Source organism: Echeneis naucrates, chromosome 13 (assembly GCF_900963305.1).
Source record: "Echeneis naucrates chromosome 13, fEcheNa1.1, whole genome shotgun sequence".
Classification (NCBI taxonomy): domain Eukaryota; kingdom Metazoa; phylum Chordata; class Actinopteri; order Carangiformes; family Echeneidae; genus Echeneis; species Echeneis naucrates.
Window position 1 is genome coordinate 22,189,682 of NC_042523.1, and position 144,179 is coordinate 22,333,860.

At 43.0% G+C, this 144,179-nt stretch overlaps 3 protein-coding genes across 5 annotated transcripts in view; 1 reads left to right on the forward strand and 2 right to left on the reverse strand.

The window, feature by feature from the left end:
- The first annotated feature begins 11,803 nt into the window (after positions 1–11,803).
- On the forward strand, positions 11,804–87,020 carry LOC115052528 (calsyntenin-2-like). The gene is made up of 16 exons (XM_029516681.1): positions 11,804–11,819; positions 12,279–12,474; positions 22,210–22,418; positions 28,381–28,530; positions 41,720–41,905; positions 43,671–43,928; positions 44,879–45,000; positions 63,741–63,903; positions 70,366–70,532; positions 73,487–73,635; positions 78,026–78,228; positions 82,054–82,230; positions 82,520–82,665; positions 84,016–84,139; positions 86,449–86,633; positions 86,814–87,020. The coding sequence occupies exons 1-16, from the start codon at positions 11,804–11,806 to the stop codon at positions 87,018–87,020; spliced, it is 2,658 nt and encodes an 885-aa protein (XP_029372541.1).
- A 16,317-nt stretch (positions 87,021–103,337) lies between these two features.
- Positions 103,338–136,115, reverse strand: LOC115053053 (SPRY domain-containing SOCS box protein 4). 2 transcript variants are annotated; one of them, XM_029517615.1, is made up of 4 exons: positions 135,818–136,115; positions 125,663–125,757; positions 113,446–114,321; positions 103,338–104,727 (listed from the first exon to the last, which is right to left on the reverse strand). In XM_029517615.1, exons 3-4 carry the CDS (start codon positions 114,152–114,154, stop codon positions 104,600–104,602), a joined length of 837 nt encoding a protein of 278 aa, XP_029373475.1. In that variant the 5' UTR covers positions 114,155–114,321; positions 125,663–125,757; positions 135,818–136,115; the 3' UTR covers positions 103,338–104,599. The 2 variants fall into 2 exon arrangements, with proteins under 2 accessions (XP_029373475.1, XP_029373476.1); XM_029517616.1 differs by lacking the exons at positions 125,663–125,757; positions 135,818–136,115 and adding an exon at positions 120,280–120,443.
- Positions 136,116–140,733: 4,618 nt separating this feature from the next.
- The window catches only part of LOC115053609 (solute carrier family 25 member 36-A-like), an 11,189-nt gene continuing 7,743 nt past the window's right edge, over positions 140,734–144,179 (reverse strand). Inside the window, exons 6-7 of one of the 2 annotated variants that reach the window (XM_029518449.1) lie at positions 143,732–144,021; positions 140,734–143,635 (exon numbers count right to left, since the gene is read on the reverse strand). In XM_029518449.1, coding sequence (XP_029374309.1) covers positions 143,445–143,635; positions 143,732–144,021 — 481 coding nt within the window. In that variant the 3' untranslated portion in view covers positions 140,734–143,444. Of the gene's footprint in view, positions 143,639–143,731; positions 144,022–144,179 lie in introns of both variants that reach the window. The other variant, XM_029518448.1, reaches the window with a different exon arrangement.

Below are 144,179 nucleotides of genomic sequence, written 5' to 3' on the forward strand. Positions count from 1 at the left end.
GAAAGGCGTCCTTTGTGTTGCCAGGTTTAATCACTCCGTGCTCCCGGCGACTGCGCTTTGAATATCAGGAAAGTACAGTTGCACTTTCCACACCCCCGTGGGCTTCTGCTGAATTATCCAGCCAGGCTCGACCGGCAAGCATCGGGAGAGAGCAGATGCAGAGAAAAGGAGTGATAGAAGGCCAATTTGGGAACAAAATGGAGGCAACAAAGAGAAGACAACAAGCATTGCTGTGCTCGCTACTCAATGGATGCTCGAAGCATTTAAACGCCGGTAATTGCTGCGTTTGAGCTGCAGAACGAACATCTCGTTAACGTGCCCGGTTAAATGCACGTCGAAAGCTGAGAACAGCAGGATTTCTCCATCAAGGTGAAGCTGAAGGAGGAGGAAAGAATGGTGCGAAGGGCAAATGAAGGAGTGGAGAAACGCAGAGACGCCGACAAATGGCGGGGTTGACAGACACTTAATAAGACGGTGATTTTGAGAAACGACGCCAGCGAACGACAGGAATAAATGATAGAGTGAATGAGAGGAATAAACGATGGGGAGGGATAGAGCTGTGCCCTCCTCCTCCCTGCTCATGTTTGGGCCAGCCGCTGAGGCGACGACGTCAAGATAGCAGAGACAGAGACGCCTTTACAGTTTTACAAAAAGAAGCGAGCAGGTGCAGGAACAACAAGAGGCCAAATCAGAAGGAGCTCTTGTCAGTGTTTCCTTCCTGCTCACTCCTTCACTCCGCTACACTCACTGCCGTCGGTGATTAAAAAAAAAAGAAATCACGTCTGCAGGGTGTTTTTGTGACGTACCTTGTTTCTCTCGCTTTCATTCACACTGTTTCTTGCACACACACACACTTTTGGCAGAGGCTGCCCTACCTTCACACTCCCAGGTCCCTGGCCCAATTTGAACAGTATCAGTGAGCGATGGTGGCCCACTGGTGCCAAGAGACCTGGGTGGGGGCGAAAAAAAGTCAAGTCATTTTTCACGACACTGCCCCAACACAAACTTCTGTCCAATGAAAGCTTTGGAAAAACATTTTTGCCTCTAAGCACTTTTGGTTCTTGTGTTTGTGGGGAAAGAAACGTGCTTCTCACTGTTCAGACGATGTGTCAAAAACACAGCCTCACAAAATGACACGTTTAACCCGAGGCCTCTACACAAGGTTGGATATTGACGGTGGCATCGGTGTCTTAGGCCTCCCTCAGTTCTGTCTGAGGGTATCAGCCTTTCCGGTTTCTCTTTCTAAGGTTCGATGAATTGTGTTACTCCTCCACAAGTCAGGTCAGTAACCAAAGAGCAGTAGCCAGCAGGCGTGGACTGTCATCTGGAAAACAAACTGCTTTCCCTGTTTCATTGTCAAGAGTGCTTCTTGTTTGGCTTGAGACGTGTACAATCTTAAATGGCCTGCCTGAGTAGCTATTAACAGTTACACCCTTGTCCCTAATTGGCATTTATGAGCACCATCTAAACATTTCTTGTGTGTTTAATAAGACACCAGTGCAGCTTTGTAGTAAGCAGATGTGTGCAGTTATTAATGTTATAACAGCTATAATGTCTCCCATGGGCACCCGTAAGTGGAGGCTGGTGTATGAACAGATACTGAGTGATGCTATAGCACATTACAAACCTTTTTGTTTTTTTCCTGTTTAAATGTTTTGACTTGTTAAATTGTGGAAACTCAAGATTTATAATGCCAGATGCCGAGATTCTTAAAGTGAAATATCTTTTTATTTTGTCTCAGGGACTGAAACTCAGTTCTTGACTGATTATTTGGTGATTTTAACAGCATAGGCTTTGAAGATAAACCCTTCAGACCTGTTTAAGATTTATTTATATCTTGCTCTCAGATTTCAGTGATAGTGTTTCTGCATTTCTGTGCGGCTCTGCTCCTTTAATTAGCCTCTTCATATACATATAGTGTTTTTTTTTTCTTTATGCAATGACCCTTTTTTTTATGTAGCCGTTCCTTTTTAAGAAGCTCTTCATAATCCTCACTATAGTTTGTCATAGAATACTGATAAATTTTGAGGTTAGCTAATCCCGTTGTTGTTGCCACACTCACAGATTGGAATAAGACTATTTACTGACACACACACACACACACACACACAAGACTCCTCTGTATTTAATGAAGCCAATTTTGGGCTTGAAAATATCTTCTTCTTTTTTTTAAGATGGAAGAGAGAGAAATAATAAAAAGGAAATATGAAAGCGCGTTGAACAGTTTTGAGTCCTCGTCAGGCAGAAAGCGTCGTAGCTGTCTCATCTGCCTGGTTGTTTCATCTGTGTCTTTGTCAGTTCTCTGAGGAATAAGCACGACTTGTCTCCGGGGGACGTCCCAGAAGACACAGCAGCTAAAGTCTATTCCCCTGCGGCTGTTCTGGCACACTGTACACACTTGCCGTTGCTGTATTCACTCTTTCCTCTACTTCCCTGTTTCCTGTTTTCTCCCCACACCCTGAAGGTAAACACTGCCAGCGGCGGCGGCAGAAATGTCACCCGAGGCTGTCGCCTTTCACGGGCAGCGGCAGCCGCTCCACGGCGATCCCATCCATCCTGCAGTCTGGCTGCGCCATCAGCCTAATGCACTCATTACCGCAGACTCCACGAGAAAGGACAGCTTCCTGCCTCGTAGTGGCTGCGGCTGCTTGAGCAGGGTGATGTAACTGATGGCAATTTACATATAAAATACAGCAAACATATGGCGGCTACGCTGAAGCAGCATCAACCTTTTGATCTCATAAAAACTGCATAAATATGATTAACACACATCTTCTCTTGTGGTCAGTGGGAACATGATGTGTCTGGGTTTTATAAAGACGCTATGTAGGTCTGGTAACTGCTAAGCCCTTTTTCTGTGGCATTGAGTAGACTCAAAGCGTAACTCAGCATCCATCTGTGCCTCAGCCTTTTCAGTTGTTGTTTGACTTCAGCCCTGATTGCGCCGGACAAAGCAGTATTTCTTAATGCTGGCCTTGGACCAGGTTTTGTCGAGTGGTGTGCGGATTACGGCAGGCCGAGTGGAGCCGTGGCCATTGTGCGGTTGGAGCCGAGCCTGTAACACTCAGTGGTGATGATGGTGAACAGCTGGGTCCGGCTTGCTGGAGCCGCTGGCATCATCTGCGATGAGACGATCGATAGCTCAATGGCAGCTTTTCAGACCAAATTTTGGCCGGCGTGGCTCTACGGAGTTGGGAGTGAGGATAATTATTTAATCACAAAGATCTAGACCTTCGAGATTTCCTTTGGAACTTTTTAGGACACCCTGTGTAGCATATTATGTCCTGCTCTTGGGTTTAGGGTCATTTTGTGAATGGTGTGCTGGTCTTTCTACTCATCTTAAAGGGATAGTTGACGTTATTTGAGGGGCTGAGTGAGGTAGTCCGGGACGGGGTGAGCAAAACAAAAGAAAGAAAAAAGAGGACTTTATCAGACTTTTAGAAAGATGCCCACTGAAAAAAAGTACAAATCAGAGAGTTCTGTTTCTAATACCACTATGCTTCCAGCTAATACATTACTAAGATGTGACCTCACCTAAAAATGATTTGAAATTTCCCTTTAAGAGAAGATTCATCCGTGCTCACTGTTTTTTCAGTCGAAGAATCATAGTACATAAAAAAAATGCTGGATGAGTAGCTGATTGTTTGAGTGGTAACCTTTTTCTACGAGCTAAATATATTAAAAATATATTAATTCAGTGTAATTGAATCAACCATTTGTGTTCTCCATCCTCTCTCATCACCACTTCACCTGAACCGTCGTGTTTCTCAAAACGGATAAAACAGATTTAGTCGCTTCTCTTTACAGTTTTGTATCTTCTGACAGCAAAGTGACTCTGAAATGGTGATTTATTTATAGTTCATAAATACTAAATGTGTCACTCCGTCATGAATAACGAGGCCTGCGTTTGTCTCATTGAGAATATTATAATTATTATTAATGCATTGAAAAATGAGCTCTCGCACAGAGAAGGCTGGAGATGTTTTGTTGAGGATGATTTTGTCACTGCAGGCTGCCTCACACCATCCTTGAGCAAAAGCTCTCTTTTTCCTCCATATTCTGAAACACCAAGCTGGCGTTTTAATTTGCATCATCTCTGGAGACCATTCTGAGAAATCTATCTTTTAGGCAAGGAAATAAAGTTTCACTCCTGATAGAGGCCGGCAATGGAGAGGAAAATGTGTGTTTTTAAATATGTGTAGACATAGCACTCACCAGTTTGTGTGTTTGGTTTTTTTTTTGTTTGTTTGTTTTGTTTTGTTTTCTTGGCATTGCCAAGTCTTTGCTGATGGAGAAGTGAAGAATGAGTTTAGTTTGAAAGGAGTTCATTTATATGTCATTCATACAGCACGAACACAGTTTTTGGGGGAAAAAAACCCAAACAAAACAAAGCTAACAATTAAATGAACTTGACTTAGTTTAATTGATGAAGCAGAACCAGGGTACATACGTTTGTTGTGTTTTCTCTGCTAGCTCTCGGGTAAATTTGCTTGCTCTGTATATTCTGTATATTCCGTTTTGTAGTTGGCGTTAGAATTGCTCTGCTTCCTTGACCTGAGATCTAATAAACCTTATCCATGGTGAAAACGGGTGTCAGGGAGGCGATGGTCTTTGTTTCATCATGTTGCTCAGTTGAGCCGAGAACGTCCTCAGGGCATTAACGGGGGTCAAACTGTGATACGGATATTCGAGCACATTGAACTCTAACTGGCCTTGCTCAGACAAGGACACATGCTCTCCCCTGAGGCGATTTCCATGAACGAATTAGAAAATACTAACTATTGATTCCTGCCTGTGTTTAATGTGATTGACCCAGCTGTTTCGCTAATGTTTAGCTGTGTTTATCTCCCACTAGGTTTCTCCTGCTTTCTTTGCGTATCCCCGTGTTAAAGTCAACAAACATTACCGTTTCCTGTTTACTTTTGTATGTGTCGCAGAAGATCCGTGTTGGCCTTCTTTTATTTTGGCGGGGGCTCAGCCCAGAATTATCAGTATTAGACTGGAATTACATCTAAATGTAATCCAACATCAAGATGAAAAAAAATAAAAAATAATAATAATCCAGTCTTAGATTTAAAAGTTCTTACTGTAAACGGCCTGAATCCAGTCTGAACTTTTCACTGGTGACGACAATAACAATGTGGCCTCACAGTATTAGGAATTACACAGAGCTATCTTACAGAGCGTTGTAAAGACGCCTTAGAGAGGGCTTCGAGGAAAACACAGTAAAGCCGAAGCCCTGACACAAAAGATTAACATAATTCATAATTAAATCCTAACATTTTATACCACATTCTGTAATTTCCTTACAATGAGTGCTGTACGGATGCAATTTTCAACTTATGACGGAAATCGGTAAAGTTAATCATGTTGGGAGACGTAAAAATTGTCAGTTTTATGCCCCCGTGTGAAATTTCACATTCTTGGCTGCCGTGTAGGTTTAGAGGCATTGAGTGAATTGTCTTTAAGTAGATGGAAGCAGTAGCCAGCTGATTGAATTGAGGTGTTTGTGTTTACTGTGATGTTTTAAACTTGTGCTGAATTTAATGCCAGGCTGTTATTGATAGTTTGACACTTGCACAGCAGAAGTTGGGCACCAGTCCAGTCCTGGACTGAAGTAATTCACACCGCGCCTCTGGGGTTTGTGATTAACTTTATTGACATATGGGGGGGGGGGTATGGTATTTCCACTCTTGGCAGCACTAACAGGCCTTTCAAGCTTCTAAGACAAAATGGTATTGATGCTCTCAGGACCCCGAACGATGCTGTCCATTGAAATGCCTGCGGAGTCGAGATTAAGAAGCGTGTTGATTTGCCCTAAAAGCTGCTGCCTCTGGTGCTACACTTCATTAGACTTGTTCTAATTCAACCCACTTTACGATGCTGCTCATAGATACTCACATATTGCTCACATCTAAAAGAATCTGAAAATCGTTGACTATGGTCTCTTGCTTTAAAGGGACACTCCGCCTAATCTCCACATCGGGGGAGTGGAGGTCACCGGGGTTATCTCAGCTTGACTTTAAACACCAGAAATGAATGAAACCTGCTCTGCACACTCCACATTATGTTTGTAGATACTAGACAGGGAAGTTCAGACAAAGAAAACACTCACGGCTTGTTAACAAATTTGAAGTTGTTTATCCATTTTTCTTTCTTCCTTTTTGTTCCACTGTGAGGATATGACTGTTTAAGATGTGCAATGTAACATCCCCAGAGAGCGCTGGAAACACGGGCAGCATGCATGCATAATTAGGAGAGATATTCAAATGAAATTCTTTGGACTGGCTCTCTCTAAAGTACACAGAACAGCAAAGTGTACACAGAGACTATAAATTGGACTTTAGAGTAACGATATATACGTCAGCTTCTAGTGCACCAACTATGACCGTGTTTTATTTCTTTTTACACCGACTTTGTGGAAGTGCAATACTAAAACAGTGCAGCACTCCGATAAACAACATCAATTTTAATGCAACATGAAAAACAACATTAATTCTCTACTCTAGCTTTTTGCGTCACTGCTTTTTTTTTTTTTTTTGTTACATTTGTCAGATTTGATTACACTCCAATGCGTCCTACTGTATAAACACTTTTTTCTTTTCTTTTTTCCCACCTACTTCCTGCAAGAAATGAAAAGTTTGGGAGCTTGTTGTGCAACTGTCAAGTCATTTATTGTGAGAGAGCAGACAAAAGAAGATTTGTCCAATTAAAATAGAAGATATTTCTTTGGTAAATGCAGGAAAATACGTATATGTGAATGAAAATAGTCCAATCAAGGACGGCGTCATTTCAATTTAAAAATTCTTAACGTATAACAACTTACCACAACAAGTTAATGTGATTGTTGTTTTTGTAGGTGTGGACTTAGGTACCAGGTTGAGGATGGAAACCTGCATTCCATCTAACAGCCGTGGTTGCAACAATAAGTCTGATTGTATTGTAGTCTATGGGAAAATGGCCCTTCTTGCTTGGTTTACTACCTCAGTAAGTGTTTTTCTAACAAGTTTTTAATGTCAGTCGCTATTATCAAGTCTTCTTTAATACAATATCTTACAAATTCTTTAAATAATGGTGGAGTTTGAAGTAAAACAGATGATAAATCAGGGTATGTATGAGTAACCCCACATGGCTACCTGCCTGAGAAAGCACAAAGCAGGTTCGATCCACCTGTCACTCTCCTCAGCTCCACCTTTTTCTCTAAATGTGGTTTTGTCAGCTTTTGAAAAGCTCAAGATGGCGTCGTTCAAATTCCCAACTGGCATTACAACAATAGCTCTCTCACCAACGGGTGATGTCTCGTGGCGTGACCGCATCCTGTTGTCAAGCAGAGTGAGCGGCATTTTCACTGTTGGTGTCATGTGGGTTAATCCCAGGGTCTTTGACGGATGACCAGCTCGAGCCAGAACGAGCTTATCGAGCTGCCCTTGACTCAGCTTCCACCATTCTGAGCTCAGCTGTCGTTAATTAGTATAATGTACATGTCACTGCCGTCAGTCAGAAACATAGCAGGAGCACGGCGGACCAAGAACACTGGAAATGAACATTTTATCCCCTTTCACTGCCTCGTGTTTCAGTTTTACGGCCGTGAATATATTTCTTTAATGTGTATCTTATTTTCTTTTGTGTTTCTGTGTAATCATGTGTTCGGTTTGTTTCATCGGTGAATAAGCGGGAGAATTGGTTTATGTGTAGGATGATTTATGATAAAATCAAATCAAACTACAACATAAATTATTCAGGGAAGGACAAAGCCCAGAGACGGATTATAGACTTTACTTTTCCTTCATGCGCTGTTTCAAGGGGCCACAACTTGAGACCTCTAATGAAGAGTTCAGTACTCCGGCCTACACTTTGACACCACTCTGTCTCTCTCACACAGACACACACACACACACACACACACAGAGGGTGGGGTTCACTTTGTTACAAGGCAGTGGGATGTCATTAACTCTGTGAGAGGAGCCTTTAATGTAATTAACGGAGAGGAGACGATGGATGGGAGGTGGCGGGGAGGCGGCTACCGCGAGGTCGAGTAAATCATCTCCGAAGTCACACACACAAACGCACTTCCACCCCCGTCTCTAAACCCCTGTTGAGAAAGTGTGTCTTTAATTAAAAATCCCCCATCCAACACACACACACATGCACACAGACACTCTTAAGTTTCTTGGGCTCCAGTCAGAACATGCAAGCTTGATTAGTATTAATCCTTATCTCCAAAATGGACAGCTTCTCAACTGTGTTTTTTCTTCGGCTGGCTAATTTCATGAAGAGCATAATTACAGCATTTTCAATTTCAGCCCTCTGCAGAGTTATGAGGCTGACAGTCTATCTCTACACTGCAGCTGAGAGGGCTGGAGTGTGTGTAAGTGTGTATTCACGTATCCCAGAGTGCCTGTGGGTGTGCGATGGTGTGTTGTTGGGGGTTATTTTGTGACTAAAATAAGAAGGAGAATTAGCAGGTTATGTGGGTGACTAATACAAGAGATAATCTGATGCCAAATCCAAATTGGAAAGGCAGCTAAAATCATGACAACTGTGTAAACTGTACACTAGACAGGAACTCAAATAGAGTTGATTTATTAATAATGGCAAGTGAAAATATTAAGTAAATGTGAGTGCAAACATTATGGTGCCAGCGAGCTTGCAGCATGGTCCAGAATGTGTTCAGTAACAGTGTGATATCCAGTAATCTGATTTACTTGCTGTCTATCCGGTGTGTGTTCCAACAGTAGGAGGATTAAAGGCATGTCAGCTCTGATTAGAGCTGCCGAACTGGCACAGTTTGAGTAAATGTGTACATGTGTGCGTACTGATGCCGGTGCTTTGGTCACTCTCCAGCAGGGGAGATCTGAGCTGCCCTGAGGCAGTGGCCATGTTCCCATCCTGCTCAGCTCCTCCTTTCATCTCTCTCCTATCTTTTCTCCTCCTCTCAGTGGTGTGACTGTTTCCCGCCTGATATCGGCGCTTCCCTTCTCACTCAAATGCCCGAGAAAAAGCGGCTGTGCATGTCCACGCACCTGTGTGCCTTAGCACCTCTTCAGCAGGAGTGGCCCGTGTGTGTGTGTTTGCATCTAGGCGGCTCATCAGCGATGCTCTGTCAGCTTCGATAATAATTTAGGGCCCCGAGGCACCGTGGCCCCCAATACTTTGTCACACTCCTCCAGCTCTGCAAACATGGCCGACTGTTGCCAGTAAAGCAGCTCTGCATTCCCTGATAATGAGCTCTGTGTCCTCAAAGATAGCCTGGTGTGGACAGGTGCCAGAGTCCCTTGAGAGGTTTAAGGGCTGCAGGACTTGTGACCCCAGCAGGACGGCAGCCTGGATCCCGAGCACGCCTTCCCGCTGACTAATAGACGGTCGTTAATGTAGTTCCTGTAATGGCGCCTGAAGAGAAAGTTAGCAGGCACAGCGGTGGAGAATCAGGTGAGAGTGAGACAAATAGTGGCAGTCTTAAAAAGTCACAGAAGTTAGAGTGAAAGTTTTAACAATGCATGCGGGTGATTGAGGGCAATTACAATAAAAATATCGTTTAGCCCTGAAGATCATAAAGGTGATGAATTAAAATAGTGATGATAAAGCAGGTGACCACAGCCATTCATTTGCGTCCATTAGTTTTAAATGGCCCCCCATTCAACAAGACAGAGTTCCTTCTGACTATAAATCTACCTCTTAAATTCCTAATGTGACATGGAGACACATATTTAGCTAACAGTTTAGCACAGTAATTAGCGTTGGTGAGCTCTGCCTGTGCCAAGTGCCAGCCGCCCAACATCTGTTCCCCTGCTGCCTCCGGGACCGGTTCTCCCACCCCTGTCCCTCCCTCCCTCCCTCCCCCTCTCCACCAGCCACATCATTGCCCTCCGCAGGTGGCAGATCACTCATCAGGTCTGGGGCGAAACAGCGTAGGCGGACGATGAGGAGGGAGCAGGAAGGGGACGACAGGTCTGAAGCTTCCTTCCACCACCGGCCCTCCTGGGGGGTTATTTAAGTCCAGAAAAAGGGGTGAGGCCCAACTGCTGCTGCTGTCACTTTGACCCCCTCACCATCGACCTCCGCCATTGGCTGCAATTAAGCCAACACCAAGAGCATGCTGCGCCGCCCGGGCTCGGACGTGGGCGTTCGCCATCAGCGTACTCATCCTGATGGGAAGCTTCTGCACTTGCCTGTGTATATTGGATTTATTTCCCGCTCCAGTGGTGATGGATTTTCCATTTGCTTGTTTTGTACGCTGGTGCACTATTGAGAGAAGCCACACATCGAGACTGTTGCATCTTCCGTCACTCGTTGTCGCACACCGTTTGCTCGGTGCCATTTTATGATTTTGCTCTCCCCAGCGACCCGTGCTTCATATTGTGGGGGCCCATTTAACTCTGATAAGTCATTGTTCAGGCAATACAGAGTGGGAACTCTGCACGGCATGGAGACAAGGCTGGCAGCCCCCCCCCCCTCGCTCTTCCACACACTCCCTGTTCTCCTATTTCCTGCCCTTCCTTTTCCCTTTTACTTTTCCTTCATTGCCAACAGCTCGTCTGTGGGGGAAAATGTCATTTCAGATCCTCTTGCCCCCCTCCAGGAAGGGAGGCCAGGGGAGGGCGGGAGCGGGGGGTAAGGCGAGGTGAGGTAGGGGGGGGATTATGACAGAAATAGGATGAAAAGGGGAAAGCAGTGGAAAATAAAGTTGCTTTTATCACAACTTGCCAGGAGCAACGCACGCACAAAGCTGCTTGGGAATCCAATTTAGTCTTTGCTGTTAGTTTAAGTGGTATCAGAGCAATTAGCCGTCACAGGTCAGCATGTGAGCCTGAACGTGGTAAGTGATTTCCTCAAATCCCACAAGTGGAAACACGAGGGCAGGACAGCTCTCCAAGAAAAGAACGAAAAAAAAAACAAAAAAAAAAAACAACTTCACTTCACTTCACACCAGTTCCACAAACAGACCACTTCTTTATTCAGCCTGCTCATAAATGTCAGCCGCCTCCGAGCTCTTTTGTTTCTTGCTCTTGTCGGCTGCTCGCTCTGGATTTAAATGGATTTTCCGTCCTCTCTATCTCTGGCCAAGAGGTGACTTTGAGTTACTGTGTTTGGGCCTTGTGTAACTCAGTGGTGTTTCAGGGTTGAGCAACAGAGAATGCAGACACATTGCATGAAAGTTGCGGCAGCGATGAAGAGCAGAAAGGTCTTTGGTGTTTTTGCATAAGAGTCGTATCGCAGTAAGAACAGGGACGTCCTGGTCATGATCAGATCGGGATCCGTATCTGTTTATTTTTTCACATAGTCTGGTTTTTGCCATAGCTGAGATCTTTTAGTTGCATTAAGTTAAGCATTGATTGAATTGTTGGCCCACCTGTAAGGTTTTAGCCCACAGTTTGGGAATAACTGCTCTAAAATCATAATTAGTTTGATTGACAGCTGTTTATAGCCCTCCAGCTATTTTTCTTGGATACGTCAACAACTTCTGAATGTTTCACTGTGAAGAGAAAGGCGTTGGTCCTGAAAAGACATTACAACACTTAGAACCGTGTGTGATCATCTGGAGGTAGAGGTCTTGGTCATGACATCATCATGACATCATGACATGATCACTGTGACTGCGTAACACCGTTATTATCCCGAATCTTACACATTTCAGTTGTAAAGTTGGAAGTGAGGAAACGGGTCCAAAACACTCACACGACATCCCTCGCTCCGCACAGGCGTCTCCGTGTGCCGCCTTCTGTTAGAGAATGGCAGGTTCACATAACTTTCAAAGAAAGAGAGCACACAGAGGAGATTACAAAGAAGTGGGGAGGGGGAGGCGATGTATGGCATTACGAGTTAGAGAAAATCCAAGAAAATAAGAAAGATTTTGACAAATGGTTTCCTCGAAGCCTGCTCAGCGTGCGCCTTTCCTGTGACAGCTGATTTGTTCTAATAGAGATATAAGGTGGAAGCTGCTGCTCTTCATTCTCTATTTCCTAATTATATCCTCATTATTACTTAACTCAAAGACATCTATGACCACCGATGTAAATTACTTCAACGAGGTTGAGCTGTGTCAGTCACTTTTGGTTAACTTTTTTTTTTTTATGAACTGTACCGACTGTGGTTCTTCTGCACTTCTCTTGAAACTCAAATGTAGCATACATTTAATTTATACACCTAATTTACACACACACACACACACACATTCCCTACCTGGATTACATCAAAGTGATTGTGATTAACAGTGACTTCCTCTTCCTCTTCTCTCTTCCCTCCCCGCCCTCCCTTCCCTTTCTCTTCCTGCTCTCCAGGGGAAATCTGTGCGTTCAACATCCACGGACTGGAGGCCCCGTTCAAAGCAGTGGTGCTGAACGGTACATCTGGCGAAGGCCAGCTGAGGGCCCGCGGCCTGGTGGACTGCGAGTTGCAGAAGGAATACACCTTCATCATCCAGGCTCACGACTGCGGTTCTGGCCCCGGGGGTACGGAGGGCAAGAAGTCTCACAAGTGAGTAAAAATGAAGAGCAGGGTTCAGACAAAGGGAGTGTTAGAAGTCTAACTTAAAAGACAAACTCATGGCCATTATGTATGTATGCATAGTTCACACAATAAAGGCATATACAGCTTCAAGTACAATTGTAGCGTAGACCTTTTATAAAGTCAATACAAAGGGGAGACGAACTAAGAACTAAGATGTGCTCATTGTATAATTCATCATTTATTCAAAACATGGCCGAAGTCCAATCAAACCATCAGCAGTGGTGTTTTAGTAAGTATTCAGCCTGAGAAGAAAAACTGCTTAGCTCAAGAAAATGCTGACCGTTTCATTTGAATCTGAGACGGAAAGGAAAAGTTGAAAGAGGTTTGATCCACCTGTGGGGCAACATTCGGGCCCGACTCACCCGCCACCACAGCCTCCAGGAACCCTGAAAAAGGGCTACCAGATTCTCTGGATGTTTACCAAAGACAAGAAAAGTAAAAGCTGCCATCACTTTGTCTGATATTCCATTTAAAAAATGTAGCGAACCTTGTAATAACGTCTTTAGCCCCTTTGCCGTCATGGGTCCCTCCGAGTCGTTGAAGTGCCTCTGTCCACGACACCGAATCCCACCGAGGACCGTCCAAGTCCGATCCGGCACAAATGCAGCACATCACCCACGTTCACCTCCACTCACGGTACTAGACTACTTTAAGGAGGTCAACTGATAAAAACAATTTGTCACACTTGTTGGCTCTCCTGAAAGCAGCTTCTGTCTGAAATTGCTCTCCATGCAGCCTCTCAGACAATCACCTTTGTCCGCTCTACACCGAGCATCTCCCCTCGCTGTGTTACCTCTCAACCCCCTCACCTCAGCCAACAATGAAGCCAAACACAGAAATCCATCATCTTGTCTAGCTTATAGATGCTCCCTCTTTCTCTCTCTCACACACACACACACTACTAAGACAGCAACAGTAAATACAAGTTACGCGCTACTGATTTTAAATTTTCACCAACGCTTGAAGACCCCTGCTGCTATAATTCCAGGTTTGTGTGTGTTTGTTCCAGGCGTGTGTGTGTGTGTGTGTGTGTGAGTCTTGGCATGTACAAGCCCAAGAGGGTGATGGATTTCAGCGACTATTTCCCTGCTTTTGGATCTGGAGTTGATCTAGAAACTATGAACGGGGTATCAGACCGGGCCGCACTGATCCAAAGAAGAAGAGGAGCCTGTTTGGGGGGTGGGGGGGGGCTTAAATAGAAAATAGTACAAACATAAACTATAAATTATTCGCCAGGCATTGAATTACCTGATTAGGACTTAGACCCCCCCAAACTGACACATGTTTTATAAACCCCTCTTACCTGTAACTGTAAATGTTACAGTATGTTTCCCATCGATTGTCTCAAATGTTGTTGATGAAAGTGGACGTTTGTTCCGGAGCTGTCAGTGAAGCTGATGCATTAGTGCCATGACTCTGTAATTCATCCAATGAAAATCAGGGGTTGACTAAGCTGGTTTTAATAATAATAATATTAATAAAGTTTGATTCCATTGAAGTGTATGTGAAAATGCCCCTACCTGTCACCAGCTGATTAACTCAGGAAATGGTTTGTGTATCTAGCTTCTTCAAAGAGCTGCCTAACAATCAGGAGAGATCATATCCAGACATGATTTCCTGATGACAGCGTACTTCAGTAGTTCTGAGGGGCTTATACTTCACGTGTACGTTTATTTGGCAGCTTTAGTTGAACAACAAATATTCAGGACTGCAACACTTCAGATTAATGACTCCCGGCCTCAGGTCCCTTTCACCCCCCTCAGAACTTGCCGACCCCTGCGACTTGTATCGTATCATGACAGTGTTATTAATAGCTTCAATTATTGTTCCATATAATTAATAATGTAAATAACGCAAGCCATAAGACACAGACTTGTAAAAGGTGACTTTGGGTCGCCACACTGTTGCTCATGCTTTATGTCCCTTTTAACTCCCAAGGTTTTCCTCCATGTCACCGTCATTACTTTCTATCAAAATAACTCACCGTGTCGCAGACCCCGTTTGGCTTCTGCAGACAGGCCCGGCGCTGGAGGACAAGTGAAATTGGCGACACTTTAAATGGCCCGTCCTTTCCCTTTGCAACTCTCAAAGGACGAGGCTGGCCTTTCGCCGCACTTCCCCCGCTCGCTTGCTCCAGTCAAAAAAAAAAGAGCTAACAAGGAAGAGAAAGAACCTTTGCCTGGGGCTGTGCTCAAATTACACATGACATATCAACAGCGAAGAAGGAAAGCAGTCAAGAAAATTAGCTGCTAAAGAGGACAGGGGAGAGGATCAGGAGTGACACCGTCAGAGTTCAAACCTATTCTTCGCTGCTCTGCTCACCACTGGCTGCTGGCCTACTTTTTCCTCCGGTAGATTTTTTTTTTTTTCCTGGCTGGCTGCAGCTCAGCTCAAATCCTGCTGCAGCACTTCCTGTGTCCTCCTCTCCGTCAGTGCTTCTGTCTCTCCCGCCCCGGCTCAACAAATCCGTCTGTCAGCGCAAATGAAATGTTATCATTTTTTACTGCGGTGCAGAGTGAGATATTGTTTTCCCATCAAAATGCCACGCCAGAACTTTGAATATACGAATATACGCATCATCCCACAGAGAAAAAATTTTACACTGCTCTGCTCTCGTTGACTGTCAGGCATCACAGAAACATTAAGGCTGGTAAATCAGAGCACCGCTGTAACGGCACAGAACAGCAGTCCGACGGTCCTGAATCCGTTCGCTTCACTCTGCCCTCCTGAGATAATCAACGTGGCTGCCTGTGGAAGCTTTAGTCGCTCCAAAGACAAAACTGCAAAGCTGGATGAACTCACCTTAAACTGGACAAGGCTGTTTCTGCTCGGGTCAGCTTTAATTGAAACACAAATTAATCTGCAATACTGCGGGGCTTGACATCTGCCAATTGAGCAGTTTGCACCGAGCTGTGAAGTGTTCGGCCTTTGTTGTGAAGAGCCGTGAATATTCATTTAGCTTCTATTGATGTAACATCAACACAAGCTTTTCTGTTCTACAAATCTCATTCTTACTCAACATAAGTGCTTTTTAATATGATTTTATATAAATGTTCCATATCAATTGAAATCATGAAATCCTAATTATCAAACTGTTATTTGAGATCAGGGTTTTCTAAGCTGGATCACTTCCATCAGCTTCAACAGTGAAATGAAATGCAGTGTTGCACCTTGAAATGCTGCTCGGATGAAAACAGCCCGTGTGGAGTCGAATGTCTCACAGAGGCCACATCGACGCAAGACAAAGCAGATTAGAAATCATCGTTTCCGATGGACCTCAGCCTTTGTCTTTGCTCCGCTCTCTGAACATTCGAGTAGAAGTCTGAAGGATTCAAGACTGAGAATTTTGGACGGATGAGGTGTACAAAAAAAAAAAACAAAAACCAAACACCTCACTAATTAGCATCAGAAGATTAGAGGTTTCTCTGCGCTGTTTGTGATTCCCCGTTCCCCACACACCTTTATCTGCGCAGGATTCTCTCAGTTGCTGTGTAGTAATTAGCCATAAGGGACATCTCACTTTTTTACAAAGCATGTCACATACCTAGTCACTACTCAACTTGAACACAGCGGCCCTGGATTGTGTGCGGGGGGGGTTGTAAAATCCAGTATTTGCTGCACATAGTTTTCTTGTGTCGGTACAGCCACACATTCACCCACAAAACTCAGTGCTTGGCAGCGTGGCAGTTATTAAAGTCATCATTAGTGAGTCTTAGAGGCCTGCTGTCCTAACTTGCTGCAGTTTGGAGAGGCTAATTATTCAGCAAACAGCAAGCTGAAGGACACGCTGAAGGCACGCAGACACACACACACACACACCACACGCACAAACACGCTCGCAAGTCCCAAATGCTGAGTCAATCCACACTGTTATACCAAAAATTTACATATACACAAGTACAGAAGCTGGGGAGGGGTGGGTGTATTTGCATCTCGTAGCGGCGTGCACACACACACGATCACCAAAAGAACACACTCAGTATTGACAAAGAAAAAGTGACTTTTTTATGAGTTAAGAAGTGGGCCAGAATCTGTTTCCTTGTTAGCATAAGCTGACATGATAAGTTTGTGCAGACCAGGGGACTCCAGGCAGACAGCGCGGCTCTGTCAACGCATCGCTGCTTTATTCTACCAAGAATCTTAACTTCTGGCATGTCACACTTGATGCTAATATGAGTGAAACCTCATTCTGTCAAAACGTGTTAGTTGATGTGGATTATTATTGGCGAGAGAGAGAGTTTAAAAAAAAAAAAAAAGGAAAGAAATGCATCTAGTGTAGGAAAATGTTGTTTATCTTCAGCGAACATAATGTAATGGGAGATATAGTCTCTGTGTTTCAATTATGATATGCACCAGCAGGAAGTGCACCATCTGTGCTTGTCTGCTTCGGTTACCGGACGAAAGAAAGTGACGTCTGCTCCACATCCCAGATTCAACTCACGACAGTTGGACATTTGTTAGCAAGGTCAAATATTCGGACATTCATCTCTTAATCACGAAGAAATGCTCTCGCGATCTCTTCGATGAAAAATTCCACGAGTTGGTGAAGTGGGGTCAGAAATTGCAGCTTTAAGTCTAACTTTGGGTTGCTCTGTGGTTTTCTCTGCTCCACTGCCATCCATCACCGATTTCATCCATACTGCCTGCCGTTAAATAAACAGGTCGTGGCGTGAAGCCAACACTGAACTGGATTACCATGCATTATAATCACCTTGTATTGAGATTACATTGGCTCCTGTGAGTTCTGTGCGGCGCTCCTCGGGCTGCAGGCCGATATGGAGGTGGGATTTCCTTGCATACTGATGAGGTTACCATCCGTTTTGTGTTGTGCGTTTGATCCTATTGGTATATTTAGGGTTGTTTATTTTCCATTCTGGTGTTAAACAAGGAAATTGATGATTCAACCTCTCAGCTAATTCTTGACAAAGATTAATTGAGTGCTCTGCCTTTGTGCTCCACGTGTTGTGTGGTTGTGTATGTATGCGTGTGTGTTTGCATGAGAGACAGTCAATAACGACGCTGTTTGAGTGTGTAGCTGAGTGTTGATAAGTAATGACGGCAGATGAATATGTAATAAGCTGGGAACAACACAAACCGACATTAACATGCATTGACTGGCCTTAACGTGCAGCTGGTATCTGATTGTGTCTGCATATAATTCAGATGGACTCAAATCACACCTGGTACTTAAATGCGCCTCCGCTGGACTCCGCTGATTGCAAAAATCTTGCCTTTTTTATTAGATAAATGGCATTTTATTCTATTTGTAAACATTGCCGAGGGGAGGAGGGGGCTCGTAAATGGAGCTCATTCTAAAAAGACTCAAGCAGTGAAAATTCTGCTTGCAATTACTGAATATGTTTTAGTGAATATAAAGTTGTTTTCTTCTGAGCGGCTCGTCCCTCCAGTCTTATTTGACACTAAATTGCGGTGGGAGGGTCAAAAGTGAATATCACAGGAATGGTATTTCATTTTTCCTGTCAACATTTTCAAGGAGATTTAAGTTGTTGTTGTTTTTCTACATTAAAATAAACATGCTGCCAAAGTGATGGGCAGACAAAAATGATATATTATTACCCAAAATATCCAAAAAAACCCACTTTGTTTACAAATATTTTGTCAAGTTCAGCAGACAATGCAAATGAAACAACAACAACAAAAATTACATCATCTGGAATAATATAATTATGTGTATGCGGTTTATTTATGAGGTGTATGGCTCTTTCGCTGCAGACAGCGACAGCTCAAGTGTCACCACTTTCATATGAAAGTGAGAAGAAAACAGCATCAGATATTATATTTGAAAAAAAAAAAAAACTGTACATATTTTTGAGGAATGTGTTTTATATATTACTGTTAAAGCAGCTTGATGCTGGTCTGACTGTTTCATGTTTCAGCACTCAGTAATGTCACATTCACCACACTCCGCCATTAAAGAGTGTTAATGTCCCGCCGTTTGCAGAAAACACCCGCGGAGCCTTCAGAAAATGCTGCTTGACATTAAGTGTGCTTCTTAAGAAGTACAATTTAACTGTCTGAGTACGTGATAGAAACTGAATTCCTCCAACCTTTAGCTACATGAGAAGTGAAATGTCATGCTTTGGCGTCGGATACATCCTCCCGTGGCGTGAGTCCATCTTAGTTACATTTAAAGATGGAGCTGAGATGTAAAATTGCGCTCACATAGCAGTCGTGGACTTGGCTTCCATACTCTTTCAGGTCATGTAGCTTTGTTTAACTTTGACGTTTTCGCCCCTTTGGCTCCAATGTTGCGGTCGCTTAACCCCCTGCTGTCTCTCCATGTCACCCCGACTCGTTGCCGACCTTCTGCTTTGGAGCTACGGCCTGTCACATGGAGAGATGGCGGACATGGACTCTGGGTGGCAATGTTCCAGCAACAGGAAACAACACACACACAAACACACACACACACACACACAACGCTTGCCCAGAGAGTCGGGGCATCTGTTCCAACCAGATGTGTGCCTTTGGCGCAGAAACACACACTTGCATTGCACTCGCAATGATCATATTCACAGTTATTGCATTTAGTCATATATCATGCATTGGTGTGAATATAACCGCACACTCACACACAAACAGAAACACAGCAGTCCCCCAATACAAGCCCCAGAGGCACAGAACATGTGTTTGCTCCATCACCGCTGGGGAGTTAGGCAAAAGTGGGGGGGTGGTAATGTTGATGAGCGAGCGTCATTAATATGACAAAACAAGGCTGGCTGAGGGATTTACTGCACACTCTGGTGCTGCCATAATCTGTCAGCGCTTCCTATCGCCATCCTCTGCCGCAGTTAGCATCACCATTAACGTCCCACCAAAGCCGATCCTGCATGATCAATCACCGTCGAGCACTCGTTCATGTGTGTGCGTTCGGTACCTGTGTCTGCAGGTGGCAGAAACTATTCGGATCTCTTTAAAGACCCTGAAAAAATGCTTTATCAAGCAGCTTCTTATTATGAATAATGACGTGACAAAGTTGGTTCTTTCCCATGAGAAATTTCTGTCTTTGTACGGGGGGGTGGAAACAGACAGTGTTGGATCTCACATACGTCTGTGAACCACCTAAAAACATTTCAATCAACTGTAATTCATAAATGCATCATAATGTTAATGTAAACCTGTTAAAGCAGATTAGCTGAGCGTCATAGCCTGTTTTTCTGAGCCTTTAGCTCAGTTGTTGCATATGTAGGGAGGACTAATAGTACAAAAGCTTCTGTGTTAATAACAGATTAATTGACCTTGAAGACAGTTGCTTCCCAGAGAAAATGGGAAATGTATAAATGATTAATGTATGCTAAGAAAAGGAAAATAATAGAGTTCAGAAGATTTAAATTAATTTTATCTGTTTTGGAGGTTCAAGGAGGTGTGTAAAGCTGTAATTAACAGTCTGCACCTCAGTAGCACTTTTTTATGTTTTAGCTTTTTGCTCCATTTTGTCAAGTTTGGGATGTCATACATCGGCTTCATAAATAATTGCTTGCTTAGTAAACGCACTACAAGAATAGCTCCATAGTTACATTTAATGAAGCAGATAATAAATAAAGAATGAGAAGATGATAACATATGTGCTTGTATTGATGAGATTTCCTGCCTGAAGAAAAGAAAACGTAAGCTTAAAGACGGACACCACAGGACTCTATCTTTTCTAAACGCTCAGCTGAATTGCACTTGCTGTAAAGGAGACCAATTACAAGTGTTTTTGGTTCCATCTCAGAAAGTTCCAATAGTTTTGCTCTAGTTTAATCTATACACCGAATGAAGGCGAACCAGGAGCTCTTTATAAAGTATTTCACATACTTTGGGTTGACTCATCTCCTCTGAAATATCATACATTACAAACTGTTCATATGTTTTATCGGAACTACAGCAGCCCAAAAATGATCTAAAATATACAGGAGCTGAAGTAGAAAATCCTAAAATGAACGAAAAGTAGATGCACCTACTGCAGACAGAGACGTTCATTTTTCACCGCTCGTTTACGCATTTCTGGTTCTATTAAACAATTTAACTGTGCATGTGCTTGTGTACAGAGGCTCGAAACAAACGGTCTCCACTGTTTGTGTACTTGTGACAGGGACAGATAAGGCACTGTGGAAATCCATTCTGCCCGAGCTCAGCATCCCCACTGTCTCCCCTTTTATTGTCCAGCCTCCATCTCTGGCCGACCGCACGCTGGAGCGATACGCACAGCTTCTCGTAATGGCATAATTTCACCGTTATTACCAAAACCCACCAGCTAATCCCACAAACCACATACTCATTTCTTCCCGTTTTGTCTCTTGAAGCCAGGAATTACTTTGGCTTTGCAATGCTAAAGCTTAAAAATGATTTACTCTGGCCCGCTGTCATCCCTCACCAGCTGTCAGTCAATGAATCGACGGATTGATTATTCCCACTCCTGTTGCCTTCAGGCTGTTGTAGAGCGTTTTTTGAAGGGATGAAATGTTGTTTTTGTTTTTTTGTTTTTTCTTAATGTGCAGATGAACATGAGTTGCAGCTGTTAGATCAACTATGGAAAGATTGTGCACCAAGCGTGTAAGTTGGTAGTAGAGAACATCCACCCGATGTCGTATGGAGGTAGTGTACAACATGAGGCACAATGTGACTATTGGTTACCAAACTAATTAATCACCGGCGTGAACTCTGCCCCTCGCTGATCCGAACAATCATCGGAGAGGTTGGAGTTATTAAACATCGTAATCCCTCTTGCCGTTGCAAAGCACCCAATCACATTTTTGAACCAAGACACCATTAATGCTCGTTCTCTTCAGTGTGTCGACATCAAACACTTTATAGGGATGTAAAGCCAATTGCAGAAGGGCTTTGTGATGTCCAGGCACACAACAACACAGCGTCATGAATACACATTACCTCTCGCTGTTTCCAAATCCCTTTGTTCTTCTTTCATCCGTCTTCTGCTTTTGTTTTATTGTTTCAGCAAACCAGAATGTTGAAAGGGGAAAAAGGCAAACCTTAATTATATCTTGGGTTAATGCCTTCGTAATTTAATTCATGCGCAGGCAATGGTGAATACATATTGGCTGGTCAGTTCAACATTAAAGTTCCCTAAAATTTGGATTGTTGTTTTTCCAAAACTGAAGATGATTGTTTGGAACTTAAACATTAGAGGGAAAGATGCCTTCCAGTTTTAAGTTGAACATTTTATCGCACACCTTTAACTGAAGTCTTGAACTCACACAGATAATGTCGCCAGGGTTGGTTAACTGACTTTGGAGAGCTCTGCCCAGATCTGCAGGGTGTGTTATACAACTGTTTTTACAGGCTAAGTAGTCAAATAACACTCCTGGCAAGTACGCTTGGTGATGAATGAGTCCCTGCCAAGAAGAATTAAACTGTTGTATCGATTATCCAAGTCTGGTGTAGGCTTGTAAATAAAGCGCTAACCAGCCAAGCTAGCTGCTTCGCGAAGCTGCATTTAATTAACATGCCTGTTAGCCTGTTAGCATTTGCATTTCACGCAAGACTAATAATATCTAGCTCACATGAATGCCAGAGACATAAAAGACGGCCAAATTTTTTCTATAACACTGAAAACTGATCGAACTGATGGATGAATGTAAACGTCCCTTTTTTCTTTTTGGGGGTTTTATAAAGAACTTTGCTCTCACAGATGATGTATTATCCTGCACTAACTATCCTGCTGCCTCCTCTTGTCTGCAGGGCGGTGGTTCACATCCAGGTCAACGATGTGAACGAGTTTGCTCCGGTGTTTCGGGAACCACGCTATCACGCCGCTGTGACGGAGGGCAAGATTTACGACAGCATCCTGCAGGTGGAGGCCACCGACCAGGACTGCTCCCCTCAGTACAGCCAGATCTGTAACTACCAGATCACCACAACCACCACACCCTTCGCTATAGATCGCAATGGTAAGTAGGAAAGCAGCTACGGATGTGTTAATGCGAAAACAAAATGGCGTCATGTTGTTGGCCACATCATGGAGCTATTCTTCTTCTACTACTACTACTACAGCAACTTCTTCTTCATCTGGTCTGCACTGGAGTACCACAAGGCACAGCTCCGGACCTGCGCACTTCAAAAACTCTGCTTGTGTTCCAATTATTTTGCAATCCCACAATGAATGGGTTATTTTTTTTATTATTATTGTTTTTATGAAATTGTTTTTCATTATTTAAATTTCACAAGAAGAGCTTAGTTTAATTATTGCGGGGGTAAAAATAAACTTCCAAAACAACCTCAAGGGCCAATTTACATCATAATGTGACATCAAGTCAGCGGGAGGTGACCGCGGGCTGCGAGTTGAGCCCCCTGGCTGAGATGTTAACAGTCTGTGGTGACGAAGTGCATTACAAGGTCACTATTTGGAGTGTTTTTGGTGCGTCCTCTTTCTCCATCCTTTAGCTGTTCTGCATCACTGATTGAAATAATTTCCCACCTGACCAAAAATTTTTTTTTCTCTCTCTGCTCTCTGTATTTTATAGAGAAGCTTCAAAAACACATTTCTGTCACAACACAGTGTCGCTTATGATCTAGAGATGCCATCCATCTGCATCGAGGTGCTCTTTGCAGCCAGAGAAGAAACACTCACACAGACACACACAGACACACACACATTCATACACATACCTGCATACACTCTGGCAGTGAAACTTAATACTCTGTCAGATGTCTTTCCCCGGGGTAAAATGTGTTTCTTTGCTCTTTCCAAGGACAAAGTCTAGCTTTGCCAGGAGAAGCATCAGTCTCCACAAATCAGATCACACAAGTCTTTGCACACGTAAACATAAAACACACAAACACATACACACACAGGCATAGAAAAAGGGAAGCAAATTCTTTGTACACTGTCAAATACCCTCTCAAATATACTTAGCTTTACTGTGTTGCCACTTGCACTTTATAACTTTGGTCTTGAACATTAGTCTACAAACATAGTGTCACAGCTAACATGTACAAACATCCACTTGTCTTAGATATCCACAAAATCTGCTCAGGGATCAGGTATTTACTGAAATTTCCTTTCTGCTGCTGCCTTTTGTAAGTCAGGTGGGTGCACCAGGACACTGCCGCTTCTGAGACGCTTGCAGATGATGCAGAGGACATTGACTGTATACGCTGAGCACAAAACATTGGCAGGTGTTGCAATGAAAAAGCTGACTGGATGAATTCAGGGCAGAAGTGCCCTGTGAATGATAGATAGGGGCAGACTGCAGCCGGAGTGCTCTCTCTACTCTCTCCATTTGAAGGGGCCTCGCTCGGCTATTGACCGCTGAGGAAAAGGCCTCAAGAGCTCTTGAACTCAAGAACACCTGAGGGGTGGAAGAAGTGGATGGAACGAAGAAAGGAGAGGGGGGGGTGTTGGTAGTGAGACTGAGAATAAACAGTCAGAGAGGATCATGGAAAGAAATTGTAAACTATAGCAGGATATAAACTTAGCTGAAGCCTAAAAAAGCGATGAGGTTATATTCTGTGTTTTTCTCAGCATCGGTGAAGTCAATGTCAAAGCTCGTGCTGATGTTAGAGGAAACGTATGACCCGACCGATCCGGCCAGTGACCCATCATCATTGCCATCTCTGAGGTCAGGCAGCAAACATGATTTATCAGTCTATTAACATGCTCACCTTTGCACTGGGTGACATATTCCTGCACTGTCGTCGCCGTGGGCAACAACATTTATTTAGATTTAATTCTCGCTGAATCATCTTGGCACAGTAATACAAGGCACAGCACAAATGATCACGTATTCAACCGCAGTTTAAAATAGTTTTAAAAAACAACCCACTTTAATGAATCCAGTTTGGGTGATATTCTGAAATCAAACTATGGATTTGTGGCCTGCGATGAGTTTCTCACCTGAGCAGGAACAGCGAGGGGCGGAGCCGCCGCTCAGTGTCGTCCTTTAAACATAGATCGGCAGACTGAGCAGCCATAGGTTAAAAATGCTATGTGGAAAGAGTAATTATAAAGTGTTGATGGAAGGAATCCACAATGGCACACAGAGAGTTGCTTTTCTTGTGTGTTTATTTTCCTCTTCCTCTGATAGGAGGGCAAATAGAAAGAGCAAGCTGGAGGGCAAAGTAGTCATTTACTAGCCGGCCAGCCTCGCCAGCAGTCACAGCACGCACAGCCTGCTGACACCGATAAGTTGATGTAGTAATTGAAGGAGCAGGAATAGGAACCTCTGTCATGCAGAAAGGTGTGAGTGTTTAAACGCTTGTGCATGCTTTTGTGTGTGTGTGTGTGTGTGCGTGTGTGTGTGCTGGGAAAAAATAGAGTTAAGTACAAACGATGAGGCAGCAAATAGTGAAACAGGATGAGATTGCAAAACGGTGAGACAATGATGTGCATTGAGAGGGAATGGGAAGGACGGAAAGGAGAGAAGAAGGAGGGAAGGAATCCTAAACAAGCTGAGACAGAAAATGGACAACGGCGAGGATGAGTGCGAACAATGCCGCCTTCGTGCGAGTCGTACATAATCCACCCGCTCACACACTCATATTCAAATATACCACATTATCAACATTCAGCTCTTTTCCCTCAATGCACGCAACCTCAAGAAGCATCCGGCTTGTTATACAAGTCTGATAACTAATTCCCGCTTCGTCTCAACCTGTAGCTGGATAGTGTCTCTTTTCAAAGCTCTTTACACTCCGCAAGGGGTTCTTTGTCAGGGCCCCTCCCTGCTGCGTGTACAGCATTGTCGTTTGTCTGTGGAGGAAGACTCATCAAATATTACCCAACACATTGGGACTACAAGCAATCCCTTCATGCGCTCCGAAGACGCAGGAGACCCTCGAAGCACTAGATGTAGTCTGGAAGTTGATTGCACTGTGGAGTAAAGTTGGGCTATTTATTTCTTTTATTGCACGGTGCGCCATTTCAGAACGAGGAAATCACAGCCATGTTGATTTTAATGCATTAGATGCAAAAGCGCTAATATGATTAGCATATATAAAGCCCTCTCCGAGGAAGTTGGGCGGTCACGCCAGATGGATTTTGTGGGCTTGATTGGTTTAATAGCACAAATGGCACAGGTGTGAATTCCACCTACATGGCTGATTATTTCATATTAAATGGGGGGAAAAAAAATATAATGACATCAACAGCACGTAGTTAATTTGGGAGAAAGGAGACACTCACTTTTAATACCTTCAGAAAAGCTCTTCTAAGGAGGTGAGATGAGGACAAGTACATGCGTTAGGAAGCAAAAGGGATTAATGGAAACGTGATGTTAATTTTCAGAAATATTAGCACTCATCAAATCACTTCTGAGAAAAAGAGGCCACCTGTCATCCCGACCACGATGCCATTTATTACACTGATTATATTAAGGCATCACAGTTAATTTGACAATGATATATAATGATGCTCTGAAATTAAAATTAAATACCCATTACTCATGGAAGCAAACACACTCAAGCAACAGACAGTAGTACAGGCGGACAAATGGCGACGCACAATCGTCGTTGTCGTCGTTTTCGAATGAATCAAAAATGGCACAATGCTGCACAGTAAACAAACACCAGAGGAGAAATATTACAATTACCAACCCGTGCTCCCAGATGCACTTAAAAAGTATGTAGCTATCCTTAGTTTTCACGAAACTTCAAAGTCACGTAAGTCAGTAAACAGAAGACAAGCACTTTTTCCAGTCATCAGACTGAAGTACAGCCCCATTAAGGATAATGTGAAAGTAGAGAGTCGTGGTGAATATGGCAACGTGTCTGTTGCACATCGCTTACAACTACAATAAAAACAAACTCATTTAGCCATAAAAGCTCACAGAGCCATTTTATGACTCCATAAAGTCAGTCTCCAAATCACTGATGACTGAGTAACTCGGGTCTGTCTCTCACTTACAGATTTGAATTTGCAGTATTTATTACAGAGTAAAAGATTTAATGAGAACATTTTATACGTACATTTTTTTCCACAAGTTTCTCAAGCGCCTCCCTTACTCAACTGTACATCAGCTTATGTGAAGAAAGTTCTGAATTAATGGTCTTATTCCAACCTTAAAGGAGAGACAGATTAAAGTCAACGGTACATCAACTCAGACATTAGAGCTTCAGGTAGAGAATCACCCAAAGAAGCTTTTTTTACCAGCAGACACTTTTACTTTGCAAAGTAAGAGAATTATAAGTTTTGCTAATAAAATAACGGAAATGTCAGCTGTGTTTCATTCACAGAGCCTAAACGGCCTGACAATGAGCCAGAGTCCTCTTAAGTGGTGCTAAAAGTTTGGGAGTAGAGAAGAGGAACTTAAAAAAATAAAATAAAATCTGGGGACGCAGATAGGCTGGTTTCACCATCACAAAATTAGATATTGACTTGGCAAGTAAATTGCATGTTGTTTTAAAGACAATCTGTTTCTTGATATTTGATTGATATGTTTTTTAACTCCACTTGAAAATGTTCACTCCAAACTTGAACTTGTTATTCATTTTTCGGTGATAATGGAATGTAACCGACACTTAATGATTTATCAGACTGACTGAAGAGGGTTTTTTTTGTTTTGTTTGTTTCAAAAATAAGTCTGATAAAGTTTATCAGCGCTGCAAACTTTCAGAGGATGAGTGGCAAAATGAGAAGTGCACAAACCTTCATGATATAATCAATTTCCACTGTTTCCATTTCTTGGCTGATTGCATCCTTATTAACTCACTTGTTTTAAAATGTGCCTTTAAAAAGTAATTAGTAATCAGTGCGTTTTTCCAAAACGCTGAGAAAATAAAGTGCATTACTTTTGACAGCCAGCCAATTGTGACGCGGTTTTAGCTCCACTTATACGCTAATCAGATACAATCCGCATGAGATATATATATTTCATTTGCGCTTTGACACATATAAAAATATAAAACTGAACATATCAAGCACTGCAAACTTAAACTGTTTAATTGCAGCAATCCCCGGATATCTTGGATTCGCTGTGCCATCCATGAAGTAACAATATCATGTTAACGGACTTGGATACACAAGCAGCTGCTATTATCGCACGTTACATCCGTCTGGAATGCATCATTTGTTTGTAATCCGCATGGTAACGCTCTTTAAAGTCGCTATTTGGTTTTGACAGCGCTGCATAGCCAGCAGTAGCACTACCGGTCTACGTTAACGTTATGAGTTCACTAGCAAACGTCCATTTTCTCACCAAGAGGAGAAAAGCAATTACTCAACTCTTCCTCCTGTCAAGTCTTTTCTTTGAGCGAGAGCTGGCATGGTAACTGATTAAATCTCATGTCTTGTGAACACAAAAACGGCTAAAGCTCATGTGCTCTGATCCTGAAAAGAAACCACTTTCAGATATGAGGTATCGCCCTCCATGTTGTCCCTTCACAAAGTCTTTGAGCGAGGACTAACATTTCCTTACATTTAAGACTATCTCCAATATCAGCCAGTCAGAAGTTACTTTTAGTGTTAAGATGTTTTGTGAACACCGTCCAAAAAGAAAAGCAGCTCAGTGGAATTGCCTGCCATCAATTTTACTATTTGCTGTGAGGGAAGGCTATTGCAGCAGACAGAAACATCCCATCTGCCTTACTTAGACCCCGTAGTCACCTAAACTTACTAAATTAATTTTAAATGTCACTTCAGTTGCCTGCACCGGCGACAATTAAACTACTCTGTCCTCCTCCGCCTGTGCCAGACAACAAGATGACATTTTGTTCAGTGACATTGAATTTTTAACTTCCAGAGCGTTAAACCATCAAACAAACTGCTCTGTGCAACACCTTTTATTATGAGACACAACGGCGGTACAAGATTTACTTTACTGTACATGATAATGAGTTTGCTTTTAAAGAAAAAAAAAAAAAGCCATTTGGGTTGAAATAAATTGACCTTGAAGGGCTTTTTTTCATCTTCCTCAGGTAACATCCGGAACACTGAGAAACTGATCTACGACCGCCAGCAGCAGTACGAGATCCAGGTCACGGCGTGGGACTGTGGCCAGAAGAGGGCGCTGCACAGCGTCCCGGTTCGCATCGACGTCAAGCCCGTCTGCAAGCCCGGCTGGCAAGGTGGGCGTTCATCATATCTATGTGTTTTTATGCCACTGTGTACTATGTAAATATCCACAAACAGAAAGGCAATTATTTGATTGCGATTACTTGTATTTGTACAATATGTGTGTGCGTCAATGCGCAAACCTTGGCTTTATTGTGTGCACAGTGATGGCACATAGAGTGAGAGCGGTGTGGACACAGATGTATTTGTTTACATGTCATTACTTCTTTGTGTGCCGTCTCTCTTATGTCTGAATGCACCGTAATTTTCTATAGTCCAAATGCTGCTTTCCTCTCCATTTTTGTGTTGATCACACTGTCTGGGTCTCTCCCCTCCTCCTACCTTACCTTTTCTTATAGTCCCTCACTTACTTTCCTTCTCCTTTCTTTGCCTGACACCCCCCGAGGAATCGGCCTTCAAGTGTAGCTGGTGCGATCAGCAGCACTTTACTTAGAGCAATGTGACACAGCCAACACGGCTTTTAGCACATCAGAAAGCAATCATGGCAACCTTAACAAGGCCCAGAGTAATGCAAAGACAAGCGTGTTCACAACGTTATAACACAAACAGCTCTCAATGTAACTGCGGGTGCCATAACGTCCATTTGTCAGAGCCGGCAGCGGCACATGTGATGGAAGTCTATAACCATGTCAGCCTCTGTCGTGCTCTTATTAGGTCACGAGGTGGTTCGTGCGCTGTATTTCTTTGGCTTGCAGCCATTTCTCGTCCCCGAGGACATGATGTTAGCGAGCTGGTGATAAACACCAATAAATGAGGACCGTGGCAGCAGCTCAGCAGCAGCCAGTAAACCTCGTAAAACTGTGAAGTTGGCTCGTGTTCAATCTTCCAATCTGTGTTTTCTTAAAACAAGTGACAACACAGGCCTGCACCTATACAGAGCATTTTAAACATATTCAGACAACTTTCACATGTTGAAGTTTGACTTCAAGACACTTTTCTCTATCAGTCTGCAGTCCATCATATTCCATTACGACTAAAATGTAAATATTGTATTGAGATGTTTCTGTGCCTTGATTGGAGTCCACCCAGCCGCTGCCAAGGTGGGGCAAGATGGCAGCAGTGACATGCTAACATGAGACTAAGTTTCCAGCCAAGGCTGAGAAAATGACAAAAAACGCTGGTGCAGAGCTCACAGGATGTCACAAGACTGATGGCTCACCTTCCAACTGGGAAATTGCCCCTAAGTGTGATGTCCTTGATTGGCCGAGCCAGAGCCGTGACCAGAGTCCAGTCTGAAAATCACCTGATGCTCCAATCCGACAGAGCTTCAGTCGATCTGGAGCGAAGAGTGTCAAAAGAATCCTCATCACTACAACATTTTGGGGCTGTAATCACTCTCAAAAGATCTTTCACTGAATACTGAGTGAAAAATTATTTACATGATTTGAGCATAAAACCAAACATTTTTGGAATCTACTCTACAAAAATATATCTCTCCAATTTTAGTGGAAAAACCTTCAGCGACAATGTTAGAACCTGAAGACTAGACAGAAAAAGCTTAACAGTATGAATCATTTACTGAAGTCTTGAAACTCTCACATTAGTCCTATCTTGTCTGAATAATTTCTTAAGACGAGTTCTTTTTGCAGAAAAGTAATAGCTCAACCAGACCAGTAACAGTTTTTCAGATCCAGTGAAATTCAGGTCACCAACTCAAACAGTCAAAAATAAAGTAAAACAGTCATTTTTCAAAAATGAAAACATGTTAGAAGTGCAAATCAATCAGCCTTTTCAAACGCACACCATCCAAACTCCTTCCCTCTTTATTCTGTTGTAGTTTTAAATTCCAACTTAAGTGTAGATTTTGATCAATCTGTAGTCAGCCACCAGAACGTACAGCCTGAAAACACAACACAGAAAATCCAAAACTGAAATTTCTTGTTTACAAAAGAATTCAGACCTTTAATTCGATACTTTATAAAAGCCCTGCTGGCAGCAGTTAGTGGGATAAGTCCCCACAAGCTTTGCACCTGGATTTGCACCATTGCACTCATTCCTTTCAGCAAATCCTCTCAAACTCGGTGAGATTGCACGGGAAGCATCTGTGAACTGCCGACTTGCTGCAGATGTTCGATGGGGCCGCTCCAGCCTTGTCCTAGCTGTTTGCCTCGGGTCGTTGTCGTACAAAAAGTCACTGTAATTTCATGTTGCATGCACTCAAGAGCAGGTTTTATCGAGGACTTTTATCCATTTGGCTCCATTAATCCTTCATCCCTTATATACACCGGTGTGTGACTTTTATTATTATTGGCTTATCGGTTATAGCTTGAGTGTAAACTGCTGTTGCTATGGTTGTATGTACAGCACTAACACACACACACACACACACACACACAGGAGCCAGGGCTGTGATTGGTGCTCCTGCACGAGTGACGATTATTGCAGAGAAAGAGAGAAATCTGCATATTCATATCCGTCCTTTTGTGTTTTGAGAGGAGCTGTGAGCTGCGAGTGTGTACGTGTGTCCATGTGCTTGAGTGTGTGTGTGTGTGTGTGTGTGTGTGTGTGAGGGGGTGTGTGCGTACATACCTTAGCATGCTGTTTACTGCAGTTCAGGTTTCCATACTATGAGGGAATAATTAGAGCAACACAACTGAGCTGTCAGTGGATATTTTTTACTCTGTTCGTTCTCTTGTGAGAGAGGTGGGAGGCGCCGCTTTTCCACAATCACCTTTTTACTTATTCGTTTTTAAGAGACACTTAACACTAACAGAGGTGACAACAACAGCAGCGCTCCTTTTCATGCCATAATGTCAGCGTGACAAAATTATACCTGTAAAAACGTTTCACACAGTACCTTTGCCAGATAAATAAAAATACACTTAAAAAAAAAAATCATTAATAGATCACATCGATGATTCTGAGAGTGGGAGAGCTGAATAAAAATTCACATCTTACATCGGACTGGTTATTAAAGATGGACTAGTGTAGGTAATATGGTTGGAGAAATGTTTGTGTAAGTCAGTGTCAGAAAGCATTTCTGTCCTCTTCAAAATGATTGATAGATTTAATTGGTCTCCCAAAATGTAGGGGGAGAAAAAGATCTAAAGTGAAGACTGAATAGAAAAGAACCAGTTCGTCTTTCCGTGACAGAATAATAATGACATCATAATACATTTTTTATTAGAACACTATATCTCTGACCGGGTCAGGAAGATTTGGTTGTGAGCTCAGCAGTTACAAAGAGGACCTCGGTATAAATTTCCAAAGACCGTCAGTTTTAGTAAAAGAACAGCGGGTGACTACTTCAAGCTGAAGATTAAAATACAGAAACAAACATGGAGGGAGATGGACGACAATTAAACTGAACTGACGTTAGTGAAGCTAAAGGCCCCCTGAAAGTGTTGACAGTCTAACAAAATATTCTACTTTTGGTTTTGAAGATAGCTAGTTTTTTTTTTTGTATGTTTGTTTTGTTTGCCGTGCTAATGCCACCAGCTGCCAATCAATCTAACAGCATGAAGCCATCGCAGGACTGTGTATCACACATGGAGTTATTCAGTAGCTGGATCCGAGACTCAAAGATGATCCGTTCATTTGAATGGAAATTGTTGACAGAGACAGATGAATCTCAGAAATCCCTTTTGTAGACTCTGGGAAAGCAAACGTTGCATCAGGTCTTCTCTACAGATATTTTCTCTTCGATTAGATTACATGCCGAGGGCAGCCAGGTGAAATGGCCAACTGCTGACCGACAATTAATTTGCACACAAACTACAAAGAAAATAACTGTTAGCTCCCAACACGAACATCTCTGTATGTTTGTGTGACGGCCTGGTTCGTTGTTTCTCTACTTACGGTTTTCTAACATGAACCAACATCAGCTCCCCGTCGTATCAGATTAAATAAAGCTGCGGCAGCAAAACTTGTTTTGCTTGTAAAAAATTTGATTTATTGTTCTATCATTTCAACTCTTCTCTCGTTGGAGGAAGATTTTGTTATTTCTTCCCCCGAAAGCCGAATCGTCTCACTGTGTTTAAAAGAAAAATCACAGCAGAGAAAGAACTCAACTACGCTGGAAAATCGTTGAGGCATTTTTACGTGATTTGAGTAGTTTTGGCAAAAACGAGACTCAGCATGTCAGATTACAGATTAGCAACAAAGTCAAACTTCAGGAGAGACGCTTCGTATCTCTTTTAGGAAGGAGATGCATTTTCTGTTTAACTTGCCAGTATGGCATTGAAATGTTTGTGTGTGTGCGTGCGTGTGTGTCTGTGGCAGCCAATCGTTGTGATCTCAGATAAGAGCAGGAAGAGGATGAATTGAAGGGGCGGGGGAAGATAAATAAATGGCTCGACACTTCCTTTTCCCATTTCCTCTTAACTCCGAGTCCTCTCTTGCTTCCTCTCTAATCTCAGGCTGTGGCTGTCTGGCTGCTGGTCGACTTCTTTTCATCCCCTCCGATTACTTTCATTGTTTCGTTTTCGCCGCCTCTGCTGACGCCCTGCATTTTTCTTTCCCCCTTTGTTCTCTTTCTTTATTTCCTCGCCCGTCTTTCCTCTCATCTTGCCATCTTGCTTATCATTCAGCGCTGGTGCTCCCTTGGTTCTCTCCATCCGTCTGTCCTCTCTGATATGGTGCTAGTTGGACGTAGGATTCCAGCAGTCAAGTAAATCACCGTCACGTCTTACTTCACTTTTCACGTTTATTGCATTACACCATAACACACACACACTCACACTGTAACAGGGATCAGCCCACATGAACTCCTCCGACCTCCATCACCGGGCTTAAGCAGGAGGGATGGATGAAGAGTGGCAGGGGCAGAAATATGGGGGGACTTGACATCCAGTGTTCACCTTATCGTGTCAGAGGAGGGCAGTGGCTGGATAAAGAGGAAATGTAAGTGTGTGTTTGTGTGTTTGCGTGTGAGTGAGGTTGTGACTTGTGTCGTGTGGACTTGTCTGCCTTATAGGCACAAAGAGCAAATCCCAAATTCCGACAAACTGCTGAAAACACAAACATACAGAAGCACAAAGGCCGAAATAACCGAGACACAAATCCACACCAGCAAAGCCGCATATACGCGCCGACATCTATATACAAGTGATTACTGCTCTTCGGCTGTCTGCTGAGATTGGAGTTTCCTTTACTGTGACACTTCAGTGTCAAGGCGACTTTGAGCACTCGTGGATTCAAAAGAGGACATAGAGGGAGAGAAAAACAGACAATGGTAAGAAGACAGAAAATATGTTGTGACACCTGGCCGAAAAAGTTTTTCAAGTGAGCGACTGGCGCTTCGATCATAGAGCGGAAGTTGTGTTTTGGTTTTAGCAGGTGAGTTTAAGTCACGCTGCTGTTTGACCTTCACCCACGGCTGCAAACTTCTGTCGTGACTACAGAACATCGTGCTGGAAGCCCTCCCTGTGGGGACATGCTTCGAGGACTTAACAATGTGTCCAGAACAGCCCTGGACTCCCTCTGGGGGGGGGGGGCTCCGGGCCGTTCGCTCACTCTGCTGCCACCGTGAGCACAATTAAAATACGGAAGAGAGGGAACGGTGAGAGAGCCGCTATGGCTCCTTTTTACAACAACTTTAAACATCCAGGATTAAACTGTCATTTTCGTTCAATCCTCAAAAGGAGCAAAAGCATTAGACTTAGTCTGGACATGAAATTGGGGACTTTTAGGGGACTTCACACAAAATCCAGCAGGAGAGATAATGTAATTTCATTAGAAATGATCCCATTATACTATTTGTAAGACTTTTGGAAAAAATATGCGTCAGTCACCTCAGGTGTTCACACGACAGACCGCTTCGTTCTCACACACTTCAAACTTGCACTGTGACTTCTGAAATATGGTGATGAGAAATGACATTTCATATATTTACTAAGTTACTAAGTTTTTAAACTTGTGGCAACTTGTTATTCAGCAGTACTCTAATGAATATTTTCACATTTACGATTCATTAAATGACTAAATATAAAAAGTGAACAGGTTACTTAAAGTGATTAATATGTAGAAAATTATCATCCAGTTTCATTTTCCCTTAGCTCAACAGAACAGGTTAACAAAGAGCTGGTGACCGTAATGAAGCCTCCAGCAAGCTTCACAGACCAAATGATGTTTGACCGGCGCTAAAAGAAAAGCTAAAACGTGATACGTTTGCCAGGTGGTGACAAACATGGCTGCAAAAGAAAGTGAGATCATCGCAGCTCCATCTTTGTTTTGTAATCGTGTTTGCTGTATCAGCTGATGCCAGAAGTGTTTATGCAGCTTATATGTGCTGCCCCTAGATGGAAAAAAGAACAAATAAATAGTTGGTTACTGACATGTTTTACTTCCACTTCCAACATTTTCTCTGGCAGCTTCTCACAGATCCCACTTCCCGACTACGTCACAGACGATTTCATCTCCGCCATGCCCATAACAATGTCATCAAGGGAAATATTTAAGCTAATGGGGTGATATAACTCTCCACATATGGGAGTCCGTAGACGACAAAAGTCATATGAAATGGCGTTGATATGAAGACTTCTGCCTGAAAACATTTGAGAAATGCTCCTTTGTGGAGTCGCTGCCGTCGCGGAAGACTCGGGAAGGATGAAACAATCGATTTCCGTTCCTTTTGTCAGTCAACTTTTCGGAGGAAGAAAAGAGCAAAGACAGTATCACACAGAGAGCAAGCTTGAAAGCATTAAAGCAAATGCTTTTGGGGCATTGTTGGGAGGGGCGGAGAGATGGCACTCTGAAGATAGATGAAGACATAGGTAGAGAGGGAAAAGAGACAAAAAGGAGAGGAAAGAGGAGCTGAGTGCTCTTTTAAATGGAAATTGGCTCTTCCACTGATGGCTGGGACGAATAATGACGACGGCCCCCTCCCATCACCACCACCCCCGACTGCTTGAACGTGGTCTCAGCATTTTTACACACACACACAGCTATCACTCGTCGACGTCCACACGGCTACATGCACATTTAAAAACATGCAAGAGCTTACTGATCACACACACACACACACACTCAGCCCCCAGTGATGGTGAGCAGCATGAAAGTGTGATGATGCATCATTTTCTTAAGCACCTCTATCCATCTTCCTTCACTCTCACACTGCTTTTCTCAGCCTTCAGTGGAAGGAAGATGCTGGAAACCTGCCTCCTATTGCCAGTACACATACACATGGATATTCACTGTGATTACAGCAGCTGAGACATCATCTGTGTGTCAATTTTCAATTCACGTGCTCAGTGATTTCATCACTGTCCTGTAGAAAGATTTAAAAAAAAAAAAAAAAAACTACCCTAATAATCCGTCTCAGTGCAGAAATCTGTGAAAGAAGAAACAACTTCCCAGCTCCAGCAGTTGGACCCGAGTCATAAACACCACGTCCTCAGTCCGGTTCATCCAAAGAGAATGAAAACCTTTAAGGCTTTAGTATCCTTCAGATAAAGATGTTTGAAGTGTCATCTGAAGGTTTCAAAGCAAAAGTTGTTGTTTTGTTTTTTGTTTTTTTTTTGCAGTCAATGGAACAGTTTGTCTTCATGGAGTCGCCCTCTCTCCTAAAAATGAGGTTTGCATTCAATTAATGGTGCGACAGAAAAAAGATTTTGTGAAGCATCTGCCCTGATTTTAAGCCGTGATAGCACATTTGTGTTTGTTCTCAAACATACCAAGTCGGTATTTGCGTTCTTCACCTCTCTAATTCTGTCAGTACAATTGACGGCTCCTACCAGTAACACTGGGGTTAAAAAGCCCTTTTTTTTTTAGTTCAGAAACAGTCAAGGTTTTAATACGGCATCTTATAGCTCATGATTATAACCTGCTTATCAGTGCAGTGAAATTACCCTGACAAGGCGAGAACAAACGGAGCACCATTGTCGTAATACTGAGGAGAAAAATGAAGATAATTTAATCAAAAGCAAGATTCAGACGATAAACTCAGTTTTCATCTCTGTGCATAGCAGGCTCATCAAACGTATACAGTCAACGTCATGTAATCTTTTTTTTACTCTCTTGTTGGTGTTTTTGTATGATCACAGTGACAGTGAGCTGTTTGTACTCAGCTCCACACGGTTGTTTCATGTCAGCCTCACTTCCCTCTGCCTCTCATATTCACAAAGAAAGGAACTTTTGGGCTCAACCGTGTGAGTTTTGTTCAGTGTAACTGCAGGCAAGTGCACAACTCGAGGGAGACCATATAGCTGCCTGTTAAATCCACACTTGTAAGACAGTTGGGCTTCAGTGCAGCTGCGTGTAAGTGATGTGTGGAGTGAATGGATTTTGTACGTCTGTCCTGTCTGTATGTCGGTATCTGAATTACAGAGCGGAAGTGCTCTTGTTTGTGCGTTTTCATGTGGTTTTTTTTTTTGGTGGGGAGGGGGAGTGAGTCTCTGTGTGTGAATGTGTTTACCCTGCTCACACTGTCAGGGAGCTCGTGCTGCACCTGTGAGTGACGGCGACACCAGTTGGCAAAGTCCTACAGAGCTCATAAATGGGGGAATAAATTATTTATAGCAGGGACACAAACGCAGCTCAGCAAGTATTACAGGAGCCGCTGCTTCAGACGTGAAAGCAGGCCGAGATAAACCCTGTAATGATAGCTGTGTGGGTGTGCACAGACACCACAGAGTCCCTCTGTGCACGTCCCTACTCTGTCATTAGCCCTTCATCACAACAGACAACAAAAAATTACTTAGGTCATGAGTCCGTGTGGAGGCTGAAGGAAGATACCGAGGCTATCTTTGCCAACAGACCACCGTTGGTGTGCGGCTGTACATCCTACTTTGGTTGACAAGGACGCCCTTTTCCTTGCAAAGTGCCACGGCTTCTTCTTACGTGCACACGGCGAGCTGGCTCCAGTGCCCGATCCGAACAGTGATATGTTTGCTTCTGCGATAGACCTGGCCACCGTCCAGGGTGCCCAATGCCTCGCGCCAACGTAAACTGGGATTAGCTCCAGCAGCCCCCGACTCTGGAGCAAATGTGCATGTTACATTCCTGCCCTGGCAACAGTCACCCCAGCACTGTATTCATTCCCTGCGTATTGAACACCTTTGACTTTTTACTTTTTACTAAAATATGCGACAGATTAAATATAACAGCCCATAAAAAAATGTGTAAAAGTCGAGCCTGTTCAAAACACAAAATGTGAATATGATGCCGTTATGTCAAACAGGCATAAACCACGAGCAGCAAGAAATACCTCTGCCTGCCGACCAGAACACAAAGTTAAACAGGTGTCAGAGTTCCACTGCTGTGTAGATTGTGTTAAAGAAGCCACCTGAAAGATGTGGCGCGGTTTCAGGTCTTTAGAGCAGAGACCGTGGGGGCACAGCTTCGTTTTGTCCGTCTGAACACACTTCAGCACAGAGCACCAGGCTTTTTGGCCGTGAACCTTTTCCATTACGTTGCTGCAGCGTTCTCCATTATGAAGATAAATGCCGCCACTTAATATTTATCAATGAAATGAGGCCATTTGTTTGAAGCCTTATCTAAACTGAAGAGTAAACTGCTGTTGCTTGGTGGTTCGTGTTCCTCTTTTTTCCTCTTTCATATCCGTTCTTCAGTTCAGTCCTCCACAGTTTTAACACGTATGACTTTCGTGTCTAAACACGGAGGAAAGGTCGTGTCTCAGAAGGGAACGCGTCTCGTGGCGTGACAGAACACGTGTTGCCGTGCTCGGTCTTATTTCCTTGACATGCTGCTGCTACGACACTTTTAGTGATTCATTTACCTTCCTGCCGGTGACCCCATTCTTCATTATATATGAGGCAGTGCACTTCGCACCCTCTGTTTACATTCATCATGGCATCTGTCTCAGTGGGGTCGCTCCGGTGTTGAACTGGGCCCATTAATTCAGTGTTTCATAGTAAAACCTCAATGGCGTGAAAAGGTGTCGCACTCGCTGCACTGATCTTTTGCATTTAATGACACATGAGCACCATTCGAGGGAAGGTGTGTTTTATCGAATATCGATATTTTCTGGACGTGGTGAATCAATGAATTTAAGTCTCTCTTCTAACTCTGTTTTTGGTCTCCACAAGCTCCGAAGAGAAACATCTAGCTCTTACTGTGTTCCTCAGTCAGTCCTGACTGTCTGGCTGTTGCTTGGTGCAGATCAGGAAGTATTTTTATGACTGGGGTCTTTTTTTTCTTTTTTTTCTGTCCGTCACCTTCTTGTAAACACGACGTCTGAGTAATGCTTTGAAGGATTTCCTGCAAATTTTGCCAAAAATATTCTCAGAGATGAGAGATTCACATGACACGGGGAAGAACTAACGAGATTCTTTTGGTCAAAAGTAAAAAAAAAATCACTCTGAACTCAGCACAAACGTTTTTTGGCCATTACTTAATCTCATAAGGTAATCAAAGCATAATTTAACACAAATTTCTAATATGGGACAGAATTAATGAGTTTCACATTTTTACCCATATTTCTCAATGTCAGGAACAGAATAAAATAAATAAACAGGAGAAGTGATGACATGTTAAAACAAAATGGCCAACTTCACCGTGACAGCATATTGTGGAAGGGAGCTCCAGCTTCAGGTGATGGTTCCTGATTAAATAGTGAGTGGGTTCAAACTGGCTCTGCTTTAGAGTCTCACTGTTAATCAATTGTGCATGCTGCAGCTCTTTATTGGTCTAAGCTCTTTACCCCTCCAGTAATGTTAGATATTCAGAGGTAATGACACAAAAACGCGGGTATGCCCCACAACTTTTAAAAAGCCACCTGGAAATAAACAGAGTCAAGCTTCAGTGAACGATTTGATAGGCTGACTGGTATCATGGGGAGGAAAAAAAAACGCTGTCGTACTGGGCTATGAATATGTAAATCACGTGGCCTATCATTGTGGCAGGATGCAGCCATATGTCTGACATTACTGGGATTAGTTAATGGATGCTGGTCACTGGCCCCCTCCAGGCAAATAAACTCCACTCCACTCCATGAGATTAAAAACTATTAGAAGGTGATGAGAGTACAACCTCTTTAATCTCTTCTCAGAGTCACCACCGTTTACTACCCCTCATGTTTGTCCAATGCTTTTACCCATAAACCTTAATTATCCACTTCCACACTCAACTCTTCCGCCCATATTTATATGCACACGATGTTCTCAACCCATTACCTCGCATTTATCTCCCCACTTTCCCACCAGTCCTTCCCATGCATCCTTAACCAGCAATTGCCCCATCCTACACCTCCCTCGCCGGATATGGAGCCAGCTCGGCGCTGTTAAAGCCAAGTCCTCAGGTCATTTGACTCCCTGTTGTCCGTGCAGGATGTTATCGCCGGGCCTCTTTGCCTCACCTTCGTCTCTGTCCTGAATCTCTTACTCAGCACAGTTTAGCAAAGCAAATGCCAGTGAAACGGATTCAGCTAACTTCCAGTGGATGAAACGGTGAGCTCATCATTCCAGCATTCATTTTGAGCCGTTAGATAAATTACCACTGAATTTTGGATGAGGATTTTTCTCGCCTAAATTGAATTGTGCGGTATCCAGCAACGCTTTTGCGTTAACTCTCTGGAAGAAAAGCCAAACAGCTCTCCTGGGTCAACCCAGAGGTAACAAAACCTGCCTGCCAGCAGAATCACTAATATACTGTGTCTGTTTTCTTTAATCCAACCAAAATAAGACAATTTGCAGGGTGTTGTGTGCTGGAGACGATGGCTGCCTGCTGTCTGCACTTCTATGTAAAATTGCAGCGTCTTGGCTCCACCTTCACATTCAACTGACAGATATGATGGTGTCAATCTTGTCATCCGACGCTAAGCAACAGAGCAAATAGAAGTATTGCTCAGTATGTCAAATTCTTCCTTCAGTGGTGTGAAATGGGTGGAAATACATCAAGGTCTCTAGTGAGTCTGGAGCAACGGTGGACAGAGAAAAGTTCAATTGAAGAATAATCAGTGAAGCATTGCCATGAACGTAACCAGGAATCTTTAAAAAAAAAAAAAAAAAGAAAACTCCCCACAGCACCAAGGTTAGCTTCCCTGCTTTGTCATCAAACAAAGCTAAATTCTTCCTGTCTGCTATTGTTGCTTTGAGCTTTCAGTGTTTATCGGTCGCTGATGAGCAAACCCACAAAGGGAAACACAAGATGATGGGATTCATATAAAGGAGCAGTCCCCAGATGGGCGCACAAAGCTGCAGGTACAGTGCATACAGTAACTGCACGCAAAAAAATGTGTGCAAGAGAAACACAATACATGCTCTTTTTTTTTTTTTTTTTTTTGAGAGGGGGGTGGAAAATCAAGAATGATCTTTTGTTCTCATTAAGCGCACACCATTGTTCGTGCCTATTCTCATGACGGCGGCTGACAATCCCACAGTAGCGGTGCCTCAGCGGCCCACAGTAACCACAATCTGGCGGAGGTAAATCAACTGGAAAACAGATAAAGTGTGTGTGAGGAAGTGCACACGGTGGATTTAATAAGTCAGCAACAAAGAGCCAGTCCTGCTCTTCTTCTTCTGCAGGCAGCTTCATGCTCTTGTAGCTCCGTAGCCAGACAGACGGGAGGACGGGGAGAAGTTTGATGGCATTGCGGGGCCTCGGTTAGATTTGGATGTGGTTATAGTTGACGATGATACGACTTTGTGTGACAAAGGAAGGTAAATGGACTGAAAGAGACATGCCAGGTGCTCTCTTTGTTTTGTTTTTTGAAACCGAGATAATGAGCGAAATCAGCTCACTGTAAAGCAAAATCATGAAAAAAGAGCCCAGTTCATTCTCATGTTATCTTTGGTGTGGCTGTGCAGATAAACACAAACTCGCATCACAAAGGCTGGAAAAAGCAAAAAAATCACCACCTCGCAAAATAATAGCCTGCCCAGAAAGAAAACACAATTCACAGCCGACAGGGCAGACAGTGACAACATAATGACTACTGCCGCTAATGCAGGTACTGCACTGCACTCCAACAACATTGCAGCAATTTTATTAGCCTGGAACATTCTGCCAGAAGGATATTGAGCTGCGATGGCAGAAATATTAGGGAGAGTGAAAAATCTGAAATGAGTCCATCTCTTTTCCTTTTTCTTTTTTTTTTTTTGATGGTCACGTAAATGGACAAAATGAGGCGAGACATGAGCCGTGACGAAACCATGCAAGTGGGCTTGTGACAGGCAGATATGATTTCAGATAATAATCTGCAGCTGGTTGGTTTTTCCACTCAGGAGAACAGGCTAACTAACAGTATCAATCCATCTCCTCTTTTTTCTTTTTTTTTTTACCCAGGTTGGAATAAACGAGTGGACTATGAGCCCGGGACAGGCAGTAAGCAACTGTTTCCAAAGATGCACCTGGAGACCTGTGGCGGGCCGCTGTCGTCGGTGAGGACCACGGTGGAGCTGCAGACCAGCCACATTGGAAAAGGCTGCGACCGGGAGACTTACTCAGAGAAATCTCTGCAGAAACTCTGCGGTGGGTTTTGCAAAAAGAAAGGAAAAAAAAAAAAACAACAACTGTATTTGTGTTTAATACTTTCACACATTCTTGTGTGGCCAGACTGACAAATGGCTGAAACCAGAGAAGCATTTCTGGGATGTAGCAGTAAATCACACGGGAGCTGGACCGCTGACTATTTGCATGGTGGAGGATATACCGAATATACAGCGGAAGGCTGTTCAGAGGTGACTTCTGAACGAGGCGGCAAACTGAAAGTTAATGTTGTAAATTAGAAGCAAGCTGCAGCTAAAAGCATCACTCGAGTCCGCAGCCCAAGTACTCAGGGTCAGACGGAGCCTGGGGTGACTTTCACTGACATTTTTTAAACCAACATCAGAGGGCTCTCGTTCTGTGTCGCCTTCTCATCTGAGCTGGTGTCCCTGGTAAACCCCTTTGCTAAATGAAAACCCCAGAATTGTAACTTTAAGCTGTGTCACTAATGATGTGACAGAGCGAGGGCATTAGCCGCCCCAGATGCTACCACGCTTTCTCCCTTCAGTGACTGATGAGCAGCCAAGCTGCCATGTCGGTGCCCAGAGCCTCAACAAAGCAGTCGCGTCTACCCACTTCGCACTCTTTGCCCACATTGCCTTCGCCAGCAGGGGGGCTGGAGTCATCATCTTTGACTAACGGCCTTCACAATCCCCATTCCAGCTCATCTGAATGCATAACGTCCCCTCTGCCTCCCGAGGCTCCCAGTCCATGCATGGTTTACCACTAAAGAGCCTTTTTCAGGTACCTCATAATCATTATCTGATAGAGAATAGAATAAATTGTAATTGCTTTTTTAAAGCACAATCAATTTGAGATAATGTACAAAGACATTGGGCAAAAAAAGAGGAAAAAATTAAAGGCTGCAACCGTGTCCTGGAGAAGTCGATGCGTATTTATTTACTGAGGGAATCTAATTACTGGAGTCGCATTGGCGTGAGGAATAGGTCGAGAAAAACAGAACTTAAAGATGGAGCAAAAACATCAGCTAACGGGCTAATGTTGCGATGTTAGCGGAAACAGTGAATTCTCATGTTGGCCATTTCTATCTGAGAACAACGTGTTTTCCACACCGCCTTGATTTATCACCATCCGTAAGCTGTTATGAATGATTTATAAATCTGGTTTAAACACATGAAAAACATTTGTCACCGTCACAGGGTGGCACGGATCGATCGGCAAGGGCGCGTCAGATATATCGAGGAGCAAGGTGAGCGATGTGGTCAAAATGACATTTGTCAAGGTGACAGCTTGAACACACAGACTGTTCAGGACGCAGCAGATTGAGGTTACTGTGTCAGAAGAATAATGGAAGAAGAGAAAAGGGGCAAACAGATGAGTCAGTGCAAACGGTCATGATGAGTGTGTTTTCTCGGGACTTATATGGATCACACATCCAAAGTGTCAGCAGCCTGAAACAGGGCACATGATTGGCTGATTCATCCGTCCTCTTCCTGCAGCACCGGGTCAATACTTCCCCTGTTTCCTTTGAGGCCCATTTTAGGGGTGAGATATGTTATAAATTTGTGAACAATGACTCGCATCGCCTTCTTTTTGAAAGTCAGTTTCATTTGCTATGAATTAATAGCCACATCCTCTCGCCAATCTCGGCCCATTGATTACATATTAAGTCCCGCCATCTGCCTTACTCATAAGTAATCATATCCAAGGTTAGGCCAATATACATCGCATATCTGCGCTGATTGCTATTGACACATCTTCTGTCGCACCTCTTAATTGTCACCCCCAGGGGCCTCCTCAGGCAGCACTGACCTTCTCCCCGCCCCCAGCGCCGCCACCAACTGGACGGCTTCCCTGGTGACCGACAGCGGGCGAGACAGTGACTTGATCTTCAGGTTTGACGGCCGTCAGGCGGCGAAGATCCCAGATTGGGTGGTACCCCAGAATCTGACTGACCAGTTCACCATAGCCACGTGGATGAAGCACGGGCCCAGTCCCGGACTCAGAGCCGAGAAGGAGACACTACTCTGTAACTCGGACAAGACTGGTGGGTAGGAGGCTCGACGGGGATCGATCCCGCCTCTCTGTGAAGCCACAGTTTGAAAATAAACTATCTATATAACTGACAATGAGTGAGACACATGCTAGTCTGGATAAAGTCGTCCTTCATTATGATGAAAGTGGCCATCGACCATTTTTTATCCGCCACAAATCACACAACTCTGTACTCTGAAAGCTGCCCTTAGCCCTGAAACCTGAACGGTGAGGTGATGAGGATGTTTTCAGAAATGTACTCAGAATCTTTACTTTGGTCTTTCCAATATGTTAACACCAGAAATCAGGGAGCAACAGGAAGTCAGGTCATTTCAAAGATATTAACCAGACTGCCATGCGATGACGAGACGAGTGGGGAAGAAAACTCCACTGAACTCTGTTCCTATTGACGACAAATAATCTGTGAAATCCTCTTACAGTTTGCTCTATGCCATCGGGCCCTCTCAGAATTAGGTAATGTCTCCATGCTGTATTGAGATAGATACTTCATTCATCCCCTCAGGGAAATTCTATGTATCCCATGGCTCACAGTACACACCAGGCAGTGCAAACAATAAAAACAACACAACAGAAGATAGCCAGCGGCGTTTTCAATCGATCAGGAAAATGTGAGCCTGATTTGATAAAACTGTAGTCTAGTAAACATAAGAGAAGAGTCAGCGGTGAATTCTAAATTCTGTAATCATAAAAGCAGTCAGTAGTGGATTGCACACAAAGGAGGGCGGGTCAGACGATGTCTCATCATCTTACCGTACGTGATGCATGCATGTATGTAAACAAAGAGCTCTGTGACGTTCCAGCATTAAGCCGGTAACTTCACTGTGAGCTGATGTCACAGCGGCTTTACCTGATGGTGAGAAAGTGGAGTGATTTTCTCCTCCGGTGCCAACACCCCTCCCCTCTGTCTCTGTCTCTATCTGTCGTCTGAACTCCCTCCCGCAGAGATGAACCGTCACCACTACTCGCTGTATGTCCATAATTGCCGCTTGGTTTTCCTCCTGAGGAGGGACTTCACACAGGTGGACACATTCAGACCCGCCGAGTTCCACTGGAAGCTGGAGCAGGTAAGAAAAACCCGGATCCTGACCGCTCACCTTCGTGGATTTGATAAGCACGAGTCAATCTCTGCTGGGATTTTATTCTTCCTGGCTTAATCCATTTTAGGCTGTTTTACACTAATACCACCAGGCTCCTGCTAACAACTTCAGATATACAAAAAGCTTTTACACACATCCAGAGTTTTGTGTTCATCTTGTACGCATTTCTACTTGGCACTTAGTTGCATTGCAAATCCTAAACTTTAATTAACCCCAATTAATTTGGAGAGCTCTCACATCACTCTACATACTTAATAACCATGAAGTTTTTAATGACTTTAGTGAGTTTTTTTTTTTTTTTTTTCTTTACAGCTTCACTGCCTAACTCCACATTTAAATATTCCCCTGAGAAATCAAATATTTAGAGACAAATGACTGCTTTGTGTGGCATCGGATCAGAATTGGAATCATTTTTTGGACGCCTTTTGGGGACGGAAAACTTGGTATGAAAAACACGTCCGATGTTTGATCATCATCCACAAGCTAGAAATAAGCAACTCTGTCGTCAGATCAGGAGATCGAGATTTTATATTGAATTAAAGTTTAATAACCGTTATTGAATTTAACATTTCATCTGTCGTCTTTGTGCGTAAATGCAGACAGGAACAAGAACGCTCATGATCATGTATGTACGCTTCTGTGTGTGTTTGTGTGTGCGTGCAGCAGCGGTGTTTTGATTCTGCTCTTAAAATCAGGCAGGTCACGTCAGCTTGCAAGACAATTTGATTTGTGTGGGTGAGTGAAGACAGACAGCTAAGCCTGGACATCCAGATTTAACCCCCAGAGCCGACACATCGCTCGATCACTATGAACGCACAAAAGGTCGTTTAGGTTGTTGAATTTCTACTAATGTCAATGACTCATATTTACAGTGTGTGTATTTGCTGACCCGGTTCGTGAGCTGCTCCAAAAATTTATGTCTGATTAAATTCAAACTGTTGAACAGTTAATATCTAAGAAAACATAAAGAAAATATATGGATTGACTGAACTACAGGACTGGCTGTCATTCACTGAGAAGTTGGAAACATGACAGATCTCAGCTGTTTCTTCATAGATCAACCAAAAACTCCTCACTCGTCTATTTAAAGCTCAGTTATGCATCGACTCTGAGTGGACTGAGCTCTCCTCGTTCCAGCTGATTGCATCACTCCCATTTCAGAACTCAAGCCTTACAGTTAATCTTTCATTCGTATCGTTGTAATAATTTAAGCCTTAAAAAAAAATGTTTTTTTTTTGTTTTTTTTTTCACTTTTCCGTCGTTCAACCTGCAGAAAAATAAGGTCTCATATCAGTTTGATTACAGCTGTTATTTCAATAACTTAGTTTCGGTAGCAGCAGGTTTTGGATAAAGATCGGGGACTGAACTTGTCATCAGGACATCACTACTTCACTGAATTATTTCATTAGTGGCATCCAGTTCGGAAATGCAACAGCTTCTTTATTGGGGTGCTAATGGGTGCTTTTTGGACTTGGACTCATGATTTCAGTTTTTGCGAAAACCTTTTAGCGTTTTCTGTAATATATCATTTAGCTTGGCAGGGAAATAACAGACCTCCTTTTGCAGAGTTTAAATTAATCCAGCTATTATCCTAATAATATCCTCATATCCTTTTCATTACATCTTAAATGCAAGTATATCTGATTCCAGTCTGGTGGCCAGCTGGGTCTTTCTTTCATCTTTGTTCGAGTTTGTTTGCTTGCAGTCATTTTAATTTTTCATAAAATTAACTTTGCCTTTGATGAAAACATCAGAGTTTGAAGTTGGTTCCTATTGAGTTTGAACATTCAGTTGGATGTTTAATAGAGAGATGTCTGTAGCGTGTTCATTTGTGGCCTTGTTTTTTAGTCACTTTTTTTTTTTTCTCCTGCATTAGCTTGAGGTGATAAAGCTTTCGAAGGATTACTGCAATGTACTGAACAATAGTTAACTATTCCTTAGTATGTTTTAAAAGCCTGTGCTCTTTTTAATATCCTTTTTTTCATCTTCCCCTTCTCTTGTTATTAGTTTGTTGTATTTTTTTTTTACTCAGGGCATGAAAGGAAACTTTCATTAAGTTGCTCTCTCCCCCTTCGCTTTGTCGCCACTTCCTTCTCTCCCGTTAATGTCTTTTAAACCAAATGAACTTCTGAGTACCTCTAACCCACAAAACTCCTCCGCAGAAGAATCTCTTCCTCTCCCTGCCTTGGTTTATCACAAAGGTGATAATTAATTTACATTCCAATCAAGCATTACGAGCTGCTATATAATGACTGGGACGAGGGGGAGAAGATAGCTGCAGATATTAGTAGGGGGAAAAAAATTAGTGTGCTATCTCTTAGTAACAGATGCAGTAGTTCAAGGCTGCGTGGCTTTATGTGTACGGGCCCATTGTGTGAAGTGTGATTCAGTATTTTTAAGCCTTGCTATCTGTGCTGTGTGCATTGTTGAGCGAAGATGGCCTGAGGTTTTTTTATTGGCTTGATTGAAGAGCTCTGCATTGAGCTCGCGTTCGACACAGCTTTTGTCTGCAATATCAAATTCTTTAAATGCAGACAGTTTTTTTCTCCCCCTTCAAGCATTTCAAAGAAGGAGACCGTCGATATCGAACACGTTTTCCGCATGAGCTAGTGCTGGATGAGCCTCTGCATGTGTTAGAAGTACGGTGAAAATTGGATTGGTTTCTGAGAAATAATAATCTCTGCCACGTCCAGGTAATAATAGAGAGAATGTCTGCCGGTCTTGTATATATGGGGTCAGGGAAATTGCAGCGTCCTCAACTTTTGAAGTTGTCTGGAAGGTTATTACAGAAGGAGATTTTGAAAGGGTGGGTCAGAAATGAACGTGTTTGTGTGGTGTTTTTTAAGTAACAAAATGACACACACAACAGCTTTATGAAAAGGATTCACTGAGATGACCAGCAGAGACACAAGGTGGGCCTATTGATGCCAGATAAGAAGCACACAAACACATATTCATCAGCTAATATAAATCTTCAAGCTCAAACACAAAACAGAATGCCTACAGCTTGTAGGGAAAATAGAAATACACCCAGCATGGACTCAAACAATAAACAAAAAAACAAGCTGTGAAACAGAAAAAAAGGTTGTTTTAAATGACTCAACCTCCAACTTGACCAAGTTGAAACAATCCACTGAAAGCAGTCGTTTCTGGTGCAGTCTGTCGATCACCAGGGGGCCAAACCCTGAGCCACACTTTCCTCTAATTTAAAAACTGAATATTATGTTCTATTGAAGAACAGTCAGTAAAACTCGATAGGAAAACGTTCACTGAGGTAATAAATCAGGTGAAGAACTGGACCATTTTCCCATAGATTTCAATACATTCTGCAAGCAAACGGGGACGCCTCATATTTGTGCTCGGGAAGAAACATCTGACAGGATCAAAAGTTGAGACGGTTTTCTAGTTCCCTCTAAAGCAACGCCGGGTTCTGATTGGTTTCCGTTAGGGGGCGTCAGCATTCCTGGAGGCTCACCGTCAACCGGCACGCTGCTGCTCGCCGCCAAGACGCGCTGGCTTGCAGGGGGAATCAAAAAAACCCCAGCCTTTTTTGATTCACTCCCTGCCTTCTGTCAGTCAGCGACAAATGTCATAACCAGCAGACTGCCGGTTGGGGAATTTTAGAAAGAGATATTTCACAAAAATCTGAGATTGATAGAATAAATCTGAGAGCAGAGTGTGAGGACTCAAAGGAGGCAAAGTGAAGCAGAGGACATCTGTGCAGCAACCGCATATCTGATCGCAGACAAACTGCTTTGAGCAGGAGCAGAGAAAAATTCACGTTCGGCCGGGACTTTTTGAGAGCAAGGGCACACTTTTGAGGGAAAGCAGTGAACAAATAACGCTCTCAAAAGCTCAGACCACACTTTTAAATAAAGAAAGAAGTCATGTGTCATATTTCAAGCTGCTGTTCAGTGGTTCATGAAACACTGGTGGCATACACAGTCGTCCCATTTGGACTGTGTATGAAAGATAGCGTTTCTGTTCGAGAGCGGAAAATCTCAGTTGTCAGTGGTGTTTTCACCGCTTCCGTATTTCATTGGAGCTCTATAATGTGCCCCACGCAGACAGATGGAAATGGAAATGCCCCTTCATTAGAACAAAGCCCTGCACGTTTCCTCGCCTGACAGCGGCGGAGGGACTTTGGCAAAAAAAAAAAAAAAAAAAAAATCAATGAGGAGTCACCTCGAGTCTTTCAGCTTGAGAAAAGAATGATGGAAAAAATGACTGAGATAATTGAGATCTGAATGATTTTTTTTCATCGGGAGTCTAAATTGAATGTGAAAGTGACATGATTACCTTCGGCTAACCCGATTTTCTTTTTTTTTATTATTATTTCTTTGAAGGAAGCAATCAAACAAACACTCACGGGGGTGCCTTTCCGATTTCACAGTGGTCACCGGGAAATGGGAAAAATTTAATTAGTTCACGCCCATGTGGTGTGGTACATATGACAGGCTTTACCCTCTGGACGAAGCCAGGAAGGTTGAGCAACAGTTCCAGTGAGCAGGTCGCCATTTTGAATAGCATGCGTCACATCAATTATACTGTTTGTGCTCCGGAGAGTTCTGCTATGCATGTCGCAGATATCAACCAGATCTGGAGCATAAATCCAAAAGCGTAGAATTTATGCCCTGACCTGATCAGGTACAGATTATAAATTCAGTGTAGTAGAATAACAAGTAGCACGTCTTTACTCCGGGAAAAGGAAGCAGGCAGGATAATTCACCGAACAAAAGCATAAACAAACTCATTATTTCGCCCTCATTAACCGACTTTTCAAAGCAGGCTGTAAAAAAAAATCTTTGCATTGTAATTTAAAACTGCAAAAGTTTCTGATTAATAATAAAAGAGAGGGAACTGCCCAGGGGCCCCAACCCACAGAGGGGCCCAAAGGCTGCACGTTCACCATGTGACAATTCATCTGTGCTGATTTCATTTATTGCAACTTATGCACAACTAAAGTACATTCTTATTAAGGGAGCCGGAAGGTGATACATCCATTATCAGACAATTATCAGAGCTTAAATGCTGTTTCACGTATATATGCATATATCCATACTTTTCCTTTGGTGATGGGTTCATTCTGAACACTAATCTGAATTTAATCTGTTGTGTTTGTAGAAAAAAGTTATTTTACATGTAGACTGATTTTAGAGTTTTTAAAGGAGCCATTCGTCCAGACACTTTACCTTACAAACTCAGCTTTGATCAATTCTCTCTGACTGAATGTGCAATAAAACAAACAAACAAACAGAAAAAAAAAAAAAACACTTACAGGTGTTTTTCAAATGAGCTTGTGAACAATCCCAGAATGCCCGGTCAGTCACAACAATAAAAGAGAAGCGATTGGCTTGTTTTTACTTTCATTTCGCGCCAACCGCTTGGCGTGATATTCCCACACAGTTGCATCGTATCTGGTCCAGGCTTATTGTCAAAAACGAATATCTCCCCAGCACAATCCAAACACTGAGCATCTGGCACGTTCCAGCTGGGGATGTGCTGATGTTGACTGCTGTCATCAGAAACTGCCTGTACTTTAGGGAACACTCTATCCGATGAGCTTATGAAAATAGGTGAAGTCAGGTGAAAAAGAAAACACAAATAAAAATGTGTTGCGGAGTTCCACACAACATCTGTCTGACTACAGAGGAGACAGAGAAGACGCGCATGCTCTGGAAAGTCTCTCAGGAGCAGACCTGAGAGCACACAGCCGTAAGCTCGGCACATGCAGCTGTCCTCAGCTTTGCACCGCATTAGTGTGCAAATGAAGGCGATGCAATCTTTTGATCCACAAACTCAGCATCGCACAGATGAAGCAGCTCGGATCCACAATGGCTGAAGGAGGAATGTTCCGTTTCTTTGTTTTATCATTTTTTTCTTCATCCGGTCCTTAGACCACCGCACAAGACTAAAATATGGAAAAGTCAATTCCTGAACAGGTTTTTGTTTGTTATTAAGCTTTCACAAAACCCTGATGATGTTTTAGCAGGTCTCTCTCTGTCATCTTTTATCTGTGCTGCTATTTTACCTTTGCTTTCTAGCGCACACACACACACACACACTCGTGCTCTCCTCATGGGAGGGTCTGTGTTGAATGATCGATGACTCTTACTAAAGAGCCCGCTAAATTTAGAGCTCTGCTGTTACACCGAACAGAGTACATGATTGGTACACACACACACACACACACACAGGTTTTTGGAGGGTCATCCTAACAGTCTGCAGTCACACAAACCCACACAAAACATTCATTCATATTAGATTCTTCTTATTATTTTATTCTGCATCCCAAATGCCCACAGGTGTGTGTCCACGTTTGTGCGTCCGCCTGCTCTGAGCCAACATCTAGCTCCAGGTCACGAAGAGCCACAGTGGACATTTAGATCGTCCTTTAGAGGTGATTGTCGGCATCGCTTTGCCTGGAAAATTGCACCAACGTGTCCAGTCCACCATCCCCGCCGCAGCTGTGGATTCATTGTGAACGGCAGAGTGGCCACCCCGAGATTTTGCATATTGATCGGTCAGTCATGCAAATAGCCTTGTTTGTATTCAGGTGGAGGATCTTATTGGCAGCAGGGGATTGATAATCACAGAAAGATGAAATGACAGAGAAAGACGACACAGGAGGGAACGGAGGGGAAAAACAAAACGAAAAGGCGAACGGAGGAGAAAAAGACTCCAGCAGATAAAGATCAAAAGGCAACAAAGAGGAAAGTCTGAAATATAACACACCGATGGATGAAATAAGCGATGCAGGATTTGAATAGTAATTAAATAATAATTCCATTAGACTAACTGAAGTAGGAAGATTTTGTTGTTGCCATATTCTCACAATATTCTCGATCACAGTCTGCGCCGCAGATTAAATCAGCCTTTATGACACACAGATCCTTCCATAACAACATTTATGCATTTTTCCAGCATTTTTATTTCGTTCACATCACCTCCCCTGCTCCCCCCTCCGGATAATATTACCTCCACTTTATGAAAGAAGGAAGGGAAATACTATAGCTCTTAGATAGGTGGAGGCGCCGGAGAGAGACCAGGAAATGACAAGGTGGAGGAGCAATGACTTTTATTACCAACTGTGACTGTGTGTGTGTGTGTGTGTGTGTGTGTGTGTGGTATGCAGGTTCACACTTCAGCAAACCTAACTCAAGGTTTAGTTCTCATAGATTAAAATGAATTAGTTCACATTAAGTCCTTCCATTTTTTAAATTAGATTGTCCGGGTTATTCTTTTTCAATCGGACCCCCCCCACCTCAGTCATTGGGAACTTCTATAGACTCACAGGCAGTGAATCCTTTTAAAAGTATAGACAAACCAATTAAAGCAGATGTTTCACAACTCTTAGCAGCGTTCGTTACGGATGAGCTGCTCAAACGGTCACTTCACAAACGTAATAACATTTTATATAGAAAGGGAAACAAAAGAAGTGCAGTGAGTGCAGGAATTTTATCTGGCAGCAGTTTAAAAACAAATTCTCCACATCGGTGGACATCAAGCCAACTTCATGTGGATTCTCAAGTCAGAAGTATTAAGTTCAGGTCTCGGGTCCTTCATGTTGAGCGCAAGTAGTCTGGTTGATGTGACAGGTTCACATCGAATTATAATTTTTCAACCTTAATTCCTTTGTGAGTTCCGTTTCAAATCATTTATGGCAAGTCTGAAGCCACCTGGCACCGTTTTCAGGTACATCTCACATCAGTCAAGTCCCAATGTCTCTCTGAGAAGGCAAAGCCACGCCAAATAGTCTGATAGACTCAAGTCCTCATCAACAACTTCATTTTGGTCTCAAGTTCATTCAAGTCTGAGTAACAAATGAAGATCGTGGCAAATAGTAAGTCAAATCTTTCTTGGCTTCTTCATTGTCCACGTTGGATTAATGGCAGATGCCATTAGTGTCTTCCTCCGGTCAAAGTCTAAGATTTACATCTCATGGATTATTCTGAATGTGGAAACTGTGTGTTTGTGTTTGCGTGTGCAAGTATATCTGATGATTAGAAGCTGCAGTTGTGCTGCTGTGAAGGTCTTTGTGTCTTCTTCAGGTGTTCATAGATTGTCGTCAGTGTGTGTAGTCTGCTTGTGTTTGAGTGTCTGTAAGAAACTGAAGAGCTTTGATGTCAGTGCGGTAAACGGATGGACAAAAGCCAAATTAGAGAAAATTACAACCCCGGAAAAAAGCTGCTGTTCCGAACCATTCATCATATTAATCTGGACAAAATGGGTTCGCTGAATCCTCCAATGTCTCCCTTCACCCTTCGTCCCATACTCCATCTTACATTCTTTGGGTTTCCTTTTTTTTTTCGTCCAATTTGTCTTACTTTCTGACCAAATAACACTCTCCAAACTCTCCACACACACTTTCTGCCTACTCCGAAAGTTTTTAAAAGAGAAAATTTATGTGCAGTGCAGCTCGTGCCTCTGACTGGCTAAAGCACTTCCTGAATTGAGGGTGGCTGTCAGAATCTAGGGTGAAGATTTATTGTGCACGTCCCACCCTGACCTTAAGTGTGGTAAGAGAGGGGAAAAAAGAGGGGGAGGGGGTGAGAAAGAGAGAAGTGAAGAAGATATAGAGATGGAGAGGCGGACGAATAAGTGAGCCGAGTGGAGGGCTGGTAAATTTGCTGTAGGAGTATCGGCGCTGCACATGTTGTCAGGGTTTAGGTAATCAAGAGGAGGCGTGTGACGGATGTGGTGTGGCACTAGACAAGATGGTGTGATGGCCCCCCCACCCACCCCCACATCCAAAGTCTGTCTCCTTTCACTGCTCTGCTGAATAGCTGTGGAAACTTTCACCACTGCTGGGTTTGTACTGATAGTTTAGGCCTGTGGGAACATGCTATACCGTTGTTGTTTTTCCTTTTTTTTTTTGGGGCTTGTTTTTGTCTTGCTGAGGTTGCTGCTGTTTCCCAATCTCTTCTCCCCCACACAGACATCCACATCGCCTCAATGTCACAGTCTTTTACTCCATTGTGATATCGGCTACTGTATTTAAAGTGGTGCAAACAGATATGCAGCAGACACCAGGAGACAGTCTCGCTGTGTTTGCCAGACTGAGGCAGTAAACACCTGCAGCATGCATTAATAATGAGCGCAGGCTTTACTGGGAAAACAGCACTTTCACCTCCTACATACTATGATCGCTGCTTTCCGTCGGGGTTCAGCAGCATCGGCGCTGAAATCACCACACATTTTCTCCTATTAGAAGCAGAACAAACTTTGTCAATCCCCAGAGCAGAGATCTCCATGTGTGGATGCCATGACGTTCTTAGAAGGAGTCAGTAATGATCGTTATCAACGATCTAATTGGCAGCAAGTGGCAGCGCTCGGCTGAGTCGACCTTTGACCTCAAAACAGCCCCAGCCCAAGGCATTGAATCAACAAGAGTGAGACAGATACAGAGATTCTGTGGCATGCTGATGTGACGGCATCACGTCATTTCATTCACAATGTCAGTCTCTCGTTTTACTCCACCTCCGGATGTCTTTGAATGGATTCAGATCGGAAAATCGGGGAAGCCATCAAAACATCACGAGCCGACGTCGACGACCTGATCTTTGTGACGTGGAGCATGAGACGGTTGAAGTGTGTCTGTAAAGGGAGGCATGGGGTCGGTAACAAGAACCCAGTCAGACTGTGGCATTCAAACGGGGTTGATTGGTGTTAAAGGGCTCAAAGTGAGTGAAGAAAAGCATCCACCACGACTTTACACCGCCACCAACCTGGACTGTGGACAGAAGGCGGATTGTGTCCGCGGGTTCACGCTGTTGATGCCAAACACTGACCCTGTTGCTGCGGAGCCGCTGATCGCTGGGTATTTTGGTTTTGTTTGTTTTTCTCTCCATTCTATGTGAATGCTCTCGAGAATGATGAACGAAACTCGCAGGAGAGCAGCAGCCTCAAAAAGACTCAAACCCCATCAGCCCATCTGATGCCAACAGCCATCGAGACATTTTTATTCTTGTTCTGATATGACTGTGAACGTAGCTGAAGCTCACAACTGCATCTGCAGTGCTGTCAAATGTTTGTCTGAGTGGACGAATAAAATAATAAGCAGCAGAGATGATGCGTGCACACCAACTGTTGTCGTGTCCGCCCTGCAAAAACTCACCAGTGGAGCCAAAACTCCCAAGAAAGTAAAGTCCGTCTGATCTAGTTAGCCTTTCTAAAAGGTCAAACATTTCTCACGGTGTTCTTCAATTTCCTGCCATTCAAGAATAACAGTTGTTTAACTCACTTTTTTCAAACTAACAAGTCAAGGTGTGCTGCGGTAGAGCACTTTTTTTTTTGTTGTTGTTGCTGTTGTTTTTTTTCTGAAAGGTCAAGTTGTTTAGCATGTTGGAGTTGTGCGGGTCACAAAAGCTTGTCACTTACAGCCCTTTTAGTCTCAGTGTGGCTCCCTCTCTTTGAATATTTAAAGCTGACCTGCTGAATAGAACAGAATATGTCCACATGAGGTTGAGCAGACAGGAACATAATTTTAATCTTTCATTTAGGCCTTTGTAACACAATTTCCTTTCCACAACTTGATTGCCGAGTTATGACAAAGTGCTCTGATTTCCCAAGACACCTTAGAGAAAAGGGCTGCTTCATTGGTGCATTGTTTAAATTATTATTATTTTTATTATTTATAACTCAAATTAAAAAGGTCTCATGGTAACAATCGTGTGCAGAATGGACGGGGAAAAGAGAACAAACTTGTTCACCAATTCATTAAAGGTACACGTTTAATAAACCGGCCCTGCGGTTTGACTGTACATGTAGACCTGATGGTCAGCTTTTCCCAGGCAAGAAAAATAAACCATTCAAGGACAGAGAAGTGCAAGATGAGCTGCTGTCAGTTCCCAAAATGAGCTCTGTTTATATTTTAACTCTCACCGGACCGCGTCCACTGTCCGTGTCGCGCTGATGAAAGGAGATAAGTAGGCCACCAATGAAAGTCAAACGGCAGCCCCTGCTGTGGTTTGTAGTGAAACAACTCTTCTCATTTTTAGGACAACTCACGGTGGACAGGTCGATGTCGCAGGACGTTACACACTGTAGATATGCTATATTTATATTCAATCACTTGAACCACACGATTCCCTCTTTAATTAGTAGTGTTATGCTGCAATTATATCGAACCAATTGATCCGTATGAACCCGCCAGTGTAAGACAGTCGGTGATTAGTCTCACTAAAATAGGAATGCAGCTTTTAAACCTGGTGAATTTGTGTGTGTGCGTGCCGATGGCACATTACAAGCTTATGAAGAGGTCATTTGGCTGTTGACTCCCAGTCTCTGCTGGGAGCGGCTGTATAATTGCCATTCTAATTAGTCACTTTTTCCAGCCGGTAATTCATAGTCACCTTCAAGCACTTCTCCAATACAAGCATGCACACACACACAATGCATTCAGGACATCCTGTATAGACACCAACAAAGATGCACTAAAAACTATTCCTTTGCCTCCTCTCACTTTTTAATTCTTTCTTCTATTTTTTGTAATTATAGGCTCTTAGACAACCAATTTTCAAAGCCCACAAAAACTGACATATAATAGTTTCCCTGTTGACGTGAGCTGGCGATGATTTATGGCAATTGTATGTTAGTCAACAGCACTTTGGTGTATTTTGAAGACATACAGACGGCCCTGCCTTTGTTTTAATGACTAACACTAATAATAACATTAATGTGCTGCTAGACAACAATTTGCCGCAAAATATGTTTTGGTATTTGTTTTTTGACAGATTGCAGAATCACATGTTCACATGTGGAGTTCAGCAGATGATTCACAGCGTCGGAGTAATTTTAGCACTTTAGTTTGCTTTCTGCAGATTTTTAGCCCTCAGTTCTCTCCCAGTTCAGAATGTGCCGTCTGGTGAATATCTGGGACCGGGGGGAAAATGGGGCTCTTGATGCCCCTCAAATTGGCACATTTTGGAGTGAGCCATAAGCCCCTTCATAACTCCCATGAAGAAACTGCCGCTGCCCCAAACTCTGCTCGAATGGGGCCCTTGATGGCGTGAGCTGTGGCAGCGGGGTGCGGATTTTTTTCGATGGGTTTCTTTGGACCTCGGGTGGTTACGATTGCCTCTTACTGTAGTTCCTGTCTCTGTTAATTGTCCAGCTACATCCTGTCTGAAATCACCAGGAGCTTAAAGGAGCCATTGCTTATGTTAATAAATGTTAATACACTTCAGATGGATATTACTCTGCAAAGGACACTCCTGTAACTTTTATGCCACTGCAAGTGCTCAGTGCACTAAAAAAGGCAGCTGTGTCTGTTGTTTCCTTTGGGTTCTTTGTCTTTGCTCTCAGTTTAATGCTGATGTCTTCAATGGCTCAAACTTTAGAAAGACTCCATTTTTCTATGATCCCTATTTTTTTTTTTTTTTATGGCTATCACATTTGCCAGTTTTCAAGGTTCAGCAAAAGTTCCACACTTTTGCCAACAGCATATTTTGTCTCAGTCAAATAATTATCCCCATGGATAAAACAGCGAGACGTGATGTGTTAATTATTAAGTCGAAGAAGGAGAAAGGCAGATTTTGAGGGCTTTGGACTGAGCCAGCTGAACTTGTGTCATTCTTCTCATTCAGCCCTCTCTAAGTGTGTGCGGTTTTTTTTTTGTTTGTTTGTTTGTTTTTAAGCTGGGGTTCAAGGGTTAAGTGAAAAATTTAACAAGTAATAATAACGACAAAGTAATACTTTTAGCTTTCACTGATCTCAGCCTGATTTCAGTCTGGTTTGAGGACAGTGCCTACTTACAGAGGCAGCTAAGCTGGAGCATCCAGAGACAACACCACATTAAAGCAGGGAGATCATGCAGCTCCCTGCTGGTTCTCCCCGCTAATTCAATTTCACTTCTCTGTTCCTGATTATTAAATTTATCACAGATCTGCAGCATCATTGCAGCGACTCCTGACCAATGGTCATGACGTGCTACATTATCTAATTTGTTTTTCTGACCTTTTCCAGGTTTACCCCCCCCCCCCCCCCCCCCCCCCCAAAAAAAAAAAAAAAACAGAGCCCATCCAGTACCTGCATTTGCCCGTCTGCTTTCACTTTGCCCTCACAGTAACTTTTTCATTTCCTCCCTAGCTCCTCCCCGTCCTCCCCTCCTTAAAGTCACCTTGTTTCCAACGCTCATCAATCTTTGTTGTAGCTCCTTCCTCCAGACGGCCCTACAGGTCCTCCTCCCCCCTCTTTTACTTCCTCTCCTCAGTCCTCTTCCAAACGTCCACACTATGAGCTAAAAAAAACAACCCCATTTTTAAAGGCGGTCAGTTTCTTGTCTTTGTCTGGTCCTGGGAACACGTGACTTACCTGCTCGTCGGTCTGACGCTGGAGATATTCTGGGGAATGGGGAGTTTACTGCTCAGCTCATACAGTTGTTGAAAGTGATGTCATTTAAACTCAGAATGATGCTTTTAATCACTAGAGAGCAACGAGGTTAGTGTATGATATTTCTAAGCGGGATATGAATAAAACATTTTATGGATTTCCAATGAACCTTTATGATGTACAGCACATCTTGGCATGCAGCATAACTTGGCTGTTGTTCTTATACTTTCTTAAATTAGGACGAGCTTGGCTGTTGTTGCCAGGACTCTCGAAATGAGCTGGTTTTTAACTGAACTATTGTTTGGCCAAGTCAAAAGGCAAGATGTTGACTCGCTGGCCTCTCGGCATAAAAACAACAACAACAAAAAAAAAAAACAAAACCACAAGTAGGCATATTTCAAAGTTTCTCTAATGATTTTTTTATTTTGTTTGAAGAGTTCCCTGATTTGGAGACACTCAGATAAAGGTCTCCCTCACTTTTCTCTCCTCTCCCATATTTCCAATATCGTTTATTTACCTCCTTCTCTTTCTCTCTGTCCTCCTCTTTTCTTTCTTTAATCTCCACCCTTCCCCTTTCCTTCAGCCTCATCTCTCTCTGCCCCTGCTGATCTCAGATCACCTCCATCTCTCTTCATTCTTCTGCCGTCTCTATCTTATTCCCCCATCTCTTGTTTGAAGCTTGAAGGTTGGGTTAGGTGACAGATCTCTTAAAGACTTTCAACTCCAAAGGACTAGAGGCAACAAACTCCCACAGTCATGTTCTAATGGAGAGACAGGCGAGAAGAAAAGAGACCAAATAAACAGCAAAGAAGAAACAAGAGTGAGATAGAGAGAGAGAGGGCGGGGGCAGATAGCAATTTTGTTTTCTTCTTGCCATGGAGTGCCCCAAGAGATGATGAGGGATCTTTGATGTACGATGTTTCCGTTCTATACCTCCTTCGCTCTTGCTTTCACTTTCTTTGTCCTCTGGTTGCTTCATGTCCTCCTCTACTTTTGTTTGTGTGGTTATTTATTTCATTCATTCCTTCCAACTTGTCAATTTGCATCAGGCAGAGACACGGCGAAGTGGAGGTGGTTTGGGAATACAAAACTTTTCGCTTTGCTTTCATATACAAGGCGAAGCATAGCTGCTCTCTTTAACTTTAGCTTTAACTTTAGCTTCCGCTTTGAAGTTTCTGAAGTCGACAATTAATGGCGGCGGATTGATGTTTCTGCATCCATGTGTGCGTGACTGTTAGTGGGTGGGGGTGTTATTGCAAGTAGTATATCCTTGTCGAATGAGGCAAATACACACCGCCATACACACTCTGACTGTGCACACAGAGGCCTGTGGCTTTATTCAAATGTGTTTAGCTTTCAGATTGTGCGAGCATGGATGGATCTTTGTGTTGTTGTTGTTGTTGTTTAATGGACACCACCTACATACACACACACACTGATGTCTTCCCGGATGTAGAACTGCACCTGCTCCCTCTGGCTCTAATCGTTGTTTTGACAAGATGCCAAACTTTGTGACATCTCCATCAACCTGATTACATTTCACCGAGGGCTGAAAGTTGAGGACCCACGCTGTCAGCCCGACTAATTTCATTGCCTGAGCCAAGTTCATCGTGACCTCTCAGGTTCTCTCCAAAAGCTGAACAATGGATGCCATTCCAAATGTCAATCGAGTGCGTGGTTAACAAGACTTAAAGTCGATTCCAACAGAGCAGCTCTGTGACGCAGCACGGTGTAAATCACCCACACACGAGAGAGAGGCGTGGATCACCCAAATTAAAACTGGACCCACTCACAACGGTGAACCCCCTTAAACATCCCATAACTCAACGTACGGCACACTGCTGCCGAATGGAGCCTGTGGTGATGTACTACCTGCATGTGATGCATTCAGGGAACATCGGAAAGTTGTTTACTCACTTTTTTTTTCACTTCTGTAAGCAGTTGGTGAGAGTCAGATGTTGATGGGCCCGAAAATTATGACTGTTGGTGTGAGACTATAAAGAGGTACAACTGTTGAACTGACTTTACAGCAACTTATCTTGTTCCTCGGTTTATTAACTGTAGTAGATTTGGCATACAACAGATGGTGTTAGATGGTGTTTACTGTGGCGAGTGATAAGATTACTTAAAAGGCTTCTCCAGTATTAGGAAGAGCAGCAACGTTGCCGCGTTAAAGAGATTTGTTTTCACTAATGTCCCCCTCCATTTGAAGACTTTTCAAATGTGAAAACGGCGCATTTATAACATTACATTATGGGTTCCAGTCGTTTTGAGAGGCAATACTTTAATCCAGCAATTGTGACACAAACCTGCAAAATGACCGCAGGAGGGGAATCTTTTTGAACAGCACAAACTGTTCTCCAACTCAAGACACATTGCATTGCAGCACAATCAGTGTGAGCTAAACAGCTGGACACTTGTGCACGTCCTCTTGCACCAGCACAGAAACAAATATGAATATTCTCTCCTGTAGAGCTTTTATCCGCCAGAGTGTTTAACAGTTTAAGGTTAACACTGTTAGCTGCTTTTGTAAGATGGCATTCAGAGCACAAGGCAACGATTTCATTACCTCACCAACATTGTCAAAGGCCTATTGATTTTATGTTGGCAAAGTTCTTTAGCTCTTAACCTAAGGTCAGGCTGAACCCAAACTGTATCCCGTTAGGATGAAATTTTAGCCCCATTAAGAGTGTCTGCTAAAGGTTTGTTTCCTCCTTTAAAGAACTATACTGCTGTTCTTCATTCATCTGTCAAATGCAGCTGTCACTAATTTGGAAGAACATCTCATATTTTAGCCGAAATAACTCTTCTCTTTGTCGCTCCAGGTGTCACAGGTGTACTGTCTTTTATGCTTTAAGGGCATAAAAAGCTGTCCACACGAGCACTTTCATGTTCCTGGTTGATTTCTGTTTTTAAATGCTTTTCATTTTGGGAAAATTCCAATACCTGTTGATCATAAAAGTCTGCCAGCTGTTTTCCACTTATCTAAAAACACATTGGTATCCAAATATCTCTCCTTTTTGTCACCTCCTCTGATTTCCAAAGTAGTTGTAACATGTGTGGCCACATAATCCCCACCACACACCTACAGCTTTTGGAGAGCTCTCCAGCTGAGACCCCTCCCCAGGCAGAAGCAGGCTCCTCTTGGGCAAGCACAGCACGCCATTCCCCTTCTTTGAAGCCTGAGAGAGGAAGTCACCCACCAGGCAGTCAGATCCCGTATGGGCGCGAACACACTTTGAAATATTGAACCAGGAAAGGCGCAGCAGAGGATGGGCGGTTGGGCGCTGTCTGCATGTGTAAATGTCAGAAGGATAAGTACGTGTGTGCATGCGAATAGATGTAAGTTTCATTACCTGTGGCAGCTAGGTAATGAAATAAAACCAGACTAAAGGCTGGGGGGGTTCAAAATCCAGGTGATAATTCAACAGACACGCTGACAATCAGGAGAACAAGCAGAGGACAAGATGGAGATGTATTCTGGAGACACACTGAAGTCAGAGTAGAAAATATGCTGCGATTTCAAGCACAGGTACATGCTAATATCCCAATTAGCTTATCAGATGGCTGTTACCCATTCAGTTTCAGTCTAACATCCAGCAACAACCAAACTGAAATCAGATTATCCCCCCTTTTACTCTGAGCTCTGACTCAGCAGATCAACACGCTGCATATGTGTTAAACAGCTGTGCAGAGCCATCTCCAATAGACCAGATGTTTTATCTCACTCCCCAATAACAGTGAAAATGAATTAGATTGATTAGAAGTCCCATCTGCTGTTCCAGCATACTGTTAATAGGCAGGTTGCTGAGCACCCTTCATTAGAGAGGGGAGGTCACCCAAGGCTAAGTGCTCAAAGGCCATCCCGTGTTAGATGAAAGGAGCCCGGAAGAAGAGGTGAAGCTCCGGCACCGCCGAGGCGAGGAGGAGACCAAAATGGAGAGAAAGAAACCGACGCACTCAGGCAGACACGAGTGGGCTTGTGCAATCAATTAAAAATGCGATGAGGGGCGATTGGAACAGTCAAGGATCTTTCAGAGTTTATGGACTAGTGCAGCACAAGAGGAACATTCAGCTTTAAATCTTCACAAGCCAAGAAAAAAAATATATATTTATATATCCACTCAGTGAATCCTCTAAGAGTTTTAGGCTGTGACGGGGAAAAAAAATACAACTTTCCAACCAAGAAAACTGACCACAGATACTTCCTGCTGGCACAAACAGATGTGATGTTTACGTTCACAAATGTCTTTTTCCCTGATATATGTGTGTGTCTGTGTTTGTGGATAATAAAAATCCATTTATTTGTTGCACAGTGAGGGAATTGCAATATATCAGGATTCATGGCAGGAAAAAAAACTGTCTTTGTTTAACCTCTCAACCTTTGTGTCCGTTTGTGTGTGGGCACAGGTGTGTGTATTTGTTTGCCTCTTTCTCCTTTCATATCCTCACATGATGTGATGAGTAAAAGCCTGAAGACAGACAGAGAGGCCGACCCTGACAGACCAGGATGTTGTGTTCTGCATGTGATATAGCTGCGTTTCATAGCATTTCTGCAATGGATGAGTTGTGCTTTTGTTGTATAAATGTGAAGACAGGAGGGACACACACACACAACAGATCGGCTGTGTCAGAGAAAAAAATCCATACACACTGTCCTCATCTGTAAACGCACATAATCACATCCATTAAAAACCTACATGAACTGAAGATCAGCGATGCTACCATCACCAATCAGCTGCCTTCAACAAATACGCTTCAAATGTTACGAAGAGGGAGTTTGTACAGTGGCACGAGATGTTGGTTGGTGTTCAGACAGCATTTGTTCCCTGAGGAGGAAGTTTGTTCCACAATTTTCACCGTGCTTCGTGCCAGTGAATGGCATATATGCTGCTTAGCTGTTTCTAATTTCATCCATTCTCGCCAAAGCACGGAGGAAGAATTTGACACAATTCACTTCAAGGTCCAATGTGTAAGTTTGTCGCTTTCAACAGACGGCTAGCGTTCAGCATCGACATGAATTAGGAGCTGTCTCCAGTAGAGCTTGAGAACGAGATCCAGCGAGGGACAGAAACCTGCTTACTGACTTATTTATTTAGATTTTCAGTAATCAGGTCACCGTTTTCGTCGACGTGTTCTCTGATGGCCGAGGTCCCCTGGCTTCTCCTAGCTGTACGGGTACTTGTGCCTGTCTAAGATTGTGGCATGTACTTCTACTTTAATGACTTTGGAGTCTGTACGGGATTCCTCATCCAGCGAAAATGGAATACTATCTGTTCATGGATAATTTATTGTCATTCTATTACAGTTCCCCAGCATGACCTGACAAGACCTCCAAAGCCGCTTTTTGACTCTTTCCTTCTGCCCGTCCTCAGATCTGTGACAAAGAGTGGCACTACTACGTCATCAACGTGGAGTTCCCAGTGGTGACGCTCTATGTGGACGGCGTGACCTACGACCCCTACCTGGTGACGGACGACTGGCCCATCCATCCTTCACAGATTGACGTGCAGCTGACCGTCGGCGCCTGTTGGCAAGGTGAGCTGGAGGAGGTGGAGATGGAGATGACGATGAGCGTTACCCCAAAGTGCAGAAGTTCAGTCGCTTTTCCTCTAGAGTTTGATCATCTCCCACACCATTTAAAAGTGGAACAATTCAAGTGAAGCAAAACTTCTAATATAAAAGCCACTTTAGGAAAAAAGATATTTCCTGATGAATGAATACTGTGTCTTTGTGGAAGCAAGGTGAGGAATATAAATATGACTGTCTGACGTATTATTATTACTAAAGGAGTCATTGAGTGTTGAACATGTTCTGTGGCCTTGAATGAACAATGTAATTAAGAAAAGCATTTACTCTGCCTTTGACAAACGATTAAAGCAGCCTGAAAGAAGGCGTACAATTAAACTGTCCTCTAAACTGATAGGTGCCACTAATTGCACAAGGGTGGAAGAAAGGGCACTTTTTCACACAGCACAGCCTGCCGTTGATTTGATAACCTAAATGAGACTGCTCAGCGATGCTTAGCCTCAGATAAAGACTGGAGACATCTTTCAGTGCAGGAGTGGGAGCAGGCCATCTCATCTACGGCCCATAGCACTCTTCCTCGCTCCCCCCTGCCCGCTGCTCCTCCTTCCCCTTCCCTCCCATTTCTTTCATTGAACACTGCAAGCCTTTAGGAGGATTAAGAGCCTTGAATAAAAGACAGAGTTGAGAGACTATTCTGCTTTTCTAGTTGGGGGCTAAGCCTTCTGTAAAGAGCTGTAAAAGGCAATCCTGAAATCTTAACATAAGCCATTAGCTGCAGCAGCTTTTTTTTTTTTTTTTTCAAAGAGCTGAAGCAAGTGTCCAGCATCTTGATTACAAATGAGTTGCGAAGATGAGCTCATTTATTGTCTGACTGGCTCCTGAAAAGCATCGGCTCTGAATGTGATGAAAAGAAATCCAGCATTTTGCAGAAATGTGGCGTTGAGGTTGCCTCCACTTACTCTGCTGCTTACTCGCTGGTGCAATGAGCTCGGGCTTAGACGAGATGTGACATGATAGTGTGCACATCGATGGCAGAGTTAATAAAAACATTTGTCAGCTCAAAGCAGTTTGGGTTGCACGCAACGCTGATATTTTTGCAATTTTTAATTAAATTTCATGATGTAGTTTCATGGTTCATAACACTTAACTGGCCAGTCAGCATTGTCTAATGGAAATAGATTCTGTCCCCGCCACAGCAAATAAATATAATTTAAAATAATCATAACGCAGATATTTATCCAAAGAAGCCATTACAGTGTGACGGAGTGAGAGTCAGCCGGTATGTAAAACCTGCTTTGACCTGTCATCATTGACTGCTATGTCACATGAATCAGTTTTTATTGGGAGGCGGGTAACACCATGTCTGCACAGAAGGCACGACGTGAGCAGCAGCAGTGTGTCTGCACATTCGCTATAACTATGTATGTAAAAAAAATATCTACACAAAATGGCTTTTAGCATTAAAAAGGTCTTCAGGATACATTGATGGACGTATAACATATGTGATAGATGAGTCATTAGGTACCCTGTCCAGACAGGAGCATCAATCTGAGGTATTCAAATTACATTTTCTGCTCCTGTGTTTCTGAGTTTCATCATCTGCCCGAGTCCTCGAGGATGATTTCACACCTAATGTGTTTGATTCAGTTTGAAAGCGCTCCGGCCAGTTGGGTTTTTTAGCTGACAGTAGTGCGGAAGCTGCCAATCAAACGCTAAGATGGACAGCAGACCAACTACAGGACCAGATGGATGTGTTCAGCATGTATTCAGACAGTCGACTAATATTAGTCCATCTGCTTACCGTGAACTGTTGAACTGAACACCGTGATCTGCCGATCTGCAGAAATGACACGCTGTTTGGCTTTTTTACACAAGATTATTTTGTAACTATGGGAATGTGATGCACATCAGCAGCTTGGTGCAGGAAATTTTCCCAATGAAAGTAGAAAAGAGGTAAAAAAAATATATCTTGATTGTGCTGTTAATTTGCAATCAGAACTACTAATGATCGACTGTTGTTACAAAATAAGACAAAAAAAGATTAGATCCTTCATTAAACCAAATTCAAGTCCACACATTTGTACACGTGTGTTAAATATTCAGTTTTCCCACTGTAGTCTATACAGTGCTGATGATGCAGGATAGTGTCCATATAATCTTTTGTTTTCTATATTTGGTTTGTTCATAATGAGGCCAGCTTCAGTGTATCCACAGATGTGAAAGTGCTCGTCTATATGCTCGAACCGTACAAGCCGGCTACGTGGCTGCTGCAGACTCCTAATATTGGAAAATGAGAACCATAGATGGGGCCAGAGGGAGGGCCTTGATGAATTCAGGTGCACAGATGTGAATACTAATGCAGTCTGTGCAGCCGTTCACTCTGGATGTCCACAAACACATTCATGCGGACATGAAGTTCCCTGGAAGTTTGAGGACCGTGACATACCAAGAATAACGTCAACACAAATATGCCACAAACTGCAGCTCCTAGAAAAGCTACTTCAGGCCGTCTCCAACACTGACTCAGCCCCCGTTGACTCCAAGGTTAAAATTTCCAACATAGCAGCATAAATAAATGCCTGAGCAGCTCGATACGGTGTTGACTTATTTCCTCCTTTGTGGCAGCTGTATCGGGGTGAATAAAACTAACCCATTTAAATTTTATTAAGGCTGAGATATCTGCATAAGAGAAGGCAGGGTGGGTGATCCTAAGTCGACATGCACTGAAGAGTCGGCTCCAGCTTTTTGCCCATTTAGGGATAAGCCAGCAGTTCAGGTGCGGTCAAGATGGTGACAGTAAAGCGTCTCACCTACAGGAGGCATCACAGAGCCTCGTACCAAAGCTGGCATGGAGACATCTGTTGGCGGACTGCGCTGCTCGCTAACACGTCAAGCGTGCCTGCTCACGGCAGAAAAGTGTTACATTCTCAGCGTACGTGTACATTGTGCATTTTCAGTCTCTTATTTTACGCCAGTTTTGCCCCCGCCCGCCCGGCCCAGGCACTTTCTGCACAGTCAACTTGTATTTTACCCTCCGACCTGGCCATGTGTGACCGTCGGAGGCAGGTGGCAGCCAGGCGGCGAATCGCATCACATCTCATCTCCTTCTTCTTCTCTTCAGCTGTGTAATCGCACACTACTGCTCTGCCTGCCGGGCCTCCAGCAGCAGACGTGCAGGAATGACTGCTGATGATTACACACATGCACAAATTGAAACGTTAATGTCTCTCTTTATATATATATATATATATATAATGAATGAATACGGACGTGCATAGAGTGATACAGGTTCACATGCAGTAAATCGCACAGTAAGTGAGGCTATCGCTCACACTTCATCTGAAGTAATGATACCGTATCCGGCTCACCCAGGCCTCTGCAGTCTCATATGTTGTTCTTCTGGGAATGACGCAAATAAAGCAGACAAAAAAAGAATAGTGAGGATCTATAGAGCGAGGAGGGGCCACACAGAGCGAGGCAAAGGGAGCTGACACCATGTAAAAACCAGTCTCTGTAAAGGGGGATGATCAGCAGTTTTATCACCTGTGTCATTCTTTGCTCCGCAGCGTCTCAGTAATCCCCTCTCCTCTGCCTCTCTTTTTCTTGCCCTCTGTCTAAGACCCTTAATGGTTTCTCAGACCACAGCCTAAATTGATAACATCTGTCAGGGAGGGACTGAGAGGACAGGTGGATATCGAGAGAGAGAGGACAGGAAATAAGGGAGAAAATAGCAAGTGAGTTAAGGAAGGAGCGGAGATGCAAGTCGGAGGCGTGACGCATAAAGGAAGAGGAAAGAATGTGTTTGGCATAGTTTGGCACATGAACATCCAAAAGTGATTCCAGGTTTTTATGAGCTGGAAGCCAGAAAAAGTGCTAAAAGAGTGAGATTGACGCATCTGGACCCAGACAAAAAAATCATTTCTGCCAGTGGAAGGCATCGAATTAAAGGCAGCAGCATATCCTACCCCAGCTCCTTTAGTCCAACGAACAGCAGCATATCTATGATATAGAAAGATATGAAATCAGCTCCTCTGCCCGTATATTTCCATATCTACCCAGTCAAGAAAGATTTCATCAGTGTATTTTCTGTTAAAGCAGGCAGGCAGATGACAAGCCACTGGGTTAATAGGGTCCCCTGGGTAGAGCCCATCAACTGGTAGGACTCTGTTATTGCTCCGGGAGGATAAGGGAGCTCTATCCATCGTGCCTCAGTGCACAATAAAGCTGTAGGTCAGCAATCATGGGGCTGATTCTGAGCCGAAGGTCTGTAGTCCATTTCTGTTGCCACTTTTGCACCAGGAAAGTAGGGCATGGTGAAGTATTTCCAGCAGTGGTCAGCTGTGCCTCCTCCTGCGCAGACAGACTTTTTCAGACCCTGTTAACATCATCGCGTAGGCCGGTGATAAATGTACTCGCACCATTAGCAGGACTTTATGGGCTACCTAGGTCGAGCCTGGCAATGTATGGTGAGGCCAACGGATTTTGTAATGAGTGCTTCCCCCAGCACCGGCCACTGTCAAAGACTGCAGAGTACCTCCTCGGTCACCTGTTACACAGATTAAAACTGGGCGTACTGGAAGAGAATTCATTCTGCAGTAGGAACCAAAAGCAGACACCAAGCAGTTAAAGCGCCACTCACCTTGGGCAGCACTGCTCTGTTCTCGTATAGCCAACCCCCCCCTCAAAAAAAAGACTGTGAAGGTTTTTCTTTGAAAGTGTACAAAGAAAATCTTTACTATGGAGATTTTAAACATATACTTTCATACCAAATGTTTTATCTCCTCTGACGCGGGTTTGAAAGAAACAGTGCTATCACAATATACTGACTGGTGACAAAGCATGACCAGATTTACCCTTGACTTTTTCTGCAGCTGGTATAACTACTGATTATTACGCTCATATGAATGCCAGCGCTCCTCACATGCCTTGCGCCTATGCCTGTAATACCTCGAAGTCCTGAAGGTCAAGCATGAATAGCTGAGACAATTTTGTCTTGCTGCTGGCGGAGCTGAGGCATGATTTTGACTCGTGACAGAGGAGCTGACGAGCAACTGACTGAGACAAATTCCACTGTCACAGCTTTGGCCTCCACCACATCGATCATCCACAGGTCCATGTTTGACCCATCAGGTTGCTGCACGGATACCCATCTGCCACAGCAACACAATACGAGTGAATAGTTTGTCAACTGGTGGGATCTACTTTGTGCTCTGAACTGCATTTATCCAAAATGAAACAATGATCTGAATCCTGAACAGAGCTGTTTGGTGCCTGATCTGGTTCTTATGGCTGCAGACGCTCCAGAAGAAGTCAGACAGATTGGCTCCATTAGAGTGATTAGATAAGAATTATCAGAAAGAATTGGTGGGGCTGGCTGAGGCCGATATAAATTGTATGTGGAGCCTCCGGGGGTGATGACGATCTCAGCAGCCTGATTGACACGTGCATGGCTCAGGTGGTCCACTTTGGTGACCTGTTAAAATTTGTTATATATTGGAAGTCACTTAATGGACAACCACAAACCAGAAGTCTGTGTTGCCCAGCCGGGTAGACCAATCAAGAAAGGAGTGTGGAAGTTCCTGAAAGCAATTTCCTCAGAAGCTATTTATCAGGTCAGGAGGACATTTAGAGAAGCAGGCGGGCTGTTTACCAGCTTCACTAAACTATATAACCAACCCGGCTGATTTGAAAACCTCCAGAGAATGTCCGTATAACACCGGCGTCCAACATGCATTGGCATCTGAGTGCTTCTCTTCTGCTTCGCATGCCTGTGATTTTTTTTTTTTTTAACAACAATCAGACTTGATCAAATCAGAATTGCAAGCCAGCAAGTAGCAGTTTTTCTTCAATAAATAGCAAACCGACCAACATGCAGAGGACAATAAACTATTTTTTTTTTTTTTGCCCTCCAGCTAATTCTCCACCCATTCTTCATCACACCCTCCTAATGTTTTTGCTGCATGGTTGAGGTCAAATTTTTTTCATTCGATGAAGGGACCATACCTTTTGTTGTTTGGTGGATTAAAACCTGAGACAAAGGAAGAGGAAGAGAGGAAATAGACGAGGGGAAGGAAAGCGTTGGGAAGTTTTCGTACCCAGAGCTGGTAACCTTTCAGCTAATGAGTAGTTTGGAGATTCATCTTTGTGGCTTTGGCCTTTATGGAGTTCAGAGGATAATTCTTTAACTGTTTTGACTTTCCCATTTAGCCTGGATGGGGCCGCTGGGTAACATTTGCATTTTTTCAGCAGCACCACAAAATGCAGACCTTAAAATCGATTATAAGCATAATTTAGTCACCTGGGCTTAATAAAAAAAAAAAAACCTACTAAACTGTCTACACGCAAACGTAACACTACAGCGCTGATTACTGCACTTTCAACTTGACATAGGACTTGAATACCTACAATTATTTTTCAGTGATGCATTTTAATGGTTGTGTGGTTGGTGTGTCTGTGTGCGTGTGTGTGTAGGTGGGGAGGTGACCAAGCCGCGGTTCACTCAGTATTTCCGGGGCAGCCTATCTGGACTGACCATCCGGCCAGGGAAGATCGAGAGTCAGAAAGTAATTTCCTGTCTGCAGGCCTGCAAAGAGGGACTGGACATCAACTCCCTGGAGAGTCTGGATAAGAACATAAAGGTATCCATGCACACTCACAGAGGGAGACGGAAAAGTTCTTCCAAAGAGGGAATGGACTTCCACAGTTCCAATTTTACAGATCGCATCAGGTCACAAAAGAGGGGGATGGACGGAAACAACACTAACTTTTAATCCACCTCCATTTGCACAAACACACAGATTCATGGTGCACATGCAGTAGAGAGAAATGCACGAGGTTCATATATATTTCATATTTCACTTCTGAGAGCTTTATATCTTATATCTTATATAGCACCTTGGAATAGAACATAAGAGCGGTTGACCTTCGACTACTAATAAACTGTTAGTTTTCACAGTTGGACCACCGCTTAGAAAAGTTCTGTAATTCCTTTCTCAAAGTTCCCCACTTAGAGTTTTTTTACTATCCATCCATGGCATTCATCCTGCGATGGTGAATTACAGCTCTGTGAGCAATAATTTGGACATGAAATTCATCTTATTTCTCTCCTGATGAGAAATGGATAGCACTCTTATATCAGCTCGAGGCCATTGAGCTAATCTTAGTAAGTGACGCCTCGATGAAAATCCATATTAAGTCGTAGTGTCACTTTTTTTTAAATACACAACACAAATTAAATACACAACATTTAATGATGTAAGTAATGCACTTTGGCGGTGGATTTGTCACTTTGGGACAAGCTGCTAAATGATTTGCTCCCTTTATATTTACCACTCGGTTATGACAGTGATATCAATCTTCTCAGCGAACAACAATTATCTTATATTCCAAAATATCTCTTCTCTCCAGCAGCAGAAAAGCATATTTTCTCCTCTGCTGCATGCGCACACAAAACCACAATCCCTGATAAAAGCGGATGTAATGTACTGTACACAAGACTCTTTCTTTAAATCATCAGTTGGCTTCTTCGGCTACTACACCCGACCGCCCCTTGACTGGCTCAGCTAATCCATCTCCCTACACTGTGGAAGATAGAGGGCAGACAAGATGGATGGGGGGGTTTGTTCTATTCACCCGCCAAACTCAGCCCCTCTAACTCCTTTTATATCTTTGCTCCTTCACACTATCCCCAGTCCTCTCTCTAGTTGCTCTTCCTGTGTTGGGGTGCCTTTTGAGAAGACAAGGTGGGATAAGATGGGGGGACATGAGAGAGAAGGACAAGCTCTTTTGGGCCAGTGCAGTTTATCTTTTGAGAGCTATTTCATTTTCTTTTTTGCGCCACACTAGTCTGGCCCTCCAAAAGTCCTCAGGGGGGCTTAAAGACAGCGTTTAGCCAAACAGATGGAGGTCTGGCACAGCACAATCTGAGGAGAACAACATGTAGGAAGGGAGGAGGTGGGAGGTAGGATGCAGACGGCAACAAGTAAACTGACGGAGAACAGAAAACGAGAGGGGACAGCGGGAGAAGAAAAGGTGTGAAGAGGAAAATGACGGGGGAGGTGAGGGAGTGTGTGGAGAGCCCCATGGAGGGCTGAAGTGCCGCCAGCCTGCAGCTGAGGGCCAGTTTCAGTGATTGGGGGGGGGGCTTTAGTCTAGTTATGGCAGACTTCTTAAACCCTTCAAAATGGCCACCATCAAACGTCAGAGTCAAAGAATACATGTGAAGAGAACACACCGACTGTTCTTTCGCCTGCTGATTTCAGGGCCATGCTGCCACTTTCCTCGTGTTTTAGGCCATTTATTTTACTATTATTATTTCACTTCATGTCCTCTAAAAACCCACACCAGTTTCTTTTTATTTCCATCCAGGATCCAAGATGGATGGGAAAAAAAATCCATCTACAAAGATTTGAAAACACCTTAAAATAGGTGATCCATCACAGCAAATATTAGATTGTTTGGGGGGTTTTTTTGTTGCTGCTTTTTGTTTTTCTGTTAAATCAAAGTCACAGTGCTGCTGCATAGTAATATATTACAAACATGATGTCATGCTTTGATGGATTATCTGCTTCAACCAAGTTTCAAGTCTGTGTGAAGCATTTATACAACTGTACAGCGACAAGAATAGAAACAATGGCTGCCTGAAAGTCACCGGCACATTACCTTGAGGGGTAATTGACCGTTTAACATTTTTATGTCTCGACCCCACTTCTTGTTGATGTCATACATTCAGCTTTTTCTGATTTGATATATTGTCTGACGTGTTCAAATTGCTGTCACACCAAGATAACAAATGTTAGTTTCTGAGGGTATGAAGGACTTCATTACCAGAAGCAACGCTCAATTATCAAGAGGGCAAAGTCAGGTGACTGCAGAAGGCCCACTTGTGCCGTGCGGAGCGCTTTAGCATCTTTCAGCCTCTCATCTGTGCCGTATTTTGAGTGTTGAGCCTCTAAATGGCCAGACGGTTCCCTCCAGGTTTAGTCGACGCTGCATCGTAGCCAAAAATCACGCCTTCAAAATGAATGCAAATATTTAGCTCTGTGTCGTCTGGAAGTGAACATACAGGGTAATATTTTAGCTGGAATAATTTTAGTGGCATTAGTGGTTACTGTGCCTGTGTAGGTTTCCTCCCACCGTCCAAAGACAACATGTTTGGGTTAACTGGTGACTCTAAACTGTCCGTAGGTCTGAGTTGGTCTCTGCTTGTCTCTGTGATGGACTGGCGATCTGTCCACGGTGACCCCGTCCTCGCCCAGAGTGAGCTGGGATTGGCTCCAGTCTTGAATTAGGTCCCTCTGTGTTATTTATTTATTTTTTTTTTATAACCACACAGCAGATCTGGGCTCAGACTCTTCCCAGATAAACAAACCTAAAATTGCACTTATTGGAAAAAGGCAGCTCGTTCTTGCCAAAGGGCTCACTGCAGGTGAACCTGACTGTGTCCTTTGCTGTTGTGGAAACAGTCGTTGTTTCCCTTTGTTGTTGTACACACATATTTCCTCCTAGTGTCTCGGCCTGGCACACCGGTGAGGGCAAATCTACAGCATCTCAATTCAAAACTGACTGACATTTCTGTTTCCTCTCTCCTCAGTTCCACTTCAACCCGGCCCAATCCATCCTGGTCATGGAGGGAGAGGAATTGGAGAACATGAACGCTGCCGTGAGGAAAGTTTCCTACATCAACTCTCGCCAGTTTCCCACGCCGGGAATCCGACGTCTGCGCATTTCCACCGCCGTACAGTACGTAGAACTGCTGTCTTAGGGTTTTTTTCTTTCATTAGTACTTTTATCTCTATCTTCTATCCATGACTAAATTCCCTGTCCCTTCCCTCAGTTATGAGCTGCATTAATCCCCCTGAACACCTCTGCCAAGTGTTAAGACACCACGTTGGATATCGCAGCCTGACTGATACATTTATTTTCACCCACTGATCTGATCCCCTCCTTGTTTTCCTCTTGGTTGTGTCTCTCCACTTCTCCTCTCCTCTGCTGTCACTTTCCTTTTCCTTGAATACACAATTTTATTTATTTATATATTTATTTTTTGTTCTTTATTGCCACCGGGGGCAGGTTTTTACATTTTCATGTCATGGATTAATAAATTCTGCTTGTTTTTTGCCAAGACTCTGGAATGAGGGAGTAAGAGGTACAAAAAAAAAGAGAGCGTGAAAGACAGGAAGAAAAGCTGGCTGGTACAACAGCCTGCCTCGGTGGGTTACTATTAAAATTCATGATTGTATTAAATATATGTAGACCCCTGCAGCACAGCCCTGGGGGTTCACTCCCAAACCTCCTGTTGGGTTCGATGCGTGGCTGCAGGCCTGAGAACGTCTTCTAACACAGCAGAAGAAACTGTGTGTGTCTGTGTGTGTGTGCTGAGCAGGCTGCCGGTGATGAAGCACAGTCATCACAGCGAGGAGCTTCACACCAATGCATGCTAATGACAGATTGCTAAGTGTTGTTTAAATTAAAGTTTTTCTTGTCGACTGCCAACCGGCCTGCGAGACGCCTTGGCGTGACAGTTGGAGTGTGTGCATGCATGATGGTAGAAACGGCTTAGTAAATATGTGAAAGGGAGTCCATTGATAAAGAGAATTTTAGCTCCCACTCTGTTGCATTTGATGCTCACAACATTTGCAGACATTAGCAAAAAAAAAAAAACTCAAGCTATCCATTCACACTGAGAGCCTGAAGTACAGCTGCTTGTCATAACGTGTCAGCAACAGCTTGAAAAAAAAAAGATCCCCTCGTTGCTCCAGACAGCATCCATCCACACAAGTAAACAGAGATGCTGAATAATTCCAGACGATGCAATTAAACTTGTTTCTTGCGAACACTTCATAAGTGCAATTACTGCAGGCAGAGAAAACACTAACAGAGCTAATCTTAACAACAAGCCTTATGAGCTCCCCTGTCATATTTCTTCTTTGGGACTGACTTATTACATTTCTCTTGTGGAGAATAGTTTAGAGACTACGCTAACAGAATAAACATTCACACACAAATTAATATGTTGGGGGTTTTTTTTTTATAAGCCATAAATATAAATAAAGCATCCTGGTTCTCTCCCTCTGCCCTCCTCATGTGGAGCCCCAAAAGGCTGTTTTTGATTCTCCAATTAGAGCTTTGCTCAAGCTGGAGGTGAACAGAGAGTTTACCAAACCAACATGGGCAGAAAAGAAAGGACAGTTGTAACTTTGTGATGTCACAACAAGGCAGTCTCCGCCCCCAGATCTAATCCCACCTGGATCAACTGTCCAACTGCCCACTGTCGTCTTTTTTATGGAGATCACATTTGTATGAACATTTTTACTTTTGTAGAAAATCAGGTTAAACTGGCACCAGAAAGTGTCCATTAATGAAAACATTTATTCCGTTTGGAATCTCTGTACTAACATGTAGCTTTCTCTGAGCTTTCCCTGAGTGTATTATCTAAATAGTACTAAAAAGATTTATTCTTGTAAAAGCATGAACTCAAACAGTGCAACTCCAACGTTTACGAAGCAAAATGTGATCGGAATGCATCGCGTTCATTTTAGACACATTCCAGTAAAAATGATCAGACATCAAAACGACGTGAATAGATACAGATGTCAGAGAAATGCAGTATGTTTTTGGAAAAAGTCGATCCTGAATGTGAAAATGAGACACTTTTATGCCAAACTGAACACATTACCGGTTGATCTGGGACGTGAGGATGGACACAGTGTTCCCTCAAATAAGATTAATTTGATGTTAGCGCTCCCACCTCTCAGATCCTGAATATGATTAGACAGTTACCCTCAAACTTTATAAAAATACACTAATCTAAATCACAATATCCAGAATAACTGTGAGGAATAAAAACGAAGTAAAATGATTCTGTGTGGTGCAGCAGGTGCTGAGACTGTAAATCTGTCTCTGTAGTTAACGATTGCTTTTTACGAGGGTTTGTGTGGATGGTGTTTAGATCTCTTTTTGTGCTCCAGTGCGGGATGAAAGATGAGTTCAGAGATTAATCATGATTCTTCAGTAAAATGAGGGTAAATGGTGAAAATGGTTATGAAAGTGTGTGGAATTTTAAACCCACACAGTCTAAAATGCTCGACTTTTGATTCTGGAGGTACTTTTCTCAGTGATTAAAGACGGCGCTTTTGTCTTTGCTAAATGTTTGCTGTGAGAGCGACATTGTGTCTGTAACCTCAGTGAAACCTGTGCTTACAGCAGCGATATCCTGTATAGAGCCTCAATGATAACGCGAGTGATTGAACTTCCAATTTGTTGTTTTAGTAATGCACTCAGAGCAGAACAGAAGCAGAAAAGAGTCTCCTCAGCTGAGTTATTCCCACCCGGAGCCTGAAACATGGCCTCCCACCACTACATGTCAGCAAGCGCTGAAAAGAAAACTCCCTCAGCTGCAGCAGACGGCATCAGTCTACACAAATAAACGGAGGTGTTGATAAATTCATCCAAATGCAATTAAATTTGTTTCATGCTGACGCCTAATAACCGCAATTACTTCAGGCACCTAGAAGATAAAAGTAACTAGCGCTAATCTTTGAGACAGCCCTTTTAGGCGGCCTCATCGTATTTCTTTATAATTAAGTTGGACTGGCTCCAGGTTTTGTTTTTTGTTTGTTTGTTTTTATTATGTCTCAGCTCACCAGGCCCGTGCAGCAGCCATCTCTCTCTGCGACACTGAGTTTGTATCTCCCACTGCTGTCAAAAGTGGCTCAGTGCCCAAACTGCGAACAAACACACCGCCAGCCATTACCGCACGAGAGAAAAAGAGCAGAAGAAGCAATGCGATGCCCCCGAAACCTGTTTTCGTCTCAATATGTGGCCTCAGACAACCGCGAAGGATTTTGGACAGCGGTTCGTATTTTATCCAGCTGTCAGGCATCATCAGCTAAATTAAAGCCAATAATGTAGTACCGAATGTCTGTCATGAATTATGATATTTGGATTTTTTTGTCTCTCAAAACACAGAAAAGGAAAACAGGAAAGTGTTTTTGGGGGGTCAGCAGCTCAGTTAAGTTTGGACCAGGCTGGTTTGTAGAGTTAATAAATCCTATCATTGCAGCAAATAATTATTCAATCTACCCATTAGCACATTTACAAGCATGAGTGTCTTTGTTAATTGTGTAATTCATATCGCTCATATCGCTGTATCTCCCTGGTGAGGTGGCTCTGCGTCTGAATCCTCTGCAGACCGGTCTGAAAGCAGAAGTCTGAGTCTCCCCGTCAAAATTACGACCTTGATGATACAGCAAACATTTACAAGCATTTACAAGTCAGAATGTCATAATTACAACAGCTCAAGTGAAATAAGTGGAATGCAACGTGAGCCTAAATACACCCCTGGGTAGCAGAACCAGGTAATGCATTTAGCACCTGGATTATACAGGTTGTGCGAACACTCAAGGCGAGGGAAATATTTTTAAAGAAGACTTCCAGAGCTGCTTTAAGTTCAGCCTAATCTCTTTTTTCTCTTTGCTCATAAAAATTCACCCAGTTAGAGGTGGGAAAATACAGGATGTCTAACAACACCAGCAGCACCGTCACCTTCAGAAAGCTGATTCCTGTGAACACGTGCATGTGTGTGTCTGCTCTCCCTGTGCGGCTGTGTTGGGAGCTCGCAGCTAGCTCAGAAGCCGCTATGTGTCCATGCGTCCATTCATGGCTGCCAGTGGACGTTGTGTATTTGAATGCATCCTATCACAGGCTGACAGGCGGGCAGGCGGGGAGGCAGACATGCGCGTGTGAAAACACAGCAGGCGCAGTGCTGCAGGTCCGTGTCTGCTGCCTGAGCTGACAGAGCGTTTTACCCCCCTGAATATCTGCATGCACTGTGGTTTGGGTTTGAGCTTAACAGCTGTGGTTTTAGTGCAGCCAAGCGGTCTTGTTGCTGTTGATAAGCTTTATTAGCTGCTGTAATGCTCCATGGTTTTACATTCTAATGTTGCCTCAGGATACAGCAGGTTGTGTGAGGGTGACTGCTGTCGTACATCGACCTGAAGTGTTCCTAGGTGCCCTCTGTCGGGGGGTTCAGCCAGGTTCAGACGACTGCCAGCGCAGCCAGATTGATTTTTTTGTTTAGTTTTTTTTTTACTTCTCACCTCTCCTCCTCCTCTTCCACCCCTCTCCCCAGATGTTTCGGTGAAGACACTTGCATCACCATCCCCGACATCGACGCGGTGGTGATGGTGCTGCAGCCCAGCGAGCCCAGGATCACCATCACCGGGGTGGAGAGACTGAGCCGGCCAGCTGCTGACCTCAGAGCTTCAGGCGGCGTTGATCTCTTCCAGGACCTCCACATCATCAGCACCGTGACCAGAGCAGACGCCGCCGCTCATCACACAGGTACGGGCTGCCTCCCAAAGTGTCAAAATCTGCACGATTGATTCCTTCAATCGTGCAGATTTTGGGCTGCACGAGATATAAAAATTACAGATCTGATCTATGAATGTTGGTTTTATCAGCAAATACTGGACGAAAAGATGCAGCTCAGTCTGATGAAACTTGACAAGAAAAGATTCCAACATGTTAATGATTCTAAACACTATTGAAAAGATGTTTTAAAGAAGAAAAAAGGGAAAGCTACTTGTATTTGTCTCGATTTAAATTTGAAAAGTGGAAGGTAAAACAATGTACAGGACAATCAAATCTCCAATACATCAACATCTCATCAGCTGACTTTTGTTGCAGTCGGTCCTTCGATAAGGAAACATTTCTGTTCATTCGTCTTGGGCTTCAACAAATTAAACTATCTAAGGGAGAGGTCTGTATTCTTTTAATGATCTTCATTTGGAGTGCACTCAGTCGACGAGGTGTGAGCGAACCTCACAGTCAAATATTCGTACCTCCCCACAGGTAGAAATCTGTCTCAACTTAATATTTCAGTGTGTTTCATATTGATAACGTGTTCACTCATTCATGAAGTCCCACAACCTTTGCAGTGCCACCTGCCTCACCGTCAGATTTTAAACATTAAAAGAAAGCTGAACATCTTGGAACGTCTCGAGAGGCTGCAAATCGGGTTAGGCTTTCTTTCATCTGGTTGGCCCGCACACATAACGACAACACAAAAAAAAAAAAAAAAAGCGTAAGCTGTTGTTTTGCTCTCATTAACTTAAAAGTAAAAGTTACCGCCAATAATCTGCAAGTTACAGTGTAGATTCCTGTTCATTCTCATCACTATTCAAATGCTTTTCGAAAGGCTAAAAAGTCAAAATCTAAATATAATTCAGAGGGAGATCTGTTTTAGTGAAGATTATATTGGCTAAAACATCAACATTTTCAAGTAAGTTCTATCACTTTCATATTGGATCACACAGAACTGGAAATTACTTCTCTCCTCTGATCTATTATGACATTCTGTTAGCTACAGCTAATCAAGAGGGCTTGGACAAAGGCTTTGATTGGATAAAATACGATGCATATAAACCCCAGAGTTCAAGACGATTAATCAAAAATATGTCACCATTTTAATATTTAATGTGTCATAAAGATAGTTTGGCGTATACACAGCCACATTGTCCGCCTGTTGACAAAGCTGCTGAGAATAAGTTTAGATACTCTGTATTTTGACTTTTAACCCACGAAGCTTTTGTCTCACAACCGTTAACCACAAGTTTCATACATCGCCAGAAAGATGGACAACTATTTTGGCTTCTGCCATAAAATATTACATGCATGAAAAAATATATTATACATGTTGTTTCTCTACTTCACATTCAGTTAGTGGGGAAACATTTTCACCAACTTCAACTGTTTTAAATGTAAGTTCATAAAATGTGAAATCTTAACAAGCACCATCTAACTACGGTGTTATTGTATTATATTGTATATAACGTACAATATTTCACTTTAAAAGGTGGAGTGGAAAATGTACAGGAGTCCTCAAGTGCTTCAAAAAAAAAAAAAAAAGGGGGTACTTGAGTAAATGCAGCACAGCTGAGGACAAGTGGCAGTAATCTGCAGTGTAAGCGAGAGCCTTTTGTTCCATACTGCTCTGCTGCTCTTGTGTTGAGGAAATGAGTCCGTCCTTCTCCATCAGGGCTGAAGGTATTAGCCCCTCCACTGTTTCCTCCACATATCTGTCCCCGTTCGACCTCAAACCCGCCTCCTGCTGAGTAAGACCTGCCCCTACCAGACCACCCATTCTCCAGGTTGCTCCTCCTTGACCGGCAGTAAATGAGTGTGACATTTAAATCCCCGCTGCTGTAGTCTTGTCGGGGTCATCTGGCCGTCTGAGGGGAGAAGGCAGCCCGGCTCTCGGGCCCCAGCTCAGCCCCGGGGGCCCCAACGCCGCTCACAGCCAATTAAGTGCCGATAAGCAGACCAAGTGGGAGGTTTTAGCCCTCCATTGTGCATAATGCAGCGCAGGAAGAAGAGCAAAAAGTGGGATTGCTTTCAGTAGTTGGTGGAGCTCTTTCTGCTGGTGAAATAGACTGCAGCTGGGGGGGAGAGATTAGCCGAAAGCCAGAGAAAGACACAGAAATGGAAAGAAAGAGAGAGAGAGAGTGTGTGTGTGTGTGTGGGAGGGGGAGGGGCATGTTGAAGTTCCATAATGAGCAGATTTTGTGTTCTCTCGAGGCTTAAAGGATTCAAGATAAATCACATATTTCTTTTTCAGGGCATGCAATAAGTTTCTTTTGGACCCCACTAATCACCCCCTCGCCCCTTTTCCAAGCTTTGTCTCTGTCATTCATTTGTCTTTCTATTGAGCCTGCTCAGCACGGCCGGATTCCTCTCCCTCTCTCATACTAAAATGTCTATTCAAGGTTTATTCTGGTAGTTACCCAAAGCAAGGTCATCACTTCTGTCCTCAACTCATTATCTTTAATGGTCAACATTTTCATCCTTTTGTTTTCAGGGTCCTCTTCTGCTGTAGAGTACTTTTCTCACTGTCTCTCCTCTCCTACTTTCTCTGACTCCAAGTCCAGCTCCATCATTTCTTTTGTATCACTCACTGCAGTTCTAAGATCGGTTCTGGCTGCATGATCACATAAACTGGGACATTGAATCAGTGGCTTGTGTCAGAGTTGTGTTATGGCACTTTTACACCGAGTTCTCAATTTTATGTCAAAGCAGCATTGAACAGGACGACATACAAACCTGCCAGTTGAGTAACAGAGACGAGCACCAGCTGCAGCTAGACACGATAAACTGAAAAAAATAACAAAAAAGCAATGATACAACTGAAATAAACACAAAAATATATTAAAGTGAGTCAATACATTTTCTTTAAGTCAAAGAGATGAGTGAATAATATCAGCTACACAGAAACCAATGTGAATTTTGACAACTCAGATTGCAGCTGCCAAACTGCTGAAAAGATTGAATTGAGCAACAGTGAAAATTTTTCTTTTAGGCCATATAATCTAACTCTAAATGTGCTGTTAGGAGAAATATTGGTTTTGTGAAAACACACATTCATATATATATATATATAGTTCTGCTGAGAGCTGAAGAATCAACATGACGAGAAAATGTGTCCAACACACATGAGCTTTTACAGAATTGCCTTGTTCTCTGGAGGGAAATATCTCAATGCTTTACTGACTTCTGCAGCGCAACCAAAGCCATGAACCAACACAGGCTGAAAATGTGTTCATACACAAAACAACCTCCTCTTGTGGAGCACACAACTCTGTTTCTACTTGTTTTGCTCGCTGTCCTCCTTGTCCCCACCTCCTAAAAAACACACACACCAACCACGTAGATGTTTCACCTTTGGGAAGCTGTTAAATGGGCAGAACCGGTCGCCTCCCTGGGGATCACAGTGCAGGGGGAGGCTGTCAAAGAGCCCCAGCAGCCCCCACAGTGCTGCTGCTATGGGAGGTGTCTGAGGGGACTTATTACTAAAGCAGCTCATGGCGAAGTCTGTGTGCCGAAGGTTGTCGAATAATTGGAGCCCGGGAGTTGGGAGTAGGTGTGCAGTGTGTCTTTCATTATTTGAGTGATGGTCCTTCAAAACTTTTATGGAACGATTTGGTGTAGTTACCAATGATTGAGATTCTTCGTACATCAACCGCGCTGAGGAGGCCGAAAGCTGCAATTCATCAAGAGTGAGATCATATTTTGAGCCAAATGACAACATGTTTTATTGAGGCAGATCCTGATTGTAGAACCCAGAATCACACAAAACCAAGTTAAAGCTGAACTTTTCCCTACATGCAGCACGGCGTCCCGGCGTCCTGGAGGAGATCATCCATAACTTGGACTACTGTGATGTGTTGGTGCTGGGGGAGGAGCTGAGGCCGGGACAGGAGTCTCTCCAACTGCAGCCGAGCGCTCTGCTCGGAAAACACCTCGACTCCACCAACTCCACGTCTGGCATGTCCATATACGGTAGGCTGCTCCGGTTATACCACGAGGCCATCATTTATTTTTACTTATTCTTATTTGACCGAATCAATTTTTTAATCTTTCACTTTGTACTTCTTTAATTTTCTACATTGTATCTATAACTCAAAATATGTCGTTTTTTTTTTTTATTTTGCTCCCGTAGAATTTTCAGAACCTTTCTAAATTGATAAAGTAAAAAAACTTGCCCTCTGCTGTTTCCGTCGTCCCACGTACACCCTTCGCTTTGTGTCACCGTCATAACTACCTCTGCTGCACTCTGCCGACTTCACAGGCGTGGACTCCATGGCGAACTACGAACAGGTGGTCAGACAGGTGCGTTACTATAACTGGCAACCTGAACCGCTTCTAGAAAGAAGATTTCGTCTCACCTGCTCGGAGCTCAACGGACGCTACACCAGCAATGAGTTCAACCTGGAGGTCGGTGTGAACGACAGAATTAGAGTTTTTAGAGTCAAGTCGATGAAGCTTTGTGCCATCTTTTTTAATCAATAACCAGAATCGATCAGTTCTAGAGACACCTCTAAACTGGAGGAGGAGGATGGAAGAATTATGGATAATGTAATTTGTCCTCATTGGTTCATTGATTATTGATCATTTTTCAACATTCAAGCCAAAATAGGAAACAACAACACAATAGCTTACAACAGAATACAATTGTTTACAATTGTGTGGTGGTTAGAGTAGGTGAGGAGAAAAGTGATTTGGAGATATCTGCTAGGAAAATGTTATTTTATTTATTTTTTCTTTTTTCCATCCTTTTACAGATACAATGACTCGCTGAGGAAAAATATTCTTGATTAACAGTAATAGTGAAATAAAAGTCATTGGTATTTTGTCCGCTGATGGCATAAAAAGTAAAATGATTAAAGTCCCTAAATGGTAATCAAAGTCTGTACTGGCAGTATTGAGGTTAATGGCCTGAGTGCTTTCAGTTACAAATGGGAGGAAATAAAAATGGCAGATCTATTTCCAGCAACTCCTTTTTTTTTTTTTTTTTTTCCAGAAATCTGTAATATTCCCGATGATAGTCAGCAGGAAAGTGCTAGTTATTACTACAGGCCATGCTGCTTTCCACCACCAAGTGGACCAAAGTGCTTAAACTGACAAAGTGACGGCACTGACTCAGCTCAAGCCTCTGCCAACACTTTCCACTTTCGGAGCAAATTTTACAAATCCAGCAGCATCACTTTCACTTGGAAAATATCAGAAAAAAAAATAAAAATTCACAAAACTTTCTATGAATACAAAACACGGGGTGGGAGGGGCAATTAATTTGAATCAAATTTTAATCAACACTGTCAGTTTATTTAAAACCTCAAACCAACCAGAGACAATCTTTCAGACCTTGGACTGTTTCTGAAACATGCTGTTCCTGCTGGATGAGAATCATCAGCTCCATAAATCAGGTCCCTGAACCCACTCTGAGCCTGACTTTTACACCAGGTTTACAGTTTCTGGTGTTCAGCTGGAGGACACAAAATGTTTCATGTAACGGTTTAAATCTTAAAGGGTGTTGAGTTGAATCTGGTTAACATTTTAACTTCCTGTACTGAGTCGGCCATGTCCTGCATAAATCCATAAAAACACCCACTTTCCGTTTTTTAAAATCTGGACTTTTCAGCTTTTTATCTTTTATTCTTATTTATTCAATCTACAGTGACAAGAATATCTCAGCTGTATAAGTGTAAGTGCGTAAAACTGTAAAATGTTCAACCTCAAATCGCTTCACCTTCTAAAATCACCTCTGCTCCATCTCATCCGACACAGGTTAGCGTACTGCACAGCTCGGAGGCCGGGGAACATGTCAATCATATGATCGCCCCGCCTCAGTACATGCAGATGGTTCACCATCCGTCCATGATTCATGGCCTGTACCCGAGTCACAACTCAGGTAAGAAAATTTCTGATGCAATGGATTGATTTGCTCCTTCTTATTTTTTTCATATTACAGCCCTGGAATGTTAATAATTTGATTTATCAATGAGCGATATTGGCAAAAAATTGTGTTAAGGGTCAAGTGACAAAGTTTGAATTCACACACAAAAGCAACACTTTATGTTTATACAGTAAATATAAAAAACATTTAATGTGACGTAATGGTATAAATCAATTACTGTAGATTACTCAACAACTGTGTATTTGTATATATCACGTTCACGCACTTTTGGGAAGTGTTAAGATGGAAAAATTTATAAAACCGAAGGCAACCTGAGAATCAAATGCTGCAAACCACTGAGCTGCTACAGTAAAAAAAAAAAAAAAATAGAGTCAGTGAGGAGTTTTCGTTGTATCCATCGATCCTGGGGTAAACTTTTGTAGGTTCAAGGTTTCGCTTTCTAGTTTTTCAGATTGCTACTTCCCCAGAGAGGCCACCCTGCGTTAGAAAACAGGGTGAAGCTGCTGTCAAATGAAGCAGTCAGTCCATTCCCCTCCCTCTGTGCACGAGTGATACGGAATAAAGAGAACACGGTGAAGAGGAAAGACTTTAGTCTTAATCTACCACATGAGATTTAATTATTCATCAGGCTCTAATGGATTCTACTTACATTCCTGGAGAGTTGTGTAGCTGCTGCGGGGCTGGTGTGGGGATGTCTGAGAAAAGGAGGTCAGATTGGTGCGGGGGGGGGGGAGACTTCCAGGTTTGGTTCAGCCATTACATGTAAAAATGTTTCAGACGATGTCACGATGTATGTAGAGTAGCATCGTTTGTGTGTGTGTCTGTGTGTGTCTGTGTGTGTCTGTGCGACGCTGCGCTAAACTTCACTCCAAGGAGGATCAAAGAGCGCAGATTTACTGTGAGATTCTGAGGAACTAGACAGAATTAAATGACTATCTGAAAAATCCCGTGAGTCTCACTCTCGTTAAACACTCACACACCAGCAGAGAGCAGTGAGGAGGGCAGGGGAAGTCCTGTTATTCCAGCAGGCTGGAGATCCGAGCAGAGAAAATAAACATTTTAGATCTAGAGCTATCATACTTCACGCTGCAAAATATGACTTATGATAAATTGATGCGGTTGTGGACCCTTAATGAATTCTAGATTTTAAAAATGAACTGAAATCTATCCAGCTAACAAATCAGCTGAATTTATCACTCTATTATGAGTCAAAGCCAGACTTGGACACAAATTACATTAACATGAGTGCAGTTTTTCTTGTCTCAAACAGCTCTCTGAAATACAGAAAAATCTCAAAGTTTAGACTTTTCTTTGGACAAAATGACCAATGCTTTGTTTAATAATACATTTATTTTCCTAATATGCATCGCCATCATTTCCAAATAGATTAATTCGTTCGTTCAGCAGCATTTTGGATTTTAAGTTCAACAGTTTGATGATGCAGTTTTTATTACAATCATTCTGTAAATCATTAATACATTTAACCAAGCCATATGAGAAAAAAAAAAATGTTCATCAGTCCTCTAAAAGAGTCTGTAACCATGCTAACAGCTCTTTAAAGCTGGGCTTGGCTTTTTGTACTGTTGTGGCTAGCATTGGCATGTTAAATGAAAAATTAGCATTAAAGATGGAGTAGGCAATAGATATGTTAATATGATCTCAGCAGGTATAATATTCATTTACTGCCGCAGAGTGATTTTTTTGATCTGTATGCTAAACAACTGATCCAGAACTCTGCTGCCCGTATCATCACTAAAGCCCCCTGATACCACCACGTTACTACTACATTTATTGTAACAATGCTAATTTACTGATGTGGTACTTACACTAAGCTTTATGTTAATTCCTCCAGTAGTTAAAATAAGAATCTCATCAAGATCCACAACGTGGCCATCATGTAAAGGTTAAAGAGGACTTTAGGAAAAAAAAAAGTATGAAGGGAAAAAAAAAAATAAAAAAAAAAATAAAAAAATCAATATGCTATTAAAAAAAAGCAATCCTTGTCAAAAAGACCAGAAAATCATGAAGCAGTCTTAAGACCAGACTCACAAAAACATAAGAAATAACGGTTATTTGCAACACAACATAGAAAGTGTATTTCAGCCTGGACCAAACTGACAGACTAACAGTCCTCATGTGCAAAATGAATAATGATGAGCCTCCTTGTTCTCATATTTGATGTATGAATAAATATTCACTTCATATAAACTGCATGTAAAGTGACCGTTGAACCGTTCTTGATGAACATTTTAAATGGAGATCAACTTTTTCTTCACATCTGTTTTCTGTCCTCTTGTCTCCAGGCGTCCCCAGTGCTGCCACGGTGGTAATTGTCATGTGTATTGCTGCCCTGGTGGTGGTCGTGGTGCTGGGCATCTACCGCATTCACCTCACCCACCAGCAGGAGGTCAAGATGGCAGAGACGGCTAAAGAGGCGGACGCAACCTGGAAAGACTCAGCTCTGACAATCACGGTCAACCCGATGGAGGTAGGCGGAGGAGGAATGTGGCAGGACGCTATCAGGGAGGGAATTTAGGGGATTGATGGGAGGTAGACCAAATGGATCTACACAAGAGGAAAGGGCTCATTGGTGATCCACTTTCTCATGAGAACTTGGTTTCAAAACACATTTCTGATCATTTTCTCACAGAACCTGGAGGAGCCACAGGCTGGAGAGGAGGAGGCCAGTGAGGAGGAGGAGGAAGAAGAAGAGGAAGAAGAGGAGGAAGAAGAAGATGATGAGGAAGAGGAGGAGGAAGATGACATCACTAGTGCCGAGTCAGACGACAGCGAGGAGGAAGTGGACGTCCAGCTACCCAGGATGCAACGCTCAAGCAAGAAGGGCCAAAATTGGGACAAAACAATATCTTATTGAAATACACACTCCCACACTCATGCGAACTCACACACAACACATTGTTCAACGCGTCCATACTCAAACTCCAAATCAGACAGTTCAAACTAAAAGACTTTATGTGATGTTGATCTAAAAATGAGGTCATACTCATGGAAGACTACACTAAGATACACACAAACACAATGCAATGATATAAACATCGCCTTGTCAGAAAACCTCCCATTTTATAAAACTGGATAGAAACAATACGACACTAAAACAGCAACTCAATCACTCGACTTTCACTCCTCCTATAGGGACAGTTCGCCAAATTTAGGTCATCCCCCGAGAGATGGTTTTCCTCTCACATTACAGTCCACACCACAACAGGTCCTAACAGAAATAATGTCATACCAATCCCATTTTCTCAATTATAAACCCCCCCGCACCACACATTCAGTTTGACGTGTCAGATTCCACAGTGAGATTTCTGATGTCCCATAAAAATGCAAAACAGTCTTTTGTTTAAGAAAACTGAGTTGCAAAAGTAAAGAAACTGACTATTTTTGGTTTGTATACTTCATGTTATTTATCAGTCTTTATTCCAGCCTCTGTGGCCAAGCCAGGTGATTTTACAGAAATAGCATATTTTCAATGGTACTCAAAATCAAACAAAAGAGAAAAAAAAAAAAAGATTGTCGGTGTGCTGTCGCAGACGTCATGTCGAACTAGCCGAGGGGTCTGAGTTCTGGGTTTTAGGGAAAGAAAGAGGAGTCTCCTTGTAAATTTTTATACGCTCCTTTCTTGTAAATACTGAGTATAGAAGGTGACTCTCCCACCCCTCTTCCATCCCTCTTTCTCTGCCCAGAGATCCTCTTCCACCTGTACACAACACAAGTCACCTTTCCATGTATATGTGCACACCCTGAACCCTTAGAGAGTCTTTACAGAAATGACCCCTCAATTGTCTGTGTGTATTTCTAGCTCAGTGTTCAAATCATTCCAGCTGATGGCAACTTTGGGTTTGTTTGAACGGATGCTCCACCTGCCTCCGTAGCGACTGAGTCAGTAGGTGAGATGTGCATGCAAAGAGATTCCCAACTTGTAAAGTCTAAATCAAACAGCAGGGGAGCAGCAGAGATGGGAGTCCTCTCACTATTCATGTATAAACCACAAGATTCGCCCAAATTGAATTTTATTCTCAGGTGTGTCTCAGTACTCAGTGAATGGGAAAGCTACAGCATTAATTCCACTATCTCACTCCTAGTAGTCATTAATGCTGTATTGCAAAGATGTTGGAAAGTCATAAATCAATAATCTCTACAGGGAGGTGCATAGTTGAGCTGCCTTGAGTTGGAAGTCCAAAGACAAAGTCAAGAGAGAGGTATCTGATGTCACCATTAAAGCCTCATGGCAACAGGAACAACAACGATATTTGACTTTTAAAAATGCCTGACACAAGTTTCCTTGGATTTTTAACAACTACATTAATAGAATTTAAACAGTTAACTTCACTGGAATAAAACCAATAAAAATTCAGTGTTATACATGTGTATGCCGACACGCTTGGAACATTAAAATTGCACTAATCAATTTTTGAATATACTAACGATGGATAGAATTTCTAAATTTAATGAAAGATTTAGCTTACAGTGGAAAACCCACAGAGAATTATCAAATCTACAGATCACCATGTTATTCTTGTGCATTTTGCAACTTGGCACGTTTGCAATGTTGGTTCATTATCAGCTGTTTTTGGCCAAAACCTTAGGTAAAACCACTGAGCACCATCTGTTCAACCAACAAGGTGAGCAAGGTGAAGCTACTGAAGCATTCAGCCGCAGAAGAGCCAGACTTTTTTTTGGAGATTAGGCGAAAATCGAAACAGACAGCTCCAAACAAGCTAGTGAATATTAGACTCCCATTTATCCCACAGACACAAACTGAACGCCAAATGAACAATAATAATAATAAATGCTTGCTAATCAATTCAACACATCAACTTACTTGTCCCAAAGTAGTCACAACTTGTTACTTATCGACTGACAGTCGCCCAAATTCAATATTTTTGTAATAAGATAAAAATCAGCCGATGGCAGTGCCCCATCTGTTAAATCAGTCAGGCTTTAGCACGTACTTTTAAAGCTGCACAGCATTTATTTTATGTTTATCATTTCCACACTTTGATAATTTCAATAATGTAAGGAGCCAGCTAATGCTGCCAAATACCATAGACTGCTATGTGGCAAAAAAGTAACTTAACTTTCCTGAGTTTTTATTCCCCTGGATAACTCAAAGAGTGCAATTACAAGTCACCTGGAAGAAACTTACCGCTTTCCCAAATCTTCTAACTTTGAATGAAATGCAGCATTAATGGAAAGGAAGGTCTAGGGAATGAAGTCACATTACATAAATCCCACTTCATTAGCAGCACTTGGGGCCACCGAATTGTGAAGTTGCCTGGTGCAGCTTAAAGATAAAGGGAGCAAGAGGTGAATGCATTCAGCAGCGTCATGACTGACATAATCAGAAAACCCAGCGGAAAGTTTCTTCACCTTGATGTGAACGGGCATTAATCTCTGGCTGTGGCCATCCTCAATCTCAAAGTGTATCGTTTGATAGCAGGGAGTCCACGAGTTGCAGAGATGTGTGCAGCGGGTTGATAGTCTGCAATTTGATAAATCAAGGTTTGGTTTGCGTGACAAACACTGGAACGTTTCCTGCTCTAAAATAGACTGCGGATCCTTCGGGTGATGGTGGGAGAACCTACTGTATGTGTATAATGTAGCTCTATGTTCATGTAAAGATCTCATATGTTGTTTGAGAGTTTTCCTCATCTACTGTGACACCTGGTCTTGTGATGTCGCCTCTTCACTTGCAACCCCACACCCCACCCCTTTTGGTGGATTTTGCATCAGCTCGATCCCTAATGTTGTCCTGATGTTTGTTTTAGATGAGAAGGGCGGTGAAATTAACATGAAAACCTTGTACAATGTGTTTGTTTTTTTGTTTATTTGTTTGTTTGTTTTTGTTTATTTATTTTCTGGACTCTTTGGTCTGTTTTCCTTTGGAATGGTCACTACAGCACTTTCTGTAAATTGGCCAATAAAAAGTTGTTTTGGAATCTAGCTGCAGTCTCATATTTGTGTGATCGTGGGAGGTGTGTTCTGCTGCAGTTTTATCTTTACAGTCAATTATTTGATTATGAAAGTTTAAAATCTTATTACAAAAGTAGAAAAACTTAAATCACTGTGGGATAAATGTGTGAAATCAGATTCTAATTATTCCTGCAGACACAACAGCTATGATTTGCACCTTGAAAATTACTTCACTGGGAATATTTTCCCGAAAATAAACTCCAATATAAAATCATCTTTTCCTCTAAAAGTAGATGACCTTGTTATATAGATGTAGCCTAACTACAGGCAATTTTGTATGTAATCTAAAGCCATGGGCGCAGTTTTTTTTTTTTTTTATTATTATTATCATCATTTTTATATTATTTTTAAAATGTTTTGAAAATGTTTTTAATTGAATTCATTCATTCTCTAAATAATTAACCTCCTCAGGAGAAGGTGCAGCACTGATCCCCACTGGATTACGTTTTATTCTTGACTCAGAACTGCATCAAATGGGCCACGCGAGCATGAAAAGGGCAGCAAATAGCAGCTAAAATTGTGCAAAATGTGCTCAATTGTATGCAAGTTTTTCCCCTGTATGCCTCTATAGGAGGGTCCTACAGTGCTATTGATATTCCCATAAGTCAGCACTCAACCCTGTTGCTGCAGTTATGTGCCTTGCCTGGAAATGTGCACACTGTTAAAGCTGGAAATTGTTAGCATAACTGTTATTATTTCTAAGATAGGACAAAACAGGATCATTTGCAGAGTGATTGGATATTATGAAGGGAATTAAGTTTTAACACCATCAGTATGTTTCATGGTATATCAAGAGCACGGACAGAGCTACGGGCTGAGGTAAATAAAATACGATTAGATCAGATGGTTGCTGTCATTGTGCTCAGAACGATGGAACTCTGTTTAGCATCTCTTATTCCCTCGCTCTTTCTTCTGTGTGAGTGACAGAGAAAACTGGAGGTTGTTGTTGTTTGAGCTGCCTGTTTGTCATTGATGATGGAGTAGCCTGTGTAATCTGAGCGTCAAGGACAAGTCTGTACTGTTGTTGGTCCAAATGTTGAACAGAACCCTTTGTGTGTGCCTGAGTCTGGTTGGCTTCAGGACATGGTTTGGAAAAAGTCAGATGCTGCTGAGCACACTGAAATAATCAGTCAGAATAAGCTTTATTGTCATTATACCGTGCAGAGTGAAATGGTGTGTGTGTGTGTGTGTGTGTGTGTGTTTATATATATATATATAGTAATAATGATACTGAGAAGATGATAAAGCACCAGCCAACACGGTACTGTGGGGGAGTCTTTCCAAAGAGCAGGTTTTCCACTGAGTCAACTAACCCTGAGTTTACAGAACTTAAAGAACAGCAGATTAGTGGAGATTTGATTCACCATGGCAACAGGAAAATAAGGACAAAATGTATTAATATTTTAAAAAGAAAAAACTAAATTAAAGGTAATTTAAGAAAACATCAAAAAGCTCACTTTGGTGCAGTTTTTAAGGTCAATCAGAACAAAAAGGAAAGGATTAATGGCAGAATAAGTGAAATGATATACTGCCGACACAATAAGAGATTTTAATTCACTGACTGGACTAATATCTGTTCTCATTGCCATATCATAGTGACTCGTCCTAGTGTGGGACATAAAGGAAAAACTACACCAATAAAAATTAAGAGTTAAGGACTGATCTTTGTAATTTTGGTTAATGATCATGTTTGGTGGTTAAGGGCAGTATCGGACATCAGGTATGTAGCAGTCACAGCTGAAGTCAGGGTCAGTCTACAAGTTCTGTAAGAAAGTCCAGTGTCCAAAGTATAGAGGCCCATTGCTTTTATTTACTTGCCTTGAAACACAGAAGTATTTCTTGTCATTTCTGGACATTAAAACTCGAAATAAAGCCACATAGCGAACCTTGATGCCTATTAGTGATAAAATGTCTCCATCTAGTGGTGCTTACTCATACCGCACACATACATCCAATCAGATCAATGGTTAACTGTGCTGGTGTTTTTCACAGCTGTCTGCTCTGTCTTGTGCTTTTCACACATTCTGTCACAACCTACCATGCCAAAGTATTAATGATCTCTTTTATGAATTCAGCCTTGAGCTTAGGGAGAAGTATAAATATATATTTTTAAATTGCATTATTTAAAAACCCCACCAGCTAATCTAAGATCAGTGTAAACGATGGCCTGAGAAGCTTACAGACTGGTTAAAGTGGCAGGGACAAATGAGCTCATTATAAATGGACTTAAACAGTTATAAACTGTTATAAACTTAAAAACTGGACAATCGTGTGTATATCCAGAGTTTGGACCCTCAGGCTTTTGGTAGTACATAAATTATGAATTTGCCTCAAATAGAAGTAGACAGACAACACTTGGTTGTGTTTATTTAAAAGTAAAGGCAGAGAAAAGGCATGAATATCAATACCTTAACTGTGACCCTGGAAAACAAAGCACAACAAAGGTAACAGAGGATCTGGCCACTTGCAGAAACGCAGGGAGAGCTGCTCTGCCAGAAAAGCCAAATGTCGCAGTCATTTATTTGTAAGGTGCTATTGAAGCGAGAGCAGGGAAGTGAAAACAAAGGCAGTGAACCAGACCAGGAAGTGTAGTTGCTTTTCCACAACAAAATACGCATGGTTGTGATATTTTCAAGTAATAGCAGATGGTCACACTGGTAGCTGCTGGACCCAGGGTTTAAAAGTTAAACCACAAGGCTTGTGCACACTTGAGAGTCTGAAACCAATCTAGCAAGGTTTTTTTGACTGAAATTTGTTTTACAGTAAAGTGTGACCTTCACAGTTGCATCGGTGCAGAACAGGTTATTAACATTTAACAAGAATAGAGAATTGCTGGGGTTTTTTCTTTTCTCAATACATGTGGTTTGGGCCTTGTCTTGCGCAATTGTGAGTGTGGTTTGAGCAAAGAGTTGAGAGCGCCCTTCAGCCTGTGGTCAAATGTCAGAAAAGCAGCTGAACTGAAGTCAGGCCAGTAACGGCTTTAAGAGTTTGAGCAACGCTGGCTTTTCTACACATGCACCAGTTCTGAATTTGGGGCGGTATGTTCGGGTTTTCCCACCAGACAACAGAGTGGATGCCATTTCCTGCTTTGAGACTTTAATTTGATGATACTGTGCGGAAAAAAAGAGCGTTATATTTTGTAATTAAATTTAGAGAAATCTATTGGCCTTACATCATATATTTGAAGACATAGATAAGCTAAAACAAAGAAATCAATTTTGTGACTAATTCATGGCCATCTCTCGTAGCATTAGCACTTTTTTAACACTTTAACGCACTTGACTGCAAAGTTGTTGTTTTTTTTTAAGTAAATGTGTGATTTTTCACAACCAAAAAGTTAATTCAGGAGACGTGTGCATGTTTGTGTGTTTTCTGTCCTACCACAACTGAACATCCAGCAGGGACTGTGTGATTGTGTTTGTCTATCTTTATTCTTCGAGAAGGTTCCTGGGTGTCATCGTCCTCTGGAACGATCTGGAATCTTGGACTGGTGCTTGGATTCGTCCCACTCTAAAAGGACTTGACCTAAAGAGGAAGTCACATGTGTCCATCACTTACTGTTCAATAAAGAATTATTAAAACCTTGACAGTCAATAACATTTAAACATTTAAAATTTGCAGTAACTTGATAATTTCATTCTAGTTCTCATTCAGTTTTGTTTTACATTCTAGCAATCTTCAAGTTGCAATGCTTAAGTATCAACATTCAAGTACAAAAACAGTCAGCATACAAGAACTCCTAATAGATTAAACTGTTCATAAGATCAGTATTTCATCTCTAACTGAATATATGTATATATCATTATTAACCATTAACGTGCATATACTATCCCATAAAACAGCCTACAGCAGGGTGAAGTCTTATTTTACTCTCATACAGTTTTGGTATCCCACTTAATAATAAAATGCAAATACAATGTGACATATAACAGTAAGTCTTCATATAAAGTCAGTTCTGTACAATGGAAAAGCTGCATCAAAAACCTAATTCTCTGTCATCACGAACTCACAGTTGGAAAGGAGTGTATCCCTTCACGGCAGTTTGCCCCGATCTTTCGTCACATCAAACCATTTCTTTCATTGAATATGTATTAAAAAATAATAATCCAAACTTCCCCTTTAATCGGATACACACTGACACTCAAAAACCTGAGCGGTTTTTCATGAATGTAACTGACTTCAGAGCAGTAAAACATTCATCTCACCGTTAAAGAGGCAGAAGCGTTAGCCACGAATGCTAATGAGTGCTAATTAGCATGTTAATTAGCATGTCAACAGGCTAACGGCTCGGTCTTTAGTTTCCCTTTTCACTCGGCGTTTGGACTCCTGACGAACCACAGTGTAAAACAACAGACAACAGACAAATAATTTGACACTGGCTGACTTAACTTGTAGAAATAATTTGGAGATTTTTATCAGTTTCTGACTGTCCAGTCTGGCTGCCGGGGACGGAGTCAAAACAGGAAGAGAGGGGAGCCCGCCTGAACGCCACGTCCTATCCGATTGGCTGAACGCGCAATACGAGGGCTCTGATTGGCTGCTGAGAGATTTGGTCCATAAACGTTCAGCTGTTGCAAAATGGCGGACGCGTTTTGACAGGTGTGTTCAAACAGAGCCACTAAAAAACAAAAAGTCCAGGTTACCTGTCTGACGTCAGCACAACGCCAGACTCCTCCCACGGAAGCAGACCTGAAACGTACCAGTTGATCTTTTCCTGTCGTTTACTCACAAACACACAGAAACTATAAAACTATGACGTGACTTTAAATTATTAGCTCATTTCATTGTTTTGTTTACCTCCATCACAGGTGCTGTAATATGGCGCCTTTTTAAAAACTTTTTAAAAAGTATCATGGCATGGACACAAAATGGAGGGGCGAAGTAAAACATTGTGGACTCTCAACCAATCAGAAATTGTCCATCCTTGGAAAGTTCTTATAGTCGAGTTTCATGTTGATCCAGAAACAGAGGTGGACAGTAACAAAGTGAATTTACTTTACTACTGTACTTAAGTACAGTTTTTGAGTATTATTTTTGGTGGATACTTTTACTTTCCCTTCACTACATTTGAAGGATAAATATTGCACTTTTTACTACATTACATTTATATTGATAATCTACTTTTATTGTATTGGAGTAATATTTGAAGAGTATCTGTACTTTTACTCAAGTAGTGAAGTGGTGTACTCTGTCCACCTCTGTTCAGAAAGTGTTCCAACTGTGTGCCACATATTCTTACTCCTGAGCTGGGCACTTGACAATGCTTCCTAATGTCCTTGTGGATATTAATAAGAATGTAAATTTCTGCGCAATCGAGAATACATCTAATTTTCTAATATTTTGTGGCATTTGTGTGCTCAGAATCACTGCCCACACTGTGTATTCCCTCCTGCCTCCTTGCATGAATGGAGGCTTCTGCTAGGTTTCTGCTCCTGCTGGGTTTTCTGCCCCTGCTGGGCTCTTCTAGTGAGCTACATGTGTTTTCCAAGCAGGCGCTGAGTGTCAGAAATCCACAGAAATCTGCAGGAGCAAACTCTTTCCACCCCCTGATGACTGGAATCAGACACAAGTCAATGTGAGTGTTTTTGGGAAATGAAATAAACAAGTCAACACAGACGATTGAAGAACAGAAGTCAGCAGGCTGACCTTGGAAAACTACAGGGAATGGAAAAACACACCGGAGAAACACTGTCATATTTGGCCTGAGACATCAGTGAGAACAGTGAATCATTTTCCATATAAATACCAATTAAACTCACTACAGGGTGATAGTAATTCTGCCTAGATTATGATATAGTTTGGAAGAAAAAAACATCTCCACCCTATCTAATATTTTATCAATGCATCACTGTATTGACAGAGAAGGGGCAGAGGCTGATGATTATGGAGGTTAAAAAGTAAACATGGCTGAGTTCCAGTCACAGTGTTGACCTGCGAGCTGCACTTGATGACTGCAGTGGACAAAGCATAATGTGTGAAAGTCTGGGATTGTAAAACATTGTTCATCACCATTTCTCCACTGCTGCCTCTGTTAAATCATGCTTGGGTAATCATGGTCATTTCAATGAAATACGAACGTACACAGAAACAGAATGAGGAAGCTATTGGATATTTCTCAGCTGACACATGAATGACCTTTTTACTCATTTACCAGATAAAGTGATATCAACAAATTCTCGGTTTTAAAGTTCATTGGAAAAATCAGCTGACAACCCACCCCCTGGATTGAGTTTAGATTGTCAGCTGCTGTTTCAATGGAACAATATTTTTTGAGCTAAACAAAATGACGAGAACAATAATCTACCTATAGCAGAGTTATCTATATTATTCCTCCAGAAGATACAGGGTGACAGTTGCATTAATTATGGGATGAATTCATGACATGAGTCCATCATGAAAAGCTCCAGAACACAGAGGTAAATTGGAAATGCATTGAGATGGAGGCCACTCAAGCAGCTTCTCTGACCCACCTCATAAACAAACTTACTTCATGGGCTGGAATTACACGTCTGGTTTCTATTACAAAAAGTTACAGTGCTCATTCTCCAGCACAACACAGCTTCACTGTCAAGGACACACTAATCCACTTTGCTCTAATTATGAGGCCCCCATAAAAGCTGTGTCTAGTAAATAAGTTATGCCTCGCTGAAGAATGAAGCTAATCAACACATGAAGTAGCTCATTTTTTGTGAAGGTTTATAGTCGGTGCAATTTACAGGGATTATGAAATCAAAGGGGAATTTTAAAGGTCTGTTTACTCACAAATAACCCAGATGACAGTGTAGTGATGTCAGCCTGTGTTTGGAAACATGTCTTCAAAAGGGAGGTGTCAGAAATATAATACAGTTAGTGCCAAGACAGAATTTGATTTGTTTTTCCCCGTTATTGTCATAACTTTCACAGGTTTATGTTTATAAACACAGAAAACCGATGATGCTTGTAACAGCCAACAAGCTCAACAGAGGAGAAGACTGACCCAGAGGCAGAAACAGTTTCTTTGCTGGAAAGTCGAGACATTCAACTTGAAAATTTGGAGGGTTATGCTGTTCAGAGACTAGATTAGAGTAAAACAACTAAGCTAATCACCTTTCATTCAATTACTTCTGATAATCTGGTGTCAGCAGATTAAGCAGGGACACCCCCCTCCCCAAAGACTATCCAGCTCCTCCTGGATAGCCTCCCCAGACCTTTTCAGGCTAGATGGGATACGTAATCGCTCCAATCAACGTACAGCGCATCCATGTGTTCACACAACTCTGCTCCGATTAATTTTCTCCATCATCAATGTATCAATACTCACATGGGACAAAAGAAAAGCAGAAATTTTAAATATTGATTTAAAAAAACAGAAAATACTGAACTATCACATAGACCTGCACTTGAATTATTAAGTTGCTATACTGAGTGTAAAGCTGAAGCCCCACTGGCAGAGATTTCAGCCCTTTCAGGACGAAGTATGATGGATTTTCTGCCTTTCTTCGGTCCAGTTCCCCTCAAGCTCTGTCAGGTTGGATGTTAGAACACTCTGAACCAGTTTTTCATTAAGGTTGTCTCCGTACATCGATCCAGTCATCCTTCCCTCAGCCCTGACTGGAAAAAAACCACCACCAGCATGCTGTTGTACCACTGAGCTCTGCTGTTCAGGATGGGCTGAGGCATTTCATCAGCAGGACATGGTTTCCTATAAACACCATGGTTTGAATTGAGCTGATTGACTTTCAGTCTCTCAGGCAAAGCGCTGAATACCTGTGAGTGTGATATTTCATTTTTTACACTTGAATACGTTTCAAAAAAACGGTAAAACAAAATGTATTCTTTGTCGTGAGTGAGTGTAGACTGATTTCAGCATGAGGCTACAATATAAAACTTGAATAAAGGGCCTGAAGGCTTTCTGTTCTATAATTTGTCTGTATTTTCAAAAAATCTGTCTTTTTCGATTCTCTAACTATTACAGCAACAGGAAATCTCTGGGAAGCCTCTTCACGGTTTCACTTACTCTCTTTAAATCACCTCTAAATGAAACCAGTGTTGTGGTAACTAAAGAAGGCCAAAAGGGGGCAACAACAACGCATCAAATACTGAATCCATCTCCATCGAGGTCTCAATCTTGAGTCAAGTCAACAAGACGGGTCAACATGTGGACACGCAGCAGATTTGCCAAACGGTTTCTGGTTGTATAGGTTTCATCAGAAGTTTTTGTTATTCATTGATTCATTAATCAGTCATGAAAAATAAACTAAAGTGGTGCGACAAGTTGAACAACTGCAGGTGGACAAAATTTGTCTTGTCCATCACCCCAATCCGCAAGGGGCGGATCAGTGAGAGTCTTTTCTGTGGAAAGGAAAACATCGGAAACACGCAGGCCAAAATAAAGAGAAAGGCATTGTTTGTTTTGTTGCAGCACAACAGCATTTAAAGGTTGTGAACCCTAAAAAGTGCCTGATATTGGCTGGTTGTATATTTACATTAGGTGCAGTGCGTGCACTGCCACTGAAACAGAACAGGCCCGTGAGCATGTCATTGTTCTCTGCACACTGATGTCAGAGGTGTGTGTGTGTCAGTCTGATGAGCTTATGATGTAAACTGTTTGATGAAACCGCCCATATGGACGGACACACACACACACACACACAGATCAGACACAGCTGTAGTGCCTGTTGGCTGTGGCCAGTAATTAACGAAGGTGTGTGTGCGCCGGCAGGTATGTTATCACTAATTTTAGATGCACCCTTGCAGTAAGGCGGTCTGTTTTTGCCTAACAGGCACCAGGTGACATTTGCAAAGGTTGAGACAGCAGGCAGGAGGTCCAGCTGGAACCCTGGGAAAACATTAACAAGCACACAGGATGGGAACTTCAAGCTAGTCCATCTAATTTCTCACTCAGAAATTTCAACACGAAAGGAAAAGAAGAGGGTGAAAAACAAATGGCACCCCTCATGCAGATTGTTTCTTTTTGTTGAGCAGAAGACAAAGACACGGCTGAAAAAGACACACAGGATATACAAAAGAAGACAGAGATGGAAGTGAGGAAACAAACAGATGGAAGATTATTGAATGATAATGACTCATGCATATCTTCACATTGACACCGGTGCTGCTGCTGAAACTAGAAGTTCTCACCATCCATGTGCTCACTAAGCTGCTCTTTAGAAAAAGAAGAAGCATTCACGTTGAGCTTGTTGCCTCTGTGGGTTTTATTTTATTCTGTAAGAAAAAAAAATGCTGTCTCCACTCAGATATAAAAAAAGAGAAGAACACTGAAAATAACCCCCTTTCTTCACCTGTCCCACCTTTTTTATTTAGCTTTTGTCACCCCACAGTGCCATCTCCTCTGTCATCTCCATCACTAATCCCACGCTCTTCCCTTCCCTTCTTTTTCTGGCATCTTTTGTTGGTGGTCTCTATATTTTTCCTTCAGGTATCACTGTGCTGTTCCAGCCTGGGGGAGATTCAGACATCTTTTCATGAGTGTTTGGAGTTCCGGACTGATAGTTGGATTGATGGAGTGACTGTCACTGAGCTCTTACTGCACTCAGTGTGTTTAACTATTCAAGCTAATCAAATGATCATTGAGTTGGTTGCATCATTTCTGAGGCTAAATGGTGAACATTTGTTCTCACCTTTAAAACGACAAAGCCTTTGAACTATTTCCTTCAAGGGATTGAGAAACTATTTGACTCAGGAAACTGCTAAACAACAGTAGATAGAAAATAAAATAATGGCCTATTTTAATGTCATTCTCTATAACTATTGATTGCTCATAGAAATATTACGTTTGGTTAAAAAACCCTGAATACAGACTGAAGAAAATTTGATATGACTGTGTCACTGTGACGTTGGTGGGCAGATGTCGGGATACAAATTATCCTGACTGGGAACTTCGATTTAAGGGTTTATCTGTAAATTAGTCTTTATACTCCACCAGTTTGAGCAGTGAGGCTACAATGAAAAGCTGTGTGAAAGTGACAATATACAGGCTAGCGTGTTAGCATGGTAACAGTTCCATTTCTAGCATCAGCAGTCAGTAAGTCTGTGAATGAAGTTAGATGCTGAGTTGGCAATCCTTTTCTTTTAGACTGCGGAAAAACATCTGCAGAGGCTATTTCTAACAAACAGGTCCTCTAAAGCCTAAACAAACAAAGGAAAGTGAGTTTCTTCGTCATGCTTGAGTTTGAGCAGCGATGAGTCAGCTGGCCAAACCAACGAGGTCAGAGTGAAGAGTTTGTTAAACTTTCAGTGTGCAAACATTCAATGGCGGCCCTGAAGAGAGCATCGAGAGGGGCCGACTTCTGCAGGCTGAATGACAGCACCAGGCCCCTGACCCCTGACCCCTGACTCCTCAGCACAGGCACCAACAGTCCTGCTGTTAACGAATGTGACGGCGGTCTCTGTGCACTGAAAATTACAAACACTGACCTCTGGTTCAGTTTGTTCATGACAAATCTGCAGAAGTGGGTGGATTGGGATAGCTGTCTGTTTGATATTACCAACCAAAGGTACAAATAAACCAAAATAAATAAATAAATAAATAAATTTTCACTTTGTCAAGGCCAGATTTTTTTCAGGAAAAAAAAGTTGAATTGTAAATTTCAACCAAAAAGTCAACAAAACAGCAGGAGATGATGTCTTTGATGTTGGTGCTGAACATGGATCGGGTGTAAATGCGGTGCAGTCACATCTTTATCATCTGTGACTGTAAAAAATTCTCAAGTAGGTCAAAGAAACATCCTTCACTTTGAGGATATCTTTTCTCTGAAGATATCTCTGCGTGTGATCTGGAGGAGAGACCCAGGAGTGAAGAGAAATATTAAATGTTAGCTTTTACATGACTTACCGAGCAAAGCAGACGCAGGATTTTTCCTCCATAAATTATGGATCTCTGCTCGTCCCGGCAGCAGACAACCAGGCTCCAATCATTCATCTCTTCCTCAGCTCACCCTGCTACTCTCCATATATGCATATGTATAACATGAATGCATAAAGGGAGAAAATGGAGGCAGCTTGCAATAGGAAAAGGAAAGGCAACATCTCTTACAGTTCTCACAGTTGATCTTACCTTCAGTTGAAGCAGAAGGTAAATCTCTGTGATGGAAAATAGGCTTCTGAGCAAAGGGAACCAAAATGGGAGGATTTAAATAGCCCGAGCAGAGCAGAATAAAATGTAGACAGGAGAGCGAGTTGACAGAATGTGGAGGAGGCAGAGGAAAAGACAGCGAGATAAATTGAAGTGAAGCCTCGCTGTCAAGAGGAAGCTAAATATGGATCTCACAAGACCAAGTCACTTTTAACCAGATCAAACAAAATTAGCTTTAACTTTCAGGCTTGTCCAGTAATCATTTAAAAGGCCGGCCCCTGGATCATTGAACAGCGTTGTGTGCTGCACCGGGGACACGAGCAGCCGGGGACCGTCTCTCTGGAGCAATTTTTATATTTCTGTTTATTTTGATGTCAAGTTGGAAATAAGCACAGCGCCACGGCTGGTTATCATCAATCAAGTCAACCACCACATTAACATCCTCATGATTAAAGCATTAACCATCCATTCTTTCTTCTGTGTTGCCGTAGGTCATCCCTCTCAGGAGCAGCTAAAAGCAGCCGGCGCTACGCCTCTCAGCGCGATTATGATTTTATCAACACAGGCCGCTCTCAGCTGCACAACATTAAAGGGGTTCTCCGAGTCGAACTTTGATCACACAACAGGGTTTGCTGTGCGTGAAAAGTCTGTCCTGGGACGGGGAATCCAGAATCTGGGGTTTTGACAGCAGCATGAGATTTTCAAAACAAACTGTCTAACTTGTGTGTCTGACTCTATGAGCTGTAAAAGTGAGATGCCTTCAGCTGATTAGGATGTTTTGAAAAGTTTAAAAAGGACCGAAACTGACTGATATTTATTTTGAGAACAAGGCAGCAAATTGCTGTTGACAACTGCCACAGGACCGTGTTATATTTTAACAGCAGGAAATCCTGGGACACACAGCATCCTATCACATTAAGATAGTCATGTAAAACACAAAGTTTATTTAAATTCACCAGATTTCACAAGTACATGAAACTGGACAACATCAGGACAGTCTGCTGACAAAGAATACACCCTAAGAGGTCACTAAACAGAGCTGAGAGGAACTCCACCAGAATCAGACATGTGGTCTGTGATGGATTCTAAAGGTTCAGATTTGACGGACGCCCCAACGCTCCTCTTTGGAGGATGCTGATTTCAGCTGCCTCTGTCCTGGGCCTCCGCTGACTGGAGTTTCTCAAGAAAATTGTTTCCCTCCGCCAAAAACAGAAGTTGCTCTGAGACGGACTGAAAATAACGGACTGCTCTACGGCTCCAGGCTGCAAGGGCATCCGGATCTGTTTGTTCCCCAGAAGGGGTTGAACAGAGGTGACTTTCGGCGCTATGGATTTGTGCTTTAGAGGTTCTGAAATATTCAAAGCCGCCCTGGAAGCATAATAAGAACTGATTCCCAAATCAGCCCCCGGATTTCATCCGAATGAGCGTTTGAAATTAAGCAGCAGATGCAGAGCACAGCGTGCATCGAGGTTAAAGGTTTCAAAGTAAACACGTTGTCAGACACATGATCAGACATGAAGTCTGAGGAACACAACGAAGCATCCACCGCAGAGACCGGGTCAAGGACACGACCCCACGTGGGAGTCCATGCAGGCGGACACAGTTCGTATCATCACCTACATGGAAACTGAATTAAAATTATATTTGGGAAATTTTATTTTGAAGTATGGGGGCATCTTCACCTTAACGACAGCGACATACTCAATTTTTTTTTTTTTCATTTAAAACCCACCAAACCCCTCGACAACACCTGAAAATCCAGAATTTTGAAGAACAAAGGATTAGCATTAAGGTTTAAAATCTGGGCACATTTAAATTCTGCTTTAAAACCCTCAAGGTCTGCTTTAAAAAGTGGTAGTCAGTCAAGTTTCTGACTTTAATTTATCCTCAGTTAAATGTCAGCTAACGACAGGATTTTAAAAGTCATGTTACATTTCTGCTGCAGCTTGTAAGATCAAGATAATAAAAAAATTAATTGGTTAAGCAATTCCTTGGACTTTGTTCTTTTTTTTTTTTTATGTATCCCAACCTGCAGACTTTTTAAAATAAGTGTTGACCTTATGGCGTAGATGGTGAGGCATTCAATATTTGCGAGTGCATTGAAAGAGCACACACGAGAGGCGCTGCGAGTTTAGCTGAGTTTATTCTTATTCACATTTAAAAGATTCTAATGGCAGCACATTGTTCCACCATACAGGAGCGAGACATCCGGTCCCACAGAGGGGAAGAAAAAAACAAAAACAAAAACAAAACCAAAAAAAAAAACATCTTTTTATAAGACAATTTTCAAAAGTAAACCCAGGATAAAAACCCAATGGGGTAAAACGGCAGAGAGTAAAACAAAAAAGCAGCATTTAAAATGTGAGTGGATTGGATGTGTGTGTGTGTCGGGGGGGGGGGGGGGGGGGTTGTGTGCTTTGTACGCGTGTGCTGTCTCAGAGGCACATTAGCAGTCGAAGACAAAGCCTCACCTTTAGATCAATCTCCATCAGCTTTATAGGAGCTAAAGAGCCAACAACAGCAGGGTCCTTCGAGTTCACCGAACAAGATGGAGGCTTAAAATCAGGCTGGAGTGAGTGATGGAGGGTGATATAAAGAGATGGAGGAGGGAGGTGTGTGTGCGCACAGGCCAGCATTGTGTTGTGTTGTGTTGTGTTGTGTTTGGTAGACGGGGACTGCTGATTTGTCAGTGAGTTGTCCTCGTACTTAAAACAGCGTTGGCTTTGTCACCATACAGTCGCACATACACTGTACATGTACTCCATGTGTGTTGCACTGTGTACACACAAAGACAGAGCTGTGTGTGGACTCTGCCCCCCCCACCCCACCCCTCTCCTGTGGCTTGAAGGGATTGTTGTGTCTCCACAGAGCCTGCTGTGTTGCCAGGAATATAAATATACATACCAACATGTTCCCGAGGAAGCTTTCCACAGTGTGTTGGGTAAACTGTCGCCCCAAAAACCACAGCAGTGAAGCGCTGACAGCCCGTCTGACAGAGGACGTGTGTGTGTGTGTGTTTAAATATATTTGATTAGCAGGAAACTGAATTCCAACATTCTCTTTTAATCTCTCTCTCTTTTCATTTCTGTCTACTTCCCAGGAGAGAAACAGCAGGCAGCAACAGAAAAGGTAAAAAAATAACAGGAAAAAAAAAAAAACAAAAACAAAAAACAAGCATCCAAAATGGGAAATCCCCAACTGGTGTAAACAAAACCCCTCACCGCGGCGTCTTCACCACCCTTCGTCGTCAAACTCGTCCTCAGCAGGAGTCTGATGGTTGTGATTAAGTTCAGTTTGGAGGCTGGTTATGATAAAAACAAGTGTGAGTCAGCTTCTTCCCGTGTGTGTGTGTGTGTGTGTGTGTGTGTGTGTGTGTGTGTGTGCGGTCACTGGTATTGGAGGTAGTTCTTGAGAGTCTGTGGCAGTGGCAGTGTGTCGATGTGATGGATGCGTTCTCTGCCCAGGGCCAGTCGAGCTACTCGTCTGCACAGATCCATGAGCGGCAGAGGCTCCGCTGTAGGAGGGGGGAGAAGAGGGAGAGATCTGAGCGTTTGTTTGTTCTGATATATATATTAAAAAAAAAAAACAAACAAACATCAGAGGCCAAGTGTTGTGTTCCTGTTCATGTGGTTAGTTCAGTCATCTGAGGTTTGTGAAATGAAAACGAGCCGGTTGGAGAAAGGACAACAGATTATCTAAGCTGTTTAGGAAGAATCCACTGAATCAACACATTTCTGCAGTCGAACTTTGATTCCTACATTCGTTTTCAGCCAGCGAATCAAGTGACATCACAGAACAGAGGTCTCGGTTCCTCGGTTCCATAAACAGAATCCAGAGATCGTTTGTCGTGTTAATTTGTTTGAATTTAATCACCGTCCATCCGAGGGCCAACCCCAACACTGTGAAGTGGACTCCAAAGAGCTGCATACAGCACAATGCAAGAAGATCAATACATCTGCTCATACACTGAGTGCATTACAAGGGAGGAACATGCTGTTGTAATGTTTCCTGTACACCTGAGTCAGCCACTTGCACACAAACTGAAATCAATTCCTCCTTAACCCAACAAAGCAACCTGACCCTTGTTCTGTAAGGACTCCTCTAATTACACTGCTGCCCCCTGCATGTTAACGGCAAGCGGGAGCAGCCAGCGATATTGAAATATTCTCACTGCACACGTCATCACCGCAGTCAATGAGCGCCAGTGTGAGCCAACAACTTCCCTCCAGCTAATTTTGGAGGTAAGTGCTGTCTCTGCGTGTCAGATGGACGGACTCTTAACTGCTTTATGGACGTCAAGCTGCTCCACCTGGAAGCACCATCTGCCGGAGCAGAATCCCTGATGCTCAGCGTCCACGCTGAAGGACGAGAGCGGGGGCATTCACAAGTGATGCGCACGCTAACTGACAGGCAAAGATTGGAAAGAAGAAAGTGCCGTTGGGTTAACACAGTCTCATTGATTCTCACTCTCATTGATAAAGCCAGCGGTTCAGCAAAGTTGTCTTCGGGACAAAGGCCTTGAAAGAGTCCTATCAAACGGTGGCATCAAATCATTAACACCCCCACCTCCCTCACAGAGGGGCACACAGGGCGGGACAAGCCTTCTCTGTGACTGATTCAGCCATTTCTCTCCGCAGTCTATTAAAAGCTGCACCACATCACCACAACCGGGCTGACCCCCCCCCCGACCACCACACAAATATGGAGCAAATATCCGACGTCTGGTCTGAAGTGTTTTCATGGAGGGCAGACTGAGCCTGACCAGAGGCATTCATTCCTCTGGCCATGGGCTGATGCCCCCCCCCCCCCTCCAGATTAACAATGAACGGTGAACACACAAACGCAGCTAAAGGGAAACAAGAGCTGTGAGAGTGGAGAAGAATCTGATAAACACCCCTCAGCCACCATCACGATGCTAATTAAGAGCAGAAATCTTTCCTAAATGTCTCTGCTGGGATAAATGATGATGAACTTTGTAGTGATTTATCTCTCCAGAAATTTCTGGTGCTTTTCCCCGCCAGTTCATTTGCAATTAACGTTGAGCTTTTCTTCCCGGATTCCTCGGCTGCGGTCTGGAAAGTGACCTTTGGAATGGCAGTGAGGGGAAATAATGAAATCCGCCGGTGAACAACAGCTGACGGGCTGCAGAGAATAGAGTGCCGCTACGTGGATTTATTTGGCTCTCTGTGTGCTTAATGAAAAGCCTTTGTGCGAGCACCACAGGGACATGTGGCAGAGCGGGGGATTCATTTGTGGTCGCATCAACACGGTAAGTCACCAAATCGGAGAGACGTGCTGAATGAGCTCGGACCGAATGTGCAGCCACTTGTTCGGGGAGACCGCACTGCTGATGACTGTCCACACCACCACTTGGCCGGACGACGGTGCTCTTTGTGCAACGTGCGCAGCGGCAGGTTCACCCTTTTATCACGTCGGCTTACAAGGTTAGAAACCAGTAAAGCTGCCGGGTTCATCCTGCAGCCAGTGACCGCTTGAACTCTCATACACTCCCAGCAGGAGGAACCTCCAGAGATGGATGCACTTTCCATTCGGGCCTGACGGCAGCTATCAATCATATCAGTTGCTCATCTGCACAGCCTCCGCATTTAGGTAGTTTCCATAGCAACCTGCTCCTGTCACTCTTAAAGGGAGTGTACAGTCATCACGTTACATGCACCACATGCATCTAGAATTGCTGCGTCTGTTGTTTACAGTTTAACCGTTAAACAAAATACGGTTTAGTATAAAGACCTTTAAACTGTGTGAAGCTGTGAAGAAGAAAAACATTTACTGTCGTTTCAGCTTATGTTAAACGGCGAGATGCACAAAATAAAGAAGAGCCTGCACGGTCTTCACAAGCATAGTCAAGATACCAATTTCAGTAAGACCAGGATCAGCCAAATGTGCGTACATTAGATTCCAGCTGCATCGTTATTCTACATGTTTTCTGCTCCTGTTACCAGGAGAAAAAAAAAAAAAAGAAAAGAAAAGAAGCAGCAGTCATTAGTTGTGAGGTGTAAAGTGTAAGGGCGAGACTTTCATTATGTCAAAAGTGAAACATGGCTGCCTGCATTTAAAAAAAAAAAAAGATGCCAGATCGATGCCACCAGGGGCAGATGCAGCTCGCTCTCGAGAGAGAGAGAGAGAGAGAGAAGTGATGCTGTAATGATGCTACAAACTTCCTGAGGAAGCAGCCAATCCCTGCTGACACCGGTTGGTCTCCGTGGCGGAGGCCGCCCCGGGCCATAAGCGGTCCCAAGCACCAAGAGGGGCGGTCTCAAAGAGTAATCATTACAGACTTCACAACTCTAAAAGAAACTCCAAATCAACGAAAAAGTCTTTTCTGTAACTGGGAGTGAACTTCCATTGCAATTGTGGTTCAAATTACTGCTGGAAGTCACAAACAAAATCAAAGCCACGTGCCATTCATGGAGAATATTTTGTTTATTTTTCTAAAATGTATGCCTTTATTATTATTTAGCACAGAGATGGAAAATCGGAAGCGGGACATAAAGGAGCCCCTTCCCATTGTCCATCGGGTTGATGTGGAGACTATTATCAGCACAGGATGAAGTCCAGCATCAGCGGTAACATCTCGGACTTTTCTGCTCCAACACTAAACTGACACATACAATATTTAGATTCTTGCATAAATATTTAGATTATGTGATGAATTTTGCTGCATGTTATCTCTCACACATGAAAGGTTTAATAATTCATTTGAGATCGTTAGCTGGAAAGAGTTCCGTAATTCAGTCGTTCATATTCATCGTTTCGTCGCCTTTGGATTCATCGTGTAGCTGCTCATCTAACGCTTCCTTCCCTCTGAAGCGGTCGCGTCTCCTCTGCGATGGCTGCAGACCAGTTTCTGACAGATATATAGCTCTCTGAAATGGAGATGTGATTGTGGGAGAGTGCCTGGCTGGCCGGCACTCACCTACCTGACACTTTATTGAGAACAAAGTGGAGGGGCAAGTCTTAGGATGACGGCACGTCAGCTTGTCTAGCCTCACCGAGGTGAGATGGCTTATAGGCGACTGACCGCCCCCCCACCTCCCCCGAGTCCCCAGCCAAGTGAATTCATGAGGGTCTGTGCACGCTGCACACACACAACCACGAAGACGCCGCGACCCAGTTATGTCCCACTTCGAATAAGAGGCAACACGGGGAGGTCTTTTTGACACGTGATCAAATTTAATCTTGGTTGGACTCCTCCCCCTCGCTCTGCATTCCTTTCATTACACGAGCTGCACCCAGGTAACAGCAGAGGGTGCAGACCGGCGGCCACGCTTATCTAATAGATTAGCATAAAGCTGCTGGGGACTGTCTGACCTACTTTTAAGATGACAAGTGTACGCGTCTACGTATAAAAAGGCCCTCAAGGTGCCCGCACACAACGCCCAAAAATGCTTTTCACTGACAGGTCAAAGGGAGGAGAGGGGAGGTATTTCAGGACGAACTGAAATGGGTCAGTGATATACCAAACTACAAACCACAAAGAAAGAAAAGTAGAGCGGACAGACAAGGTGAACGGGAAGGAGGACGCAAAAAGACGAAATCATCATGCCTCCGACTAATTGCAGGACGCAGGTGCACAAACTGAATCGTCCAGTCGGGGCGGAATGCAATTGTTCACTGAACTTGCTAGAAGCTGATCTGAATTCCTTCTGCTGACAATATCTGACTTCCCATCATTCGCCCCGCTGAGCTAGTGAGCACCAGACTGCCATCAGTTTGGTCCTTTGCTCCCGCTGGTGCTGTGACAGTGGAACGCATTGATAAACAGGACACACTGCTCAACAATCACACACAGACACACACTTGCAAGGATGACACACTTATCTGCAGAGATTTCCAAGCTGAGGTTAAAAGAGTTTTTGAAGGATGAGAGATTGTTTTTCTCTTGACTGAAACTTGTTAAAGCATTTATTATAGATTAAATGTTAGGTTTCTTTAACTTTCAATTTGATTATAAACACATAAAATATTTAAAATTTGGAGTTTTACTCTTCCCAAAACAAATAATGCTGTTGCACATGTCATGTTTTACTGAGTGGTGGCAGTAAAAGCACTGATGTGAGAAGTGTTGGCGTGAGTCCATGGATAGTTTTTAAGTGTAAAATGTGCCAGGATGGATTTGTTTACACAACAACAGAGAAGGGAGGATAAATTCAAGGGGGCTTCAAAAAAAATTAAAATAAAAAAAGGACACGCTGGGAAAAAAAAAAAAAAGTGATCATTCCGAGAACATACCAGGTGTTGTTCATTCAATCATTGTTTTTGGTCTGCTGGCTCTGTGCTTTTATCACCACTGCTGAAAAAACCAGAGAAGGTTCAACAGGATCAGAATGAAAATTTCCATCCATGTTGATGCACTGACAGGAAACAGATGGCTCACCGGCCCAAACAGACAGAGACACAGGAGCAGCCACTGCTTTTCCTCATCACAAATGCACTAAAAGAAAGAAAAACTGGACATTAACGCTATATCAGAAGGACTGCTCATTTAAAATTGAACAGCCTTGATGTTTCTGTTCTTCAAAGATTTGCTTAAAAAAAAAAAAAAAAAAAATTAGTGGAGCTGCTGCTGCTGAGCTGGAGTCTTTAGTCAGCATTAGGAAACACTGATCCGGATTTTTAAAAAGGAGCATGAACAATATTAAAGAAAACCTCAACTTTAACGATCTGGCTATTCAAAATAAGGACGTCAGACAAAATGTTGTTTCACTAACATGAGAAGGGATTCACAACTGAACATCGGACCCGATTTTGCAGTAGGGGAAAAAAAAACAAAGAAAAATAAAAACCACCAGGCGGCGACCAAACGTGATGATGTGGTTGGATTTGACCTGCAGACAAAGTATGTGAACACATTCACTCATAAGAACCAGTTGCCAGCAAGACACAATAAAACCAGTAAGACTGCTGAAAAACAAGACGTGGCTGAGAGACTCTCAGGTTTCCACAGCACCAGCACCAAAGGCCACAATTAACCCTCATGTGATTCAGACTGCTTTTATATCAAAATAAGAACGGTCCACAATTGACTGATCAACATCCTGAAGGTGCTCGGAGAACAAAATTAGCTTGATGAAAATCCAACAGGACCATTTAGCCTATATAGAGAATACGTGTAAAATGCTGTGACGGCACTAACTGGATGATTTTTAATCCACGTGGGTCTTCTGTAAAGCGGCGCATCAGCTCAACTGTCAAGCTCCAGCCTGCTTCTGTGCTGTGAATGTGGCCGGCGGACAGACGGAGGGACGACGCACCATTTGCATTGGGCAGCAAAACTAGTGAACGAGCAAGCTGAGCTGGTCAACAATTAACCACCCACCTACCACGCCAAAAAAAAAAAAAAAAAAAAAAAAAAAAAAAGTCAGCAGAAAAACCGTTTCCACAGCAACCGCCGTCACAACTGGGGTGTGTGAACACGGAGAAAAGGATTAAAGCTGAAAAAGGAAGAGGAGGAAGACAGAGAAAGGAGAATAGAGAGGAGGAGACTGATCACAAGAAGAGTCAGAGTCAAACAGGGTTCATTTGTGGGCGGGGTGGGGGGAGGGGGGCATTCATGTCAATGGAGTGTGTGAAATACTTCCTCCTCTCTGCTCGTCTCGTTCAGGTGTAAATGAGTTCGGCTCGGCTTGTTGCCATGTAGCTGAACGGTTGGTTTTGTTGTGGTGGAGAGAGGAAGATGACACCAAACTTTCTTGTTCTTGGGTATGTTAGTAAATCAGAGGTGTGAAAAAAAAATGACAAAACTTCCTCCCTCCCCTCCTTAGGCTCGGTTTTTAAGGGTCTCTGGGACCGACGAGCTCGGCGAGATAAGCTGCAAATGCACCAAAGCGGGGTATTAAAGGACGACGCAGGAGGGAGAGAAAAGTGGAGGGACTTTTAATCACTTCAGGCTTCCCAGGCAGTCAGAGATGGGATGATGATAAAACAACTGAAGTGAGAGAGCTGAGGAGGAAATAGAAGAGAATGAGACTACAAGAGAAGCAAAAAAAGACCGAACTTGAAAAGTGAACTAAAGTGAATCCTCAGAGTTTCCGTAAGCGGATGAACAAAACGCTAAATGTGGGAATAACGTTTTGATGGCTCAATTCATCGCATGGAGAAGAGCCTTAAAGCCGACATCATGCTCTCCGCTCTCAGGTGACTTCTGTCACAAAACCAGAGCTTCACAACTCCACTGATATCACGTGCAGCCTTCACAAAGTGAATATTAATCAATAATATTCATCACGTTGATGTTTCAGCGGCCCATCTCGTCTGACGGCGAAGATTAAGTAGAGAAAAGAGAATCTGGTGAATGATGCGAGTTCACACTTTGCATGTTGGCACCATTAGCTGTTTTCATCGGCAAACTGCTCTGCCATCTTCGAGCTTCATTAGTCACAAGTGCCAAAAAAAAAAAAAAAAAAAACTATCAATGGATCAAACCACTTACGCTTTTGAGTATAACCAGCACTTCTACAAAAGAAGATAAGAAACATTGTCTGACAGATCTTCTCCAAGTAAGAAAAGCAGAGCCTGTTACCACTCGTCACAATGTGAACCTGACTGAGCTTCATATTCTCTCCAGATATTTATGTCACAAATGTTCAGTTTGCTTCTGATACTGTCAGAATTAAACCTGGATATTAGAAAAGTAATCATAATGAACAAATTTTGTTTATTAAATTTGACTTCACGTAATAATTTTTGCAGAACAGCTTGTTTCACTTATTGTCACTTTAAGAGAGCGCACCTTGCTCATTTATCTCATTTTAACTGGAGTCGTACAGTTTTCATGCTGGTTTTGACCCGGGGATCGGATTCCTGGAGCTTTTTGTTGGTCAGACATGTGTAAGCCGCGACTACCAGTCGGGTCACATTTTTGATCCTTGAAACACACAAAAGCTTGTTCTTTACCATCAATAGGTTTGATTCAAGACAATTTGCATGCAAGCACACACTTGCACACCTAACTTCCCCACAATTAAAGGCCAGACGCTGAACTCAGAGGCACACTGGGGAGTTCCTCCTCTATTGGCTGCCGTCCACCAAGGCGCACACGCACGAACACACACACACGAACACACACACGAACACACACACACGAACACACACACACACACACACACACACACACACACACACACACACACACACACACACACACACACACACACACACACACACACACACACACACACACACACACACGGCTCGAAGCCGTGGACACCGCGTCCATGTCTTCCTGTCAGCTATGCCTGCTTTGGGTCTATAGAAGTTAATTACAGGAGGGAGGACTGAAGGCTGCAGAATCTGAGGTTCAGTTGTCATGATTGGGATGACTCGACTTGTCGGAATGGTGCAAACTGACACTGCTCCACATGTCGCTGTGACGACTTCAAAGGAAGAGGTAAACAGATATTCTGACATTTTGTTTTTTTGTCTAAGTACGAATGCCTGGAGAGTTAAGAGGGTGATAAAGAGCACACGTGAAATAGTATGCAGAGAGCACGTTTATATCGATAAACAAAGCAGCAGTCTCGCTCATTGTGGCCTTTTTGCACATCAATCCTCCACGCTGTCTCAAGAAAACAAATCTGGAAGGAAAAGTCTTTTCAACATTAAACCTTAAAGGCCTGTATGATCTGGAGACAAGATGGGGAGTCCAGGAGTTGGACGTTAGCCAAACCGTTGCTTCTTATTGATGTACCATATTTCAGATATTCACCCGCATGAACACAACTACACTGATTTTCAGAACTATCTGTGCAGATCCACAAACCTCCCTTCTCCCTTTTTATTTAATGACAAAGCTGCTAATTAGAAAAACTTGCCCAGCTGTGAAATGTGTGCGCCGTTACCCTCATAACATTAAGTCCTGATATTAAGAATGAAAACAGATAACTGATATTAAACTGGAAAGGAAACATATTTAACATCAAATATTTATGTCCGCTAAATCTTCAACGCAACAAGTGCTACTTTAATGAGGCTTTATACATCATATGTGCAGTAAACAGAAAGCAGAAGGAATTAGCAGGTGTCGAGGCTGATGAATCGACTACAAGATGTTTAGGAGAACATCAACATTTGAATTTTTGGCCCAATTTTACGATTGGCAACTAAAATAACTTGAAATTGCACAACCCCTGCTGCACAGTCACCTTCAAATATAAAAGTGCCATTGATGGCTTTTAGTGTGTCAGTGTGTGTTCAGAGTTGTGCCACTTACGATCAAGTCCGTTGACGTATCGAATGGAAACCTCGCAGTGTCCCCACACAGCACTGACGATGGGATACAGTCTCTTGCCCTTTAGGCCTCTAAAAGCAACTCCCAGATACTGTCCGTCCACCATGAAGCTCAGAGTCCCTTCGTCCATGTCCAGTATTACTGTCAGAGAGTCTGGAAGCACAAAGGACTCGTCCGGCTCCAGGAAACAGGGATACGTGGGCGCTGACGTGGAAACAGGTCGGTTCTTTCCGTCGTGGTAGAGCCTGTTCCGACCCAGGTCCCATCCCCAGGACTCAGAGTCTGAGCCCACCAAGGCCATGTAGCCCACTGAGTGTAAAGGTGCTTCGGCGGTGGCCACGCCCACGACGGCATGGGTGCCCCTTTGTCTGGCCGGCCAGTGAATCCTCCAGACGTGAAGGCCCCTGGTGTAGCCCACCTTGCCCCGGATGCAGTCTGTGCTCTGAGCGACGGGATGTCGGTGGAAAGTCAGCTTGTCATCCTCCTTCACGAAGACGTTGAGGGACCGGTCGTCGGGATTCCAGGCGTGGCGAAGCTGCGCCTCGGGGCAGGCTGCCGGCATGTCCAGCAGCAAGTCTAGCCGGGGGGGCCGACAGAAATCCGGGCCCCTCAGCTCGCGGCGCACCGGGTGATAGGAGGGCTCTCCTCTGACATCCACTGACTTAATACTGGCTGAGATCTTCTGGCCCATGGCTGGGTTCGGTCCAGGACAGGCAGGGTCGGAGGGGAGGGAAGTGGATGGACCGAGGGTCGTAATGAGGGGGCGGCGTGTCCCGACGTTACCTCATGAGCGCAGCGACAACGTAGAAAGTCCTGGGTGGGAAGATGCTCCTAACTCAGCCGGGCCGAACCACACTCCTGAAACACACAGACAGAAACGTGGATCAAAGCTGTGTGACATCTTGACAGGACACAGCAACATTTAAGCACAAAGGTCCAGTTTAAAAGGGAAAACAATGCAAGACACAGACTTCAGGATTTTCTTTTTAATGAAAATGTAAATATAAATTCTTAAAAGATATTTTAATTTGTTATATTTTCCAGTTAGAACTGAGTCTTAAGGTGAACAACAGACAGACCTTATTATGAATACACAAATAAATGACAGCACTTTTAGAGTTGACAAAAAATAAACTTTTTCCTAACTTATTTGTCTTTCTTTTTTTTTTTTTTTAAACTGATGACGCCAAGTTTTCTGCAGAAGTTTTTAGACCAACCATCTGATCGGCACAAGGTGTCACCTTTAGCTTGATGAATAAAACACTTGTTGTTTCAGGTGCATTTTCGTAAACAGACTGAGAGGCTGTCAGGAGCAGAAATATGGCATCGACTGCACTGGCTTCGTGCCAGAGCTGCAAAGAGCAGGGGACATGACAGGGAAGGAGAAATGAAGGATGAACTCGTCTTCACTTTCTGTGGTCTTTAGCTGCCCAATTTGAAGTGTGGACAAACACACATTTGAGTGTTTTCCTGTCTTAGTGCATCTGCCTGTTTGTCACATGATAGTTAATTAAAAAGAATTTAAAAATAAAAAAATAAAGGCTGGGCCCTCGAAGAGATGGAAGCAAACTAGACAGAGTTGGCACGGGGTCATAGTGACACGGGGAGGACTTGCTCAAACAGGCGGCTGACTTCAGTGTGTGCTTTCTCTTCTTGGCCAATTCCTCTTTTGCCAAGCTAACAAATGTGATGCAATTCATATTGATAGTCCTTGTGAGTTTATGTAATGTGAATGGTGAGTTTTCAGTCAGCAGCTTTGGCTCCTTCCGGGGCCTTTATGACCGAAGTTCAGAGAAGCTCATCCAAATCTGCAGCTCTGACATCAATCCTTCCTATAAGCAACCCCTCAGATGTTTTTCTCACCCGTCCAGTTCTTAGAAAAGGACTCCACATGACTCTTCCAGGGAAAGTACAGAAGGGAACTGGTCCAGATCAACCAGGGGAGGCTTGAATCACACACACACACAGATGCTGTGTGTGTGTGTGTGTGAGATTGAAACAGAATGAGAGATCAAGGGGACTGAATTGAGATTTGTCCGTTTTACACTTTGAAAGGCAATAAACGGGGACAGCTTTAACGAGATAACCCCCTGCAGAGCTCAGCCGGTCTGCACGGCATGACGCAGTGTTCCCAGCATTTCAATAAACCGAGGAGCGTTGCCATTTAAAGTCGGCACATTGTGAATTGTGCAGATGAAAGTAGGTGCGAGAAAACAATAAAAGTGATGACAATGTGATGAAAAGGGCAAACGCTTTCATAGCAACTATTAACACGCACAAGTCGTTTTTGCATGAACAGAGCCCATAAAGGGCGAAAGCCCAGTATTTTAATATTAATTCATGCTATCAGAGCTGATGCATGGAGCCACTTCCAGACAAATGGCGGGACGATTTATCATGCAGCACAACTTAGTGCAAGACAACTAAATCACCCTGCTAATACACAAAGAGATTTTTGCTGGAAACGCCTCACTGATTCACCGTCAGCGAGGAAATACAGGACCAGGGAGAAGATTCTAAACAGGGAAGGATGAGCAGAAAGATTAAAAGTGATGAGAAGAGGACAGTTTGTTATGTTTTAGCTTCACTGTGAGTAATTCATCTTCAACGCTTACAGTGACACACACACATAGTCTGCATTTTAACTACAGCAGCCAGACTTGGACCGCACATTCGTCTAAATATGTAGTTACTGTATCTGGTGTTGTGTATTCATGGCACAAGTCCACAGGGCCTGTCTGAGTTTGAGTCTATTATTAGGTGCGAGTTTTTAAGTGTGTGTAATAGACATGTTATGGTGGCGACAGACAGGACAGTTGGGAATTAGAGGTTAACAGAAAAAAAAAAAAATAAAAAATTAAATAAATAAAAATCTGATGTTCCTGATGTTTTCTGACTGTCTGGATATTGTATTTTTAGCTTCAGCCCATGAAAAAAAAAAAGAAAGAGCAAAATCCAGATCCTACTGCATCTTGCAGCAATAATTGGGCGTCTTGGAGAAGAAGGTGGAGGCAGAGTAGGGGTCGTGTCAGAGAAACCCTCCGGGAATATTCGATGCCATCCGTACAGAGCTGACAGCATCAGAAGCTTCCAGCTGTTGAATATCAAGCTTGAAAAATCAGCCTCAGTCCGGTGTGGGGCCAGCAGTGCTGACTTCAGGAGGTGCTCCACACACAGCTGATTGTGGCTGATTGAGCTCTTTTTCTGCAGCATCGCCAGACAGGAAACACGGCGATCTGAGAGACGAGGCAGTTTTCAGCTTCATATTTCGACGTGGTGACTAATGATGGTGCGAGTCGAGACGCCGTCATCAGCTGCTACCCCACTTCAACGAATTCCCACCGTCTGCATCCTCTGTGATCCTTTCAGATTATTTTACAAATGATAACCCAAACACAGCCGACGCTGGGCGAGGGAGGGACACACCCTGGACAGATCAGTCCACTGCAGGACTGACCTGTAAAGACAAACAACTGAACTCACACACAGTCACGCCTGCAGGCGAGTTACAGTTTACTAGTGTGCTTATTTTTGGACTGTGAGGGGAAGCAGGGGAAGCTGGTGGGAACCCGCACAGGTACAGGAAGAGCATGCAGAAACACCCCGAGGTTCAAACGCCGAGCCTTGTTCCTGTGATGCAGTAGCACTAAAACCTGCACCAAAAATACAAACAAAAACACAAACTAGCACCTTGATATCATTTATCATGAGCTGCTTTGCTTTCACATATAAAAAGTTTGTACACTGGTGAAAGTAAATGTGGCCTTTATAACACATTAAGGTTAGCATATTAATCAAATGTACTAATTTCTTATTCAAATAGAGGACTAAAGGTTCGGAAAACCTGCAGGTACATAAAGTTATTTATTTTCAGGGAGCATCACAAGTCCTTCACTCAAAAATGCACTGAAGCAGCAGACTAACATGCTGCAGCATCAATAAATCTTTTCCCCTCCAGAACAGCTGTTACCGGCTCTTACTGCCGTCTCCATCGCTATAAACAGGCATCATCACGGACGACCTGCAATACGCCTGGACTCTCAGGCGAAACCCAAGCAGCACTGCGCAGCACCTGGAGGCGTGGATAAAGGGATCTTTAAGGAGCTGGCTTAGTACTGAAAGGTGAGTGAAGGGGCAGAAGCAAAGCAGGCTGGGATTCTCAGAGGCAAGTGGAGAGATGAGAGGCGAAGGCGGGACATGAAGGAGAGAAGAGCCAAGAGGAGAGATTAAGGAGATATGCAGCAGTAGGGCAGGTGAGAGACGGGTCACGGTGGGAACTGTGAAAGAAAAAGTGCAAGAACAAATAAAGATGAAGTGCACCGATCCCGTTATGTTTGACTTCAGTTTATCCGCCCCACTTTGTTTAAAAAAGGAGTGCAGTGATTTCCCTAAGCTCTGACTGAAGGACAGATGGGCCGCGAGGAAGAACTGGAGCTGTTTAAGATGCAACATGACCAGAATCCACCACACGAACTTGTTATCTCCAGCGGGGGAGGCAGCGACACGAAGAAGGCTGCTGGTAGCGGAGCAGCCATTGTTAGCATATCAAACGTGCACAGCCCCAGTCTTAACACCGGCAACCCCCACCCAAACACACACAGAGGGGCTGGAGGGCACACAAATGCAGACTGGTAATGTGGCGACTTTGAAGTATCAACCACGACAAAACACACACACCTGGGGGGGGGGCGATGGTGACATGAATATGAGCGTGTGTGCGTCGTGCTACCGGGACAGAGACACTCCGATTAGCTTAGCATTGCAGGGATGGATTAACTGTTTACAGATGGCAACGTGTGCAAATGGAACAACAAGTGTGACCTTTCACTGAGCGTGTGCTTTCAGATTCCGCTTACATTCTCCATAAACTCAAACTTGAAATTATTCAAATGTTCAGCAAGATACGACAGAGAGGGAGAGAGAAGTGGGAGGAGGATGGGGAGGTTTAAGTTGTCGGCTGAACAACAAGTGACATGAATGATAAATGAGGGATTGTTGTAAACTAAGAGGCACTGGAAGCAAAACCAAAGCAGCTCAGGTTAAAATCCAAAGTGTGAAACATTAATAGTGACGTGGAAGAATGTGCTGAATTTCAATGTGAGTGTGAGCATTTTAAGTCTTCTCTTCTACAATTAACACAAAAAAAAAAAAGGCAAAGATTAAACAGCTTAAGTTACATCTTCATGGATTGTCTGATTTGTATTCAGAGCAAATAACCGCAACCAATAAGATTCACAGTTGTGTTAAGTTTTGTTTTTTCTGCCTTGCCTCAATGTCTTTGGACCACAAATTCAGATGAGGTTTTTCATCTCACACCCACGTAGGAGTTACGTGCAGCTGAGGATCAGTTTAAGAGTAACAGCAGGAGTTAAAGGAGTCTAAACAAAAGTTGGCGGTTCTGAGAGAAACCCTGTGAATTCAGCAGATCAGGCTGTGAGATGAGGCTGCCGGTGGCTCTTTTAGAGCGTCAATGCCAAATTTCTGTCAGCGAAAGAAACCCAGCACCAAAAGCTCACACTGTGGCCGCTGCTGCAAACCAACCAATCACAATAAGGCAGGAAATGAAGGAACGCACAGCATGCTAGCGTAATGCTACAGCTAAAAACACTGCCCCCCCCCTTTTATCCCATCCACCTCCGTCCCCCGGTCACCGCAGGCTTCGCCGTCCCCTCCTGCTCCTCCGTTCAGGACAGACACTGTTTGTTGTTCTGTCTCCTTTTCAAGTGCAAAAGCAGCTCAGGATGACGCAAACTGATGGCATGTCTCTGCTTGAATCCGTTCAGTCTTTTTTTTTTTTTTTTTTTAAATATGATTATCTGATCCAGATTTGAAAACACCTTGGATCTTTTAGATCCATCACATACTAAACCTGATTGAAATATTGCAATAGCTATCTGTCTCTGAAACTTAAGATCAAACTGTTTCATCTAACTTGTTGGAAGCGATTTGGGGACGTGGTCAGCATTCAGGTTGAACGTGGGACAGATCCAGCTTTTCTCTGTGTAACTGTTTTAGACTCATGAATGTTGAATTGGTTCATTTGTTAAATTGTTTTCTCTATTGCAGATAAAGTGACCATTATCAGAGCTAAAACTAAATATTACCAAAAAAAAAAAAAAAGAAACAAAACTTCAGCAATACTCAAAACTCTTTGGAAATATATACTTCCTTGTTTGTGGGTGAAAATTATAGACTTATATTTTTTACATGACAAAGTTAAGCCTTGACATTTTTACACAAAGTTTTGATCTTCACTTCAGCTTGGGTTGCAGAGTGAGTAACGCCACTGTCAGCTGTCGGACTTTCAGGTGATCCGAAGTGTAAATACGAGTGAAGACCACGCCGGCTTCATGTACCAGCAGAGTAACACAAGACGGAAAGTCGTCATGTGACGCTCTCACATGTGTGAAACACTACACCTGACGATGTAACGCTGGCCAGCTGGAGCGGCGTCCTGTTTACAGGCAGAACCAAAAGGTGGTAAATTCAACTAATCAGTGTAGAAACGGAAAAAACAAAACAAAAAAAAAAAAAAACCAAGCACATAACATGACAACACTCCCATCAGAAAACTAAAGTTTTCCAAAAATACTAGAGCAGCTTTGAAGTTTCATTTCATTCAGACATTTCAGAGCTGCAGCACACAGCCAGAGAGACTTTCGGTGGGATAAGCCCAGCAGCAGTTTGGCCAAGCAGAGGGAAGGAAAGAGGAAAAGGAAAAAAAGAAAAAGAAACTGAAAATGTCAGCAAGCCAGCGGGGAGACAAACATGAGGTCAAGAGACAGAAGCGGTCTGTGAGACGGGAAGACGTCTTACCATGAAAGCATTTCTCCGAAAGAAGTCAGGCGGCTCTCACACGGCAATGCGAGCGCGCAATCACAGCTGCCGAGTAAAAGAGGGAATATTCAGCCCTCAGTCTGTAGTCCAAAATGAGGTTAGAACACCACAGTCAACAGCCACTCAGAAAGAAGTGTGTGTGTGTGTGTGTGTCTTTGTGTATGTCGGTAAGTCGAAGAGTTCCTCCTTGTGACGCGAGGATGGGGAAAGAAAAGAGGGGGGGGGGAGAGAAAAAACAACCTGGCTCCAGTTCTCAGCTAAGGCTGGAAAACAGCTGCTGGAGGGAGGAGGGAAGAGAGGGAGCGCCGAGGGGGGAGGGAGGGAAAAGGGAAGGGCTTAGTGTGTCTTTCCCAAGCAGCGCACAACCAACCACTCATTTGTAGATGCACTGATTGTGTAGAAAACACACACAGTTCGAACACATTTCCTTCTCTTTTCCAACCTTCTGTCGAGCTGCGGAGCGGACGCTGGGTCGGGCCAAGAACAGCAGCTCTTTAGAAGTCTGCCTTGTGTTGTGGTCAGACAACACTTCACGTTCCCAGTCCACAATCCAGCACGTGTTTTTGCTGACTAAGGTATCGAGGATGAAGATATTTTAGCACAGTCACTTCTCATCTGGATGACGTAGAGTAGGAAAACGAGCGACTTTAATATCTCCACAGAATAAAGCCCTGATGGGGCCTCGGCTGAGTCAGGCTGACTTCAGCCTGAGCCGGCAGTCAGGCTGAACTCAGATACGGCCTGCGGATGGTGAGTTTATTTCTTCCTTTGTGGGTGTTTATTGTGACAAACAGGCTCCGAGGGAAAAGTGCAGACGGGTTGATTTCTAAATTTTCCAGCAGCTCATGTTCCACCTGTTTTCCTCCAAACGCTCTGCTCCTTCTTTGTTCTGGGGTCAATGCAATTTGAGATAACAGTTTCAGCTTCAGAGCAGATTTTCACTCGTTTTTTTGTTCAAGTTTTTTTTTCCTTTCTCAAATTTGTGTAATCTAATTTGCAACTGCAGCTTTTTCAACTGAGCCGTTACCCACAAAGTTTTACATGACAGTTTTTAAACTGAAGTTTTCTCCCAAATTCTCCTCACAAAGCATCTTGGACCTGCTTTTATTTTTCTAAGTAACATTGCCACGTCAGCCGACGTCAATTCTCATGTGGCAGAAACGCAGCGATTGGTTGATAAAAGACGAAGCCTTTCCCAAAAGTACAGCCTCGCACCACAGCGTTAAGCATTACTAGCATCAAAAGATGTCAAGACCTTTGAATCAACCTCTCCGAAAAGTATATCATCATTTTCTTAATCGAAAGTCATCCCTATTGAAACCTCCATATCAGCTAAAATGACTGCAGTATGAATTTATTTTCTTAGTTCAAAGACTTTCTGCAAACAAAGAGCCTGAATGCTGATAACTCTCATTTGCTTTGGAAATTAAGGTGTGTGTAAGCCACACAATTTGTTTGCCCCCGAGTTCATTTGGCTTTGCGGTATTTGGAGGCAGGACTGAATATGGGAAGTAGTGACGATTACACGAGACTCACTTGTTTAATAAATTAAAAACAGCAAGAAACGTATGGAAACCTTTTTTGTTTTTAAGAAGTCTGCCACAAAAAATAAATAGACAAATAAATCGCAGCATAATAAATGATTTTAACCTCCATTAACGTTTACTGGATGAAGTGCTGATTCTCTGGTTGTCGTTTAGAATCGGCGTCCTTTTGTGATGCGACTGGATAAGTCAGGCTCAGCAGAAGGATTGTGGCTATTTGAGAATAAGCTGTTCGTCTGGTGAGCTACCCCACCCGATCCTTTCTCCTTGGTAATGACACCATCCTCCGCCCTCTACCTCTGTATCCCTGCTTCTCCGCCTCTCATCTTTCTCCCCCGGGAGCTAAGGAAGCCCTCCTCTCACTTGTTACCGCCTCCTCCACACAACAGCGTTCCCATATGCATGCTCGCTCTCTTCAGAATTCAGCGGATGTTAATTAAATACGACTTCGCTCAAATTAACTCAAAAGGAACAAACGCAAAAGTGGAGTGTTCATTATACTGAAATGTGAGTGTTCACTCACAGAACAGCACAACAACCTAAAAAAATGAATAAATAAAAAAATAAAAAGCGCACTAATAAACATCCATATTAAAGTCAACAACAGGCTGCTGCTGTTTGCCCGGGGACAGATGTGTTTCGATGCAGCCGGGTGTGTTGAAAGCGAAGCAGCCAAAAGCTGATTGACCTAAAGTATCAGAAAGAGTGTGAGTTTGTGGGTGTCATAAAAAAAAAATAATAAAATCAATGTGAAAAAACCCAGAGCTAAATCCGAGGCGCCCAGTTGATCTTCAGGACGCAGAAAAGTTGGCAAGAAAACGGCAGAAGGGTGAAGAAGAGCCAAATAATGAATTTATGGAAAGAAAGATAGAGGAGGAAGTGTAAATGTAAGAAAAACAATAACACACAGAGCTGTGAAATACAACAGCATAGAACATGAACCGCACCGTGATCAAAAAACATGAAAAAGCCATCCTGCTATCAACTCCAATGAAGCAGATGGATGACTTTACTACCTGCAGATGAAAGAGCCAGGTCCACCAAAGGTAGAGCGCCGGTCAATAATAGACCTATCTGTCAAAATGACTTCCAGCTCACACCCGAAGGCCGAGGTCGAGTAGCAGTTTGCTGTCTGTGTCTCCGTTTAGGAGAAGAATCCGTCTGCATCAATGTGCCGAAGGTAACTCATGCTGAGAATCCGGTTTTTTTTTGTTTTTTTTTCCCCCCTCCACACAAACATAAACCTGCCTTCTCTGTAACTCCCCTCAAAATGAAAGGCTGCAATCCTTTCACGGATGAAGTGTCATAAATCAGTAAACTCTTTAACACTGCCAATCCACCCGGACCAGGTGATGATTAACAAAAAGGGAAAGGAAAAATAAACAGTTTAAAAACTGTTTACACAGAGGACTAAAATTTCACCCTGCCGATATTTACAAGCAGCTGATATGTGTTTGTGGTTTCTTTAATCCCAGGGCACGTCGGGATCCATCTGCGGACCCGTAATGGGAGGAAGCCTTGTGGGTATAAATGCTTTATTTCATAGATAATGTGATGTTATATGGGAAAAAAAGCAAAAGTCACTGCAGACTCTTTGCTGCATGAGATGCATTTCCTGTCTCTCTACGCTAAAACATGATCACAGATGAAGACAAATCCATTAAAATCGACCGTTACGTATTGTTTTATAAGAACTTCTGAAAGGAAAACAACCATATTAATCATAATAGATTCAAATTACACGGGACGATTAAATGTGAGATTTTTTTTTTTTTGTGTGTTTTTCATTGTTCTTTTCTTTTTAATACATTACAGAAAAAATCCAATATATCTGATCGTGTCACCTTGGGCTGCAGGACATTTTGATGTTTCCCCATTTTACTTGCCTGTTAATCAAATATATACCTGTCACATTAACTGATAAGGCAAATAATCGGTTTTATGGAGGAGAACTGATGCAGTATTTCATTACAAATCTTCCGGTCTTTGTCATCAAGCTGTCCAGTCTTCATGAGACTGAAGCCATGAAAAGTCTGTTGGCCAAAGCTGTAGGCTGAGACTGGAAACCTGGCACGATGAGCCATTACTCCCCTCAGCACCGACTTGCGCTTTTGTCATGCTTTCATAAGCTTGCACATACACAAATAAACCCGGCTATGCCAACGAAAACACACACCCATGTGATTAGAAAACAGGCTGCGCACACACACACACACAAAGAAAATCTGCATCATGCCAGAGAAAGTGAACATCCAACCCGAAAATCAAACTACATACAAAACAAATCGACACCGTTTTCTAAGTTTGTGTGTGTTTGTGTTGAACGGACAAACGACCAACGTTTCCGATTCGCTTCTCATGTGTTTTTGAATTGCACCGTGGTCGGAAAGCGTCGTTTTGCTTCAGCCGGCTTGTGTCAGTCATGATAAGAGCTGTTCTCTAAATGATAAGAAAAGCTTCAGTGTTTCCTATCTTATCTCCTTTAGCGTAGGAAACATTGGACTTTACCTCTGAGAAGGCACAATGCCTTTCTGCAGCAACATTTAAAAAACAACCCCAGACGCAGAACTACGTAAACACAATAAAAAGCATGTGTTATATGCTTGAGTGAATCCAGAAGTTATGGAAATCTATGTTTAACTTTCTCAACTCTAAATCCCTCATTACAAAAACACTACATACGTAAATGTTGCTTTAAAAGAGAATGTGACTTTTCAACTGCAGTCACAAAAGCAAACAAACTACAGCAGCAGTGTATTACTGATGAATTACCTGCTCAGCATGTTATGGGGTCAGATCTAAACAACCCCCCCCCCCCCCCCCCCCCCCGCTGGGACAGCTACTGAATTCAAAATGTGTAACATAAACGTACACTTGTCATGTCTTTAGCTTGCAGTTTTCCAAATATCTTTTCCACAAACAAAGACGCGTCTTAAATTCCACATTTGTTTTGTTGTTTTTTTTTTTTTTTTAAAGCCTCTTGCAATGGATTGCATCAATGTGTTATTTTTTTCCATTTTGTCAAACATGGGGCTGTTGTGTTGAATCGGTTTGACGCATGTGACACATACAATGCTCTCCCATCCCGCAGCTCGTTGTTCTTCTGCCTGTGTTCGGTCCATTCAGGTCTATGTGAGGTTCAGCGCTGTATTTCCAGTATTAAATAGTTATTCTGCACGGTTCAAACGAGTGCCATAGCATCCTCAGCCATGTGGATTTGTTGTGTGGTGCTTTGAGGTTGTTTGCATTATTTATGATGTGGTCTTGATCAAATTTGCCTGTAACACAAAACGCTTTAATCATGCTGGTGTCTGGGAGCAAAGTCATTTTTAAATTATGTTTCTGCTATTTTAGCTCGGGGAAATACTGGATGCTGCAGCTTTAATTCCGCCCGCACATACAAAGCTCTCTGTCAGCGTAGCCCAGGGTCAGGTTTTGTGTGGCACGTAGGTTTGTGTCATAAGCTTCTCTAAACCTGCACTTTTTTTTTTTTTAAAGGACTTGTTGAAATATTTAGCAGCCATCTTGGATCATTTTCCCCCCAAGCCTACGAGTAACCCGACGCCAGTCTGCTCAGGTTTCCACAGCTGGGTTTAAAATGTAAGGTACGTCAATCTGTCCTCAAGTCGGCCACGTTTCATCAGCAGGTGGGAGGAAACTTCACTTTCTTTTGTTGGGGGTCACAATGGACAGAAAGTCGTCCCTCTGCCGCCACAGGTATTATTTACCACGATGCATAACTCTGGCCGGCTCTGAAGCTTGAACAGAGGATGCTGCTGAATTTCGTGATCAGGTGGAGGGGGGGACGGAGAACTAACCTCTTAAACCATCTGCATGCTGGCGTCCTGAGAAAAGTGCATCTCCGCCAAAGTCACCGGGCCACAGGTCACAACATCAAAGCTCTGGTTATTTCCTGTGAAGAAAAAAAAAACAGCAAAAGGTCGGACAAGGGCAGTGCTGAGACACACAAGGGCGCGTTGTGTTATTAAACCTGGCAACATGCACGTTCACCTCACGACACACTGCTCCGTCGACGGCAGCTGAGGAAGAGGTGCTGGTACTAACAGATGATCGTGGCCAGGAATCTTTATGAGCGTCGACGCTCAGCAGCTCAAATATAGAGGCAACGCGCTGACATAATGTTTTGCATTATACATGTGAAGAGCCACTACAGCGCCGGTGGACGTCTTCCTGAGGAAACCCCGTTTGGGTTTGAGTCCAGTTCAAATTGAGGCCGAGATATTGCTCTAAAAACGACTCAAAATACGAAGATGGAGGCACAGGGAGGAGGATGAGAAGGAAGGAAGGAAGGAAAATCTACAAAGAGAGGAAAATTCTGCTCGTGAATATTCATGAGTTTGTGTTTTCAGCCATGATGCTGGTTTGAAAGGATAATCGCTCCCTGATTGGCTCTCATCAACCTTGATAACAAGGGCAGAAATCAACTGGATAACTTATCACAAGTGGTGCTGACCTCTTTGCCTTTGCGAGCATTTCCCATAATCAAAAACAATCTGGCAAAAAAATAAATAAATTCATATTTACATAAAATTTGGAGAAAGAAGAGTGGAGCTTCCGAGGAGTGACGGCTGGATCTGACCCCAAATGAGCATGTGCTGCTTGATGGCATTTTTTTATTTACTTCTAAGAAAAAGGAACAAAATTCATCATGTTTGTTTTGAGGAGGAACAAGTTTTTTTTGTTTTTTGTTTTAAAAAAGGTAAAAAATAAATACATAAATCGACGAAGAAGTAGGGCCATTTTCACATTGAATTCAATGGAATTGGACTAGTGCCGGTTAGCACTGCTGTGTAAACGAGCACAATCAGTCTCAAATCTTTAAGTGTTGCTTGGCAAAACTTGGGCCACTTGAAGAGAAAGCAGCAATCAGTGCATTTGTATTCTTCAGACTTTGACACCAGTAAATGAGAAAAACTCAGATGAAGTGATTAACAGATTAATTCGTTGACAGACAGATTTCTCCCTCCAACCTGTTTCCTGTCATCAGCGAGACTTCAACTGGGATTAACACGAACTGCCACTCAAGTCCTCCATTCACTCTGCAAAAAGACAAAACGTACCCACACACACACGCTCTGGCAATGCAGCATTTACTAAAAGACTTGATAATTATGCATCCAAATGAGCAATTGGGACGGGGGGGGGGGCGCCTGGCAGAGGAAGCAGCGAGCTGGACTAGTCTGGATAGAATCACAGTTGTACAAATGAATCTGCGTGGATCAATGGGGCCTTCTGGATTCTCACGCTGATTAAACAAACCACCAGCTCCTCTCTTAAGAAATCAAAGTCCCCCGACGGTATCAAACAACGGCTCAAACTGAAGCGTGCAAGAAGAATGAGCCACTGAGCTGGATGTGTTGGCAGCAGGACGCCCTTCAGAGCAATAACAGAGACACACACATCAGGATAATGTGTGGTCCAGCCAGACACGTCTCACCAGGACCGTCACCGACCCGTTTCCTCCCTCCCGCTCTGCCCACACAGATCCAGTAACAGTCAGAGCTGCTGCGGAAACCAGAGTCAAGGTGAAGTGATCTATGTAGAAACTGTGCATCTATGAAGCTTCCAACTGCTGCAGGCAGATACATAAACGTTGTGATAGAAAACATCTTTCTGATGGGAGTGACTTTAGTGTGGGAGTGGGACTTTATTGTCACGACACTTCAGATATAGCCACCAATGTTGTGTTGTTTTTTTAAGAAAGCTAACGCTGAAAGCTTTTGTGTGATAAAGCACATAAAGAAATTTACTCCAAATACCTCAAATGAGCCAAACTGGGGTCAATTCCTGCTCTTCATGTTAAACAAATAGAAAAATGGGCTCAATTTGAGTTGAAAGATCTAAATATTGGCCCAACACACTAAACACAAAATAAATAGAAATGTGACTGTGAAATTGTAAAAATCTGAAAAATCTGAGCCAAACTGACTTAAATTAAAGTACTTATGTTAAAAAGAGCTGCCAGAGGGAGGAAAATCAAATAAGCTGCATCCACTGGGAGAAACGTCACGAGCCAATCAAACAAGGTTCAGTCGTCGGACTGCAGCCACCTGAGTCTTTAAGTTTCCGTCACGTGGTTACTTTCCGCAGCACTGGTGAAGGTCAGCCAAAATTTCTAACAGCGCGCGTTGTTTGGATTCCAGCATGCATCACGTTCAGTCGAACGAGCCGAGCTCCTGAAGGCAAACTGTCGTCTTTCAGGGCAGAGTGGGCCACGTTGTTCTCTCTGCGATGGTCAGCGGGAACGGCCATAAACGGCTTTCCTTTCTGTCGTACATACACAACACATTGTACGGAGAAGTTTTACTGCGCCATTGTTCAGCCCTAACGCTCTTTTTACCACCACACTGCCCTCATTCAGCAATCAGCCCCGGCTGCACAGACATCTCTGAACTGATGCAAATGTTTACCAGCATCTCTTGTTCAGCTTTTGTCTTTTTTATCACCCGCTGAAAAGAAAGAGTACATTCAGTTTGCGGCAGCTGAGGAACAATCCAACAATTCCGATGTAGCTCACAAGCACTTGGGAAAGCAGTTTAACATGCTCAACAAGACGAGAAAAAGAGGACAGCTGAGCTGGCAGAAAATGTACCATCAGCGAGGGAGGAGGGGGGAGTTATGAACTGCAGCTTTTAATGATTTGACGTTTTTAATGATGGTTAGAGGGAAATGGGGGTGAACCATTTATCAGGAGGAGGCCCCTGGGAGACACCAGTCCTCAATCATTTCTGCCTCATCTACCTTCTCTTCCTCCAACAGTCTCAATCCAAACACATTCTCCAGCGACCAATCATTCCCAGTCAGTTGTATACAAACGGAAATGAATTGGCACAGTAAAGACTTTGACTGACAGCTTGTAAACAAGGAGGCAACGAGAAAGACCAAGAAAGATTTCCCTGAAAACCGTTAAAATAAAGATACCAAATGTGATTATTTCATTTATGCTCCATCTGCTGTCAGTCCCTCCATTGATCTTGTGCTGGTCACATTTCAGTGGAATCAGGGTTACTGATCATTTAGCTTGGTCTTAGAACGGACAGGACTTTTTATTTCAGTCGCTTCTGTAAGATATCTGGAAATGCAATGGGACATTTACAGCCTGTACTTGTGTTTTCAAACCACCTCTGCAGAGGAAAGAGGACAGAAAACTGTGTCACTCCTTGACAAATTTCCTCTCCTAAACCGGCAGCACACATTTAGAGCCACTGGATATGCTCAAGAACAGCTGGACCGGTCCGCATGTGGACTTCGGGCCGGCTGCAGCTGAACTGGGAGGCATGTTAGCAGATCAAATGTGCCATGTCACTGCGCTGCAGCGGCACTGGTGGCCTCATCCATCCCTGGGAAAAAGACTCATTAGCTTACGTCAAACGTGGTGTGAATGAACTTGGGTAATTAATGTGTAGCTGTGCTCAATCACTAGAATGAGTTCTATTAAAAAAAAAAAAAAAAAGACATAAAATTGGGAAAAGATGGAGCGAGAAAGAGAAACCTCTCCTGTTCCCAGCATGCTTTAGTCCGCCCTGACCTCAGGAGAACCCGGAGCAAATCCTGGCACAACAAACTTAACCCAACAACTACACGCCATGTGGGAATAAATCTGCGACGCGTTCACATAAACAAACAACGTTTTGCTGCTGTCGTTGCGTCCCGTACCGTGTACACACACCTCGAACAATTGAGGCAAAAATAGAGAGAACAGGGAAACTCGTACGGGATCCTGCCGCCGTGAACAAAGATCCTGACATCTCGCAGGGCGACCCAGCAGGCAACAAAGCTGCCGAGCGTCAGTGGAGCAAAAAGGATTTCAGCAGAGCGCAGAACAGCTCAATTATTCATGTCGGCGTAGTGTGGCTCAACGTCGGCTCGGCTCATGGGCTGCTTCAAACTGCAGGTAATGGGGCGGGGTGGGGGGGTGCTCTTTTACCCCCAGAGCTGAGGCAGCTGAGCTGAACCCCCTCCCCATTATTATTATTATTATTACCTATTCATTCATTTTCTTCTTCATTTTTTTATCTTTCCCTTTCTTTCATTCTCACTATATTCATTTTTACTTCTTCTTATCACCAACAACTTAATGCCTCCTTTTTTTTTTTTAATAGAAAGTAATGGTGCTGCTACTGAACGAGCCATTACTACTGCTGCTGGAGTGAAACTGTCAAACAAAATGGGCGATAACAGCAATAAAACTACACTAAGGTCATTATCTTGTTCGCATTGGAAGACATATCAAACAGAACAGGATGGCTTGATGTTGCAATGAATCACTTTCAAAATAAACTTTAGTTTTAGGTTTCTCCTCATCCTGTGCAGAGGGTCTTTACAGGGGGGTTGTATTCACACTAAACAAAGAACTTGTGCTTTTGTGATGTAAAACAGATTTCAGTCGTTTCAAATTTGTTGAATTATTAGATTAAAACAAACACACAGACAGTTCAAGCAGAAAGTGGTGCTTCACTGTATAAAAAAAAAAAAGACAAGTATTTGATTTAGGACTCTGTGACGGCAAACTGGCCTGATTGCAACAACAAAACACACACGGCTGAAAAACATATCACTAATGGTAAGATGAGTTGCAGTGTGTGTGTGTGTGTGTGTGTGTGTGTGTGTGTGTGTGTGTGTGTGGACTCTGCCCTCTCAGTGACCCAGCAGTTTGGGTACGCTGCTTTGCATGGCACATTGTTACTACAGGAAAACAAGATGAGGACGAGGAGAAGGAGGAAAAGGCATCAGGTAGACAGACAGAGGGGTGAGATAGCGGTGGGGAGGATGTCTGGTTTTAAACATTTAAGAGGAAATTTCCTGCTTCCAGGTCAGATTTAACCTTTCCTTAAAAAAAAAAAAAAAAAAAAAAAAAACATTCAGCGAACACTTCTGAAGCTTTTAAAAAGATAATCTTCAGAGCCTCGGGTCAAAATAAAGCAGAAGAGATTTCCAGCACAATTATAATGAATTCAGGAAACTTACAAACCTCCAAGTTCAATTCAAACATCTAGAACTCCAACAACATGTTCTGCACTTCTTACAGGAGAAGGCGAAAGTATAGTCGAAATTGCTTTTGCAGGGTCTGTAAAAGTAGATGAGATGACTTCAGCTTCATAAATGAAATTAGAGCACGTCTAAATGACTTCATGACGTTTGTGACAGTTGCAGATAACGGCTTTAGTTACAAGAGGCATTTTAAACCTTAATTAACAAAAGGTCTGACAGTTATAGACTGTATTGGGACGGTCATTACAGCCGGCTATTGATCACTTCGCTGCTCCACCAAGTCGGAGATTCTCTCTCCAATTTCAGGAATACTTATCGGCATCTGCTTAGCCGGGCCAGGAAGGGCCGGGAACACAGACAAAAGCAAAGCCTCTGTGACGGCTGCATCACACGACCCGGCAAAAAAAAAAAATAAAAATAAAAAATAAACCAAGAGACGACCTTTTGACGTCACACCAGCAACGTTACATAAGCCTGACAACTTCACACAGTAGCTACCTCTGTCGAGTCTGAACCTCAATTTGGTCCACATCCAAATATAACCACAACGTCGCCAAGTGTGATAAACAAGTGGCAGCTGCTAAAATGTGTCACATCATCGTTGTGCATTGTTAGCACCATTTTGTGGTATGCCGAGATGGCCTACACATATTTGTTTCATATTTGACGATGCAAAACTCACGTAGCTCTCTCTTTTTTCCTTTTTTTAAATGAAAATGAAATGCAAACAAGCATTTGATCTGAAACTGCAGAATACAGAATAGTTCCATTATGATATTCGTGCAGCGGTCGCAGACGCCACAAAAGTATCTTCCCATAAATTTCAAATTCATCGTCTCGTTAGTAAATTACACATAATCCTTTTTGTTTTTTATTAATATAAAACTTAAAGTTGCCCTGAAAGCGCCACAGACAGACACACACATTCAACACAGGCTGCATAAATGTCCTCTGCACATCTCAAGGCCAACATGTTGTAACTGTAACACACATGGCCTACAATCATAAAGCATCTGTGTGTCTCAGGTCTGCATTAAAGCTGGATATTGGAGAACACATTCAGAGCTTTCATCGTCTGTACTATAACCACTCCTCTCATTGACAGGAGTTTGCTGCTAAATGCAGCACACAATGCAGAGACTCGGTGTACCAGTATAGAAGTGCGTGGGTGGAGGCTTTTTTTTTTTTTTTTTTTTTTTCCAGGAGGGGAGCTTCAACACCACATCCTCTTCAGATGTGAAAGATAAACAGCCACAGGAACTTGTGCGGTGCATCCCTATAACTCTCTCTCTCCAACTTCTTGGTTGCCACAAGGTATACCAGTCATCTCTGATGAGAGCTGGGTGAAAACCCATCACTCACTCTGCAGCGACATGCAGCACCGGCAAGAACAAGAGCAACAACCTGCTCTGCACCATCCATATGTACTGTTCCTGCAGGGGGAAGACCACGAGGGGGATCTTTGCTTCGTAACAGAGTCCAATCTAATAGATACTGACAGCATGAAGCCAGCGGCCCCGTGCTGCTGTCACACACTGCTGACGGGGCAGGCAGGCAGTCCGTGTCGTCTTAGCAGAGACACAAAATTATCCACGTGAGCCCACTGCTGCTTACGCCTGATCTGATTGGACGTGGAGCTGCTTTGCACAAATATCTTCATGCTCGGTTAACAAGGTAACAAAAACAATTGGTGACTCTACGGTGTTTACTGCGAGCACCAAAGCAATTCCCCTTAAACACGCATTCTTTTAAATGTCTTTTAAATGATCTTCAAGAGTGACTAAACTCGAGTGGCAAGGGTTTTAAAAGAGCAATTCAGTTTCTGTGTGAGCCACTCCAGTGATTACACTCTATTACACAGCGCAAACACAAGGGCACGGCCAGCCTTTTAAAACGGCCCGCTGTCCCGTAAAAAGCCAGGCGTGGCTCTGCTCAGCAGTGGGTTGCATTTAATGGGATTTCACAACATTAACATTCTACTGAGTCAGCATCAGCGGCCCTCTGCTGAAACAGCCCCGGCCGAGCGCGACGGACTGAGTCGGACAGGCTGGAGCGACTGGACACTGCGTGGACAATTACTCAAACACACATCCACTCCAAGAGATAACTGAGGCGTGCAGATTCTCTAACAGGCAGTAATATCATCATCATCATCTTCTTCTGCTTTCACTCAACGTGTTTGAATTATGTGGTTGAGTGTGGCCAATTTGGGATTTTGTCAGAGAGACGGACATGTTGTGAAAAAGCAAATAACCAGAAAACTCCAGTTATGATGGATAAATATTCATTATTTTCTGCTACGATAACAAGAAAAGTGTCTACCTTCTGGGTTCTCTGCAAATATATACGAATAATCTTGTATGTAAGCATATATATAAATAAATGAAACAATGCCCTATAGGCTGAAGGGCTGTCCACACCAAAATGCCACAGCAACAGGGAAAAGGTTACACGTCTTCAACTAAATCTTTCAGTCTGCAAAACAACAAAGCTGCAGAAAACATGAATTAAAAAAAGATTTGCGTACTTCTACAAAGAGCAGCTTCTTGTTGGTAAAAACTCTGATTCAGATCGTGGGAGGCCGAGCATGCTGGAAACTCATTTTCATGATCAATGTTTGGACTGGCTTTAAAGGAGCAGCAGGAGACTGGGGGAAGGAAAGCAGTCATGACCTGGGTGTAACCAAGAGCCGTCATTAGAGATGATTCGCTACTTGACACGGGAGGGAGGGCGGAGGGGAGCTGCAGCCGCTTCCCACCTCGTCCATCAGCACAGACCCACCGGACACCGTACTTCAATGCAGTCGTGAGCACAGCAGTTGTCATTAAGCACAAAGTGAACCGCTTCTTGATGGCGCACCTTAATCTCCAAGACAACAGCCCATTTTCGACCTGATGTACAAATCATTAATGGGCTTGCCCCTCAGTTATCACCCCCTCAGATTCTCACATTTCAAGTTGAATCTCATAAGGCAGCAGCAAGGACTCTGGCAGAATGCAATTATAATAAAGAGAAGCTCAGGTAACCTTTCTGACAACCCCAGTCACTTCCTATTAACAGACATTTAATTTGCTCCCAGTAGCAAAACCTAACCACGGAAAGGGAAAAAGGTCTCCAAGCAATCCAAAGGCTTCATTTGGTGTCCGCTGTGTATGATCTGTGTGCTACAGCTTAACTAAAACTGTATATTTAACACTGACATCAATATTTAGTCATTAAAAACACAGGAACAGTCTTTAACAGCACTGTTTGGGACAAACATACAGACTGAGTGGGTTTTAAAAAAAAAAAAAAAGTTGTCAGTTCTCCCGGCCGGAAAGAATAAACGGTCAAACTGTGTCTAAATTCCTTTAAACTGTTATTTCCAGATTGCAATTTCCCCATTAAGCCAACATTTAACCTATAATTCTAAAAAAAACAAAAAAACAAAAAACAAAGTAGTGAGTATTAGCTGTAATATAAAGATATATAATCAGTCTCTCCCACTGATGTAAAAATAAATAAATATAGCATTATGCTAAAGGTAACACTTAAAATGTAACGTCTCTATTCTAAGAACAGTCCCCTCATTCGAACACTGCTCTACCATTTTTATTACACAAAACACAACTGGCTTAGCCTCTCTTTTAGCTACACACATTTAAAACACAAAACAAGAGCAATGACAGCATGAAGTGTTATTTTGGATTCCTCAGAAGCTCATAAGCAACGAGCACACTACCTGACGCCCCTTAAGTTCGATCTCCAGCAGGGAAAGAAAAAAAAATCCAAAATGAAGGATTGTGTTGCAATCGGTGCTAAAGGTGGCGTTGGACATCGGATGAAGTAAACACAAACTCCACGTGTGACTTGTGATTGCTGTGAACCTGAGCGGGTCTGTGCCTGCCACCCAACCACATGTTGACCCGGCAGCCGATGTCAGCGGCCACAGGGTCAAACCCCAGATGGTGGGAAACGGGAATACTGGGAGGGAGGGAGGGGCCAATACCTCCTCAACAATGAAGACCGGCTTTAAAGCTGATTAACACTGGAGAGTGTGACGTCTGTGTCAGGATGGATGAAACTGCAGACACTAAAAACAAGAGCAACCACCAACAGCAGCACTTTTTTTTTTTTTTTTTTTTTGCACTCCCTGATCAGCCAGCTATTTGCTTCTCCGTCTCACCATCTGCTGCGGTCCGCCCACACAAAACTGTCCTCACACTTGATCTGGACAGTAGCTCCTGCCAATGCCCAGGAGGGCAAAGCAGATGGTGTGGTTAACAGGCAGAGTGTTTAGCCTTTCAATAGGCAGGCCGACGTGGGCTCCAATGGGCGCCCAAACGGGAGTCACGCTCTTCTTCTTCTTCTTCTTGGGGCACGAAGGCCACTTTGTTCACTCACCTGGACGACTGACAGCTTTTGCTGAGTCAAAGAAAAGCTTGAGAAATAACAAAAAAAGAGAAAAGAAACACAACACCTCCAAACTTCACTAGGTATTCAACAACCAACTCTTGCATGTGCACTCTCTCAGCACAGACAGGGAGAAGTGAAACTATCTTTTCATCTGTGCATGAATGAGATAAATAAAGAGTTCTCTGAAACCTGCTCTGGCGACCGCAGACGTCGCCTGTTAGTGCTGCAGCAAGTTCAGATTCAACAAGTTAAATCTGATTTGAATAACTAAAAAACGCTTCAATTGTGGGACGCCGATTTTTTTCGCGGACTACAAATAGTCAGAAAAGGGCCGAAGTTTACCTCTTCTGGGCGCGTTTGCTTGTAAAAAGGGGGATAAAACACAAAATGGCAACAAATTGAATGGAGCTTTTTTTGTTGGGGTAAAAGGCTCAGAAGGGGGAAAGTTTATGATTTGGAAAAAAAAAAATAAATGAATAAAAATAAAAATACATTTAGTTACCATCATTATTATCTCACGATGGGTGAAAAGAAGAATTATTATTATTATAATAAAAGAAACTTACCGTGGTTTATCTTCAAGCCAAATTTTTTTCCGACTCAAAAAATGTTAAAAAAGAAAAACAACCTCTGGTCGCCAAGTTTCCTCCCTCTCTCTCCCCCCTCAGTTTAAAACACACACACACAAACAAACAAACAAACAACAACAACAACAAGCAGCCGGAGTTTCTGGGGAACGACACAAAGGCGGAGAAAGATCCGGGCAGGAGTCGACTTTAACGCGGCCCGACGGAGCGAAAAGGGCCGTTTCTCCGGGCAGCAGGCGGCGGGCGGGCGGCTGTCTTTGTTCCCCGGCCCCGCTGCCTGCTCCGCGGATATTATCTCCGCTCAGGAGTCGCTGACCGGCTCCGATTGGCTGCAGCTCCGGGATCAGGAAAAGGTGACCGCAGTCAAGCTGACGGGAGAAACCTCACACACTTCCGGCCGCAGCGAAAACACCTTCATTTGAAATCTTCTTCTATTTTTATATACGAGTGTATTTAAATTTTATACAACAATGAGTGTTTTATTTCATTATGGAATGTTTTTTTGTGTGTGTTTTATATCTCTAAAGGCTGTTTCCCCTCTCCGGATAAATTCCATGCTTTTATTTTGTACTAGTACTTCCTGTTAAGTCAAGCTTTTAATCGGAGCTTGACGCGGGGTGGAGGCCGCTTCATGCCTTACATAGTTTTATCCACAATCACCATCTGCCCACTGTTTCATGTTGAATTCAACTGCTGGCTTACTATATTTAGCTGTAAAAAAAAAAGCTGGTATATATTATAACTTTATTCCTGATATAGTTTAGTTCCAATGAATATTTTTGCATGCTATTTCATTTTTATATTTGATAACTTGCTGCTGTAACATAGCAGTTTCCCAGTTCATTCCCATATCTATATATCTATCTATTTCTGCTGCATCAAGCATCAGAGTCAAACAGGAGCCTGCAGCTTTGGTAAATAACAGAGACCTGGATAAAATCCGTCTCATTGTGAAAACTAGACCACCGGCTCCCCGAGCATCTGGCCTCAAATCAACTCCAAAGTGAGGCAGAAAAATTTGACAGAGATCACTTGCCTGTCATAAAACACCAGATTTTACATTTGTTCCTCTGCAGTGAATCATTTAAGGAGTAGTTTGACTTTTTTTGGGACACACACACACACACAAACACGCTTTACTCACTTTTCTGCCCAAAGCTAGATGAGATGCTCTCAAGTCTGTCTGTTAAATCAGTCAGGAGATTGTTGGCTTTGCTCTGCCTGAGAACTCGAAACAGAAAATAAAAGAAGAAGAGGAAGAAAAAAAATTGCCTGCCACCACGTCTGATCAGTGATTATATTGAGGTCAGGGTTTTTTTTTTTTTTGGTTTTTTTTTCTTAACCCAAACAAACATGTAAAAATGACGTAGAGTTCAAAAATAACAATTGGAGGTTGTATGGGGGGTTTTGTGAACCAAACAGATACTATCTGTTTCTTGGTCAGAGCCGACAAATGACGCTTTGTAAAAGACTACAAATAAAACTGTACATCCATCCATCTTCATCCAGATCGTGGGCAAATAAAACGATTGCCCCAGTATTTAAATGGCACTGAATCTTAGAGGGTGGTGGTGTTTTATGTTTCCAGGGTCATGCTAAGCTAAGCTAAATGTATCTCTGGATGATACAGACGTCAGAACTGTTATCAGACAACATCTTTCTACCTCTTCCATCACCACAGAGGGTGAAACATCCCGAAAGTAGATGTGGATAAGACAGTTTCAACTGAAAATGACTCAGAGATCTCATGTTGTGGATACGACGTTGTGTAAGAGCGGTTGTCTGTGACTAAGACAGGCAAATGTGTGAGTGTGTGTTTGCCTGACTGCCTGCCTTTCACTGCTGACTTCAGAGGAAGCTACCATGACTGTTCTCCTCACGAACACGGGCAGACACTTTCAATCAGATGTTTTCATTCTCTGCCTCTGATGTTGACTGCACGCCACCCCCAGTTACGTTTTCACGTATCATTGCTGCTGTATCTGCACCCTTTTTTACCCTCCTGCCTCCGTTTTCTTGGGTGCTTTCTTTTTATATTCAATCATCTTGTTTCACATCTGCATCCTGGAGCTTTTGTCTCTGCCTGGACCTGTTGGGGAGTCCAGCCATAGTTGGATGGTGCTGAATCACCACGAGGACTTCTGCATGTTGGACAGAACAGGGTGGTACTTTGTCTAGACTTGGCTGAACTTCCCTTCACTTTTCTGCCCAGGTGATTCAGTGTGTGTGTGTGTGTGTGTGTGTGTGTGTGTAAGCTCTGGGTTCAATTTCACACACTTAGGCTATGAATGAGGAGGTGTATAATTTATCCTCCTCTCCCCGTCAGACTGTTGAAATTTATCATTTGGATCCAATCCACGTTTTGTCAACTTGCATTAATGGTCTTGTTTGATTTTTTGGGAGTAAACACACATCATTTATTTGCTTTCTTAGGAGGAGCTCAGTAAAAAAAATTGGCAGCCTCTTTTACCTCACAGAGATTAATAAACACCATAAAAAATAACAAGATTAAAACTTAGCTCTTGGATGGCAAAGAAGTGAAACCAACCACAGCTAAGAAGCGAAAAAAAGTGCATAATAGCTTCTGTGATTTCATAATATTGCTGAACTGCCGTGTCAAATAAGGGTTAAGCTCTCGGAGAAGAATGAGAGAAAGAGTCGGCGAGGTGGATCAAATGCATTTTCCTTTCAGCCTGTGTGCTTCGCTGCATGGTGTGCATAATGGCCTCGTGCATGTCAGCTGTGTGCAGTTGTTGTGGTTTTTCCCTCCATGGCGGTCTGGGCAGACATCTGAGGGAAGAAGAGTGAGAACTGTCTGGCGCCTGGCTGCCCACAGATATGAGCTATTCCAGCCGTCGGCCACAGCTGCAGCAGAGACTGACGGACAGGACAGAAGCGCTGCGGTCTGAAGGGAAGCTCTTCTCACCCGGAGGACGCCACACCTGGACAACCTCCATTTTGATGTCGTGGCTGCGATGAGTTAACGGGTCCAGGAAGGAAGTGAGAATACCTTCCATTCCAAAGTGTAAGAAGAGTACAAAACAGCTGCATCCGTATAAAAAGAAATTATACAGCACCTCCAGGTGCAGCAGGATACAGAGGCCAAAGCAGCAACATAAGAAACTTGATCTCTATGTAAAGACTGAAAACCCTAATCTAATCTTTCAACAAAACCCAAATACAGACATCACCCAGATTACCTTTTTTTGGGTTAAGTCCAACAGCAGAACTCTGAGCCAAAAGCCCGTCAGAGATAGACAAATTGGAAAACAACAAATTCTGTTTCTTGCCACCTTCGTCTCTCTATCAGAGGTAAGCAAGGTGCCAACAACAATAACACTATCATTTCACAGTGTGTCCCAAAAGATCAATTTACAAATGAGGCACAACAAACACCCCGAGGTGCTTTGTATTATTTCAACAATGCGGCCATTACTGGCAGATTGCAGAGTATGTTTTAGGGACACATTCCTGCTTCACTTAGACAAAAAATAAATATATAAATGTGTGCAGCGTGTGACTCAGGCTGGTCCTGATGGTGATGCTGATGTTCAGGCCGGGAGATGAGCTGTGAATCAGGTAAGCCTGTTTCCCAGCTGAGGTGATGCTGTCACTTGTGCTGCAGGATTCAGTGTGGCGGCTGTGTGTATTTTTTTTTTTTGAGGGATGGGGTGGCATCAGGTCGGCTCTCACCATGTCTCAGGCCTGCTGCTGGTCCACACTACCACCTGGTGGCAGTGAGTCTATTTACATTTATCTCTGATACAAACCCGACCACCATGCAAGTCTGTAATTCGCAGCACAGCGGCTTATTTGTCTTGCAAAAGGTCACCATTTGCACAACATAAACTACTGTGTTGAAACTAATTATTGTTGTTCACAAAAGCACCACGTCCTGCCTCTTATTCGCACGACTAACAGTTACATAAAAGTGGAAAAAACTAAAATTAAAGTGAGTCAATACAAAATTGAAGTAGATAAACTAGGAACTACTTAAAAATGAGCAGCTTCTCTCTGTCTGCAGCTTTGTGCTTTATTATTCCTGCTGTCCTCTTCTGTAAGATGAGGTTTAATAAAATATAAATCATAAAATATCACATGAATTATATCGTCACGTCTCCACCTGTTAGGACCAAATTTGAATTTCAGTTTGAAGATGAATGAGTCATTTCATATCTAAAATGTGTGAAAGGGGGTCAGATGATGAATTATCACCAACTTCATGTTTCCTCTCAGTGCTGCTTTAACTTCTAATCTCTTTCAGCTCATTATTTTTGTTTGTCTTCACTCTTTTTGTTTAATCTCTTCACGCTCATCGATTTTGTCTGCTGCTGCTTTTAGCAAACGGTCTATAAATCAGATCTATACGAATAAAGAAAAACAAACATCGGAGAATAGTAGTGACCGGCATGGAGCCTCCCTGAAGGTCTCGGTTGGTGATAATGATTTCATCGACCATAAACATCACAAGTAGGTGAAAAATGTCCACAAAGAGACACATAATGAGCAGAGAGACAATAAAAGGTCCACAAAGAGCAAACAATGGCTTCAAAAATACTCAAACTGACAACATAGACAAAACAAGTGTATGTGAAAAGTGTCATTTGGCCCATTTTTCATGTCTACATGAATCTAAGTTATTTGAAATGAGTCACAAATTACAAACTTGTCTCCCCCTCCTGGAGTCCCCATTAAGAGTGTATAAAGAACAAAACTGATCTTAAAAAGCTTAGAAAGCAACGATGGACTCTGCTTTCTAAGGAACACAACTCCATCATGCTGATTCAACACAAGCGTCCATGTTTTCTGAATGCGATGATGACAAAAACCAACCACCAGGGTCAGCTGAGGAGATTTGCATTCATACATTTGAAAGAAAGAAATGCACTTGAACATATTAGCACTCTTTCCATTTTATTGACTTGTTTTACAAAAACAGGTATGAGAGAATGCATAGAGCGAGCCGCGCTCACAGTCGGCTCATCGACGACGACGACGTGGAACAAAACAAAAGGGCGTCAGGAAAAGGCAACGACTTCTTCAAACGAATAAAAACAACACTGTTTGCAGCTATCCTTCAGAGTGCACACACACCCCTCCTGTCTCTGACGCGTCAGACACAACTCAGTGACATACAGCCACCACTTCAGCAAGTGCACACTCAACACACACACACACACAGACAGACACACAATGCAAAAGAAAGATGATCACAGGCTGTAGGGAAGAATACATCATCTGAAAAATAACAGACACAGATAGAAGTGGAAAGGATGCATAGAAATGAATAGTTTAAAAGGGTCAGTTCATCCAAGAGGGAAAATGCCATTAAATATTTTTTATATTAATACTGGAGGAATAAAACCAGAACGTAACACCACAAATGATGATAGTTTGGTGTTTTTATTTGGACAAACTGACCCTTTAATCACATGCAGTCGAATTAACTCACACTACGGGTCATGTGTTCGACCCGTAGAAGTCTAGCCAGCGCCATGGCAGACAAACGTGCAATCACTGATAGCAGCTTATGGGGTCACGCATGGACTCGCATCTCACTACCTTCATAGCGTGCACGAGCGCCAACGCATCTCTAAAAAGACTTGCACAGTGAGGCTTAGTCTAACGCATCCTTGAGGTGTGCTGTAAAATTCTTCACTGTTCACATTGAGGATCCCAAAAATCAAAAATCAAATAAAAAGGATCAGGGGACGCACAGACGCTGGTGATGAGAAAGTGAGAGCGAAGTGGAGCTGCATGTTATGTTAGGCGGGAGGCAACCTTGCTGCAGCTGCACATGAGCAATCTGCCCTACAAAGCATCGAAGCAGTGAAGTTTTAGGATAAGTTATCAGCACGAGTTAAAGAACACTGAACGCAGCAGTGAGGGCGAAGCCAGGCCCTTTAAAGTCTTCAGTTAGTGGTGAAAGTGTACAATTGTGGAGAGGCTGGGCTCTTGTGTTGTGTGAAGGAAAGTTGCTTGTAGTTGTTTAGAGGGACAGCCAAACATTGGTTTTCAAACGTAACGACAAAGCTTGAAAGGGAAAAAAAAATAAAAAATGCGCGGAGGACAAGCACCCTTCTGTGACATGTGAAGGACATCCAACACATGAAACAATGACAAAACCAAAATAAAAGTCATTTCATGTTTAACTGATTGAAATGCTGAAATCTAGTTGTTTTGTTTTGTTTTTTTTTTTAATCAGATCTGAACAACAAAAAGGAATCAAGAAAAGAGTCAGCATTTCTTTCCCTAACTTCCCTAAACTGTGCGCTTATGGAAAGCGAATCCTCACTCCGTCCACTCGCTTGTTTAAACTATTCTACAGGCTTTCCAGAGTAAACTCAGAGGATTGTCTTCGCCTGTAAAATCAGCCTAAATCCTCCCAAAGAAAGAGAGAGGGGAAAAAAAAAGGGACATAGATTCCAGACATTGAAAAGTGTGGTAACACCTTTGTTTGGGAAAAAGATGTAGGTGATGAAAAATGAGAAAATCCTCGTCTCTAAAGATGCACTACATTTTTGCATTTTGCCATTACAGGCAGGACAAATGCGACACTAACTTCTATTTCAAATCTGTAACGATATCACAATTAGTTAAAACTTGTTAATTATATTAATCTTCACTTGGAATCAGTGTTTTACTTCCTTGTTTTTAGTAAAAGTTATTCTTCCAGTTTATTTACACTTACAGTAGTTAGAGTGGATGAAATTCTGGTTTATTTTGGTGACTTCATTTACCTGCCAAGTAAACCTTGCGATCACTCTTCAGGCCTTTAGTTTGCAGTCATCAGTGTGAGGCTGGTAAAAAACCTCTGAGGTTCGTGTCTACGCTCGTGATATGTATAAGGTTCACCAACCTCACAGTACCAGTGTGCAACTACATTTCTACATCTTTTGATGTAACTGGTCATCGAGAGCGCCGCCATCTCCAGCGGCCATGTCTGCATACAAGGCACGGCGCCCTTTCACCTACCCCTTCCTTCTGTCCTACTTTTTGCAACAAGCCAGTTCTCACTAACTAGTGAACCATCGTCCTACACTCAGCATCTTTGTATTCTGGAGATGCTGCATGATGGGCACGATTTAAAAACTTGATCAACAGCACGAGAACCAGCTGGAGAGGGTCTTACATCCACTACGTATTATGGTCTGGAATTACTGTATTTCTAAGTATTGTTAGAGGGAGAGTATACTGTAACTCTGGTTCTTTTCTTCAATACTCTGAATCTGAGCTTGCACAAGAAATGTATATAACCAAAGGGAAAAAGGGATGGAATAAAGATGGGGGGAAAAAAAAAAAAATAATCAAAAACAGGGAAACTGGTTCTTTGCTACAGCTAAAGACAGATCTCCCTAAACTAATGCAAGGATCTCTTCAATCCTCCTCCTTGTGCCCGACCTTTTGGTTATAAAACAAATCTCCAAACTTGTATTTCATAACCGCTCGTGTTGCTGAGACGAAGGCCGCTGCCCCGGCTCCGCCCTCCTCTGTCAAGCAGGTTGTTGTGCTAACTGGGGTGCAGTTGCTCTTGTTTTCTTTTCACTGTCTCCAAACAGGGGCAGGGTAACATATACTGTCTATAAGGTGGGGTGGTGGGCTGACTTTAACCATTCAGGAGGTAGACCACCAGCTCGTAGGTGCACATCATGATGGCGGTGTTGGGGATCTGTCGTACCAGGTGGGTGGTGAGGCCGCGGTACAAGGCGCGGTAGCCCTCCTCTTTGGGCACTGTTGTTAGAGTCTGGAAGAAAGAGCGGTACTTGGTGCCCTCCTCACGTAGCCTAGTGCGGATCACTTCTACAGAGGTGAAAAGAAAGAGGGAAAGAAAAGGTTAAAGCAAAACAACCGGTAAAGCAACCTATTTCAGCTTCTGGCTAATCCGACACCCACCATGAGGATAAGCGACAGTTGTGGCACAGGTCTTTGAGGTGGCAGCAGCAAGCATCATCCCCACAAAGTCGGAGGGGTCTTTGGACACGTCCTCCTCCTCGTCCATGTTCTGCGGTGCTTTGGCCTCCAAGAGGCGCCGTTTGATGCTCTCATAGATCACAAAGTGGATCACAGTCTCTGAAATGCCGGCGTAGGACGCCGACATTCCCCTGTAGAAGCCTCGCAGGCCGTCTGTCTGATACACCCGCCGCACACACTCGAATGCACTCATCCGCCGCTCACCTCGATTCCTGAGATTAAATGGGAAGAGGGCACGTTTAAAAGCCAGAATTTCACCAATTTTCTGGCGGTACAAAGAAAAGGTGTGACACACTGACAATGCAGAGCGATCAGCATTCATTCCACTGCCAAAAGACTCTGCAGCAGTTGCAGGTATTTATCAGCTCCG

What these genes read in the sequence shown, in the direction of transcription:
- LOC115053053 (XM_029517615.1), bottom strand. Translation starts at nt 114,154, where the DNA reads ATGGGCCAGAAGATCTCAGCCAGTATTAAGTCAGTGGATGTCAGAGGA. An exon ending in ATACGTCAACGGACTTGATC is followed by an intron (nt 104,728 to 113,445) that starts GTAAGTGGCACA and finishes CCCCTCCTACAG; the next exon opens with CGGAGCCTCTGCCGCTCATG.
- LOC115052528 (XM_029516681.1), top strand. An exon ending in CTTCGCTATAGATCGCAATG is followed by an intron (nt 22,419 to 28,380) that starts GTAAGTAGGAAA and finishes CATCTTCCTCAG; the next exon opens with GTAACATCCGGAACACTGAG. An exon ending in CGCATTTCCACCGCCGTACA is followed by an intron (nt 73,636 to 78,025) that starts GTACGTAGAACT and finishes CCCTCTCCCCAG; the next exon opens with ATGTTTCGGTGAAGACACTT.